The sequence below is a fragment of the Dermacentor silvarum genome, chromosome 1 (assembly GCF_013339745.2).
Source record: "Dermacentor silvarum isolate Dsil-2018 chromosome 1, BIME_Dsil_1.4, whole genome shotgun sequence".
Taxonomy (NCBI): Eukaryota; Metazoa; Arthropoda; class Arachnida; order Ixodida; family Ixodidae; genus Dermacentor; species Dermacentor silvarum.
Window position 1 is genome coordinate 382,016,163 of NC_051154.1, and position 144,179 is coordinate 382,160,341.

Below are 144,179 nucleotides of genomic sequence, written 5' to 3' on the forward strand. Positions count from 1 at the left end.
CTCACTCGAAACACCCCGGCAAGGACGTAACCTTGACGATCCTACGGTGCAGGCAATACTGGAACTTTTCAATGTACACTGGAGCAGAGGGACCATACTCCCGGAATTCAAGCATGCGGAGATTACGCTGATACAAAAAGCCGGGAAAAATGCCCTGTCTGAAAAACCTATGACCCATTTCGCTCACGTCTTGCCTCGGTAAACTGATGGAACGCGTGATATCTTAGACAGGCTACAGACGCATCTCGAAAAACATCAACTGATGCCGAGCACGATGTTTGGTTTTTGACCAACTTGTCAATGCAAGACATGCTTCTGCAACTCAAAGAGGAAGTACTGAATGCAGCAACACCGTGCTGCCCAAAAGCAATTCTCGCACTTAACCTAAAGGGGGCCTTTCACAAAGTGGGGCACGAAGCCATAGTAGCGAATCTCAGTGACACGAATAACGGCCGACAAACTTACAACTACGTGAGGGTTTTTCTCACAGATCGGACAGCCACAATAGGGATGTGAGGTCACAGCGAATAGACACACCTGACAGAGGACCGCCACAAGGAGCAGTGCTGTCGCCGACACTTTTCAACGTGGCCATGATGAAGCTTCCAGCCCAACTCGAGAAAATATCGGGGATTTGACGCGCCTTGTATGCAGACGATATCACGATATAGACGGTCGGAGGGTTCACAGGAGAACAAGAGGCATTACAGGAGGCAGTAGATGCCATAGCAAGATACGCGGAAACATGCAGACTGCAATGCGCGCCTGAGTATTCGAGCTCCTCACAATCGAGAAGCGCTCACGAGGACGATCAACAGTCCCGACACCAACCATCCATCTGCGAATAGGTCCTATAGAAATCACCAAGGTGGACAGACTTTGTATCCTTGGCTTACACTTACAAAAAGAAGGGGGCGGAGGATACGCCATACCGAAGCTACAACACACGACCACGAAGATCTTGCGCATGATGCAACGAATTTCCAGCAGGAAGAGGGGACTCAAGGAACAGGACCTGATCCGACTAGTGCAGGCTCTGATTGTGAGCCGCATTGCGTACTCGGCACCATATTTAAATTTCAGTAACGCGGAAGTGGAGGTACTCAACCGACTGATACACAAGGCGTATAAGCAAGCGCTCGGACTCCCACCCGGAATGGCTACTTTTCGCCTCGAGAAGACAGGGGTGTACAACAACGCACGGGAAATCATAGGGGCCCACCTGGTAAGCCAGAAGGAAAGGCTACTAAGCACAATAGCGGGACGCTGCGTCCTGTAACGTCTTGACTATTTCGTACGGAAGACCAGCGAACTGACAAAAATCCCAACACGAATACAAGAAGCTATGCACGTCTCCCCGATTCCCAGAAACATGCACCCAAACTTCCACATCGGACGGCGACGAGAAAGTATGAAAACCACCCCAATGTCTTGTACGTATAGACGCGGCCAGCACAGACTCAAGACACCCCCGCCAACGGACTTCAGCCTTCAGAAGATTTGAGCACAAGCTTGAGTGTGTGTCGCTCTCCGTCAGGAAGCTTGTAGAGCTGACCGCTCCGTAACGATGTACGAGTAATTAAACGTCTTTGTTACTCATTACATAGAACGTATCGCGCATCTCTGCTGGTCAAGCTCCAAATCGCCAGGCCCACGCAACCTCCACGGTCCTGGGTGCACAGTTTGTAAAAATAGGCTCGTGCTTGTGACGCCGTCGTGGTCGTTGCATCACCATGATTTCAGCTTTGTCAGCCGACTGTCGTCATGCCGTCGTAGTCATGCCATCGTTGCCATACAGGTTTCGTGGTCCAGTCATCGTCACGCCATTGTCATCATACACTCGTCGTCACACAGACGCTATCATGCATCTGTTGTCATGCAGTCATCCGCATGCCGTCTTGGTGGTGCAAATCGTCGTCATTCGCGCTTGTTCACCCGGTTGTCTTCATACCGTCACGCTATCATCTTTTCATACAGTCGCCGTCATCTCATTCTTCTCATGGCATCGTCGTCACGTTGTCATTTTACCATCATCATAATTTAACAATCGACATCCATTTGCCGCCATGCCGTCGTCGTTATACGCCTTTGTCGTTCCATCAATATAATTCCTTTTTCTTGATTCAATTGTATATACACCGGTGTCATACAGTCGTCTTTAAGCCTCCATGTTCATGGGCGCGACCTTGGCAAGCGAGTGTCATTGTAAAGTGGAAGGATATCGGAGTGTAGGGTATATAGCCGAACCAACGAAAACATCAGAACTAGCCCTACACGTGTTAAATAACTTCACAGATATGGTATGTCGCTACATTGCTCGATTGCTACTCGCGTTATACCGCCGACTGTCATGGTGAGATGAGTTCTGCGGTAATTATTTTTTAATATATTTAACGGTACCACCCTTGTGTCACCTTGGCACATCCATTCCGAGGAAGTGACCAAGAAAGGACAACAATAACAATGTCGCATACGCAGTGCCGAAGTTATCTGTTCGGGCACTTACCCAGTTGCACACAGGGGCGGATCCAGGTTTTTTCTGAGGGGGGGGGGGGGGGGGTCAGCTTCTGTCAATGATGATGATGATGATAGTAGCCTTTCTTATTTACCGAAATTCACCGTTTCTGCTCACGATAAACCCATGTTTTATACGTCTAGAGCAACACCTGTAGCCCAACGTGGTGGCTCAGTCAGCTCAGGCGTTGCGCTGCTGAGCACGAGATCGCGGGATCGAATCCCGGCCGAAGGCGAAATGCAAAAAAATGCCCGTGTGCTTGCTTTGTAGTGCACGTTAAAGAACCCCAGGTGATCAAAATTAATCCGGAGCCTTCCACTACAGCGTGCCTCATAATCAGAACTGGTTTTGGCATGTAAAGCCCCAGAAAGAGGAAGAAGACCTGTAGCGAAGCCAGATATCGGTTTCTCCGAGCTTATAGGAAAAGGACGTTACCCAATACAGCCATGTGCTTGGCGGCTGTGCCTGATAATACAGGGTGTTCAAAACTAAGCTTTATGCTTTTCTTAAAATTAGGCAGTGGGAGGCACGCGAAGACCACCTGTGCAAATTATGTAGCCAGGTGGGCACAGAGTGAGATGATAATAATCGCTGTGAGCAGCCCAATTAACTAAAATTGAACAATTATTTTTGTCAACTGCAGTAAGTGGTATGTTTGTATTGAAAACTTAGAGGCAGTCGTGTTTCTTACTGCAGTCAATAAAAAGTTAATTATTCAATTTTAGTCAATTCGGCTGCTCAGAGCGATAATTATCTTCTCACTTTGTGTCCCCCTGGCCACATAATTTATTTGCGCAGGTGGTATTCACGTGCCTGCCAGTGCCTAATTTTAAGAAAACCATAATGCTTAATTTTGAACACCCGGTATATCTAGCCTGTGTTGTTTCTTAAAATAAAATTTGGGATGATCTGTTGCAGGTTCGTTATAAATGCGTAAGCACGGATCCGTCTTTGGAGTTCTGTTGGAACACCTTGTTTTCCTTAAGGAGATTCTTTGTGTTCGGCTGAGACACCTTCGTTTGCTTTGAAGCTCCAACGCGGCATCCACTAGGCTGGTTGTTTACGATATGCGAATCACCGCGTATGAAGACTCACGACGCCACCTACAAGAAGAACGATATGGTGTAGTAGCCGAGAGCGCGAGCCAGCGTCTTCATGTTTTGTTTCCCACGCTACGCCATCCGTTTACACAAGGCGCGCATCTGATCCCGTTTCTCTAACCACGGGACGCCATCCTTGGCCCGCACGCCGGCGTTGGCCGTTGACGTCACGCTCCCCCACTTCGCAGCCGCTGCTCGAGACAGCCCCGCTCCGCGAGAACGCCCACTCAGATAAACGGATCCGGCGGCTTCGACCCTACTATGCTTAATGTACGGTAATAAAACTGCGAAGTTACAATTAAAAACTTGTAGCGTACGAACGGTACTGTGCTCGTACTGGATATTGTCAACGTGTAACTGTGATCACAATGAGGGCTCACAGTTAAAAAAAGTTGCCCATGCGTAGTTCTTAGTTTAGCTGTTAGTTATTATTTATACAGGGTTTGTCTGAAAAGTAATGTCAGTGAATCGATTAAAAAGAAATTATTGATCAGATCGGTACAACACAATAAAATGTTTCGTCGTTACATTGCTTCTAGCGAGATTTCCAACCATCGAAGGCGTCACGGTGGGCCTCCTTAGGAATGTCCTTTAGAGTCTTGGTGCAAGCCTTTTCGACTTTGCCAACTGTCGCGAAATGATGTCCTTTCACGAGAATTTTCAAGCGCAGAGAGAAGAAGAAGCCTGGGAGAGCCATTCATTCTCAGATGCGTATATATTCCCACATTTATGTTTGTATTGTTTTATACATCCCCTTTCTGATTGTTATTTCAAACTACCCGGTTCTTCACCAATCCCCCAGAGTGGGTATGTGCCAGTAACTCCAAGGCTCTACCTCTACCTACGTCAGGACTGTAGTGTGGCTGGGGAACCGTTGGCATCTTTCAATCGGCCAGGAAGCGGGTCACGAAGAAGGCGGTGCAGGCTGCATGGTGCGTTGCCATGGTGAAAATTCCAATCGCCACCGATATCAGGCCAGGTGCGATGAATCCTTCGTTTGAGTCGCTTGAGTACTTTTACGTAGAATTTGGCGGTCACGGTTGTGCCATGGGGTACAAACTCATGGTTGACAAGGCCACTGATGTCAAAGAACACAATCAGCATGGTCTTGACCTTTGACTTGCTAATTCTGGCCTTCTTGGGGCGAGGGGACGCCGAGCTGTGCCACTTGGCACTTTGCCTTTTTGTTTCGGGGTCGTATTCAAACACCCAAGTCTTGGCACCTGTGATGACATTGTCCAAAACGTGGGGGTCACTTTCGCACAAGTCCCAAACCTCCTGGCACGTTTCAACTCGGCTCGATTGTTGGTCGTCATTAACATTTTGCGCAAGATCTTCGCGCACACTTTTCGCATCTGAAAATTATTCGTCAAAGTCTCGCGAAGGGTACTTTTTGGAATGTTTACTGTCTGTGCCACTAAACGGACACTCAAACGAGGGTCTGAGTATAAAAGATCTCTCGCGCGCGTCACATTTTCGTCGGTAATGGTCGTTGACGGCGGTACAGCGCGGGCTTCATCGCTGACCTCTTCACAACTCACAACCTTCTAAAAAGACCTTGTGCCTCCGGTAAATTTCACGTTCTGACAAACAATTATCACCAAAAGCTGTCTTTATCATAGGAAAAGTTTCCACTGCAGACTTGCCGAGTTTCACACAAAACTCGATGGCAATCCTTTGTTCCAACGTGTGCTGCATTACGGCTTGCACGGTAAATGAAAATGAGTTGACGAAAAACCTTGTCCTTACTCTCCAGATGGTCGCAGACGACTGAGCGACCGCGCGTGCTTAAGCTAACTTCCCCTCCACCAATCCCAACTGGTCTTAGCGCGCTGCGACGTATAGTCGCTGCACAATATAATCACTGAGATTACTTTTCGGACAAACCCTGTATACTAACACTTCAGCAAGTGATCTCTTTCATTAAGCAGGTTGGTCGCGGAACCGATGACAGCCAATGAGGCAACCGATGACACCCCAAGGGGCAACTAAGTTGATCAGGCGCGAAGGCGCTCGCACGGACATCGGCGTGCTTGGCAAAAGGGACGTCCCCTCGTTCATTCGACACCACCGACGGGACGAGTAAGGCACCGCCGGCGCCAGGAGGTCCAAGGTGTTCGTGAGAAAAAATAACTAGGGCAACTTCGCGACACCACACCCCGACGGAATACAACTAAGCTTGTGAGCGAGCTAGCTTTACTTCTACATGGCTGATATCACTGGTACTCGCGAAAAATACTTTTGAAGAATGCTGGTGTGGCCATATTTTTTTGCGACAGGGGCCATCCCCCTGTCAGCGAGGGGGCGTTGCAGAAATCTGAGGGGGGGGGGGGGGGGGTCAGGACATCCGGACATCCCCCCTGGATCCGCGCCTTCTTGCACATACCCACTGACGGAAGTTGTCTACTATAGCTTCGCAGCAGCCAACAGGGCAAGTTGTCTATTCTCGCATATACAGAGTGGCCCATGCCGTCCGCTCGGATAGACAGCAGCCAGCACATACGCAGTGACCCAGGCCAGTAAACAACTTGGGTAACTGAGTACTTCAACTAGATAAGATACATGCTGCAAACTGGGTGAACTTCCCAAAGAGTGCTAATCGCGTTGAAAGGTCAGACAAGTGTGTTCTGAGTCGTGACTCAAATTTCGAAGTACATCTTGGTAATAGTTGACAAATAAATAACGTTTACAAGTAAATAACGCACTTGCCTGCATGCCCTCCACGGCCTTAAAAAGACTTCCTTAAGTACTTATCTGTAAAATACCCTGTGCACATGCTGCGACGCTTGGTCGCGTTATAGAAGAGCTATGAATTGGGCTAGTTGGTGTGCATTCATTTTTTCTTGCGCTAAGTACAGTAAGACGCCACAGGGACGAAACGGACACTGGATTTGAAGCGGACACGATTGCGCTCCCGTGTGTCACATCGTGTCCGCTTCATATCCAGTGTCTGTTTCGTCCCTGTGGCGTCCTACTGTACTTAGCGCAAGAAAAAATGATCGCATTATAGTGCAGGTAGTTTTCGAGAGCTGCCAAATACACAATTTATTTCATTAAATGCAGACGTAAAAACAGATAGATCGCTACAGAAAATGGCTTCTTCCGTTCGTCAGCAGCGCGTCCATTCACAGCAGCAGCACCATGTGATTCATACTGGAGGCGCCACGGCTGGCTGACGGCAGAGTATCAAATGTTCTTGGGCATTCCGAAGCACACGGTGCACGGACAGCTGCCGCGACTTCTGGGTCACCCAGTTGCTGCCGTAACTAAGAAACGCTGTGGGAAACAACTCGGATCCTGCGTCTTGCGGTTAAAGTATGAGGCCGCTCGCATAGTACGCCTAATAAAAATGGCACACACCAGCAACACCGTGGCCAAGCAGGTGTTGTGTTGCCCAGACAACGACGGGGTGATGCATGCATGGATGTCCTAGTACCATTTTATAATCGTTCCGGACAACCGAGACTGTACCTATTTTCTTATCGCGAACGTCGACAAATCCCTGCTTCAGCCTAGATATGCTCCAGATGCCGGTTCGGCAAAGGAACAGGGGCAGCCTCGTCTTTCAGCAGAGCGCGTGCCGCACATCGACGTCGTGGTTCAGTCCGGCTGCCTGAAGCATAAGACAGTCTCGGCTCGCTGCACGTCGCGAGCTACGAGCGAGGTGCCAGCTCGGTGGTGTGGAGGACCGCGACGCCCAGAGGGATTATCGCCTGCGTCGTCACCAAGCTGCGACTCAGCTCGGCCAGGGCATACACGCAAACGGTATCAAGGCCGGTCAGACGTATTACGTGGCCAAGAAGCAGTACAGGCAGTACAGGGCGCGCCTGGTGCGCGCGGTAGCCCCGTAGAGGAGCACGTAGGACGTGGACGCCGCAGACGGCCGCAGATTCCCTGGGGCGAAAGTGGGCAAAGGTCAGGAACGTGACGGTGAAGCATGTATCCCAGCCGCAGCTAACGAGGCCGAACGTGGCGAGAGGGGCGGCCGACCGGCGGCATACCTCGTCGGCCATCTGCCTGGCGACCAGTACTTCCAGCACGACGAACGAGGCAGACATCAGACATCCTCTCTCGGAGACAAGGTTCTGGTCCCTGACGGCGGCGTAGTCGTACACCGAGATGTGGCGGACGAGCGAGTCGCAGGGCACCACAGGCCGGCTAGCCGCAAGCACAAAACGATCGTATCACCGAGGCGGGCCCTGGTCGTTTCCGGACTCGTTATTGGAGCGCCACTGGGCATGCATCACGTCGGCGTACTCGACCGGAGGGCGACATGTAGTCCACATGCGGAACCGCGACGCTTGCACTCTGCAGGATGTTGTGGCAGTGCTTGACAAAATGAGCACACGCGGCGTAGAAGGGCACCTCAAGGTGGTAGTGGCCGTCGTCGAGCACGAAGTATTAGGAGACCACGCAATTGCTGTGCTCCCAGAAAGCGGCGCGGGCATGGCAGACACCGGAGAGGGGGGTTCGACATACTTGGGCGGGGCCAGAAGTAAAGAGCTGTCGTCATTTTCCGTCGTCTCGGCTTGGTTCGCGAACGAGAGCGGCGTCAAAAATGTCGCGGCAAGCTTGAGGAGCCTACTTCGGAAATATATGTGTCAACCTGAGGTGACCGAGAAGCATAGAACGCCAGCCCTTCGAATTGGCTGGTGCACGATGTCCACGTGGCAAAGAAAGAAGACAAAGGCACGCGATGCACGCGCGGTGGCCGGGGCAGTGTTGCTGTCATAGAGTTTTGCTGCCACGAGTAAGAAGCTTCTGGATACACATACGCACACGCACCTCCCTGTACCGCACACACACGCAGCTATGGTCGCATATCTGCGTTCCTGTCTGATAACCCCTATTTTCCTACAGCCTCGTCAAATGAGCATAAGAAGAAAACTATGGAAATGCTAGAGTACTAAAAATATTTGTAGACTTATTATTTCCTCTCTAAATTGTGTTAACCGAATGACCTTGCTGTAGACTGTTCTAAAATGGTAAAAATGTGCAAATGTCAAAAACATTCAAGTGTTCAAAATGTTCAATATTTGCTAATGTTTTCAAGGGAACTGTTGAGAAGTATGCATTTTATTACGCATTGTTAGCATAAATTTCAACCGTTTTCTGCCTTACTGCTGTAGCTCTAGGGTGTCACGGCCCAGTTAGGCAGCTGATCGCCTTTAGCCGTGCACCCCAGGGCAATTTTGTTAGATTGTTTTCAATAAACAAATAAAGAAGTTTAACACTTACAGTCATTTGATGAGGCTGCAGGACAAACCCTTATTTTCCTACAGCCTCATCAAATGGCCATAACCCTTCTTATTCTTTAATTAATCATAACAGCCTTACAAAATTGCCTTGGGGACGTCATGACGCGAGTCGGGTTACAAACCTAGAAAGACGTGTCATTACAAAGACCACGACGGTATCATGGCCACGAGCACAGTGACTGGGTCAGCGTTGGAGGCCTGACGAGAGTCAGATGATGGAACTTTGATGACGACGATTAACCGTACACGACGGTCTCACTACGACGCTAAGACAACAAATAAATTAGGAATGCATGAGATGATGGCGAGATGATGACGGCATGATGAGAGTCGGAAGACAAACCTGGAATGACGTCAAGAGCACATCACAGCCATGATACCAAGCGGCCCAAGCTCCGACACAGTTTGGGCCACTGGATCGGCGTAGAGGGCGTGACGACGACTGCATGGCAAGAGTCAGATGACGAAACTTTGAATGATGAAGATGGAGCAGGCACGACAGCATTACGGACACGAGCACATACTTACTGAACCAAGCTGGCAGACAACTTAAGCCACGTACAGTAAAACCTCGATAATTCGAACTCGGTTAATTCGAAATTTCAGTTAATTCGAAGAATTTGAGCGGTCCCATCATTCTCAATGCAAATTCTACCGGATAATTTGAATGGCCCGCGCGGCTCTACTCGGATATTCGAAGTTTCCGGCTAGTAGCAACGTGCGGCGGTTAAATTAGGGCGCTCCGTACAGTCGCCAACCGATTTTCCGAGCTCGTGGGGACGGAAAAATAGTCCGGAAAACTCGTTCGGCCGAAAAAAAAAGTTATTAGTGCGGCTTAAAAAAATCTCCAATAATGCCCTGCCTCATACTACGTTTGGAGGGGATCGACTTGCTTGGATTTGCGCAGCAATGACGTCGTCTCCATGTGCAGTCGACACGAACGTCACCGCGTTGGCGATCTCCGCCAACGGAGTTCGCCATGGAGATCCAAGAAACGAGCTTCGCACCGCTTAGCTCTCGCGAAGGTACAGGAAGTAGCGCCGATCACTGAGACATGGGTCTCCGAGACACCTGCTCAGTTTACACGCCACGTTCAAAATAGCAACCGAAACTTGAGAGAAAACAAAACGACTCACTGAATTAACAAGCGTGGTGTCAGCGCGCACGAACGAGCGCGGCGCAGCGAGCGAAGGTTAGTGCGGTCTATCGCTTCAACGGAAACTGAGCGGCGAGAGCACAGCGCATACTAAAGGTCAGAGCCGTCTGGAGATCGCTTTCAAGATACGGTGCGCGCGAGAAACCGCTCCGGCGCTAATTACGCAGTTAGAAGAGTAGAAGTCGCCCAGGAAGTCGCGTTTACGCTCCGCCGTGCGTTCGCTCTCCATGAAAGCGCGCGTTCCCCGCGCGCTGTCACTCGCACATACGGCGGGCGCGCGGCGATGATTTTATCGCCCTTGGACTTTGTATGGAACCTCAGGGCGGCGACGCCGACGGCGAAAATCCGCTTGAAGCGTCCATATAATTGCTGTCGCAATAAAAAAACATCCCACAATAAATGGTTAGAACGATAGTACTGAGGGCATATACTAAGAAAAAAGAAAAAGAGCAGTACTCTGGAGCGTTTTGTCAGCCAAGGAAAAGTGGGCATGGCCTCCGAGACTGGAGATAGCGCGCGTTCCAATCTTGGAGGCTATACAACGAGCCACTGGAATCCAAGCCAGTGCAAAATCCAACATGGCGGCCTCCAAGATTGGGTAGCGCGGCTCGGAAAAAGCGATTTAGTCCCCAAAATCGAACTTTGGGGTCTCAATTCGTCGGAAAAATTGGGTGCGAAAATGCATGAACTCAATGGGAACCCTGACGGTGCATTTTTTAAGTCCGGAATATCCAGCAAGTCCAAATTTTTGGAGTCAAGCACCACCACGCCCGCTTTCGCGGCAGTTATCGATTCCGTGAACATCGTCCGCAACTTTGTTGAGTGCAGTGCGGGTGATATTTGTATGCTACGTTTTTTGAGCCAGCTGGAGAGCATGGCACTAGGAGCGGCGAACCAGTGCGCCAAGTAATCCCGCATCGGTGATTACATTGAGTAATTTTTCTCGGACATGGAAAATAAAGGTGATTTCTTTTTTTGGCAAGTTCTTGCTTGTTTTCTTTTTTTTTATTATTCATTTCGGTTAATTCGAAAATCCGCTTAATTCGAAGAATTTTCGCGGTCCGGTGACCTTCGAATTATCGAGGTTTTACTGTATATAGTTGGCGTAAGATAGATAGATGGATAGATAGATAGATAGATAGATTCAACCTGCCTGAAGTAGGCAAATAATACTAATAGCATTAAAAATAAAATAATCCACATGTCATTCATGATCTGAAAATACCGGGTGCACAGCATTAAACAAAGGAAAGGCAGACAGGATTGACGCAGACAATATACACCATGAGGGAGTCTACATTTTCAAATCAAACATTGATTTTTTTTTCTCAAAGTAGGATTACAACAAAAAGGATATGCAGAAGAGGGTCCCAAGGTCACAAGACCGTACCGGGGCCCTCTGTACATGATTATTGGACACAAATTACGAAATTAGCAGACAAATATAGAATTAGCCAAACCAACAGAAGAAATGGGTACATAAGTTACAAATATATTAGATTGATAAAGAAATTAATAACCAAAGCTTATATACATAAATCTGTTTTGTGATAGCAGAAAAATTTGACAGAGAAGCACAAATTCACACTAACACTGAAAATATGCAAGGGAAGTGAATACGAAGAGTAACTGTGCATTGATATCATGTAAAATAATCACAAAGCTAAATTAAAAAGAGAAAAAAAGAAAGAACAAAAGAACAGAGTACATACAATAAAGAATTCATAACAGAAATATTTATTTAAAAGATGATTTTTAAGTGTTTTTTTAAATGCAGTAAGTGATGACAATGTTTTGATGGGGTAGGGAAGAGAATTCCACATTTTACTAGCCCAGAATTATGCTGTCATTTTACCATAATTAGTAAGAACTTTAGGCAGCAAGAAATTATTTTTCTGAGCAGAACGAGTAGGGTTAATACTATTCTTCAAGAAATCCAAGGAAATAAAATTGTGTGTGAGATCATTATTAATCAACCTGAAAAGCATAGTAATTAAGTCGAGTGCGAATAAATCAGTAGTTGTCAGCAATTTATTCTCCATGCGTATATTATTATTATCTCGCCTAAAGTTAGAATAATAATGCGCAGAGCTTGGTTTTGTATGTGCTGGACAGATGATAAGTGGCACTGATACGTGTTGCCAGAAGCAGCAATACTGTAATTAATATGACTATGAATGAATGCATAGTAAAGTGAAAGGAAAGCAGGAGTAGACAGACAAGATCTAGCTTTTATGAGTGCTCTTATACCAAAAGAAGTTCTTTTCTTAACTTGTGCAATATGTTTGTGAAATTTTCGTTGTTGATCTAGGTAGATACCAAGAAATGAAACACATTGCTTGTGGAAATAAAGTGCGAATCAAGGGAAACCTGAGGTGAAAATGGTAGTCTTCTTTGAGGGGAGCAAAAAACCATGAATTCAGTTTTGTTTGGATTTAAAATCAGTGATTACTGTGAGAATAAGTAGCAATGTTGACTAATGCACTGTTTAATTTATAAGTTAACGTTGTTAAAGTTACATCTGAGTCTGAGATAGTTGGGTCATCAGCATATAACATGCATTGTGAGGGTGAAGCGTGTTGCGGAAGATCATTTATGAAGAGAAGGAATAATAAGGGTCCCAAAATGGAGCCCTGCGGCACCCCCTGATTAATTGTTTTGGTGTCTGAAATCTTGCCCAATAAATAAACTGTTAGATTTCTGTTACACAAGTTGTTTCTTAAAAAGATTAACGCTGGACCTGTTATTCCATAGGCTTCTAATTTTTTTAGCAGCATGTTGTGATTAATTGTGTCAAACGCTTTGGAGAAATCCAAAAATATAGAAGGGCTTTGTCAATAGAATTCTTAATGCAGTCTGTTAATGAGATTACTGCCAACTCGGTTGAACTACCTGAACGAAAACCAAATTGGGAGTTATTCGAGAGATTAAACTTTTTCAAATAATTATTCAAGCAACAAACACATAGCTTCTCAATTATTTTGCTAACAGATGATAAGATAGAAATAGGTCGGTAATTAGAAATAATAGACCTATCACCTTTCTTAAAAATGGGTATGACTTTTGTGTTCTTAAGGGTGCACGGAAATATGCCAGTTTTAAAGATGCTGTTAATTATGTTGGCTAACGGTTGAGAGATTAAATGACCTACTATTTTTAAGTGGCGTGCTTGAATGCCGTCTAATCTGGGCGAGGTATCCTTAAGGTTCATAATCACGGTGAGAACTTCTTCTGGCGTTACAGGGAAAAGAAAAAAGAAGAAAGTAACTCGATCCATGCTACATTCAGCACCCGCGTGATGCTGATTGTAAATTTTGAAGAAAAAAAGTCACTAAAAGCATTAGCAATTTGAAGATCGTCTCCATGTGTGGTATCATTATAATTAATTTTAGAGATTGGAGTCTGACACATCGTTCGCATTAGGAATGCGTTGAGCAACTACCATTTTTTTTTTCGAATTGTTCTGGCAGCTTACAAATTCTTTTTCATAATAACTTCTTTTAGCTTTCTTGAGTAAAGAATTTAAAATGTTGCAGTATTTTTTGTATCTTGAGGCCAAAGTTAGATTAAATGGCTGTTTCCTTGTTTTTTTTTTGTATAAGTTACGTTTTTTTTTTACACATACTTTCAAGAAGCCCCTTGGTTACCCATGGCCATCGAGGTGAATTGTACTACCGTTTACTTTTGCAATTATAGTAGTGTTCCGAGGACACGGCTTCCAGAAACAAGGCGCAAAACCTTTTAAGTGCACTCTCAGGGTCTTGCACTTGATAATTTTGGACCAATCAATATTATTACATCTTCTATAAATTTATTCTTATTGAATATTTTGGCTAAGTATCATGAACTGTCCCAGCTTGTCAAGAGTTAAAAATTACAAAAATAGCATAATGATCGCTAAAGTCAGTTTTAATGACGCCTGAGTTAGGTGTAGGAGTTATGTTAGTTAATGCATGATCTAGAAGCGTTTCTGGTCCATGAGTCGTACATCTTGTTGGTGATGTTATGAGTTGCTCATACCCAAATCCACTAAAGCAGTCAGTATAGTCTACGCATAGCTTACTGTCAACGTCTAACAAATTGGTATTAATATCGCTCACTATGAGAATGCTTATTTTCTGAAGTTAGAATGTTGAAAATATTATCGAGATGAATCATAAATTCAGATGAACAAGATGATGGTGAGCGGTATATGCACTCCAGAATAATTTTTTTTTACTCAATGGACAAAAACGAATGACCTAGTTCAATCGATACCGATTCACACTGCGCAATAGGTATAGAAATGTCACGCCTTCTAGTGTAAGTGATATTATTGGAAATAAATATAGCTGATCCTCCGTGATAATCATTTGAACGGGAGCAGTATTCTGAATGATAACACAGAAATCCAAACATGTTAGTGTCATCATCACAAAGTCATGTTTCGTGATGCATATGTAAGAAAATGGGACAGAAAGGGAAGTAAGAAAGCTATTAATATTATCGTGATTATGCCGAAGGCTTCTTGCCTTGAAGTGGACAAGGCAGCGATTATAGTTTGACATCAAAGATCAAACTTTGGTAGGTGACAGAGAAGCCATGTTTCCTTTATATGCTATATGTCACGAGCACAGCAAAAAAAAATCTACGAAAAAAATGCGCAGATCTGGCTCAGTCCGAAAGTGATACACCCAGCTGTCGTTTGTCTTTCGTGCCTAATTTGGCAGTTTTCTATCCAGAGAAAAGACCACCTTTTTTTCTTTCTTCAACGCAAGGGCCTTAGAAAACAGTTGCTTGTTTCAAGGGTCAAGTGATTGTTCACATAAACGGCCCTATTCTATTCTATTCCCCGCCATTACTCCATAGAAGCACATGTATTTGAGACCTCTACGTAACGAAGTGGCAGCGGGAGACCCCCTCGAAATAACTAACTTTCCCGCCGACAACCTAGAGATTTCACCCAAAATTTTGTCATTTTTGCGCGAGCAGCAACCGGAAGCACCTTCTCTGCCGCAACGAAATGTGAAGCGCCGGCGGCGCGCTTGGCGTGCTCTAATTCACGGCGACTGCGAGGCGACAGCGAGCGCATGTGTGCGTGTGCGAGCGTGCGCGAGGCGGGCCTGCATCCCTCGACCCGGAGATCTTGCTGCTGCGGGCGTGACCTTTCCCCCTCCCTTCATTCAAACCTGATCCAGCCGCTCGCTACAGCTGGCCTAGCCCGCCAAGCCGGCACTCTGCCTTTTCCAGTTGATGTTGCCGAAAGAAAAAAAACTTTTTTTTCAACGCACTGGCAGCGCCACTCTTTGGTTACTGCACAAGTCTCTGTACTTCACTTCCCTAACCTGTCACTAGGTGATACTATACGACGCTACGACGCCATCGTGTCGCTCGCTCTTCGTTTCCGACGCCTCGCGCTTGTGCGAAACTACACGCGTCCACGCATCCAGTACCTGGTGTGACATTCCAAGGATAAGTGCTTCAACGAAAATGGAAAACGGGTGCGCATTACAATCGAGGATGCATTAGAATCGAGTAAATACGGTAAGTGTTTCTTTTTCGAATTTTCGTGCCGAACCTGCATATAACAAAATCCTCTTTTAACGAAGCTTTTCTGGAATTTGTCAATTTCGTTATATCCAGGTTTAACTATGTTTTTGATGACCAAAGTTAGTAAACACAGGTATACACATGGAATGGCTCATAAGAGCTTATACATAACTAGCACAGGTATATGCTTATGCACTTGTGCTTTTAGTAGAGGTGCCGCATAGTACACCTGGGCCGTTCGTTCAAAGCTTTGGCTTGTAAAACAATTCACAGTATTGTACGCGGGCCGGAAGGTCGCATGTCTGTAAATACTAGCAACCTAGTCTAATTGCCTGCTAATGTGCCCAGAGGGAAATAGGCAAGATCGAGGAGAAAAAGTGGGGTGGCAGTGAGGAACGCATGTTGAGCTCTGAAAAATGCAGTCTCACAAGTCTTAGCTGGATCATCAATGTGTTACACAACAAATTTTAATGACACATTTCTCAACGAGCTAAGCACAGGGTTGCGGCTAAATGTATTATGCTTCACTACTGCTCGGCTTCAATGGCACAATTGGAACATGTGCTTTAAATTGAATTGCAAATGTAATTTGAGATCAAGTTCCTTAATTATCTCACATTACACAATGCAAATCATGCATGTAGCACAATTCTATTTGTTGAGCTGCATTATTTTCAGACGGACATTATAATTGCATGAAATAAAAATGAATATTCGACAAATTAGCAAACTTTTCAACCAATTACTTTGTGCACATATTGCAATTTACTAATTGTAGCCACTAATTTCATAAGTCATATCCACTTGGAACAAACTTTGAGGATGGCACCAGTTTCAAGATGTGCATTTTCAGAGTTTGCGATGAAATGCATTGATGTTCCAGTCATTTCTGAGCTTCAATGCTAAAAAGGTGTTTTGCTAAAAAAAGTAAGTGAAACAGTGCATTTTCACCGCAACTTTGACAGCGCTTATCTCAAAACTGTTACTAGTTCCAAAATTTGTTCCAAGTGAATGTGCCTTGTGAAATCACTGGCTTCAATTCATATGTTTCAATATGTGCAGTAAAGTAATTTGTTAGAAAGTTGATTACTCAAATTTTGATAGCATTTTGATTTCCAGGGTAAGTATTTACCTTTTTGAATAATCCAGCTCAATAAGTAGATTGTGCTATATAATATGTCACAGACGATTTATATGTTAATTCTATCCATTGAAAATTTCAATTCACCACATTTCTTTTTGCATCTTCAGGATTATGAAAGCATAGTGCTTCAGAACATTAAGAAATTTCAATTCTTCAGCAAGCTTTGTCAAGTTGACAGAACAGACTCCATGCGAGAGCTCTCTACAGGAATGTCAGATATGAAAACATCAACTATTTCATGTCTAGCATACTTGGACAGCCAGTCATGCAGCAGCAAGTAATATACAGGGTGTCCCAGCTATCACGCAACACGATTTAAAAAAAGAGGAACGGCATTGCACGAAGCAAACCTAGTGCGTATTGTTTCCAGTACAGTGGAGTAGCCGCCAGTAATTTTTCCGTTGCTGAGCTAGTTGCAATTAATTATCTAGCTCGAGAAGTACTGCCCTAATTACCAAAGTGTCAATGAGAAAATTGTAGAACAACATGAAAAACTACCAATACAGCTTTCTGTTGCTCAATACGTGCCACATAAATGTATTTTTCCGAGTGTGAAAGGAGCCCGTGAATACACGCAGAATTACCGCGCGACTGGTCGCTCGAGGCACTTTGCGTGTATTCGCGGGCTTCTTTCACGCTTGGAAAAACGCTTTTATGTAGCACGTACTGAGCAACAGAAAGCTGTATCGGTAGTTTTTCATGTTGCTCTACAATTTTCTCATTGACAATTTGGTAATTAGGGCAGTACTTCTCGAGCTAGATAATTAATTACGACTAGCCGATTAAATCTCAGCAATGAAAAAAATACTGGCGGCTACTCCACTGCACTGGAAACAATACGCACTAGGTTTGCTTCGCGTAACGCCGTTCCACTTTTTTTAAATCGTGCTGCATGATAGCTGGGACACCCTGTATGTTAGATGGAAAGCGAAAAACAATGAAAGAAACAAACTTGTTACACGATGACATCTACCGATACCAAGAGCAAACCCCAAGACCTCTACCCTTCCAACTGATTTTACTGAAACACCTTACACATATTGTTCCGTTATATCACAGGTCCAATCAGAAGGGTGCCAAGGTGTTCGCAAGACATTTTAAATATCAGTGTTTTCAGCAATGCTTTTGCTTTTGATGCACTAACTTGGCACGCACAATTGTACACACAGCACCCTGAAGGCGATATACATACAGTTGACAGCACATTTGTCCCGAGACCACTACACCTCCCATCGCCCCCCCCCCTCCCCTCTACCCCCCAGTACTGGCAATTGGAGGTTGCAAGGGCAAGTGCCACACAGATGTACCAGAAATCTTGGTGCAAGCACTTTTGCATTAAATGGTCATTTGCAAATGCCCAATAAATGACACTGAAACTGGAAACATCTCTTCCTTTCCTTTATTGTTCAATCACAGTTGAGCTTGACCACACTTGCTTTTATTAAAAAATTACAACATAAATGCAGGAGCCAGTGGCACAGGTTACTCCCTGCCAATGGAGACATGTATTTTATAGCAATTAACATTCTTAGCCTACTAACCCTCCTTTGACGTGTTGCTATCTAGCCACTTCCGCGTGACTCTAAAAAAACATGTCCTACAGTTGGTTTCAAACCCAATTTTCTTGGCACGGCACGCTCTACACATTAGACCGTGGACGCACACATAGAAATTCAACATAACACATTTACCAGCTTCAATCGTTCAAGCCTGTGCTTTGAGAAGCTTGGCACGAGACTTCCATCGCATGGCAACAATTTACTGATAAAAGTGAGAATGCACACTCTTTTAGCTAATGAATTTTTATGCTTGTAAAAGAAGCCTATGCAATTGTGCTGTAGTTGATCCGAATGCTGAGCCCCACTTCTACAGCGCCAGTGGAACAGAACAGGCTGCGGTTGAGGGGCCATGTTTCATGAAACTTCATTGTGGCGTCCTATGGTGTGCAAGGTAGCCCAATACAAAATAGAACAGGTGAACATTGTCCCCAGTACGATGTCAATCCCGGCAGTCTCCCTTGCAGTTAGGCCATGTAACCTAAGAGGGCCTTATCAGCAGCTGAGCTTGAAGAAACGGACCCCTCATATATGCAATTCGTAATAAACCCGAAACATTGGAAAACTCAAAATGACCAGTACAGATCATAAAGGTGTCTTCCAACAATACGGTGTGTTGCTACATTGCTTGAATGCTAATCACATTAACGTTGACAGTCATTGTGAAAAGGGTTCTGTCGTAATTTGATTTATTATTATTATTATTAGTATTAAAGTGTGTTTGAAAGTTAAAATATCCACAGCCGCAATTTTATGTTTTATGTACACCCGTGAGCAAAAGTATACTGACCGCCGGGTCGCCGAAAAATGGGAATTTCTTCGTAATTAACAAGCATAAACTGGCATTGATGATTACACTGAAAAGTTCGCAGTGTCAAGTTTGGACTGCAGTCCTCAATTTCAAGTTGCGTTCATAGGCAGAGGAAAAAATCGGCTTTTTCGCGCAACCCCTGGTCCGTATACTTTTGCTCACGGGTGTACATTTTTTATTTTTGCACTTTCACACATTTTGCACATGTGCAACAGCTCTTCAAGGACAGCTCCAGCAATTAATTGATGCATATATATATATATACAGTGTACGAAGCTTCCATCATACATTTTCCTCAATACTTTGTTCATGTGCACCAAAAAGAGCACATGGCCACACTGCTTGGTTTTTCTGCAACTAACAAAATCAAAGTGCACACTAGTGAGTGATTTCTACTGACCACCCTGTGGTTGCCACTCATGACATCAGCACAGGCGGAGCAGCACTACTTCTAACATCTTGTGATACTGCCATGAGCAAACACTATCAACCTCTCTAGTGGTATAAAGTTTTCAGCAGCAGCGTGACCTTCGTGAAGAAGTGATTTTTATATTTTTTCTTCTTTTTGCAATTGTGAACACACAACATTTAGGAATTCATTGTAGTTATAGAGACAGTCCAGAGGGTGCCATTCCTAGCATGCCTGTTACAGAGCCATATACTATACTGAGAGTTTGGCAAAGCACAGCCAGGAGCAGGCAACGTCATTAGCCAACATCTGAGAGCACTCCCTGCTCCAACATCTTTCGTCATGTCTACACCACCCATAGCTGAAGCTCGCGTTGGCTACTCCATTTGTGCGACCTCACACTTTTCACTTTTAACACTGTGGGGAAGCTCATATGCATGTTAGATTCACACTGTCGACTTCCATATGCATTAGAACCCAACATTTGTACGCTTCGACATGCCAAGTCAGAGCAAGCAATTTGTGCTCAATCCATGTACTTTCACAGTGATCTGTACTTTTACAGCCCAATACTCACTTATTTTTTTACATGTCATTCAAAATTTCAAAGTTTAGCACGTTTCAACAAACATATGCAAGCCATTAGAAGATTGCCACAAGAAGGACGCACACAAAAACACAGACGCACACACGAAGGTAACAATCACAACACAGGCAGCTTTACGATTGCTTCTTTACCGTCAGTTTTTTGTGTGCACCCTTTTAAAGCGGCCACTGTCTAGAAAGTACTGACTAGACATATAACAAGTTCTTCTGAAGTGAACGTAAGCCACTTGCCATTAATCCTGGCTGAAGCGTGAATGGCCATGAGTAAACGTGGTGAGTGCAAGTGGTGGTGAGTGTGCACGCTTGTGCCTTTGCACGCAGGACTATGCTCACACTAAATTTGGATGAGTCATTGTGAGTGAGTGGAGATAAACATCAGTGAGTATGAATGGGTGGTGGCATAAGTGTTGCATGTGTACATGCTCTTGCACATGTTTGCATGTCTTGTGCGCTGTATGTGCATATGCATGATTGTGCGCTGGTGCTGTATGTAAAGGTAGGCACATTCCATGAGTGCATTCACCACTCAATTCAGAAGCATGCGAGTGAGTGGTGGTGTATGTGCGTATGAATGCATTGACCAGAAAAAAAATATAGTGCGAGTATGTGCACACTAAATTTGCTGAGGTATGGCTATGATGCCCAAAACTATATAGACCACGGCTATAAACTGCACCACACATTCACTTGTCATAGCAGCTTGGATTAACTCACATGTACAAATGCGGCAGGCAAGTGGCACATTACCAGTAAGCAATAACAGTGAGCTAAAAGACACTACACGCAAAAACATTAACATTGTGACCACATTACGTGACACTTGGCACAGTATGCGAGGCCAAGGCACACCTTCAACTATGCACACTTTTGATATTTGAATGCAGCCAATTGCTATAGTCAACGCGTCACTGAGACTTCACAAGCTAGCATGCATGATCAAGCCCCATGGCATAGCAAAACATAATTGTTTGGTGTAACCAGTGTGATGCATGAAAAGGTGTTGTAAGCAATAATGAAGCAAGCTTAGCACGTGCCTCGCAAAGCTCAGAGTGGTCAGCAAAAGGCCATTTGTGGTGCCAAACGTTGCAAAACAAAAGAAGACTTTGCATCTTCGTTTTCAGAAGTTTAAACAGCCAGAAACATGGCGTGTTTCGGTTTGAACAAAACTGCACAACAAGGCAAGGAATAACGTGCAAGGGATAGCACCGAGGATGGAGGCCTGCTGGCCAGGAGTCCGGGGACACATCTTAACAATGTGTAATGGCAAAATTTATTTGCAGCAAATAAGTCCCATGTGCTTTGCCGAGAAGGGGTCTAAATAGCCACCACAGTTCTCACCAAGCCACTGCAGTTGGCTACATCTGGCAGCCTACATCACGAAAAGTGGGCACCACTAATCGGAGTGGGTAGTGTGGCAAGATGATAGAATCACGGAACTCTCTCGGAGAGTATATATGGCTCTGTCCCTTTCGCGCAACTGTTTTCCTATCGCAGATTGCATAGATTGACGGTTGGAGAAATAAACGTAACAAGAACGGCAGCGATAGGGGTATGCAGTCTCCTATTGCTGCCGTTTTTCAGCTGAGAATTTCCAAAATGCAAGAAACAAAATGCATGCACTCAGCTCAAACTTTGCGCAGTCTCCTGTCCGCATTTCTCTCACCCTGTGACATAACCACTCGCTGCCAATGGCAAGAGCTCGAAGCACCTACATAGCTTAAGTTTGCACTCCATAGTTGCTTACATGTTCTATGTGCATATATTACGGTTACTCCAGTGTGCTGATGATGCCGCTACAATGGTAGCAAACTGTGCATTCTACCACATTTCATGGTTGACATTACTGGTCGAGCAACCTAGGACCGCGCTACGTTTCTTTTCTTCTTTTCTAGCTTGCGCAGGTGGCTAGCAGAGCACTGTTAACAACAAAAAGGGTGTGGCAACAATGATGCACAGAGTAGAACTTGCACTGCGTGAACAACACTCACGAGTGTATTGCACGTACAAAACAAGGCAAACGAGATGACAAAGCTGCTCACAAGCGTAAATAAGCAAGTATATAAGCTTTTGTGCGAACTTCTTGTGTGCGCAATACAGAGCAATGCTCAGAGGGCAGAGGCGAAATATCAGCCCCCACCCCTAAGTGTTTTGTAGTCTCGTGACTTTTTTCTTAACGACCGTGTCTATTTGTATTATTATAAAAAGTACAGCACACAAAAATAACACCAAATCTTAATTGATTACGTTTTTGCTGCTGTGAAGTGGCTATCTGCAAACATTGTTTTTAAATAATCACGGTTGAGTCGAGTGTTGGCCTCAATTATGCTTCTAGTGAGCACCGCTGGGCAATGACGCGGTTCAATAAATGACTTGAGCCTTTTTGTATTTTGGCCCCATGGGAATGCGGCTGCCATTGCCAAAAACTCAACCTGTGACTTCGTGTATCTCAAAGAACACTAAAACCACCATGCCACATATAATCAAGTTATTGTGGTTTCATTTGTACAAAGCGGCCACAGGGCAAATCCTTCATGCCAGCCCTGGATATTTAACGTCAGTGCAAACCTGCAATGACAACAGTTTCCCCCGGTGCATTCCATCGACATGAGGTCATGGCATGTCGTCAACACAGGGGTGAGAGATGTGAACCATATGCCTCTTCTATTTAATTTTTTTTATTGCCTGCTGCGTGAGCGCCAAAGTGCCTGCCATACCCTCTCCTGTTTTCTCCCTCCTTTCTTTGCGCCATGTCTACAAGGTGAGTATTGCCTTCTAACACTACTTCGCTCCAGCGCCAGCACTGACACGCTGCTCTGTCTGCGTGGTAGCCTGTCTCTATTGAGTGTTGTGTGTTTGTTTACAATATTATGTACCATGTGAGTAAGGAACTTTGCTTATTCATCATGTGCTTTTATTCTTATTGTGACCGCAATGTCTAGCAAAGATGCGTTATTGCTGTGTGCCGTTCTGCACGTCAAGCCAGCGAAAGAAGCAACCAGGAGTGCCGTTTCACGAGATACCTGCAGAGATAATGCTGAGGGAACGATGGCTCAAAGTAATGTAGAAAAAACTGGCAGCCAAATTCTACATTCAATTACACGGCTGCGTGCAGCCTGTGCTTCTCCTCGTAAGCAACTTCCAAGATGACGGCATGAGGCGCCTGTTGAAGCCAAGTGGCATGCCCAGTTTTTCCATTGTACCTCTGGCGAACACTGTCCAAACCACAAACTGATGGAAGCATCATTAAATGCAAATGTGAACCATAGCCAGTAAAGGCACCTAAAACCAGGAGCGTCTACTCGTGCCTCTGAGACTGTCTCTCAAGAACTCTCTGTACAACCAAGTGTTTCAGGTGCTGGGTCTTCTCTTGATTGCTTGGATACACCATGCGATCTTTTGGCACACAGACCAACAAGTTAAGCTCATCAGCTGCCTACTTACAAAGAAATCAGTGGCGTGAGAAAGAGAAGAGTGTGAAGGCACAGAATGAAAGGCTGCGCCTTTTTGTAGATAGCTATAAGAAGAAGCTTGAGCAGTTGAAACAAGAGTGCCACATTGGCAAGTTTCTTCAGATTAGTGAAAACTCTGAACTGTCAAGCATTAAAGCCAAGCTCATCTTGGATCAAGTCATGAACTATAAGGTAAAGAGCTTACTTGGTCTGAAACAACAATCAGACAGTGCACTATACTATGTCACCGTACTGCAATATGCTATAAGCATATTAGATCAGAGAAGCTGCTTACTCTTCTCCGTCGAACTACACTGCAAAAGTACTTGGAAAGTTGTGTAGAAAAGGTTGATTTAGTGATCTTGTGAAGGCAAGTTTGAGCACTGAGCTGGAATGACTCAAAACTCCACAGTCAAACTTCACAGCTCTGCAGCCTCATCGTGGATAAGATGCGCATCCGACAAAAGCTCAAAAACAACAAACTGAGAGATGGATTAAAAATGTTGACTTAGGTGCTGACCTCAACCATCTTTTGCCTACAACAGAAAAAAGTTTGACAACTCTCTCTTGTGTTTTCTGCTGCGTGGGCTGCATGGTAGCTTTAAAATTCCCATAGGATACTTCTTTGCAAAAAGATGTTCAGGCAAACTGCTCGCAACAGAAATACAGCCAATCGTAAAATAGAGGAGGTAGGACACCAAATTGTGCACCTAGGGATGGACAACCACAAATTAAGTGTTGCAGCAATGGAAGTGTTGTCACGAGGGCATCTGCGAGCAGATAGCACACCCAGCTGATGCTTCAAGGCCACCGGTTCTGGCATTTGATCAAAGTCATGTTATCAAGAATGTTTGTTCACAGTTCCTTTCTAAAGAAATTGGCGGGAAGATCTCTGATGTTTATCTGAAGGACCTATACAAAATGCAGCAAGACTCCACCGTGAAGCCAGTCTGTTTTCTCACAAGGAAGCACATCTTTCCCACTAACACAGAAAAAATGGGAATGAGCACAGCTGTACAAGTACTGTCGCCCCTCATCACAGCTGCCTTGAGGTAGCCAGGCAGGGTATACTTGTGATGTGAAGTTTACAAATATAGGTCTAATCGTGGAATTCATGCCAATTATGTACAGGTGGTTTGTACAGATGGATGTCAGCAATCGCCAACAGCACATTCACCTAAATAACCGTGATGCAAGAGCATTCTCGGACTCTGAAGATGCAAGGTTGTACTGGCTTGAACTCAGTGTTTTGGGATACACTGAACACCTAAAGGAGGCAAGCTCGCAGGATAATTTTCCAAGCAAGGAGACATATCATGCATTAATGTTTAATGCAGTCTCAAATGTACAATACATAAAATTTATTTTTAATGAGTGCAGCTTTCAGTTTGTTCACACTCCAAAGTTTTCAACTGATCCAACAAAGTCTTTTTTGGGGGGGTTTATGAGATGAATGGCAAGCTACAATGAAGTCGCAGAAGTGAGAAGTGCCGTTTGTGGGCCTGAGAGGACGCTGAAGATTGGCACTGCATCACAGAAAAGCAACGTGAGCAGTTGTGCGTAATTCTGCTCCTGACAGGCAATGACCATCACTCAACTAAATGGCAGCACAGCCACTGTCTCTACAAATGTCAAAGTGGCTCAGCAAGCACTGCAAGAATTGTGCATGTCGACAAGACCTTTCCTACCCACCCCGGAGGTGGCTGCCATCACACTAGTAGCTGGCTACATATCTCATGTTGCGAGCGAAAAGATTGCATGTGACAACTGCATATCTCTGGAGCAAAACCTGCAGGGAACTCTGCTATGGACGGACTGATCTACCACCAAGACAGGATTGGGCTATTCTATCCTACGCAGCAGCTCATGAGAGTCCTGCATGCTCTTAAGCGTATGCAAAGATTATGCTGTAACTTATTGCAAATCTCTGCAAAAGCCACTAGATGAGCACTTGAAGCACAGCGCCACTGCTGTGACAAATTTGCCTGTCCTACAATGTAACCAATGTGATGAAGGCCACCGGCGAATTTTCGCAGAATTGATTGCAAAAAATTCATGAAGCCATTGCTTTCTAACCATGCATTAGACATCACTGACCAAAATGCAGTGGCTAAATTCTACCAAAGAAAGCCACTGCCATGCAAATTTGTGCTTAAACTTTGAAGAAGTTGTTTGAATGTGATGCTTTTCTTTTTTGTCAAATGTAAATGCGTGTTTTATAATCGAATAGGAATGTGTTCTCTCCATGTCTATATTTATTTGTCCAAGTCTCCATATTCAATTTGTATTTGTTTGAAATGTGTAGTGCACTTTATGTTGATAGCATGCTCTTGATAATTGACTTAAATAATACTGCGATAGTGTTTCCTTCCTGCCTTTATGTCAAAGTTTTTAGTATTTAATGCGCTTTCGAACACTACCCCTTTAGGCATTTTCTCGCACTTCTGTGCTGAAAGTATGCACGAAATATGCACACAACCTTGTAGATAGAGTAAAATTCAATAAAGCAGACGAACTGTGTACTTGGCCATCCCGCACTGCCGCAGGAGGGGGCTAGTGTCAGAAGCTAGCGCCACCTCGAGAAACACCATGACGATGGAAGCACAACAGGAGAGTGGTCAACGCAACAGGCAGATAGAGGAGTCACTGACCATAACACGGAAATAGCAACATCATGGACATCAGCTTCTGACAACCTCACTATCTGCAGCTTCACTTGGCCTGGCCATTATTGCTGGTGGGATTACCAAGTCGAAAGCAAGCAGGTAACATTGCTAAGCATGACACGGACCCTTTAACACACGTGCCAGGTTCTACACGTTTTGATATTTCTCCAAACTTTTGCACATAATGTCCCGGTATTAAACATATATTACACGTGTCACTAGAATTCATGGTTATCTCAAAAGAAAGTGAAGAATGTAACCTCTACTCCTCTACTTTGAAAATGAGCTTTTTTTTTTTTTTTACTCAACATCACCGTAAGGTATAATATGTATATTTATGGGACTACGTGAGAATGAAAGGAATGTGAACCTCAAACTAACATGCACAGGCACCCAAGCTCAATTACATGCGCCAAATGAGGTCATGAGCGCGACTCAAGTAAATGCGAGTAAAGCAAAAGAAACTGTGGTCTGTCCTGGTAGAGCTCGTCTTTGCCAACATTGGCAGAAACTTGTGGCATGAATACAGCTTGGCATAGGCATGCACAGGGTATCCAATGGTGGGGGTGGTGTAGGGGAGGAAGGAATGACCTCCAGAAAATTAAATATGTGAGGGCCCCAGTCAGGGTGCTTCAGGGGGGTCTGACTCCCCACACATGTGCACATGCCTATGCATTTAGGGGCTTGAATGTTAATGGTTAAGATGAGACAGGCTTGCACCATTGCACATGTCACCTAACCTTGGCCATCCAAAATTGAATGCTTCAAAGTAAGAATATTGAGAATAACCATGAATGCCAGTGACCATGGAACAAAGAAAACCTGCACATCCTCATAAATATACTGCTAGCACAAACAATAAATAGGGCAGTGTGTTGCTGTTAAATCCTGCAGGTGAAACAAGGCACAAGCTTTAGCGCCAATTATGACAGAAGACTTAGATCCACATATGGCTTCTCTAACATTGCCACAAAGTTGGTTATAACTGCTTGCGTGAAAGCCCATTTGAAGCTCGAATTCTACACTGCCAAACACTGGGCACATACGTGGTACCTTGTAAGATAAGTGAACTTCCAAGTTCAGCAGCAGTGGGCCATGACACTTGGTCATGTGCACTGCCTCATAAGGAAATCTTTTTAGCACTAGTACGACTGCCACAATGCTCTTATTAAACATGTGCTCCACTTAAATAGAGGCTTTCACCAGTATCCTACAGCTAGCTCACCTCAGTGAATACTTTATTCCCGTGGCTGAAGCACTGCACCTTTGTAAAGGCACATTCGCAACAGCAGGAAAATGTGCATGGTGCAATGCATTATTGTAGAATATAGGAAGCTGAACATCCTCGTCTTTCATGCAACAGCCAAGTCTTCCCATTATTTTCATGCAACTTCCTGCATGCTGTGGAGTGAAATCATGCCAGGTGGCTTGTTTAGCCAGGTGCACTCGTGTTAATTTGGTGATTGAATCTGGTGTCCCCCTGCTACACCAAAGCTGCTACCAGGGACATCATATCAGACTCAAGATTAATTCCAACTACCTGGCGTCCTTTTCTCAAGTGCACCAAAATCTTGTCACACTGCCGCTGTTGAAATGCAGCTGCAGTGTCCAGGAATCACACCCACAATAATGATTCACAGTCCCGTGCACTGCTCTGGATCATCTTCAACCAACTGGGATTGACTGTTTAATCTGCACCTCAATGAGTACAGCTGTGGGTGCAACAGGAATCCTTGTTTTCACTTGTGCCTGGCATTTTATCAGCCTAGTTTTCCTTCTTAGTGTGCCTGGCAAAGCAGAACTTCAGACAAGAATGCGAGAAGCTCAACAATGGTACTATCTTGCAGGTGAATTTTATTGCGGGAGACACAGTCATTATTATGCATTGAGACCAAATCAAGTAACAAAAGGTGGGTAAAAAAATGCAAAAAAGTTCTTTACTTTGTTATCATCCCCATGCATATAATGGCACCATTTCCCACAGTAAAGTTAGACTGCAAGTTAGTGCTTGTATATGTCACTCGTTTGTCAAGTTATGCAACAGTGTGCGCTATGAAATATTGACTAGCCTGCTTGCATGTCCTTGCTCCTCTTTTCTACATGCCACAGTGGCTATAGAATCCTGCTCCTGGGATCAAGGCCAAGGGTTCCCAATTCCCGGCCACCAGAGCTGTATTTGAGAGGGGGCACAGAGCAAAAACACTTGTGCACCAAGCTTTGCGAGGACGTGAAGGAACCCACAACTGGACAAAATTAATAAGGAGCTCCCGCCCCCATTAAGGCATCCCTGCATAGCTTCCGAGTTGCTCCGAGACATTCAGCATCACTCAATCACCCAACCAATCAATCAGTCTTTGAATCCAACTCATGATTAGTAGACTAAATCAGCTTGGCTGCACATTGCACTTCATGTGTTTGCCCTGCCATGTTTGTGCCTTTGCAGCTCTACACAATAATGTACTATGATTTATAGCAAAAACAGCCGCATTACTGCAAGACGTCGACATAAAAGATCCTAGTGCTCCAGAAGTTTTTTTTTCCTGTTTTTTTTTCTTTTTTTGATAATCTGGAAACAAGTATATTGGTCAATGGCTACTTATATTACTCCAACACTGGCAGCAGTAGTTTTATGCCCAGAACTCCTCTTTTTAACAAGAACAGGCCAACAACTGGACAGTAGCTTGTCCTTTCCTAACTTGTGCTGCTATTTTCTGCCTTTACACCCCTCACTCTGCCTTTCATTCACACCAAACATGTATATACATTGCAGGCAGAAAGTGCATGCGCAGTCACATTCACACACCCACTTACACGCAGATGCGCGCACCTTTACAATGAAGTCATTTTAAAAACCTGAGAGAATCTAGTTTCAAAAACAAACACTTTTCACACAAGGGACACTCACTAACTGACTCAATGCTTCAAAACACAGCATACAGATAAGCCAACTTGAAGACAAGACTGCTAAAGGGAGGCGAAGAAAGCAGCGAGCTGCAAGTTGACCAATTTTCTTATATCTGCTAAAGTGTGCGTACTTTCAATCCCTGATTGTGTTTGCCACTGAACATCACATGCTCAGTGGCTGCACAACAGCGGTGTAGGTCCACAATTGGGAATAAACACTCGCAGCTGGTGGTCCACTGCGGCACACGGCGCCCATGTCGTCGCTTCCTCTTCATTGCTGCTGTAGAAAGATGAGGTAGTCCATCTGCAGCGACTGTGGAATGCCTGTTCGGCGGATGGCCTCGGGTGACACGATGCAGCGCCGGATCTCTTGGAAACAGTTCTCCTTCAGTGAGCACACTGCATTAGAAAAGCGAGTCCTATGTGGACAAACAAAGAAAGACAGAACGCTACTACACCACTAGTTTCTTTCAATGCACATGTGCTGTAAAGATTTCCTTCGCAAGGTACCAGGCTGGCACTGCAAAGGCCAGAGAAGAGAGCTTATTTCTGAGATCAAGATATGCAGCGAGCATAAATTGATTGCTCCTAATACAATTTGGCTGTGTGGAGCTCAGGGTTACAAAAGGCATTGCCAATAAGCAGGTATCAAGCACTGATCCAGTGGCTCCGGAGGAAGATTTGCCCAAAGGCACACTCGATAACAGTGGTGCTAGCGCAGTGCCATGATCACTGACCAACATATGGGGTGAACTTTGTGTCATGGAAAACAAAGTTCCAGATGGCTTCAGCATCGATGAGTTTGTTTGCACAGATGAAGTTGTGCACGAGGAGATGAACGATGAGGCCATCATAAGTAACGTGTGCAAAGCTGACGATGCTGAGGTCCACTGAGGACCAACTCATGAAGAGAAGACGAAACCGCGAGATGTGCTAGATGCCTTTGACACAATTCGTTTTGTTTTTTGGTGAGCACAACGACGACGTGGCAATGGACCACTTTTATCAGTCTTAAGGCAGAGCTGTCAAGTTGCTGCAAGGCAAGGGTTGGCAAAGTAAGCTTATCAACTTTTGGCAATAAATTTGTTTTGCAAGCCATTTTCCTGTCTTTCATGTCTGATTCTGACACCAACAACATTCCTGCGAAAGTGAAAATTTTTGCGTTCCCCAGTGATTTCATTATTGCGGGTTCAGACTGTAGTTTGCATTTGTGATGCATGTTTCCCTCTTCTTGTGGTCATGTCTGCACGCCTAACTTTATTCTAATACTGGCTCTCAAAGGGTTAACAAGGACTATACAGTAAAACCTCGTTATTTCGACCCCTATTAATTCGGAAAATTGGATAACTTGGATTCATCCTCTGGTCCCGACAGGCATATGCAATACTTAATGGCATCAAACTCTCGTTAATTTGGATGTATTTTGCCCCACACTGGTTAACTTGGACAAACCTCGGAGCACAGCGAGCACGAAGCGCCTCTAGCGTGCAACCGAAACGAAGCAATTGAGTCTGCATCACCATTCATCAGTGGAAAACAACAGGAATGCCGGAACACTTCGTGGTAATTGTCTTTATAGCCCTTATTCTTGCATTTGCCACTGCGCATGACATTCCATAGGGCGCGTGCCTTTAAAATTGCATAGCCGTTATCCGTGATCGCATCGACACCAACCACAGTTCTGTCCACAGCGGTCTTGCTTAACAGTTTTAACTTGGTGTGTGCGTCGGCCTTTCAGAACTGCGTAGTCCCCAGCTGAGATGAGATCATGCCGAGCGACCATGGTTTCATCCACAGCGGTTGCAGCAAGCAGTAGTTTCGTTCTGACTGAAACAGCGTTGGCTGTGTGCCTTCAGAACTGCATAGAGTCAAGCCTCGTTAATACGTAGTTGGCCAGGAACGACGTTTAGGTACGCACTAACGATGTACGAATTAACCACCAATGCCAGGTTAGCAGCTACTTACCGGCCGGAAAAGAACTATGTCACGATGCTCTCAAACACACGCACTCAGACAGGCTTCATGATCGTGAAATCGGTGATCTTCACTTCTCGATAAGGCCACGAGTTCATGAGGCCCCGCTTACTAACAAAGTTAACAAGCACGGTGTAATGTGTGCGTAGATAAACACGGAACACATCTCACTCGATGACCGTCGAAATTCAGTCAAGACGCCGGAGTGAGGAGGCGCGGCAGCAGCAGCGAGCGTGCTGTCTAGCTTCAACGCGAACTAGACGTCAAAAACACAGCGCACATGAAGCTACCGGCACTAGTTGCACTTTGTCTCCAGATCACTTTGAAGATGAGGCCCGCGCGGGTGCACACTTTCTCCACGTCGCAGATCACTTCCAAGATACGGCAGCCGCCGCCGAAGTAAGCCCCTCCCTTTCTCGCAAAAGAAGCGCGCCGCGCTTCCGCCCCCGCGCACAGGATATTGAGTCAGCTGACCCTCGCAAGCATAGAGTTACTATACTAACTCTACAGGAAAAGCTGGGCGAAAAAAGTGAGAACCGCAAGGGCGCTGCCGTGTTGCTATGACTCATTTGGCAGCACTAAAAATACTCAAAAAAATTTGCAAAAGAAAGCACTAACACGTAGCACGCAGGCACGGATGTTTGAAGTTCATTCCGTACATATTTCAGAAAGATCGGATGGCTATTTAGAAAATTCTGATGTAAAATTTACGGCGCCTAAAAGGCTGCGTTTGCAGGCGCCTTAAATAGATGACGCTACCATAGTGACGGAGGCTCGGGATCACGTTGATTGCTCGCCTTTTCCTGAATCGCATCTCGTCATCTGCGCATGTGCGCCTGCATAGGGTAGCAACATGGCAGCGCCCTCGTGGTTCCTGATTTCAATACATGGGGGCTACGGGAGCTTTTCCTGTAGAGTCGGTTATATTAACTCTGCTCGCAAGCTTTCACTCACACATACAGCGTACGGTGCACGGTGACAATGCTCGATGGCAACTTTATACGAAACCTCAAAGCAACGTCCACGGTGACGGCGGAAATGTGCTTCACAATAAAATGTGCTTCTGCGCGGTTACTACTTGAATTGAATTCGACGGCGAGAGTGAATTCGCACCTCCTACTGGCAGCTTCTTCGCGTTACCGGGAGCTAATCTCGAAGGCCATGCTCTTGTGCGCGGCAATCGGCAACAGCTGTATGAGCACGAAATATGTCATGGTGCCCATGTTTTAAGTTCACTATCCCTGGCAACTGTCGTCCCGGCATCGCAACCCGAGAATCGAACGTCTGTGCACATTAGATTTTATCAATTATGTGCCTGTGCATGCAGAACAAAAAAAAATAGTACACCCTAACCGCTTGGTGGGCTATGAGCGACTACGTAGCTTAATTAATCGGTCAGTCAATACATGGGGTTCAATGGGGGCTGGGTGGGGGAACCTTCGCGACTACATTTAAACCGCAGTTACACATTACCGTATTTACTCGATTCTAACGCACCCTCGATTGTAACGTGCACCTGTTTTCCATGACCAAAAGAGAGGGAAGAAAATCCTTTTACAGTACCGCGCACCTCATGCTTTCATACAGAAATACAACTATCGCTCAAGAGTTACTCTCAATACACTAAAGCTGCAATAAACTTTTTTAAAAGTCCCAGTTTCACCCGAAAGGCGAAGCATTGATTGTGACAGCAAATTCGCAGACAGCTATACGAAGTAAGTTGAATCTCGATAATTCGAACACGAAGGGGCCCGAAAATTTGTTTGAATTAAAAGAAGGACTTATTTTTGACATACTTGTGCACCATAGCGCTACGTACGAACAGTGCGAGTCGTGAAATATCGCAGCACGCAAGCACATAGCGAGCGAGGGCCACGAAACTGCCCACGCTGACCAACGCTTGCATCCTGATAGCGCCTCTCACAACCACAATCTCTCTCTCTCTCGCATCCCGATAACGGCAGTGAACGAAACTTCAGGGAGCGGGCGGCGCCGGCACGGCTTCGGTGGTTCCCTTCGCCCTCACTCTCAACTCCCCCGCAACACCCTCACCTTCGACTGTCTCCATGCGCGCCCGCCGGCCCCAGCGCCAGCTTAGCCCATTCCCCTAAGTTTCGTTTTCTGCCGTTGAAGCGAGCATTGGCCGGCGTGGGCAGTTTTGTTGGCCGGACTGGGCCTCCGCGTTGCTTCCCTCTGTGCCGCAGCCGCAGCGTTGGCTGAGTTGTCGGCACGTACACATGTGTTCCGGGGCGACGCAGAAGCGGCGACCTTGCCATTTGAGACAGTGAAATTTTCGCCGCACTATTTTTTTCCTTTCTTTTTCATTTCTCCATGCAGCGTTGAAGGGTCCCTCCTAAGATTTTGCTTTATGGCGCTGTCGGAGCAATGCCGGTCGGAGGCACTGCCACGTGATTTGGCGTGCGCTGATAGCATTGTCGGTGCGCGGTTATGTTCGAATTAACCGCCACAAATGCTTTCGTGTTCGAATTACCGAGCGTTTTCGCCCATTGGAATACACATAACTTTGACGGGATCACAGCGTCAGTTCGAATTAACCGTGTTCTAATTAACGAGATTCGACTGTAGTTTTATCGGCCGTATAAACTTGTAAACATCACTTACTCTGCCAGCTCTGCGGTCGTGTCTGCGGTTGATCGTTTGCTGCTGCGCGCTATCTTCAGTGATCACGTTTCCCGACCTTCAGCATCCACCGAGTTCCTAGCTGTTTCGTGCTGCGCTTTTCGTCGAGCGGATTCGCCGTTTACAGCGATGGCACCGACTGCTCCTTCGTCTTCGTCCGCGCCTTCGAACGAACTGCCAACTGCGAACTGCCCTCCGTGGACGAACTGCCATCCGCAGACGTTGCCTTCGACGATCTGCGCGCTGCCGGCGTGTCGATTCCAGCCGGGATAACCTTTGAGGGCTTCGCCGACGCTGACAAAGACCTCGAGCTATGTGCGGAGTTGACCGATGACGAAATCATTCGTCAAGTTACGGAGGATTCCGACGACTCCGACACCGAGAACGAAGAGCCAGCTCCTACACAGCCAACGAGCTCGGAGTTGACGCGAGCACTGATGACACTGTCATCGGTGTACAGCGGCAACATGACGTTGACTGAAATTAAAACTTGTAAACATTCACTGTTTAACTAAATTGGTAGACTAATGCCTAAGCACACGTACTACAGCCCATGGTCGAAGCTACGGGAGCTAGGCTCGAAGTGCGTAGGAGGCAGTCATATTGAAATGCTGATGGTGATATGGTAGCGCAAATTTAGGGTCGTACTCGATTCTAACGCACTTGTTGGACCCGTTTTATCGGAAAAAAAGTGCGCGTTAGATTCGAGTAAATACAGTAAGCGGGTACGTATTAACGAGGTTTGACTGTAGTCAGCATTCGTGATCACAGTGTCGATAGCGACTACAGTTTCGTTCACAGCAGATGCGGTAAACGGTAGTGACAGTGCACATTGGCTACGTGCCTTCAGAATTGCGTGGTCGCCATGCATTCATGATTGCATCGATAGTGGCTACGGTTTCGTTCGCAGCAGTTGCAGCAAGCAAGTTTTTTGTATTGACTCAGTGCAACGCATAGGAGATGCCGCAGCCCGCACGTTCGCATCAAATCCGCCAGCTACATTGCAATAGACTGACGATCTGTTGCTGATCAGCTCACTGGCGAAAAAATAATTGAGATGTGCGCGTGGTAGCGAAAAGCATGTCTTGGATGACAACACTCATTCTGCATTATGGCTGCAATGTGAAAGAAGCCGCTACGCCTTCGCCACTGCGTCCACTAATTAGTCTCGAGATGACAAGAATTGCAGTTTCCCAACTGCTTTTATGCAAAGTACAAACAGGATTTGCTGATTCATTCAGTAAATAAAATCGCGCTGATAAATTCAGCATTTGTTTACTGTTCTCTTGGTACCCTCAACAATTCGACATTCGATTAATTCGGACATTTTTTTTTTTGGTCTCATGAAATCTGAATTAACGAGATTTTATTGTAACAGGGCCATAAACGCATGTACATCCCCCACAGTCTACGGCCAATGAAAAAGCGTGATGATGCATGCCAGAAATATGGCGTGCTGGCAAACAAGCTCGATTCACTATGCTCAAAGTTGCAAGCACGGTTCAACATCACCTCTGTGTCCTGCAGCAGGATTAAAAATATAAATTATGGGTTTTTACGTGCCAAAATCACAATCTGATTATGAGGCATACCGTATTGGGGAACTCCGGAATAATTTCGACCACCTGGAGTTCTTTAGCGGGCACCTAAATCTAAGTACACAGGTGTTTTCGCATTCCACACCCATCGAAATGCGGCCATCGTGGCCGGGATTTGATCCCGCAACCTCGTGCTTAGCAGCCCAACACCACAGCCCCTAAGCCACCACAGCGGGTTCCTACATCAGGATCAATATGCATGGAGAGTCAATAATACCAGACCTGACATCAGGATCAATATGCATGCTTAGTCGATAATTTTTCAGGACACTTCCTGTTTTGCATAACTTAACGTCTAGCACTGTAGCATCTCATTGGAGCAATAGGCATCCTGTTTGTTGACTTATCCAATGAATGCAGTAAAACAAAAAAGTGACCACCAAAAGTGATCAACTCAGAATACGGCCCCAAAACACAGTTTCACAAAAATGGTCCATCAAACATGCTCTGCGAAATGTTTCGGTCACTTGATGTTCGTCAATCACGAGTCTCTAAACCAGTCTCCAAAGGCTACCTTAGAGCTCCAAAAGGCCTGACGGTCTATAGACACTACAGCTAGAGATAACTGGATGAATGAAGCAATGACAGCTTCCTTGAACCATACATAAACAAAACAGATCTAAATTATTGTAATCATTTGGAGCAGTACTATGATTTTATCCTCATAATTCCTGCAGTTCCAGATCTGCTATCACCCTTTTACTTGTGCAGGGATGGAAAAACCTCAATAACTATTTAAACTTGCACACATTATCTGGCTCTGCTAATTTTGCAAGTACACCTGCAACTGTTCCAAAATACCTGAACAGTCGCTGACCGTTTATTTGGACGCTGAAAATTAGGACATGCTCGTTTATTCGGAGACCTTCGCGGCACGACAACTCGTCCCATTGAAGTAATGTATAACCACGACCGATAGTTCGGACGCCCTACAGCACGCCGTTCTATTTTTCGGACTCCGGCGGCCTGGTCAGATGTGACGTCGAATGCCACGATAAGGTCATGATAAGCTGGCAGCGATGTTTACACTTTGCTAGGTTGCCAGCACTGAAAGGGCACGCTTGCTATGGTTGGATTGCTGGTGTCTAAATCCCCGCAGCACCTACAAGTTACAGTTGCCAATCTCGAAGGCTATACTTTTGTTGGCTGCACGTATTGGTTGTCGTGTTTCGGTTTTAGCCAGTCCAGTATCCATTGAGTGCATATCGCGGCCAAACAGCAGGCCAGGCCAAGCCAAGCCAGTGTGCTTGGAAGTCGGTGCTCAGCCTTTGCATTGTCAGTTGTTACTTGACCTAGGCCTTGTCAACAGCTACCTTTTAAGTCTCGCTCTTTTACTTTGTGTGCTAGGCCTGATTTGCTTGTTTGATCTCGTCCAGTCGTCGCATAATGCGAAATGGCTCCGACGCCACCCGTGCCATCTGCGCCAACGAGACGCGGCAATTACAAGACTCTGACGATGGCGAAGAAAGAAGCCATTATTCGTCAGGTGGAAAGCCACCGACCTCAAATGCGAAGTTGCTCGGGAGTTCTCCATTTCGAAGCAAACCGTCTCCGACTACTTGAAGAAGAAGGGGAAGATCCTGGAGGCAGCGGAAAGTGTCTGCGGGGAAGCAGAAAAATTTTTGCGATGGCAGCCATCCTAAGCTGGAAGAGGCCTTGAACATGTGGCTGAACGCCACTGTAGCTAAGCAGATACCCGTGTCTGGCGATCTGCTCAGACAAAAAGCAGAGACACTGGCCCTGCGCATGGATATTACTGGATTTAAATTGAGCGGTGGCTGGCTGCGGAATTTCAAAAAAAGGTACGACCTGGCATTTAAACGAATGTGGCGAGAGTGAGGCTGTTGACCAAACCTTTGTGTCGAACTACCGCGCAGACAAGCTGTGTGCACTGCTGCTCCAGTACTCTCCAGACAACGTCTTTAACTGCGATGAGACAGGCCTCTTTTATAAAATGTTGCCTGACAAGACGCTTGCTTTGTCCGGGGAGCCCTGCCACGGGGGAAAGCATAGCAAGGAGCGTCTGACAGTTGTCGTGGGAGGCAACATGTCAGGAACGGAGAAGCCTCCGCTCCTCGTTATAGGAAAGTCGAAACATCCTAGATGTTTTAACGGGGTCAAGACGCTGCCTGTCTGGTATGAGGCAAACTCTAAGGCCTGGATCACCCAGGATCTTTTCGAAAAGTACATCTGGAAGCTTGACCGAAAATAGGAGCTTCAGAACCGCAAGGTGCTCATGTTCGTCAACAACTGCGGTGCCCACGGGCACATAACCAACCTGAAGGCGATTGATCTAGAGTTTTTGCCACCAAATACAACATGTGTATTGCAGCCCATGGACCAGGGCGTGATTAAGAACTTGAAGGTTCACTACCGATCGCGCCTTTTGAATCGCGTGCTCTTGTGTGTGGACCGTGGCAAGAACTACCTTGTGGATGTGCTGTCGGCCATTGGCATCGTCGGCCATCGGCATCCTGTCTGATGCCTGGAAGGCAGTGATGGTGGACACAATCCACAACTGCTTTCGCCATGCAGGATTTGTCCTTGCTGATGAGTACAGTGCCACAGGCCACGACCCCGCGGCTGAGCTGCCGCCTGACACAAACGTTATCGACGACCTCCGTGCCAGTGGAGTCGATATCCCCGCTGTTACGTTTAAACAGTTCGCTAACTTCGACAGTGCCGTCCTGCCCTGTGCTGAGTTGGATGATGGGAAGATCGTCTGTCAGGCTCTGGAGCCGCTGCAAGTGGACAGCGACTCTGATGACGACGCACCGCCCACACCACAGCCATCGAGTCCGGACTTGGTGCAGGCCTTGACGACGCTCTTCTCTGCCTATAGCGATAGCCAGACAATGTCGGAAATACATGCTGACCTGATCGCGCGTAAGCGTGCATCTGTACAGTCGCGCATTGACAATTTTTTCTGTCCACTGCGACCATAAAGGTACTTTTTTCTGGCGAATCCTTTTTTTCAGACTCTCAATTATTCGGACCTTTCGGCGGTTCCCGTCGAGTCCGAATAAACGGTTGGCGACTGTATGTCAATTTTTTAAAATTTTCTTTTTCACAAGCCATGTAGTTTTACTAATTCCTCCCATTTAATTTATCATTCACCCTTCACTGAATTCCAGTGTGCATATACAGTAGAACCTCGTTCACACGTTTTAAAATACACGAAAAATAAACGTACGACCCGGGAAAACGTACAATTCGAATCCAGTAAAAATTGAAGCTGACAGGCCCATATTAAGGTGCAAAGGCAGAAAACATTTCTTTCTTGCAAAACATAGTTACAGTCGAATCTCGTTATTTCGAACTGACGCTGTGGTCCCATAAAAGTTATGCGTATTCCAATGGGCGAGAACGCTCGGTAATTCGAATGCGAAAGCATCTGCGGCAGTTAACTCGAGCATAACCGCGCACCGACAATGCTCTCAGCAGCACGCCAAATCACGTGGAGGCGCCTCCGACTGGCAATGCTCAGACACCACCATAAAGCAAAACCTTAGGAGAGACTTCTCAACGCTGTGCGGAGAAATAAAAAAGAAAGAAAAAAATACCACGGCGAAAATTTCTTCTCTCAAATGGTAAGGTCGCCATTTCAGCGTCGCGCCGGAACACGTGTGTACGCGTCGACTTCTCAGCCAACGCAGCGGCTGCTGCGCAGAGGGAAGCAACGCGGAGGCCCAGTCCGGCCAATGAAACTGCCCACGACGGCCAACACTTGCTTCAACGGCAGAAAACGAAACTTAGGGGAGCAGGTTAAGCTGGCGCCGGGCCGGCGGGTGCGCACAGAGTCGAAGGTGAGGGACCTACGAGAGAGTTGAGAGGGAGGGCGAGGGGAGCCACCGAAGCGACGGGGTTGCCGAGGCCGAATGGGCTTCCCTGCCGCCCTCCTCCCTCACCTTCGACGCGGTCTCCGCGCGCGCGTCGCCGTGCCGGCACGGCCCACTGCCTGAAGTTTCGTTCACTGCCGTTATCGGGATGTGTGAGAGAGAGAGAGAGAGATTGTGGTTGTGAAGAGGAAGAGGCACTATCGGGATGCGAGCGTTGGCCGGCGTGGGCAGTTCCGTGGCCCTCGCTCGCTATGTGCTTGCGCGCCGCGATATTTCACGACTCGCACCGTTGGCATGTAGCGCTATGGTGCACAAATACGTCAAAAATAAGTCCTTCATTTAATTCAAACAAATTTTCGGGCTCGTTCGAGTTATCGAGATTCGACTATTTTCTGCTGGTGCATCACACCCTTGGACAGGAACAACTCCTTTTGCGCACATTGCAGACCCTTGGCCACATTTTCGTTCTTTCGTGCGGGAGAAGCTTTGTAAGGCTTCCAGGCCAGCAAGGGCTTCGGCGAAGGTAGCCGGTGGACGCAAGCCTTCGTTCTTGCCGCCGTCTTCAGGCTCCTCGTCCGCCACCACCTCCACTACAATCTCGGCGAGTCGTAGCGCCCCGCGCCGCGTGTGGCGTCCGCCTGTTTTCGCCGCTTAGCAGTTCGCGTTGAAGCGAGGGGCGAGGTAGCGCAAAGGTCAATTTGCTCGCCGCTGCTGCCACGCTTCATCACTTCAGGCGAATGCAGAGAATTCGCAGAGGGGGGGGAGGGGGTTGAGCACTGCAGAGAAGCCACACGGCGGCTGTCGGCCACTTAGCGCTTCACAAGCACACGAGAGCGGCCTTTTTGCACACCTGAATGATAATTTTTCGCTGCAGAACGTATCATACGACGGCAGTTTGCCAGAATGCTGAACGTTGCTGCCGAATAATCATATTTTCCGGGAACGTATTAACCAGAATGTATTAACACATTCCTCTATGGGGTTATGTTTATTTTTCGCGATTGCGAACGTAGGAGCCGGGAAATCGTATTAAGCGGGAACTTATCAGCGAGGTTCTACTGAATCTCCATTTAAGATTAACTTTACATATACTCAATCTAATTTTATTTACTTTCCTCAACTATCGACAAGATGCTTATTTGTACTTGTCAATTTCTTTTCCTATTCACACACTGTGTACACTTTCGGTACAACTCTTCCTTTGAGTTTGTATATGACTTGTTTTTACACTGTCTGAGGCCTACTGCTTACATGTCGGATCTTAACATTTTTGTTTGTATGTGCGCGTGTCACCTCCTACTTCTCAGAAGTACCTGCAGCACAACCCCGTGCCATCAACCACTAATCAACATAGCAAGTTTAGGTTATATGCTAGAAGTTGGTGCGTGCCCTCTAGGGAGCGTTCTACCACAAAAATTTTTCAAATTGTTTCAATAATAGCCGAGACAGAAATATTTTAGTGCCACGAACCCATGATTTCCGGAGGCAAGCACCACTGCCAAGAGAGACAGACACTCTTTTCCCTTGCACCGTCTAGCCTCCAGAAGCGAAATTCCTTGCCTGCGTTCTCCCATGCTGAAGCCGGAGAATCGTGTGATGCATACATCACAGGCCCCCCCTCTTTTTTTTTTCTTTCTCGCTTCTTTTGTTGCGTGGCGCACTTCCGGTAAGGGTATCGAGCGCGAGCTGTTGCGTTTGTCTTATTTCACACAACGCATGATTTTGCGCACTGTGCACGAGAACACCTGACTAGCAGTATAAGTCAGTGCTGCACGAACACCGAGGCAGACTCAAGCAGATCACAGAGCATGATTGCGCCCTGGAAAACGGTAGAAAATGATAGCTTTGTTGTCAGCACGCGCAACTGCACGACGTGGGAACAAGCAGACGAAACGGAAGTACATCTCTCTTGCTGCGGTGCGAAGTAAAACAAAAACATGCAGACATTCGGTTTGTATGTTCAATTATTTCTCTAAACTTTAATTCGTCTATTGAAGCAACAGATTAAACAAATAACTGATGTTGCCTTGAATAATTCTCAAAGTCCCGTGTCACTACAAGTGACGTCACAGCACTGCGATCTACATAGGCGCACTTGTGCGATATACGTCAACTCTCTGGCTGGGAGCGCAGCACCCGCGAGGAGAAAGGCAAACGGCGTTTGGTTTGAAATTTAACCTCTTTCCGCGGTATGTGGTGGTGTAATACTTAGCAGACACGATCATTAGCCCGCATTGTATGCAGTGTGCTTGGCAGCTCAAAATGGCCAGACCTGGTGAGGGGCCCTTCAACAAAATATCAGGCACCTCGATTCCCCTTTCTTCTCGTTCTGCGTCCTGTCTGTACTTTATGGGCATGCTTGAGTACTGCAGAAAACCCTACAATGGAGATGAGCGCTCGCTTCAGCACGCTCCTTCCCACACCACTATGCACGCACCCATGTTACCCAGCACATTCAAGCATTCAAGGTCAGGAACCACTAATTCAGTGAAATATATAAAATGCCAAGGAGCCTGGCCTATCACTGACCAGGCAGGGTGATGAGCACCACCTTGCGGGTGTACTGGGGTTGCCCATCGGGGCCCAGGAGCGATGGCTCAGGAGGGTGGAACACCTCCTTCTGATGAACGACCATACGATCACGTGTCACTGTGTCACGAAAGATCCACGGATGGTTCACGAAGGTGTCCACATCGAGCATCTGCAATGGCACACAAGACACAATGAATGACAAAGAGCATTGACGTTCATTGTCAAGAGTACCAACCCCACCCATGGCTGTGACGCAGTTTAAAGGGGCCCTGAACCACTTTTTATCGAAGTTGAGAACTGCATTTGAAGTTAAAATAGACTATTTCAGAAATACTTTGCCACAAAAGGTACTTCAATGCATTCAGAAGAAGCGGAGTTATTCGCAATCAAAGGTCGCTTATGATCCCGTTCGCTGTGCTCCCGGGATCCTTCTTCAATGCCTTGCACTGCGAAGGCTATGGCGGAACAGGGAATGCCCACAAGCCTACTGAATGTCACCGTGGCGCGCAGTTCAAATTTTATTTTCTATGCTCTAGTAGACGCCACTACTTCCGATTTTGGGGCCTACGACACACCAAATGTAGCCAAACACGGTTGGCCTCAGCAAGCCGCAGTGCGGTCAGCCAGTGGACTCGTGTCGCGGCACCCTGTGGCGGCCGTGGTATATACGCTACGTAGCAGACCGCAGCTACATGCAACTGTAGTGCGTATGTGCAGTGTTTGCTTTGTGCACAGCAGGGCTTAAGTGCGCGCTCGCACTCATATGCTCCAGTCTGGCCGTGCTACGTGGTGCGGACCGGCTTTGTCCTGCACCAGTTTGACCGACGGATAGCAGCCACATCCAACTTCAAAATTTTGAAAGCCATCAATGGCTCAATACAAAGCAAGGTCTGCCAAGGCGTCTAACGAGGAGTGGCCAGGAGTGAGCGCATGCTGGCAAGCGTGCATGTGGTCTGACCTTAAAGGGGTTGAGACACCAAATTTTGAGGCTATAAAAAGCCTGCTGTAGAATTCCTCTGTATGCAAGGGCACTCAACATGTAGTGTTGGACACCAGCAAACGTTTAAAATATTGCTAATACACAGCGCGAGAAGAAACACGGGGACGAATAGGAGACACAGACAAGTGCTGGCTTCCAACTGATTATTTTATTGATAGACATGCTTTATATATGCATGTCCAGGAACAGATACAAAGAAAATGAAATATTTTAACTGACGAGTAAACCGTCGGTTACCCTATCTGACACGGACCTCAGATTCTTGGAATGTGTCGGCATGCGCAGCAGGCCACCGTAATTGTTAGTTTTTCTCTTGGCATTCTTTTGGTTTGTTTTTTGTTTTGTTTCCTTGTCAGTGTAAATATTTCATTTTCTTTGTATCTGTTCCTGGACATGCATATATAAAGCATGTCTGTCAATAAAATAATCAGTTGGAAGTCAGCGCTTGTCCGTGCCTGCTATTCGTCCCTGTGTTTCTTCTCGCGTTGTGTATTACCAGTATGAATAACCAACTAGGCCAGTCAGCCACCTTAATAAGTTTAAAATATATTTTAATTCGCTTCCAAAGAGTGCCTAAATGCTCCTTTTCGTGATCGAGACCCATCACTAGTGCAATTGACACTCACGTCACTGTGTTGGAAGCTGTGTTGGAAGTTGGAAGTTTTAGCGACGTCATACCACGTTAGAGTGATGTACGATGAGCGGTGACCACGGAGTAAGATCAACAGGAGCACTGACTCCGCCGCCGCGCAACGCATTCGCTCGGGACAAACCATGCAACGCAAATTATACATCGCGTAGCGCCATCTGTCGAGGCGCGTGGAAAACAATCAACAGCTTGCTTCCATGTGCGCATGCGCTGAGGGGCGGAGACCGGCGGTGACAGCGGCGCAGAACGGGCAGCGCGGCACCCGCAGAGCGTATCGTCTGCTACAAACATGGACCCTCGGCCATCTTAATTTGACAGCAATCAAACATAAAAAATACATGCGCACAAATAATAAAAGCGCAAATAAACATGCGGTAGCGCTTTTATGCACGCATACGAAACATTTTTAGGTGTCTTTAGAGGTAACAGACGATAAGTGATGCTGTACAAAAAGACACAACAGAAGTACTTGTTTTTCACTCCTCTACGTCTGCGCGGAAGCGAAGGTGCGAAATTTTCATCTTCCTCGCTTTGTTTACCATGTCTGTAGCACGGTGTAATACCCGTGTCACACGGGCGTTTGGAAGGCCTTCCAGCCGATATTCAGTTGACTCAAAGGTCAAGTTAGAGCTGCTACACGGGCGGTTTCTAAGGCCGCCGAGTCAATAGTCTATCGAGTCAACGGAGCACCCTACAACTCTATCGAAATCTCGATGGCCTTTGAGCAACAGAAGCGGAAACAGCGCGAACATGCCCTCTCGTTCACAGTGTACTCGTACTCACGGTTCGAAAGAACAAATCAAACCAATATGCTCTAAAAATACTATATATGAGTGTTATTAATTATTCAATCAAGTATTTTTGCCACTTGATATGTGCGAACTGCACGTATTCTCGACAACAGCGACGTGCTTGTGTTCGTACACTCTCCCTCTACTCCATGTGCTGCCGGCTGCCGTCATATCGCCGCCATTTCACTGTATAAACAAATATAAAAGAAATTAGAGTGCTTTTAAGTGGTTCTAATGTTGTTTAACTTTTGGTGACACGAAAACGAAAATAAAGATCAGGAGCGCCACACAATTTTGCAAGAAACGCCTGAACCACTCAACGGCCTTTCAAAAGTGCCGTGTAGCAGCGCGATAACTCCTTTGAGTCGATAGAGTTGTGGCATTTCGAAGGCCGTCGACTCGAAGGCCTTCCAAATGTGCCCGTGTGACACAGGTATAAAAAAGGAAGGTGATCTGACGGCGGCGCGAGGCGCCGTCACTTAGTGTGACTCTATGCATGCCGCTGCCGCAAGGGGCAGCACCTGTTCTGGGGGCCACTTTTTCACTCGCTTTGCTGTCGCTTTTATGGGCACGCGCGGCAGAAGTGCTTTATTTCGATGAATATATGTTGTTCGCCTGCTTAAAACGACTCTACTTGGTTGGAGGAACGTCCCTTTATATTTCTGCCAACATTCCGGTTGACTCCAACGCGGCGAGCAGCGGTAAGCGCAGCACGCCGTCTGCTTGAGCAGACGCCGCCATCTCTCTCGTGTTCGAAATGACAGTACTTTGACTGTAAGTGGCATGAAACCTTCTACCTGCTCAGGATTTGGCGTCTAAATAACGAAAAATTTCATATCTTTGGGTATGGGTGTTTAAATGCTGACGGAGGTCGTAAATTATACACTGTTGTGCCGCTTCTCCAAGGCCTCCTTCACACGTGCTGCCCCTAGCGGCGGCGCTCACTTCCGGTCACACGAAGTGGCCGCTCTCTGGCCCCAGCGCGGGTGTGCCGTCGGAACACCTATCTTCTTACACCGTGGTCTGTAGTATGTTTATTCATGCCTGATGAAACAAGGTATCTTGATACTTGTGCGTGAAGAGACTGAGCAACAGGACAGTGTTTTGTTCCCGGCTGTAAATACGGTTATGGCAAAGGACACGAAAAGTTTTTGCTCTTTGCTTCGCCATCTGATCTTCTACTGCACCAGTGGCGTCAAAAAATTCCTGAAATAAGCGAGCGCTTAAAGCAATGGACAAAATATGTGCGCGACACTTCGACAAGCAGCTTATTCTGGATAGTTACTTCAGCACAGACAAAGGCGATGTCCTACTAGATGTAAGGAAAGTGCCTCGACTTCGAAGCGGAGCCATTCCTTCAGTTTGTTTAGGGAAGCCTGGCGTAGCTCAATGATGCTGAATGCCAGAAGGAACCAGAAGACGCCAATGCGGAAGGACGAGAGGAGCCCAATTTAAATTTGTCTACAACTACACACAGTGCAGGCGCCTTTCCTTGTCCAGAGACATGCCGTAATTTAGAGAGAGAGAAAGGGAAAGAGACAAGGAGGTTAGCCAGTGTAAATACCGGCTGGCTACCCTGTAAATTCTCAGCCTTGCCTTCGAGATGATTCCCCCAGTTATGCAGACACATAATCAGAGCTTCTCTTGTGAAATAATAAGCAGGAAACACTGGCATAAATTCCCAATTATTATGTTTAATGAGAATGTGGCGATTCTGCTCGCAAGAGAATCGGGCGACGCGAAAAGCACCGCGAGAAACAAAGAAGCAAGCGAAGCATCTTAGCACTTGATGCGTGCTCAGATAAAAAGAGTGATAAACGTCAGCTTTTCCATAAAAACTTCCTTTGTTGTCGTCTGTCATTGCTTGAGCCGTTATATCGCCTTACCATTTGCTATACAGTCGAGCCCGACTATATCGAACCCGTTTATATCAAATTATCCCGTATATCGAACAATTTCTAAACTCAGTAAATTTACATTGAGAATATATAGCAAAAGTTACTGTTACATCGAACGAAAATAGCAACGACAACCGATATATCAAACTCCATGTGCCTCAAAAGTGCCCCAGCAAGTTGGCTTTCCCTCGCGGTGGCGGGGAAAACTGCCAGCGCCACCCTAGAAGTGGTTTAGACCCGGCTGTGCACGGGCGAACACCCCCCTGCAAAAATGATCCTGGCCTGCTCGCAGCGCTTACAGCCAATCAGAGGCCGTCGTGCTTTCTCCGAGGTGCAGAGGCGGTACAAGTGAGCACCATTTTTTCTTTCTTTATGCTTGTGTGCCTGCTGCTGCCTTTTTTCCTCGAGTCCTCATTCAGCGTGGTCCAGGCTGGTGGTGTTGCCTGTTGGCGCTCTGTGAACTTTCTTGGCACGCTGTCGTCATGGCTTGTGCAAAGAGGCAGAATTTGCCGCTCACTGCGAAACTCGAAATCATAAATCGAGTCGAGCGCAGTGAGAAGTTTGACGTCGCCGCCGCGTACAAAATTCCAAGGACCGGCGCTATTGCGTGATTATAGAAGGTTGCGGCCTCAGCTGCTCCGACTCGTTGGACAACGTGGAGGCGTGCGTGCTGTCGCAGGCAGCGAAGTCGTTGAAACAGAAGAAAATCCAGGACTATTTTGTTCCAATGTAGGGCACGCAAGCAAGCCACCATATTAATAAAGTACTTTTCTTATTGGTATGTGCCTTTGAATTATCAAATCCTATAGCGGGCCTATATCGAATTATGCCATATATCGAACTAATAAACGTTTTTTGGCGAGTTCGATATACCCGGGTTCGACTGTAGCTTTTCTTTCCGTCTTAGTTTCCGTAATTTGTTTATTTTCTGTTCCTGTGCCTTGTAAAGTTCCATGTAGGCCACCTGACAAATGCCCTGCATTTGGCCTGTATAAAATAAATTAAATAAAATGACACGACTTGTTTCTCCTGCTAACATCACTCCGTGAACCGCAAGAGCTATGCGCGCTACAGGCGTCAGGGCGAGCGCGGAGCAGCTGACAAGCAGGCGCCGCGAGAGTCCCCGCGCCTTTGCTCCTTCGGTTTGTTGGGCCCGCCTCTCAGCTGCAGAGTTTTTCATCATTCGTAGCACCGTCTGGCGAACACGCCATGAAGCAGGAGCTGGCGTTTCAGAATGTGTCCCTTCCAGACGAGCAGAATCGGCACTGCTGTCTTATCTTACTCCGTGGCGGTGACCCACAGCACCGGGCAAGCCTTGAGTGCAGCAAGCCCCATCGGCTGCGAACCCACACTCCCACACCCAGTTTTTGTCAGCGTATTGCCTAACTAGCCAAGCTTGGTGGCATTTTGCAAAGTGCTTCGCATCGTCACACTAACCTGCGAAGGCGACAATGAGCGTGTGAGCTTGCTCAAGTGTTGAAGGCATCCGGACGGTTGCTCACACAGCCACCATGCCTGTGTACTATTGTGTGTTGGACGTAGAGAGCTAGCCATAACTGTCAGCGTGGTTTTGTTTGCCTCGCTGGTACAGCACGTGTGTGCGAGAGCAGACGATGCAGCACTGCGCGTGTCATAGCTTTGTGGGCCCACGTGACTAAGCTTCCTAGACAGCAACGTCACTGTCCAACTCAGCGTCTAGAAACCGAAACCGAAAATCACTCACATAAATAATGCGATAATACATTATCTACCACGAATATATGAATCTTCGAGCCTGTATAATGCTTTCTGGAGCAATAAGAAACGTTGGAAACAAAGAACGCGCAAGCTACAAATTTGATGTCTCAACCCCTTTAGGGGATGTGTGGGCTTTAGAATTATTTTTTTAATACAGTATAGACCACTTATAACGTAACCGCTTATAGTGCACGACCGGATATAGTGCGGTCTTTTCAGAATCCCGTTAATGTTCCCATAGCACTCCATGTACACACGTATCGCTTATAGTGCAGTTGCGGGAAATGAAATACCAGTTGAAATACTAGGGGTCCCGCCTGCAGTTTTTACTTTGGGACCCCTTCCTGTATACTAGTCTATGTACTAATTTACTTATCAATAAAAATGAATTGAACTGAATTGAAGTTACAGTGCAGCTGCCTGGGAGTACTGAAGTCAATGGAGACGGCGAACGCTCCCCTCAAACGGGCGCCCCAAGGAGTGCTCGAGGAAGAAAGCGAGATGAAGTGGAGGAGAAGGGCACGTGGTGCGAACGAACAGCCAGTGAGGCTGAAACCAGAATCTTGAGTGCGAGTCGTGAATTATCACGGCGCGCATAGCGAGCGAGGGCCACGAAACTGCCAACGCCGGCCAACGCGCGCTTCACGATAATGGCAGTAAACGAAACTTCAGGGAGCGGGCGGCGCCGGCACAGCACGGCGAAGGGCGCACGCGGAGACCGTGGAATGTGAGGGAGGAGGGCGACAGGGAAGCGGATTTCGCCTCGGCAACTCAGCCGCTTCGGTGGCTCCCCTCGCCCTCCCTCGTAGCTCCCTCACTTTCGACTATCACCGTGCGCGCGCGCCGGCCGGCCCAGCGCCAGATCCCCGAAGTTTCGTTTTCTGCCGTTATCGGGAAGCGGGCGTTTGCCGGCGTGGGCAGTTTCGTTGGCCGGCCTGGGACAGCGCCGCCGCTGCCCGCTTCATCGTAGCCGCAGCGTGCAAGGTCAACAGGCAACTAGAAAGTAGAGAAGGCATAAAGGAGAAAGAAGGGTTCACTGCCATTTTCCACGCGTGGCTACGGTAGCGTGGCTGAGACGTCGGCACGTACACACATGTTCCGGCACAACGCAGAATCGGCGACCTTGCCATTTGAGAGAGGGTGAAATTTCCGCCGCATTTTTTTTTTCTTGTTTTGTTTTATTCGCGCGCGTCATTGGGGGGTCTCTCCTAAGCTTTTACTCTATGGCAGTGCCGGAGCAATGCCGGTCGGAGGCGCCGCCGCGCTGATTTGGTTTGAATTAACGCGATTCGACTGTACATTGAATGCAAACGTTCTAGCCGCATTCCTCAACTGTCGCATATGCGTGGCGGCTCGGTGCACATGTTTTGCCTATGTGCGGGCATTGAAAATTGTTGCTTTGGTTACAGTGCGGTACCGCTTATAGTGCGGATATTCGCGACTCCGGCGACTTACGTTATAAGCGGTCGACACTGTATTTCAGTTAGAATCATCAAAATTTCAAGGTTTATGTAGTTTTATGTGCTGATATTAAATATAAAGTTTATTTTAATGTATGTCATACGATTCTTTCTTAAATAAACATTTTGGTAAAAATGTTTTGTCATGCTTCTAAATAAATATACTGCATGTTTTTGTTAAAATTCTTTACCGTTATAACACACTAATCAAGAAGTGCTGCAAGACCAATTCTGTAATTCTGACATATCCAGACAAGAGTTGTAAGCATTTGAAGTTCATGTTTGCAGTACAGGCATAATTACTTCAATTAAAATTGTCATTTGTTTTAATTTATAGCTTTAACTTGCATTATTTGGTAGTCTTACGGCACTTACCAAACTATAAGGTTCTAAATTAAAGAGGAATTAAAATTGGACTTGTGGAAGCTGAGAAAACCTGATATGAAGATTGCGCACTGGCTGAAAAAAATGAAGCTGAAGAAAATGACAAAAAACACAAGGTATTCTTTTCAAGAGTTGTGCAACCAACAAAATTAACTAGCTGCACCAAAATAGGTCTGGAATGAAAAAGCATTTTTAAAAACCTCCACCTCCACTCATTTGGTAAGAAATTATTTATTATATTACTGGAGAAATTGAAGAGTAACCTTGCCATTTCTGGATTTCGCAATAATACCTCAGTGCCATTTTGTCAGTGTCATGTCTCTGATCTCAAAGCATACTTAGCGCTGTCTTGCCACAGAAAAAGTTGGTGAAACTTGCAAGTCGAGTTGGTTCCTTTAGAACGCAACGTAGTTCTGATAAGCAAATTAACTAGACATGAACAGATATTCCCAAAACCCATGATGTCCCTGCAAGCTGGTGCGGGAAACTCATGGCGGTGTCATCACCCATGGTTCACTTTGTCTTTTCTCTCTTATCCGGCCTTCTCTCGGTCAGGTGGCCATTCTGCTATGTGGCCAAAAGATCAATTTACTAATGCAGGCTAACCTAATGTACTCCTCTTCATCATACCATTAAAAGGGCACAGAAACACTTTATAACATGGTAAATAAGCATCGCTACTCATTTGCCGATATTCTCACAAAAACCTGGGCCAAATTGTATTTCTGTACATGCGTTTTAGCAGGAGCGTAGCCACAGGGGGGCACACCGGGCACGTGCCCACCTCCTCCCCTCCTCCTAAATTTCTGTGTAATAGGGATACCTGGGATAAAAAGACGTGCAGCAACACCACCTTGCTCTACCCCCCAACCCCGATCAAGTGTGTCCTCCCCCCTCTGGAAAAAATTCCTGGCGGCGCCACTGCATCTGGGAGCCTGCAATTTCACCCTAGAGACTGCCCGTCCTTTTTTCAATTTCCAGGAATCCCCACCAGTTTTGGTACTTAATGTGGCATGCGATGAGCATGTTAGCCGATAAACATGTTGAGCTGCCAACCTTAAAAAATTTGAAATGAAATTTAACAAGTGTGTGTGAGAGAGAAAGACGTTTATTAAATAAAAAAATGTACGTGTATTAAATGGCAACCCCAGTGGTTTTTCCGGTGAGGTGCCTAGATTAGGTTGCTTCGCTCCTTATAAGGTGTGAAATGGACACAAAGACCGGATAAGAAACACACAAGACAAGTCTGAGTGTTTGCCTTGTCTATGGCTTTTAACCCCAAGTGTCTTGAAGGCCATACTGATACCAAAGCTCAGTGACATGAATGGTGCAGCATGCCATTTACGTATTATTTCGTGCGTGCATGGAATGGGCAATAACTTGTCTTGCAAGGACGTTCCCAAAAATTTCAAAATAAGAAATTTGATAACAAAGGTTACAAGATTCATCTCGCCCGTGCCTGGTCTGCCCTGTCTTCTTTACTGAAGATAGCCTTGGCCCGACCACCACCGATTTCAACTAATCTTCGTTCGACTACATAATCACGGACTGGCCAATCCTGGTGGTATTCAACGCTGTGACGTCAGTACCTGTGACTATAAGAGCAGCACCGCTTGCCGCTTTCTTCAGTGGGCAAGGTGACAACGCCACAACCATGCTAAGATGAATTCTGCTCTTTGTGCAGGTATGTCACTTTAACAATGCTTACTGCATTCAATTTGACGACCCTTTTTTGTGGATGCTGCCTTGCCCACAATGCTGCAGTTCCCTTTTTGCGTACATTTCGGCGGAGATTGTGCATCTTGTCAGCAGCATTTTGTTGAGTGGTGATGTTGAGACGACCCTGAGGCCTCCTAGAAAGAACCCTCAAGCCAACACAGAGCTAAACTCACAGTCCGGATCCACCACTACCCTCGATAGGTAGCCAGCAGCAGTTGCTGACCCTCACAATGTCGGTGATATGTTTGCTCAGCTCCTAGCTGACCAGAACCGAATTGCACAAGATAGTGCTAATCTTAAGACGTCCATTGACTTCCACTTCAAGGCCTTTGAAAGCAGTCTTGCTACTCTCAAATCTTGATTCTCAGCCTCTGGCTCTGTGTCTGATGAGGTGCAAAATAAAATTCTAGCATTAACAGCCACAGTGAACAAGCTTGTCACGCAAAATGGTGAATCAGAAGCTTGTCTCAGTCAAAACAACTTCACAGCTGTTTCTGCACTTCTCGAGGACTTACAGAATCGCATGACCGCAGCAGATAACACCCCTGCGGTCACTGACCTGTGCACCAAACTACAGGCCGAGGTGGCTTCGCTTTCGACAACTGTGACACGGCTACTTTCCAAGTATGATGAACTAGAAAACAGGTTCCATCAAAACAATATAATTCTACACGGTTTTGATGAACTGATCGGTGAAACCCACAAAACATTATTAGCTAATGTTTAATGGCTTTTTTCTGAGACACTGGCGATGCAACACCCGTCAATTGAGCGGTGTCACAGGTTTGGTCGGCCTTGGGAAGGCCACCGGTGCCCGGTCATAATGAAGATCTTAAATTTCCAAAATAAGCTTCAGATCTTCAAAAATGCCTTTAAATTAGAAAATTCTGATTTGCGCTTCACCAATGACCTGTCTTCAAATGTGAGATGTGTTCACAAAAAGTTCTGGGGGGCCTCCAGTTTATTTTGTGACAAAGATTCTGTTGTAAAACTGTGCTATGATCATGTCTGTAGTGATAAGATTCGCTATCACTGGGATCATGCGTCTAACTCAATCGTGAAATCTTCCAGTCATTTTTTTTGCTCATCTGTGCCTTCAGTTATCAACCATGTCGATGCCAGCAGCCATACTGTCTCACCATCATTGCATCTTTGACCAGCTTCCACATCGCTTGATTACCTTCGTTTATATATTAATGCACAAAGTATCACTAATAAAGTTCCTGCCTTCTTGTCTCTTATTCACCAGTACTGTCCTTACGTAGTTGCTGTCACGGAAACATGGCTACACAATGATAGGATTTTTGACTCGAAGTTTACTCCACCGGACTACCGTAAAATTCCGAGCAAGCGCCCCCACCTGTGCAAGAGCCCCCCCCCCCCCCTAACTTCACTGCTAATTTCAAATTTCCGCGCCGTTCCGGGAAAGCGCCCCCCCCCCCCTCCCGCTCCGCACCAACACTGGCCTGCCACATCCAGTCCACGAAAATGATGGCAAATTCGGCAAATCACACCGGTGCGCATCGGGGCGCCCCGATGAGCCATTTCATCGAATCATGGTCGTACCCGGGCCCCCCAGTGGGCACACGAGTGCATCGGGGCGAACTGTGGCTGGCGGTCTGTAGTTCACGGACCGCCGGCGAGATCTGCCTCTCGCACGGCACAAAGAAGTTCCCTGTGGCACAGCGACGTGACCACTTGGTGACAGAGGAGTGGTCGCGGCTACGCTCTGGCATGGCCGGCAGCTTCACCGCTGCTAATCACTCGCCACCGATATCGTCGCTAGGCCTTGTTCAGTTCCACTTCGAATCTGTAGCAGACGGCGCTTCATCGCGAACCGCCGACGCTCCCAAGCAGCAATGTTTTGTTACCGTCGTTGCTGCTTTACCCTCTCCTCGCAATAATTTCACACGATGAAGAAAACATGCGGATAGATATTTGCGGTGCCACCAGCTGCGATGCGAGCATGGCCGAGCCGTGGTTCGCTGTCTGCCGTCGGTAGCCATGCACTGCAGCTGAGCTTCATTGTATCGGAACTCTCATTAGTGCTAAACGTTTCACCGTGGACATGGTTTTTAATAAAGTGAACATTACGCGTCACTTTACTCTCGCGGACATAATTTTGCCTCGAATAGAAGCTGCATAACCAATGTTCGCATCGCCGGTCGCGAGACGCGCCAGTGCAGCGTCGATGCGCTTTCTGTAGTTCTTTTGGTGGTTTTGAGTAACGGTGGTGTTGAGAGTGATAAACACCACTAACAAATCCTTGGCTTAATAAAGTTCATGTTCAATACAATTTTAATGCTATTCCCACTGCGCTTCTTTTTTTTTTGCGGAAAAATTTTGTCGTGGCCATCTTGAATTTTGGTGCTGTTCCGGGATAGCGCCCCCCCTAACTTTGCCGGTAATTTCAACTTGCTCGAGGGAGGGCGCTTGCTCAGAATTTTATGGTACATCACAATTCGGACAGACTGACAAAACAGCAAAGGGTGCGGCGTCGCCATTTTGCGTCGGTCAGATCTTAGGTTCTCCATTTTTCCAGCTCCTCTAGATACGGAATCAGCCAGGTGCAAGCTTTAATTACAAAAAATGCATTTTGTAATCGGCGCTTTCTAGCGCCCCCCAGAAACATCAGTGGACTCACTTCAAGCTATCGAAATGTTGGTGCACAAGCACAACCTAGGTCCTTCCAACTTTGTCTGTCTTGGTGATTTCAACGCACCAGGTATTCATTGGCCCTTTCTATCGACGTGTGGTCACGATGCCACTTTCGATAAAGAACTTATAAATTTTAGCCTGAATTTGGGGCTTACTCAGATTGTTTGCGAGCCTACCAGGCAGAAGGCCCTTTTGGATTTGGTCTTTCTTAGCTCGAACCTTGCCATGAATGATTACACTTGTGAAGTGGTAGAGGGCATTTCTGATCATATGGCTGTTTTTGTTCCCCTTGTGTGCATTGTTCCTAAACCATCCTTCATTTTTACTACATTTTGCAATTTCAATCACGCTGACGACACCTCTATTATAGATACATTGGCTGACGGCTTCGACACTTTTGAAACACTCTGTATATCAAGTGACGTGAATGGTCTTGCGACATATTTTTAAGGTATTGTCATGCCACGTATTGAACACTTTATTCCCATCAAAACAAAAAAGAAAAATACTAAAATTCTTTGGATGAACAGAGACATACTACAGTAAAAGCTCGTTAATTCGGATTTCACGGAACTGAAAAAAATGTCCGAATTAACCGAATGTCGAATTATCGAGGGTATCAAGAAAACAATAAACAAATGCTTTCTACATCAACACGCTCTTATTTGCAGTATGAATCAGCAAATTCTGTTTCTATTTTGCATAAACACAATGCAGAAGCTGCAATTCTCGTCATCTCGCGACTTCCTTCACATCGCGGCTGCGGCGGGCGTCTTCATCTGAGACGCGCTTTTCACTAGCGCGCGCACATGCCGTTAATTTTTTTGCCTATGTCACCGGGTCGCCGCCCATCGCGATGTAGACGGTGCGCCTCTTCCTCTTCACAACCACAATCGCTCTCTCTTTATCCTCGACAGCTTCGCACTGAGTAAAAACGAAACTTTTGTTTGCCGCAACCGCGGCCGCTGTCAACGCGATCATGCACGGCGACCTTGCGGTTCTGAAGGCGCGCAGCCGACGCACGCAGAATCTACATGACTACATGACTACAGCGATGCGAACTCCGTCGCTTCGTTTCGGTGGACGCTAACGTTGTTTTGACGCGGTCCATTCATGTTTCGGAGGGTGGCGTGGCTTACAGAGCTATGGGCGCGGACCATTCGTGTTCAGAGGGGCGGAAGGGCAACGGGACAGAGGCCCGCGAGGCTGGCGATGCGAAGGATGGAAACCAACGCGCGGCGGCGTGGAATGGCTCAAATTTCTTATCTTTTTTTTTTCTTTTCAAGGAGTTCGTATTCCATTCGCTTTCGGCACGGACACTCAGTGAAAACGAAACTACTTTTTGCCGCAACCACTGCGGATGAAACCGCGGCCGCTATCAACGCGATCACGGATTGCGACTACACAGTTTTGAAGGCACGCGGCCAACGCGGTGCTATGTGCACCGGCAAATGCAAGAATAAAAGCTTTAAAGGCTCAAATAGGCACGAAGCGTTCTGGCGTTGCTGTCATTCCCGTACGATTTCCACTGATGGCTGTGGCGATGCGAACTCTGTCGCTTCGTTTCGGTGGACGCTAACGCCGTTATGGTAGAGTACACTCTAGTTATGGCTCGTTTGCGTCACACATTTGCGGCGCTCCGCGCTCGCCGAGCACCGAGAGTTGTCCAAATTAACCGATGTGCAGCCAAATACGTCCGAATTAACGAGTTTCATTGCATTAAATAATGCAAACGCCTGCCGGGACCAAAGGACGTGTCCGAATTAACCGATTTTCCAAATTAACGAGGGTTGAATTAATGAGCTTTTACTGTACATCTTTCACCTCGTGTTCGCAGGCTTAGACAATTAAAGGGCTCCCATAACCCCGTACACATTGCTGGGTTTGCTAAGGCGAATGAGGAACTTCGTACAAAAACCAAATCAGCTAAGGAATTTTTTTACAGCGTGCAGCTGCTGCTTCTGTTGAGATGTAATCTGCGTAAGTTCTGGGGATCCATTTTTCCTTGTGACATCTTTTTGTATGAACGAAACGAAATGACTAATGATTCATTAGTAACCTCCAACGCCTTCAACGTGTACTTTCAGTCCATTTTTATTTGCGATAATCCATATTGTTCTTCCTTTTTCAAACATTCATCCAAATTGCCCCATTAATGATCTCTTAGCACAGAAGGTGCCTTAAACCTCATACTAAATCTTGGTAGAAAAAAAAAGTGGAAGGCCTGATGGCATCCCAAATTTGTTTCTCGTTCGGTATGCCTTATGGACTTCATGCTGTCTTACTCTTATCTTCAATAAATCCCTAACTTCCAGCACAGTACCTTCATCATGGAAGATGGCCAAGGTGCTTCGGTTACATAAGTCAGGTTGTACGCAACATCTTTCCAACTACCGGCCAATACCTTTATCTTCATGTCAAATACTAGAGCCAATTGCTCACAAATACCAATAGCACTAGGTTTGCCCATAATCACAACTTTCTATTACCTAAATGTCCTGTTTAATTTACTTTGCATATAAAGTGTGTACTTCATTTGTTAAATAGGTTTGTATAATTTAGATTGATAATGTGCGTATATTTCTTAGTTACATGTATGACTCCTTTTACAGAATCGTGTGTATTCCTTTCCACTTATGTCCACTATTTATTTACTTGTAGATTGCATAATTTTAACACGAAAGTGTTTTATGCCGGGGTCCACCAAGACTTCACTGACGTATTTCCGTCACGGAAATACGTCACAGAACATAATACAAAGAAAGAAACCAGAAGAAAAAGTTCCACAAACATGCAAAATTTGGAAATCGAACCCACGACCTCTCGGTCCGCGACGATAGATCGCCGAGCGTTTAACCCATTGCGCCACAAACGCATTTGCAGAGAGCTACACAGACGCGCCTTATATATCTAACACTCCTCCGTCTACCCGCGCTCTTGCTCGGGGTGGTGCCGCCGCCTACGAGCAGAAAAGAGAAGTACTGCATTATGACACTAACGCGCACCGACAGTGAACACTTCGGTGGTCTCAGCACTACGACGCCTCGATGCCAGCATTCGAAGGGACGCTGGCATCAAGAAGCACTACCAACGCCACTTAGATGGCGTTCACCGTACTCAGCACAGCGGAGCGTGGCCTCCGCAATTAGCTCTGAAAATGTTTCTGAAGTTGATCGCGGAGGCTGCAATTACGACGCGCTGTACGCGCTGATTTGACTCGGTGACGATTCAGTTACGTGCTTTGTCTTGCGCGTTGTATTAGTGTGTCAGTTACGTGCTTCGTCTTTCGCGTTGTGCTAGCGTGTGCAGCGTAGTGCAGCTTCCATATGCACGACGGTTGCTCATGGTCATCGACGTTGGTAGTTGTGATGGAGGAGACGTGCCACCAGGCGTCAGCGTGGGTGCATCAACGCCTAAGGGCGCTTTAGCCACAAAACACCAATAGACATTATATATCAATGTGCAATAAACATTACACTACTTCTGTGAAGACACGTTTCACTTTCGTGTTCTATACCGATTCCTATATAAGAGGGATCAACCACATTTTTTATACTGCTCTATGAATTAATCATTTTGTACCAATCTTCTTGTTAACTGAGGGTCCCACTGCAATCGCTTGACTTTGAGACCCTCACCTGTATACTACTAACAGCCAACTATGTATCTCGAATGAATAATAAACTGAAACTGGTATAATATACAAACACATTATGGAATTTCTTGAATCATATATTATTTTAATGTACAACATGGATTCAGAAGCGGATTTAGCACAATAACACTTGTCGAGTTCACGCATGACATACCTTCTAACCTGGAAAAGAGATTTCAAATTGATGCTATATTCATGGATTTTTCCAAAGCTTTTGACACTGTACTTCATTCAAAACTACTGCCCAAACTAAATGCCATTCTTAACAACCCTAAATTAGTGAACTGGATAGAGAGTTTTTGTCTCACCGCTCTCAATTCGTAAACTTTAACTCATCAATTCCTCAGTGGTGGATGTGTCATCAGGCGTCCTTCAAGGATCGGTCCTCTTCTTTTCTTACTATATAATAATGATTTATCCCGTGAGATATCATCTAAAATCCGAATGTATGCAGATGACTGCGTGTTATATGCCATCACTTCATCTCCCTTTGATCATGTTTGCCTTAATGAATCATTCGTTAGATTTTCCAAATGGTGTGAAACACGGCAAATGAATATTAACTTCCGTAAGACTGTTGTCATGTCCTTCTCTAATAAAGCTTGCCCGTTCTTTTTCAGCTACGAATTTAATGATAATTCCATTCAACGCGTTTCCGAATATAAATATCTTGGTCTCACTTTTACCACTAATCTGTCCTGGCCAAAGCACATTGATTCCATTACGACTAAAGCTCTACAAAACTCGGCTATTTATGTTTTACGCTGTCTAATTCTCCGCGCGACACTAAAATTACTGTTATATAAAACTACTGTCTGCCCCATACTTGAGTATGGTAGTATTGTTTGGAATACCTACAAGCAGTACGAAATAAACAGAGTTGAAGCCGTCCAAAGAAAAAGCCATTAGATTTACCAACCGTCGTTATGACTACCAGTTCTCACCATTGTCAGCCATGCCCTCACTCAACCTAACATCTCTCGCCTAACAGCGACACGTTAATTCTTTTAAATTTTTTCACGGCATTATTCATTCGTCCTGTCGCCACTCCAGTAATGAATATATCACCTTTGCTAAATTCCCTTCTAGAAGGAGATATCACGTGCTTAACATTACACTCTTTTTTCCTGCAAGCAATTGAAACTTGGAATTCACTACCAGGTATCAACCGTTCTCTCCCATTAAACGAATTCCTGTCTGTGCTCCCTCAACATTGCGCTTAACTCTTGTTGCTATATTTCTTTGTTGCTTGTTGTACAGTTGAATCTCGTTAACTTGAACTGCTGGTTTATTCGAACTCACGCTGTAGTCCCGTCAAAGTTATTTGTATTCCAATGGGCGAAAACGGCCGATAATTCGAACGCGAAAGCATTTGCACGGTTAATTCGAACATACCGCGCACCGACAATGCTCTTAGCAGCGTGCCAAATCACACAGCGGCGCCTCCAACCGGCATTACTCCGACACCTTGACACCGCGCAGTCATAGAGCAAAATCTCAGTAGAGACCCCTCAATGCCGCACGCGAAGAGAAAAAAAAAACACCGGGGCGTAAATTTCACCCTCTCTGACATGGCAAGGTCGCCGTTTCTGCGTCGCGCCGGAACACGCGTGTACATGCCGGCTAGAGTGTACTAGACAACCGTATTCTAGTACACTCTAATGTCGACGTCTCAGCCATGCGGAGAAAATGCCAGTGAACCCTTCTTTTTTATGCTTCCTGTATTTTCTAGTCACGTGTTGACCTTGCACGCTGCAGCTGCTTCGCAGAGGGAAGCAGCGGCGGAGGTCCAGTCCGGCCAACTAAACTTCCCACGCCAGCAAACGCTTGCTTCCCGATAACGGCAGGAAACAAAACTTCAGGGGGAGGGCTAAGCTGGCGTCGGCACGGCGACGGGCGTGCACGGAGACAGTCGAAGGTGAGGGAGCTACGATCGAGTTGAGAGGGAGGGCGAGGAGAGCCACCGTGCACTGAAGCCACTGCTACCGAAGCGGCGGAGTTGCCGAGGCCAAATCCGCTTCCCTGCCACCCTCCTCCCCCACCTTCGACGGTCTCTGTGCGCACCCGTCGCCGTGCCGGTGCCGCCCGCTCCCTGAAGTTTCGTCTTCTGCCGTTATCGGGAAGCGAGCGTTTGCCGGCACGCTCGCTATGCGCTTGCGTGCCGCGATATTTCACGACTCGCACCATTAGTGCATCGTGCTATGGTGCACGAATACTTCAAAAATGCGTCCTTTTAATTCGAGCTTCTTTTAATTCGAACAAATTTTCAGGCCCCTTCAAGTTCGAATTATCGAGATTCGACTGTATTTCTTTTTTATATTGTATTGTATTATCCACTCCTGCTATAGCCTCACCAGGGGCTGCAGCATGTGAAAATAAATAAATAAATATGAAGGTATTTCCAGCAATGAATGTTCGCACCGTGCCCACGACGCTCTTCCTTGTTGCTGAATAGTGCATGCTTGACCATTGCAGGTGCCTGCATCTAGCTTTGCATCACGGGGACACTCTCTTCTATTCTTGTTTCTCCTACACAGTGAATCCAGCTGCCAAAGGCAAGGCAATCACACCTGCATTTCAAAAAACCAGTGCAATCATCACCAGCGACAAACAATTATGTGGATGCTGTCACCAGAAAGTGATCACAGGCTTCTCTTTGTATTCACAAACTACCTGCAATGAATCCAGATGTAGTCGCTTCATTCACGCTTTCCTCTACCCTAGCTCACCCCAGTGGCTTTTTCTGCATTCTTTCCTGTGGTTGCTCAAGCATGAAGTCATGCAGGAAGTAATGCATGCAGTATGAGACAACACTCACACTGGCAACTGGCAGAGGTCATGCACACGACCGACTGCCGACCAAGGAGCAACTCATGGCAGCCAACGTTCACACAGGCGACCACGAGTTGCTCGTCGCTACACCAAAATGTTCCACAACTAGTCCCACCACATCTGTTCAGACGGCCGTCACCACGTAACATAACTGCCAGCGTATTCCAACATCCCGCTCCAGTGCTTATAATTGGTTGAGCAGCTTTGCGACTCCAGTCACAGTTGAGGAATCGGTCAGTCAGCAACTTCATGGAACTGGTCCCTTCTTGACGAAAGCGACCATTTGTGCCGGTCGCACGACCAAGTTGGTCACAAAGCAAACAGTTGCTTGCAAATGGTCACTTTGTTAAAAAAGTGACTGTTTTGGGTCAGTCGCTTGCTGCTCAATGTTTCAGTCGCACAACTGCTGTCGCAAGGCTGCTGAACCAACCAGTGGTGCAGCAGTGGGACGTCTGTATACACTGATGCTTATCTTGCATGGTGATGGCAATGCAAGCAGACATGAACAGGACCAACTGCTCCTTGGTTGTTGGTCACACAACCTGTCAATAACCGTTGTCAGTGATGTGATTGGCTGAGGCAGTTTTGGAGCAGCCAAAAAGTGCATTTTAGAGCTGAAAAATTAGCTTTTGGAGCATCTAAATGCATACTTCCAAGTAGAAAAATTGCCTTTCAGAGATGCAAGAGAGATTACACAAGGAGGGAGTCCAATTTAATGGGAAACAAGCCCATTTTTACCAAGAAATATTGAACTCAATATAAAGTTGTGGCGCTAAAACATGCGAGTCCCATGCATGATGACTAAGTAATGACAACGACGTTAGATGATGAAGCTGATGACAATAGTAGGACCACTACAGCATCACAACGATAGTATGACCACAAACCTCTCTAAACTCTACTTTAGCTTTCCAGTTTGCAAGAAGCTAGGCGCTAAAATGGTGGGAACTGTAGAAGTGCACATAGAGACGAAAATTTGGGGAACTCGACCATGGTAAAGCGTTAGGAGTGCGCAATGCTCGTTAAGCTACACCAGTCAAAAACAGCCAAACGGCAGCAGTGCAATGAAGTAAAACAAGCTCAGTAGCATGTGCAACGACTTGCCCCCATTTACCAAAAATTTCAGCCATCATGCACTCACTTGACCGAAACACACGAAAGCCACATCATGAAAGGCTTTGCTGTATCAGCAGAACAGTTTTCCATATAGCGTTATTATGCAAGTTGTGTGTTCTCCCCTCTTAGTTTTGAAAGCACAATTTCAGCCATGACCAGAGCCACCACATTTCAAGCACGTAGCAACCCTACTCTCGCACCCACCTTTCACTTCCTCCATGTGCACACATAACGAGTGCTTGTGATGAATAATGTCGCTTGTTAGATTAGTTGGTTTTTAAAGTAGCAGAAAACACCTTTTGGAGCCACCTTTGGAGCACATTATCAAAAATGTTTCTTGTGTTACAGCCAAGGATGACATCCGCCATCGGCCAAAAATAAAATCTACACCTTTTTCTGTTTCTAGTCATACAATTCTAAACCCTGTTTTCTATGCTAAGAATGCTGGATCAAATAAAATGTACTGCCATCAATGTTGCAAACAAAAAGCATACTTCTGTTTCCTTTATTATTAGAAGTGGCAAAACAGAAATACTAAATATTGATAGCCAGCCATGCATTTGAACATTTTTGCTTGTGCCTGCATTCACTGTTTATGTTTCGAATTATTAAAATCAATTTTACTGTTCTCGATGCAAATTCAATGGAGAGTTCAATGGAGAATTCCAATTCTTTCGGTGTCAGTGACATACTGGTACGTTTCTGCCATTTCTGTCCCAAAATTTCACTGACGTACCCGTACCTGCTCCACTCTTTCCAGTCGGATGAGCACAGTAACACGAAGTTCGCAAGCTCCAAGGTAGTTCTACCATGTGTTGTATATTTCTAGAAGCATATTTTCTCATCTCTCTGGGATTGCTCAGTCTGGGTTTTTGTTAGCATGCTGCGGAGCAACCAGAGATGGAAGGAGTGGCTCTCGGACTTTGTGCACCACTAACGCAACGCTTCTTTGGTGACCATGCACTACAGAGTGAATATTTGAACAGTCTAACGGGTTTCTGTCATCTATCATACGCATAGACTGCTCTTATTAAAAAAATATTTTTTTTTTACCCCGACACAGCAGCACTATCATGAAAGTGTGCACGTCAGAACAAGACTAGGTACGCTATACAAAATGAAGATAGGAATGCCAGGACCATACTAAGAGCACATTTGCAATTATCTGTGTCATCCTTGCCCTACTGCAAACGAAAATAAGCTGTTGTGTTTTATAATACCTGAAGAAAAAACCCCGACATGGGGGTGCGTCACCTTCCAAATCACCAAAACTGAATGGGTTAAATTCTTCAAATATTGTATTTTTTGTGAAAGAGCCTAGTTATAAGCTTCCTTGTTTTTTTTTTCCTGAGAGACTCAAAATGTACAGCCTTCAGGTTTTTCCAATGATGCCTAGGATCATGGGTTGCAAGACAGACAAAACCAGCATTCATTAGCAAGAACTTTTGGGTGATTGTGTTTCAGCACCCACTATTTTGGTCGTTGGAACACTTCTATGTCATAAACGCTGTTTTGCACTGTTCCACAGTGAACGTGCAGTCTAGATGTCTCATGTATTCTTCAAAAACAGCTATGATCATCCATGCGCACCTGTTACTTTAGTATCTGGTAGTGTGCAGTTACTTCTTTGTGGCATGTACTTCAGTCGCAAAAAAAAGTGGCCGACTCCAGCATATAGTATAAGTCAGAGCCATGTAAGCAACTTCGTCGTGAATATGAGAAGCTGCGACGCTCGCAACTGATAAGCGACAGGCTGGCACCCAAAGCCGACTGAAACCCTTCCCTGCTCGTTCTGCAGCAAACCCGAGGCGATTTGTTGAAAACGCACTTGAGAGTGCCACAGCCCAAGCATGCAAACATGTAGTTACATTTTTATTATATGTTGAGGGCTTTTTTTCAGTTGTCAGAAAGGAAGCTGCGAAAAGAATAAATTCATGAAAGAAAACTGCGTTGGCTGTTTCCTCAACTTTTTTCATAGGTCTCTCATGACAAAAAATAAAAATTTACACAAACCACATGACTACAAAAAATAATCTAGTAGCTCAAGATGACAGTGAACAACACACATTGCCACTTTTTTGAAAGGTTTGGACAAGCCATGTGAAGCACACTATATATTCAATAAAATTTGACGTATAGTCTGGTATACCATAGGCAGTGCGGCCTTTGTTTTTCTTATCAACCGAGTGTGAATGACCAAAATGTGCATTACAGTAACACTTTGTCAACATTGGACAGTTTTCATAGTGCGTTCACGGTCCGCTCCGCTCAGACCGTCGTGTCCTAACGATTTGAGCACAGGCGCTCAGTGGAACGCTAATGCGCATGCGCAAAACGCTCATATCAGCAGGGAAATGAAGAACGCTGCCCTCGCTCCGCTACGAAGCCATTTGAACGGAGCGTTAGGGTGCGTCTACTGGCTGCTTTGTCGTTTTACCGCCACGCTAAGTGCGCGTGGCCAGCGTCTCTGGAAGACACGCGTGTCAGACAAGCCAAATCAACGCAGTTCATGCAGCCAGCGGTGTGCGTGAAACAGCGGAGCGGAGCGTAACTAACACTCTGCTGAAACTGTCTATTATCATAACTTGGCAATGGAAAATGTGCTTATTGCTTCAGTATATCTCAACCTACTTAGGCACTCCTTACAGTTCATCATACCACCACAGAAAGTGTGCCATGAGCACAGCCAAATACTTTCAAGCAGCCAAGACACAATTTCATATCTCACATTTTTTTTTTTTTTGCTTTACAGTCACCGTCCAATTATTCAGAAAGCGCGGCACCGCCACTTGCCGCATGGATGTAATGTATAAGGACAACCAGAATTTCAGACTCCTTTATAGCGTGCACTTCATTAACTCAGACTGCACCAAATACAGTCGAATCTCGTTAATTAGAACACGCTTAATTTGAACTGCCGGTTTATTCGAACTGACACTGTGGTCCAGTCAAAGTTATGTGTATTTCAATGGGCGAAAACGCTGGTCAATTTGAACGTGAAAGCATTTGCGACAGTTAATTCGAACATACCAAGGACCGACAATGCTCTCAGCAGCGTGCAAAATAACGCGGCGGCGCCTCCGACCGGCATTGCTCCAACACCACCATACAGCAAAAGCTTAGGAGAGACCCATTCATGCAGCGGCGGAGGCCCACTCAGGCCAACGAACTGCCCACGCCGGCAAACGCTCGTTTCCCGCTAACAGCAGAAAACAAAACTTCAGGGAGCGGTCTAAGCTGGCGCCGGGCAGGCTGGACCGGCGGCGTCAGCACCCCACACCGGCCAACGCTCGCTTCCCGATAACGGCAGAAAACGAAACTTCAGGGAGCGGGCTAATCTGCGCCGAGCCGGCTGTACCGGCGGCGGGCGCGCAGTAAGTGGCTTTTAAGTGAGAAAAGTAGATATAAGTGCAGCACTGTAACTGTCGCTCGCTCGGAGGTCACCTCAACAGTGCTGCACAGGGGGAAGTGTCATGGGAGTTAAAGTATAGGGAGAAGAGGAAAGGGAGCTGCGAGGGAGTTGAGAGAGGGCGAGGGGATCCACCGAAGCCACTGCCACCGAAGCGGCGGAGTTGCCGAGGCCAAATCCGCTTTCCTGCCGCCCTCCTCTCTCACCTTCGACGGTCTCCACAGCACGCGCCCATCGCCATGCCGGCGCCGGCCGCTCCCTGAAGTTTCGTTTTCTGCCGTTATCGGGAACCGAGCGTTGGCCGGCATGGGCGCAACTCGCTACGCGCTTGTGCACCACGATATTTCATGACTCGCACCATTTGTTCATCTTGCTATGGTGCTCGAATACTTCAAAAATACGTCCTTCCTTTAATTCGAATTTCATTTATTTCGAACATATTTCGGGCCCCTTCGAGTTCGAATTATCGAGATTCGACTGTATGTGGTGTCCACAGCAGGACGAAGGCCTCTCCCAGTATCTCCAATTACCCCTGTCTTGCGCTAGCCAATTTATTTCATGTTGTGCCTGCAAATTTCTTAATTTCAACCCCCCACCCAATTTTCTGCCATCCTTGACTGCGCTTCCCTATCCCGGCCACATCGCAAAAAAAAGAAAGGGAGGAAAGAGATCACGATCACCGACTGGGACAAATTTAAACTCATCAGAGCCCAAAACGAACCCACCACCATAGATGATCTCGAGAAATGGGTTGAACAAGCTAGGCAAGGATGTCAAAACCACAACCGAAAGCGTACCAATCACAGCGGAAATACACACAATAGACAACAGACTACTACACATGTGGCAAGCAGATGAAAGCCTCCAAAAGAGATGGCTCAAACAAAAACACAACAGAAGACTGAAGCTCAAAATTACGCGCCTAGTTAAAGAAACAGAACACCACGCACAAGAGCTGGTCAAACAGCAATCGGATCAAACATGCAACCAGATGAATGGAAAACTGGGCCTAAAGGACATGTGGCACCTACTGAAGTACCTCCTAGACCCTGAAAATTGTAAGACGGCACACAAGAACATCGGCTACATTATACACGAGCGCCTCCTTCAAGACAACGAACTCCTCGAAGAACTCCAGGAGCAGATATTTAGATTCCTCCCGCAAGGTGAGGGTGACGCTACACAAACTCCGCACATCCTCTGCCCCAGGAGCAGACGGAATCACAAACAGAACTTTGAGAAACCTGGATGATGACTCAATCAACACTATCACAAAACTCTTTAACCAATGCTGGGAAAAAGGCAAGCTGCCGGTAGCGTGGAAAAACGCAAAGATAACCTTTATGCCGAAACCAGGGAAGAGTCTACCGATACAAAATTTGAGACCCATCTCCCTCACGTCATGCCTGGGCAAATTGCTAGAACACATGATTCTAGATCGCCTGCAAGAGCACATGGACAAAAACGAACTCTTCCCCAGCACAATGTTGGGCTTTATACAACGCCTCTCCACACAAGACCTCATGCTCAGACTATCGGAGGAGGTCATCAACCCCATGCACAGCAAACTAACCAAAGCAATCCTAACTCTGGATTAAGCCAAAGCATTCGACAGTCAAGCATGAGACTATCACAGAAGCCCTTTCAAATCTAGCAGTAGGCGAGCAAACCCACACCTACGTCAAAGCCTTTCTAACTGCTAGGACGGCAGACATACGCTTCGCGTTTCTCAAATCCGAAACGCCACAAGAATCGGTACTCTCACCCCTCCTTTTCAACGTCACACTCATACCCATGGCACATCTCCTAGAAGGAATCAGCGGTGCAACAGCCAAAATAGGATTTGGAGCAAATTTTGGAGCAGGAAAATCTTGCTTTTAGAGCAGGAAAATCCCAATTTGGAGCACGTTAAGAGGAAAAAAACCTCCGTTTTGGGTCACTAAATCCCAAATTTGGAGCAGTTTCACAAAAAAACTCTTACTCATAAAACGCCATAAAATTTACCCCGCATAATAAGCACCTCCAACTTTCCATTGGATTAGTGAGGAAAAAAAAGTGCGTTCATTACGCGAGTACCATATTTTCTGGTCTATAAGTCGCACTTTTGTATAAGACGCACCCCCCCTCAAAACGGCAGTTCTTCCTTCTAGCACGGCACTCAGGAACTCGATCATGAGAAGAACCCGGCACATAGATAGTGCGCACGGAACCCACGGCAATTAAGTCAACCAGCGCACTTAGCGTGGCCATAACATCAAATCCGATTTCGACGGCAGTTTTTCCGAAAAAAAAAAACGTACATAAGTCACACCGTTCTATGAGATGCACCGACGAAAAATTCAGAAAAAAATGCGTCTTATACACGAGATAGTACGGTAAATATGGCAATTCACATTAGGAGCGTAGGTGAGGGCAGGGGCGTGATCAGAGATCGTTGTTCGGAGTGCACATTCAGTTTCGTCGTGCACGGTTGACCTAGGCCGCGCGCGGCGAAATTCAATGCGCGCTCCGAACAGCGACCTCGATCGCGCCCCAGCAGTGCACTGCACGCAACTTTTTCCGCCAAACATATAGAAAGTGCACATCAACGCGAGAGGTTCCGTTTCGTTTTTTTTTTCTTCTGACGATGCGTCGCGACGTTCCGGCGGTAGTCGAAACATGCAGCGACTGTTTCACAATCTTTTGGCGTTTCAGCGGTGGCCTCCAGTTTCGAAAACTTACGATTTCTGATATTACGGACTTCGAATAAAACGGACATTTTTTGTCGGATAATCAGGGTCCGTTGTAACGAGAGTCAACTATATCTCTCTCTCTCTCTCTGTGAGTGTGTGTGCAACGAAAATAGCTCCATTTCATTGCAAAGCGGTGCCTGTTGTCGCATGTAACCGAACCCTTGCTAGTTTTGTGCATTGCATAGCCTACAAAGCTCACGCTGTCGGTGCCGGGTCGCTTGCTGTACCATACAAGCGAGTTTCCCGTGGAGTATTCATACCCACTCCACTTGTGACCGCGTGCACGGATACGGCGAGGATCTTGCCGATTCATTGTGGCAATGACGAACTGCTTTCGTTACTTCAAGCAACGCACACTCCATGTCTCCGCAAAATTTTACTGCATATAATGCTGAATATTTTCACTGCAACCAGCAGCGAAAATATTCTTCGGCGCCCACACCACCAAACACGCCGACGTCTCGTCTGGGCAGATTTTCTTCCTCCATGCGTCTGGGCATGTGTTTGGATGTCGTCTGCGCTACAGGATCGGTTTGGATTGAATGGCAATGTCCAAGCTGCAGGTTGGCAACGCGGCCTTTGTTTTCCGATAAAACTAGCATAACCAAGAAATTTCTCGACTGGTCGGGCGTTTTGGCGCAGCGTGGCGCAATTACTGCATATATGACGCTTGTGGCGCAGCTCGGCGCAAAAATACAAAATTGTATCAAAATGGCGCAATTGGCTCAGCTGTTGCACCCCTGAGGAATACCAAACTTATTGCACTCTCTATGGGCAGACGACATTATACTCTGGGTAATCAAGGGAAACGACGGAGAGATCGAGCACCTACTGCAAACTGGAGCAGATGTAGTCTCCAAACATGCCAGAAAGAAAGGATTATGGTGTCCCCGCAAAAATCATAAATTCTCGTCATGAGATACAATCTACGAGCCACACAAAAACCTCAGTCCCGATAGAAACATACGTGGACGACACCCTAGTTCCCGAGGTCCAAACAATCCGGATACTAGGTATGCACCTACAAAGCAACGGCAAAAACACAGCGACTATCAACAAACTTACGGCATGCGTGAACCAAACCAACCGTTTGGTCCGACGCATCGCCAACAAACACTTTAGGATGAAGGAAGCAGATCTTAGGTGTCTATTCCAGGCTTTTGTGCTCAGTCGTTTCGTGTACTCCCTCCCATATCTTAACCTGTATAAAGTGGAGAAGGCAAAGGTAAACTGCCTCATAAGACAAACCTACAAGGTGGCACTCCACCTGCCGAGATACACATCCACCGAGAAATTCCTGAAAATGGGTGTCCACACCACACTCGACGAATTAGTTAAAGCACACAGCACAGCCCAATATGAAAGATTAACAAAGACACCTGCGGGAAGACACATCCAAAGGAAGCTAAACATCCTGTATGAGAGCACTCAAACAAACATCGAGCCCATAACCAGACATCTTCCGTCATATCAGGGTCAACTCAATCCCAAAGAACATGCACCCGGAGTATCACAGCAAACGGAGACAGGCCAGGGCCAAAGCACTCCAGAAACACTCTGCAAGCCACGAGGAGGCTGTCTACGTAGACGTAGCCACGAAAAACGCGACGCTTTCTCCGCAGAGGTGGTAGGAAACGACCTCAAACCAATCCCTGCGGTCACCATCTTCGGAAGGCACGCGGAAGAGGCGGAAGAAGCCGTGATAGCAATAGCAGTCAACAATTCTACAGCCAAAATCATTTTCTGCAACACCAAGATGGCCATGTGTAATTTTGCCAAAGGCAGAATCCGCGAACTGGCACTACAAATCCTAGACAAAACACACTTCCCGCCCCGCCAGATCAAAATTATCTGGATCCCTGCGCACTCGGCTTATCCCGGGAACGAAGCGGCTCACGATTTCGCCCGAGGACTCGTCAACCGGACAGTCAGCCTACCGATCCTGCAAGGAGCAAAAGAGCGCATGATAACCTACCACGAAATTACACAATACTATAAAAACGAAAGACTGGAATATCCACCCCCTGACAAATCCTTAACCAAAAACCAGCAGGCGACGTGGAAGCAATTCTAAACACACACCTTCCCCAACCTGTACAAACTATCCATAGTCTACCCGGGGATATACTCCCCCGAATGTACACTATGCGAGGCCGACAAAGCCGATTTAGCACACATCTTGCACGAATGCCCTGAGCTCAAACCTACAGCCGAATGGCAGCTATCCAACCAAGAGCAGTGGGAGGCTGCGGTGACCAGCTCGGAACCTGCGGTTCAACTGCGGGCCGGCCGTGACCTGGGCTTTATAAGTCGCCGTTAAGACACGGTCCGACGGCCACCTGACGAAGCCATCAAGAATCCCACATGTCATCTTATAAATCCTTTTCTGTAGACGAATTAAAGTTTTTACCACCACCAACATCCCTTCCCTTGGCACCCATTTTATAAATCTAATGGACCACCTATTATCTGCTTTACGTATTACATGGCCTGCCCAGGTAGATTTTTATCTCCTAATATTAACTAAAATATCTGCTACCCCTGTTTGCTCTACGATCCACACTGCTCTTTCTGTCTGTTAACATTTTTCGTTCCATTGCTCTTTGTGCAGTCCTTAACATGTTCTCGTCCTTCTTTGTTAACCTCCAAGTTTCTGCCCCATATGTTAGCTCCGGTAGAATGCAATGATTATACACTTTTCTTTTCAACAGTAGCGGTGAGTTCCCGAACATGATTTAGTGATGCCTACCACATGCGCTCCAACCCATCTTTATTCTTCTGCAAATTTCCTTCTCTTGATTAGCGTCCCCTGTGAGTAATTGACCTAGATAAACATATTCCTGCACCGATTCCAGAGGCTGACTGCCAATTATGAATTCTTAGTTTCTTGCCAGGCTAACGAAAATTACCCTTGTCTTCTGCATATAAATTTTCAACCCTTGCCTTACATTTTGTTGATTAAGGTCCTCAATCATTTGTTACGATTTGTCCCCATTGTTGCTGAAGAGGAGAAACCGAGTAAAAGAAATCAATCTTGAAGGCTATGCTTTTGCCAACTTAGGCGATTGCCGAAAACATGTCATTGAGGCCATTTTTTAGACACCACCTATTCAGCCACTGAGACAAACCAAAAGTGCATGAGAAAGAACAATGTTTTTGTTTTGATAAATTACCAGTGCCTCCTCTAAACCAAGTGTAGCAAAGCCTACTCGATCCAATAGTTGCCAACAATGCCCAAACCATGACAAGCTGAGCAGCTCCATTCACTTGTTTGTAGTGTGTACCTCCTAATGCGGACGCATTAAGGGTCATTCAGCTCCCAGAGTGTGGTCAATGTCTGTTCAAGTTGCCAGGAGCTGGAGAATAGGTGCATGCGCTGGCCGTACTGTCATCTATCTGTAGTGACAGCATGACAGTGCTTGATATACAGACTTAGCAGGTCTCATGCAAGTGCATGTGTGTGCAGCTTTTCTGGCCACTTGTGGAATAGACACTTATTTTCTGCTAAATTTGTTATTGCAGGTTCCCGATGATCCTGACTTTTCGGCGGTCATGTCGAATCTGAATCAGATTGGCTATGTACTAGTTATTTGCAGAATCTGCAATAACGGTGCGCCGATTGAATTCATGGAGTGTGCAGCAAATCATTAATCATATTTATCGCAACAAATTAAAAACACACACACAACTTGGCATGGCATTGAGCTTGAAGCAGGCCTTCATAACATCACAGAAATTTAATTTACGACCACATGGCACCAGAAATCACGAGCGCGTGCATAAGTCGGCTTATTCTGCAGTGGTTGCCAGCCACACCATGACAATGTTACCAAAAGATGGACATGTGCTACCACACCAGGCATTCCTCTTCTTTGATCTGGGTTTTTCCATATAACACGACACATGCCTGCCCTGCCCCCTCCCCCCCCCCCACCTCACAATACAGTGCCTTTCTTGCCTTCTCTGCCCTAGTATCCCATTACATTTAAATTAACCCCGAGGTTTTGGTGACATAGTCATTGTGGGTCCCTGCAACCACTGCCCCTGGCTGAATGACCCTGACCTCGGCAGTTTCTGATACCACATGGCCAACCTCTTCCCGATTTCCATGGTACAGCCAGGAGACCTGCTCCAAACCCAAACTGCACTTTCTATGTGATTTCAATCGGTCACATTTAAATGGCAACGTAATTATTTGTCACCCTCTTGAGAAATTGAGGCCCTATGCCTTTGTCTATTCATCCAAGTGACCGTCACCAGGGTACCATTAGAAATTATGGATATCCATTACAAGCTATGAAGTGCTGTCCGGAGAAAGAACTCTACAGCAAAAGTTTTTAAAAAGGGCTTAGTGATAGCAGAGATAGCAGCAAACAGAATGCTGTGAGGCACAGGAGTTCGGCCGTCCTCCCTACAGCAGAGACCCTCTCCCACTGACATCAGAGGGACATTTACATCATGACCAGATTTTTTTTCTCTCTCTCCCTTTCTTGGTGCCCAGCGCATTTCTGGTGGCAGCATTGTATGCTGTGTGGCCATAGGTTTTGAGCATGCAACTCTAAAATGCATGTTTTTGGGGTTTTTTTTTTTATTCTGAGGTTTTACATGCCAAAACCACTACTTGATTATGAGGCATGCCGTAGTGAGAGACTCCGGGTTATGTTGACCCTTTGGGGTTCTTTAATGTGCACCCAAGGCACGGTACACGGGCGTTTCTGCATTTCACCCCCATCGAAACGCAGCTGCCATGACCGGGATTTGATCGTGTGCCCTCGAGCTTAGTAGCACAACGCCATAGCCACTACGCCACCACGGCAGGTTGCATGTATTTTGGCTGGGACCCCTTCGATCAAAGCAATAATGAAGTTATTTAATTGTAACAAGGGTTTCACATATAACTATAGTGAAACCATAGATGTCCTCATTCTTTCATATGTACTAGAATTACTGTCTATGCATACTGAAACAGTGGGGGCAGGTAGTGGCGTCATGTGATGCATTGTTCAAACACACTAGAAACTGAAAGCACATTTAGTGCCAGTAGACAAGGACAGGAGGGAGACGATGACCACAATGCACTAACTTCAACAACTTCATTTCCATGAAACAGCTGCCTATTTACCCCTTCACAGTGGCGCCATATCGTCCAGATTCAGCCATCCAAGAAGGCCATCTCCTCATCTAACAAGTCGACCAAACGAGAAGAAAGGGAACCGAGGGGCCCAATTTTTTTAATAAACATATCATAAGAAGCCAACAAACAATAACACCAAGGACAACATAGGGGAAATTACTTGTACTTATTAATTGCATTAAAGAAATGATAAATTAATGGAAATGAAAATGGATGAAAAACAACTGTCCGCAGGTGGGGAATGAACCCACGTCTTCGCATTACGCGTGCGATGCTCTCACCATTGAGCTACCGCAGAACCGTTTTCCCATCCACTTTCTGGGGTATTTATGTTTTACAAGTAGAACTAGACCTGGGAGTGTTAGCCAGCGCCACCACTCACAAACCATAGGGCGGATGTGGAACATCCTTTCTGCCGCAGGCGTCACGAGCACGTGATCTTTTTGGGTGATGGCAACTGGTCAATAAACCCACATATGCTACCTGAAGGCATCATTGTTGCCGGATTGTCGACCAAAGCCGAAAGTCGACCAAAGTGGCACTGTCACACGTTTCACTATTCCGACTGATAGCCTGAGCCTCAATAATCTCTCGCACATCTTTATCTTTGTGCTTTGCAAGAACAAGGCAGGAATCATACACTGGTATGCAGCCACAAAGGCCAAGACTTTACCAGTCTACGTGGTAGCTCGTTGCCACAAGCTGTACTCGCGGACAAATTTGTGCGCCTATGCAGTGGAAGCTACAAGCGCAAGGGGCTGGCTTCCACAAGTGCGCTGTTACAGGCAAGCATGGACGCCAACGAGAAGCAGCCACACGTGCTCACGAGCCAGAAACACAGGCCAGGAAGCTGGCAGTAATCGCGGACAATCGCGGTTGGCACCCCTGTAATCGCGGATATGACCTTCGGCGCACTGATACCGATCATGTTGGTCGCGCTTACTACACTTACTGTGCGATATCTCCAATTGTCATCGTCGTCATTGTGGGCTATTTATTCGCAATGTGGTCACGGCTTCCTTCTTTTACTTAATTTCATTATTTATTAATTTAAGAAGCTGCATTTTTCTCTTTGTGCTGTATTCGCACTAGTACAGCGCCTGCATGTCCAGTTAGTTTACGCTTTTGAAACCTTCCGTTTTTCAGCATGGTGTGGCGCCACTGAACATGCAGGCGAGGCTACGAAGTCGAGGTAAGCCTCGTGCACTCTAGTGCTAGCGAGGCGTCAATGTGCAAACAAAAACCTGGTGGCATTTGGAGTCTTCTTTCTGGGGTTTTACGTGTCAAAACCAGTTCTGATTATGAGGCAGGCCGTAGTGGAGGGCTCCGATTAGTTCTGACCACCTGGGGTTGTTTAACGTGCACTACAACGCAAGCACACGGGCGTTTTTGCATTTCACCTCCATCGAAATGCGGCGGCCACGGCTGGGATTCGATCCTGCAATCTCGTACTCAGCACAACGCCTTAGCTGACTGAGCCACCGTGGCGGGTGGGATTTGGAGTCGTACTATGCACTGAAGATGGCTGTGAAAAGAAAGGCTGTGCAGCCGTCTGTGCTGTCGTTTTTTTTCTGCAAAAGTGACCAATGATGCTGAAGAACAACATATGCAGCCGGAGGCATCCGATGTGGATGCAGTTGAGCCCCCGACATCGCCCATGTCGAAGAGACTGACATCGAGTGCACACGATAGTGGTAGTTCAACCTCAAGCCTTGAGGCAATGTGCAGTGCGCCAAATACTGGCGAAGACAGCAAGCACGCATCAGTCTTCAACGCATCGTGGATTCGTAACCATCCTTGGGTTTTCTACAACATCAAAGGTGGGATGTCTTGCAAGCTGTGCATAAAATACAACAAGAGGCCTTTCGAGAAGCCTGTATGGAACGAAGAGCCATGCAGGATGATACGGCTCGAAAGTGTTCGTAAACATGAAGCATGCCAGTCACACCACGACACTGTCACCCTTGAGGCAAACAGCAAGGTAGCCGTGTCAACACTTGAGAAAGTGCAGTGCCCGATCTCTTGTAACGCCATGAGGCTCACATTGGCATCAATGTATTACTTGTACAAACAAAGGAGACCACACACAATGAACTTTGAGCCGCTTCTTGATGTGAAAACACAAATAACATCAGCAAAGAATGCCACATACTGCAGCCAGAGATCTATTCAGGAGATAGCCACCTAACTGTCGGAGGAGAAAGTTCTATGCAAACTTCGGCAGAGTGAGCATTATGCTCCTATGTTCGATGAAACAACCGACTGCGCAACTGTGGAGCAGCTGGTCCATCCACTGCAGATACATTTTCAATGGGGAATAAAGAGCAAAATTCCTGTCCACGATTGATGTACTGGGCAGCCTCGAACCACATCTTAGTGATGAAAGAGCATTAGCTCTCAATACCACCAACATTGCATGTGCTGTAGAAGGTTTTAAGAGCAAGAAGGGCCTGCTCTTTGATGCCCTTCGCGGAACTGGAACTGACGGCGCACCTGTTCTGATTGGAAAAAAGGGTCTAGCTATGAAGTTGTTCATTGAGAAGCAAGAAGCTCTGACAGCTCCCCAGAGCTTTCAGGCTCTAGGGACTCACTGTGCAGCAAACTAAAGAACTGTTGCAGCAGCTGTACAACTTTTATGAATCCAGCTCAGTTCGAACAGCTGGACCGAGTGCTGTGCAAAACATTCAGGAGTTAGGGGAAGGTGGAAGAAAGATCGCTGAGCCATCTACCACACAGTGGCTGGGCATTGGTGGGCCATGCGCAGCCGTCCGCAATAATCTCTTGACCATCACGGTCAGCCTGTCTAGGGAGGCAGAAGAACGCAGCGCCATCAAGGCAGCAGGACTGCTCAAGTTTGTGATGAATATGAAGTTTGTTGGGACCCTACTGATGATGTGTGAGCTTCTCCCATTAATTGATAGGCTTTCGAGAACACTTCAAAAATCATCACTGCATGTGGACCTTGAGCAGAGACTCACCAAATAATAGACCCTGGAAACACATGGCAACCTTCAGACAAAGCTTACTGATTTTTGTGTCAGCCATGACATACAGGTGACAGTCAAAGAAGAATCTGAGGAATGGCTCCATAGCACCAAAAGGGCATTCATCAACAAGCTGGTAGAAAATGTCAAGGACAGGTTTCAAGACCACCCTATATTGCCCGCAGCAGCTACAAAGATATGGTGGGTGCCAATGGAGTTGAAATTGCCAATGCACTGGAAAGGCTGTGCCCTACTCTTGGCAAGCCATATACCCAGGACATGCTTGCAGAGTGGATTGCTTTCGCCCACTTGAATGTGAGCGCTTGCAAAAGCTGACAGCAGCGAACTTTTTGCTTTTTGTAGCATATGCTGAAAGAGCCGTTTCCTATTATGGTGCACATAGCTCGGTCATACCTTGCACACGGCAGACTGTGAGAGACTTCTCAGCTCTGAAAATTATGAAGACACAACTGAAAAATCGCCTCAAAGAGAAGTCATTGGACTGCCTCATTCGTATTGCCTGTGAAGGGCCTGATGTCGACAGCTACCCCTGTGATACGATAGTGGAAAAGTGGGCCAACTGAAGAATCAGAAGCTGAAAGTGTAGTATGTCCAGAAATAAATTCACTTGCATTGCTGCGTTGTGCAATTGCACTCGAAAGTCTGTTGTGTTATCATTATTCAGTATGCCTACCTACCCCCCCCCTCCTTTCTCAAATGTCCACCTCTCAAAATTTTCTGGGGAGCACCCTGCCGTAGCATAATGCGACTCGGCAAGCAGTACCCTTTTTCTTTAACCGGGCAGCCATGCAATTACAGTATAGACCACTTATAATGTAACCGCTTATAGTGCAGGACCGGATATAGTGCGGTCTTTTCAGACTCCCGTTAATTTTCCCATAGCACTCCATGTATACACGTATCACTTATAGTGCAGTTGCGGGAAACGAAATACCGGTTACAGTGCGGCTGCCTGGGAGTACGGAAGTCAGCGGAGACGGCGAACGCTCCCCTCAAACGGGCGCCCCAAGAAGTGCTCGAGGAAGAGAGACGAAGTGGAGGAGAAGGGCATATGGTGCGAACGAACAGCCAGTGAGGCTGAAACCAGAATCTTGAGTGCGAGTCGTGAAATATCACGGCGCCCATAGCGAGCGAGCGCCACAAAACTGCCAACGCTCGCTTCACGATAACGGCAGTAAACGAAACTTCAGGGAGCGGGCGGCGCCGGCACATCACGGCGAAGGGCGCACGCGGAGACCGTGGAATGTGAGGGAGGAGGGCGGCAGGGAAGCGGATTTCGCCTTGGCAACTCCGCCGCTTCGGTGGCTCCCCTCGCCCTCCCTCGTAGCTTGTCACCTTTACTTGGGAGTGTGGAGAGTTGCGTGCATGCGCTACTCTCGATGGAGGAGAGACACGACTGGCGGCACAGCAAACGAGGATTTAATATGTACAGGGACGGTGAACACACGCGACACACAACACTAAAGCCGAAAGTCAAAACTAAAGGCACGCGAAACTAAAATTGATTCAACAAAAGTCTTCACTGGAACTCAAACAACAAACTCAGATTAACTACAAACTACTTAAACAGAACTATCTCAGTTTCGGAGCCTCGCTCCGCCTTAAAGTCTCTCGGTTAGTCTTAGCTTTTGCTCGCCAAAGTCTGGCCACCTTGGCCCCGGCCTAACTGCGTCGTAAACAAAACGTGGGCTCTTACGGACCGCCGACTTGAAGCTCCTCTCGTCGGGTCTGAGTCGCATTCATTCGGGGCGTCGTTATTGCAGTAGATGCCGACGACTCGCGTTGCCTCCTTTGTCGATGGTGAGCTCGTCGGTATCTCGTCGGTGATGCGCTCGTCAGCGATGGCGCTCGGAGTTACTTAGGCCCACCTGCCTAGGCCTAGCGTCGGGATGCGTCGCAACTTCTTCGTCGCAACTTCTTCAGGAGTTCCGACGTGGCGTCCTGAGGAGAATCAAACGCGCCGGTCTGCCGCAGAAGGGGGATCCTCTCTGGGGTGCCTGGTCCAGCCGTGAGAAGCTGCAGCCCGTCCAGGAGCCTCGCCCGAACTTGCTGAGGTCGACGGCCACACATGGGACGGCCAGCGTCGCGGACTCAACCAGACCCCCAAGTCTCCCGTCGCCAGAACGTAGCTGGAGATGCGACCTTCCTGACCCGGTGCCACGTTGAAACTCCACGGACAGCGCCGTTCATCTCTCGATTATGCCTCGGTTCGTGCGCCTCGCGCGCTCGCGCCGTTCCGAACACCAGGCATCGCGTGCTCTTCTTCTTTTTCGCGCCACCGGCGGCCTCTTACATGTGACATAGCTCCCTCACTTTTGACTGTCACCGTGCGCGCCCGCCGCCGTGCACGCGCCGCCGCTTCAGCCGCCTCGGCGCCAGCTCGCCGAAGTTTCGTTTTCTGCCGTTATCGGGAAGCGGGCGTTTGCCGGCGTGGGCAGTTTTGTTGGCCGGCCTGGGACAGCACCGCTGCTTCCCTCTGCGCCGTAGCCACAGCGTGCAAGGAAGCATAAAGGAGAAAGAAGGGTTCACTGCCATTTTCTACACGTGGCTACGGTAGCGTGGCTGAGACGTCGGCACGTACACGCATGTTCCGGCGCAACGCAGAATCGGCGACCTTGCCATTTGAGAGAGGGTGAAATTTCCGGCACGGTTTTTTTTTCTTTTTTTTTTTTTTCGTTCGCGCGCGACATTGAGGGGTCTCTCCTAAGCTTTTACTCTATGGTGGTGCCAGAGCAATGCCGGTCGGAGGCGCCGCCGCGTGATTTGGTTCGAATAAACGAGATTCGACTGTAAGTTGAATGCAAACGTTCTAACTGCATTGCCACGACTGTCGCATATGCGCGGCGGCTCGGTGCACATGTTTTGCATATGTGTGGGCCTTGAAAATTGTTGCTTTGGTTATAGTGCGGTACCGCTTATAGTGCGGATATTCGCAACTCCAGCGACTTACATTATAAGCGGTCTACACTGTACTAAACCTACCCAAGTCACATTTTAGGTGGGTTACAGTGGAAACCGTTTTCGAAAGGAAACAGAACATTTTCATATACACAACACAAAAATCAGGGAAACAATGGAATTCCCAAAAGATGCATGTCAAGCACTTGTAGCATGAAGCAGTATAAAAGATGCTTCATGCTACAACGGCGATAGACGCGTCCTTGTGTGTTGTAAAAAGTACAAAATCAGCCTCTGGTTTAGTCTTCCCAAACAAGCTATACGGATTGCAAAAGCCCCAGATTCAGTGCCAACAAGAACACATGAATAGTAACTAAATGAGTGGGCAACATCAGATGTATTGAAGCACCAATACGACATCTAAAAGAGGTCAGGTGCGTGTCCCATTTCATTGGTGTTATCATTGGTCCCATCAACTACACAGCTGCTCCATACAACAGACAACACCAGATATTAACAGCACTGGGAGGAGAGGCCATTTTTCAGTATTTCCCATGTACCTGATCTGGCCCGAGGCTCTTGTACTTGATGCGCAGGCCATCATAGTTGAGCCAGATGACATCCACGTGGCGATTTGTCTTGTTCACAAAACGCACGTACGATGGACACAGCGACGGGCCCGAGACCAGGCGGCGCACCTGCCCTGGATCGTCACCCATCTGTAGAGACCACTGTGGGAGGCACACAACCATGACCATTAGGAACAGCTGATGAGCAGTTAGTTGCCAGTGCTTTTATAAACCTCCCAAGCTACTTTGTCTCGGTAGTTCCGTGCACCAGGGCAAAGGCTGAGAGACCTGCAAATGCAGATGCTTGTGCGGCATCAAAATGTGGATGGATACCTTTAGATGTGCTTGCCCTCGTGATTGGTTGAGGTGCCTGTAACTTCCACAGTGCTGCACGGAACTACTGAGAGTGCAAACTATGAGGGACCTCGCAGTGAACAAGGGCTCCCAGTTTACAGCTACACTAAAACTCCACATTATTTAAAGCACTACATGCATAGTGAGAAAGATGTGCGCTTAGCTCCCACTTGTACCGAGTTGTCTTTTTCTCCACTTTCATTTCCTTTTTGCTTATTATTTTTGCCTTTGAATTAAATACCAAATTTCCACCATGTCTTTTCTCGCTTCATGGTCGGTTTACTGCATATGGCTTTAACCAACAAAAAAGTTGAGCCCCTCGGGTCACCATCTCCTTTTAGCAGACCTTAACCAGAGCCAAAAAAGAAAGTTTGTTAACTGAAACTCGCGTAACTACAGTCCTTTATTAACGATTAAAATGTGTGTAGCATATTCAAATGAAACCTGAAACAGTTACTGACTGCTTCGTTACAATTTCATGGACACATAAATGGCCTACACAACCATGTGAAAGAAAAAACATCTTACTTTCAACTCGTGCTTTCATCAAAACAGTCGTTGCAATGTAACCGCATATTTCCGGGCCACGTGCATCACCTTCCCCCTGGCACAACAGCTGACAAAACAGACCTTTAAGTCTTAGCTTTTCCTCCCCACATTTACCGCCTGTGGGGTTAAAATTTGTTCAGCTTTTCCGTACATATCACAGCGAGACGTGGCAGCACCTGTACAGCTGAACGTTGAAACAGGAATCAAACTCTGAACAAAACATCAGTGTAACAGAACTGCTGCACTGAGACTGCCAGTTTCAGACACAACCTTTCGCAATCTTATTGTCAGTGCTCAAGGTGATCCACCAGCAGACATCTTTCAAAGCATCAAGTGTGTGGCAGTACTAGCACTGGAAGTGCTAAGCTAGCATTTCCAGTAAAAGACCAAGATTGACATACAATGTATTTGTGTACTTGTCACGTCCCTGTGCTGGCACTAACAAGTGTTCTCACATGATGGAGAAAATTTGTTATCTCACTGCAGCACAGAAATTGAGGGACATCAATGAAACAAATGACAAGGACAAACAGAAGGCTCCATGCTTTCTACCCTGTTTAACAGTGATAACATAGCACTTTTGTTTGCACACACATAAAATTTGTACAAGTGCTTTTCAAACAACATGCTCTTCTAACATTTGTTATCCAGTACCACGATAAAAAATAAATTCTTCTAGGCTCACACAACAGAGGTTGCAACAACTTAAATCTCAGCTTCACACCAGCTCTGCAGAGACATCTTTAATGTTACCTCCTGTTCACTGATACTGACCTCTGTGTACAATGACTACACTGCTACACTTAACACCGTCATAGTTATCTCCAAACCATAATTGCATGTCCATGTTAGCACTAGACAAGTGTCTGTGCACAAGAGATTTTCATCACGACAGAGCCCTTTTTGGCACGTCTATGACAAACACCCATCTCAGTCTGCCCCCGCAACCAAGCATCTGTGCCCACGTTTTACACTCCCGCTCCGCTATCAGCCCAATGTGAATAATCTGGCAGAAAAGGTTCAGTATATCAGGGCAACCTGAAGGTATACAACAGCATTAGCAAGCTTTTCAACAGTAGCCGTAAGTGAAGTAATAATAATGATAATGACTTCTCCGGAATTTTGCCTTTCTCACTATTTATTTTTATTCTTCCTGTACACGCCTCATCATTTTTTACCTATGTGCTGGTTAGTGAATAGTCAATGTGAAAAGGCATCCCTGATACAGTAAATCGGTACAAGGCCTTGCGTCAAGTTCTGTCAGCATGATCAGGTATTCCAATGCCTCGACGATTTCCATGGCAGTAGCATCCTCCATTTCAATCAATGACAGGAGTGTAGTCACAAATCTCTTTTCTTGAGTGCTGAAATAGTGCACCACCTCACCCAACAACTTTTTTAAAATATCTGTGGTCATGTCGATGATCAGGCTGTACTTCGGATCCCCGATGTCTGCCATGAAATCAGTGTGGAGACAACAGGCTCACAACAATCTACACGCACTTATCCCGGTGCATGCATAACCCTGCTGCACCCTTATTGTGTATGAATTGCTTCTGCCAAAGCTTGGTGACATAATCAGCCTAAAGGAATGCTGCATACCCACAAAGGAATAAGCAAAAATGTGATTTACATTGTCCACTGGAAGAGTTGGTAGCAGCTGGAAACTGCAGCGGGGCGCTCAGATTACTTTCTCTTTTTTGTAGTGGTGTCGCAAGCATTGTTTTGATGGATGCAAAACCAGCTTTTCGAACTAGGTAAAGAAACCCAAATCTTTCTATAGTACTGGTCGTATTTTGCAGGCATAGGTCATCTTTATACAGTACTTATCCAGGGTGGATACACCACTGGCAGAGGGTGATATATGGCGAAGCTTTGAATGGTTTCTCGCACTGAATTTAGCCACGTACGCCGCTTGCCTTGTAGGATTTCACGTGATGGCATTACTTGGAGTGCAAAAACGCAAAATTGTCATTAAGGCCTCTAAAAACTGACAAATCTTAGCGACAATACCGCGAAGTTACCCAACACTATAAAACGACCAACTGGAACAGCACGACTCCTGAAGGAGACGCAGTGCTTGCCCTTATGTTCTAGAAAACGCAACGGACGCAACGATCGCAGCTGTTATTCAACAAAGCTAGATGTGCTATTACGCACACGGTGGGGCAGCCTCTTTATCTGGGTTTCCCGATGCATCAAACCGATCGTCACCGCCACATGAAGCGAAACGACGGACGTTTGAAGAGGAACGTGTTCGTATTGAGCGCACTTCTCCTCGCAACGCACCTTGACACATGAGGCATAACACAAACAATAGACGGTGCTGCCTGGGGGCCTGTTTGATTCAACACAATGCGGCCGCCGCAATGTTTCGACCTATCTGACAGTGCAGAAGCTACGCTCTTCGAGACTAGTCGAAGCATCGAAAGTGGCATCGAGGAATAAGTTAGCCTCGCCGCCGTGAAGTCGCTGCAAGCCTGCGTGAGCAATCGGGTTACGATACTCGCTGCACCCAAAGAGAATCGGGTCTTGGCAACACTCGCCGCACGGGACGACAGCACATATAGACTACATACGCACCCGGGCTATTTCAGCTCCATCGTCAAACCCTCGATCACACTTGTCAGTTGACAGTGAGCATAACAAACTGCCCTGCACGATAATGCACACAGCTAGCCAAGATCAAAACAACCTACCGTGGCACGAAGCAACGCCTCCTTTACTAGGATGCCTGGCACATAGAATCCTGGCACGTCAGCGCCGAAGCCCCCGCTCATCCCTCTCCTGTTTACGCGCGCCGCTGCCGCGCAGCGGCGCTGTGTTATGACACTATCGTGCACCCCACCGGCACCGCTCTGCATGCGCAGTCTCGGTGGTAGCCCATTCGGAGTCAGGATTAACGTTCTAGGTCTTCGTTTTTCTCGGCACCCGACGTGCTACTATTAATCGTGTGTCTTGCCGCTTCATTTCTCGGCCTAATAACCGCAGTTGAAGCCCAGCCACACGGTATTGCTGCGTGCCGTTTTGCATGTCAAGCCAGCGCAATATCTCGCGTAGTTAGTGAAAAAATTGCGTGTGAGAACTGTGTGGCTTTAGTTAAGAAGGCAAAGAGAAACTCTGCTATGGATGGGTTGATTTCCCACCAAGATAGGGGTGGCCTCTACTACCCGACAGTAGAACTCATTAGTTCTTTGTGGTCTGAAGATATATGTGGAATGCTATCAAACCGAAAATCTCTCCTGATACCTATGGAGCAGTGTTTGTAGCGTAGCGTGAGTGTAATCGCAGTCTTGCCTGTGTTGAAATGTGAAAGCTCCAACGATGACCACGGGAGGCTTTTGTACAGCTCATATGAAAAAAATTCATGAAGCCGATATCTGCATCTAATAACATCGATATTGAAACTGCATATAATAAATGTAGACTTTGATGTTCTTTGTTTGTTTAGTGAAGTGATTTTATCGTACTGCAGGCGTGAAAAACTGATAACAGTGTTATGAATTGGGGAACCTTTCTTCCCTATTCCTTGCTTTCAATAATTGCTGGCTTAATTAATTCCTTCATATGTATGGCATAACGAACCCCCTCATTTCCCTACCCTTAATTGTTTGTGATAGCAAAGTCATTAAATTTCCTGTTTTGCATGTCCATTAACTGTCAAAAATCTTTTGCATTTTTCTTCATAGCTGGGATTGTGCTAATATTCATAAACAGTCTCTTACTTATTCCTGCCATAAAATGTTTACATATTCTTTTTTCTTCTTTATTCATAATTTCCTTAGCATTATGTGCATGAACCCATATTTTATCTTGCTTTGCATTCATGCTTTTTTTTTCTTTTTTATTACCGTGCTGTGATAATGCGTTATCTGCAACAAGCCCTTTTAGCAAAGAATATTTAGCATGCACTTCTGCTGCAGTAAATAAACAGTTATTTTTATTTTACTCCATTTACTTTCTCGTTTCGTCTTCAAAACTACATAATTTCACTCTGCTGAGCTTTGCAAATCTTGAAGCACAAAAATGTTTTCACAGTTCAGCGCTGCAAACCTTCGGAGAGGGACTGGAGCAGTGACTTCTATTGCGGAGCAAGTGGTGCGTAGTGTCAGAAGTTAGCGCCACCTCGTAGAAAGCCGGAGAAACACAGCGGTCCCGGACGAACAATAGGATCGCGGCCGACGTGCCAGGCATCTTAGAGTAGAGTAGGCGCTGCACGAAGTTGATTACAATACCGACCGCAGCGCCTATGGCGGCGCTAGCAATATCACATGCGCTCATCCAATGCCTCCTTTAGAAGATGCCTGCCGCGTGAGCCGAGAAGCTGGTTCCTGCCCCTCTCCTCTTTCCTCTCCTCCACCGGGGTCGGCTGCGAGCGCTAGCTGCGGCGGCCGCTCCAAACCTGAACCACGACACCCTGCCTCCGAGATTACAGCGGCGTCTGTTGCAATCCCGGAGGCAGGACCCGCGATCTCTCGTCAAGCCATTGGTCGAGCGCGTCCCAGCCTCGTAATCGTCATTTCCTCTGCAACAGGAAGTAGGGTCGGCATCGAGCGCCGTCTCTCCGCGACCACCCTGAACTACGGGAACCTCCGCTCCAATGGGAAAGCGAGCGACGCGGCAGGCATCTAGTAAAGGAGGCATTGGCTCATCACATAACAGAGATCGCAAACAACATAGAGAAGAAAATTGAGGCTTTTCCTACAGCAGTCTGGGAATATAAGGAACTGGTGGAGGTTATGCAGCATGAAATAAGGCGGACACGGCAATACAATTGTTGGATTGGAAAGAGGAAACCACGTAAGTGGTGGAACAAGGAAATTAAACAAGCTATAGAAGAGCGTAAAGAGTCATCTAGGGTTCATCGAGAAGCCAAAAAGTTGGGATTACAAGAAGAAGAGGTGCTCCTTAGATGGAATACATACCGAGAAAAGAAAAGGGTTGCGAGTGAGCTCGTGCAAGAGAAAATTAAATGCGCAAGTGAACGTTGGGTGCATAACATTCACAAAAGAGACAAAGGCGCCCCAAAAAGATTCTGGAACCATATAAAAGCACTCGGAGCTCCAACTAGAAACTCGCAAACGGCTATAAGGGATGAAGACGGTAACATCTATGAAGGCGATGATGCGCTGCGGTACATCACAGACGTTATCAGGCATAACTTCGGCACGAGAAAAAGCGTAGTTCAGACAACAGATCCAGCAACAACAGAGAGGCCTGAGAGATCAAAATTCAGCATAGAAAGCTTTTATTGGAAAAAGGCAGCAGAAAATGTCCCTAACAACACGGCAGCAGGACCCGATGAAATCCCAATACAGCTAATCAAAAACCTCGGTCCAAAAAGCAAGGCACTGCTGACTAATGCCATAGAGCATAGGGATGGTAATATCGATGAACGATTAATCGATTAATCGACTAAAAGTACGCCGCAAAACGATTAATCGTCATCGATGTGTACCTTTAATTTAATCGGTTTAATCGATTAAAGCAGTTCGATTAATCGTTTTCCAGACAGTGACTAAAGTGGCCTGAAAATTTTGAAATCGTAATGTAGAATGTGGAGTACGAGCAACGACCGCGCGGCTGCGAAGACCGAGAGCGACTGTCGACTGTTTTCCCGAGTCATGTCGAGCTGGCCAAGCGCTTCCCCGCTTTACGCGCACGTCACACAGGCTGCCTGGGGCCCAGAGAGAGGCCGCCCCCGTGGAGGAAGAAATAAACTAGGCGAGAGCATTACGTGAGGCAGCTAGTCTTGGCAAGCGAACTCACCGTCAAGCGATTTCCTTCGCTTTTTACTTCGAAGTAGGGTCAACACGTGACCCTGAGTGACAACGTATTGGCCGATAATGTTTGGTTCGCAGCAGTTTCAAATCAGTGCGCACCCGTTCAGCTGCGCTGCTGCCCTAGCTGCACCCGGCAGCATTAAACCTACCGCGCGCTCTGATGTGGCGATCACGTGTTGCGCCATTACTTCTTGATGTCAGTCGTGCTGCGATGTTCTCTTCTAATTATTCCTTCCTCCATGCCCACCCTCCTCAGTAAGCGCCATCTTTAACATACAGGGTGTTCATTTTTAAGTTTTACGGAATTATTAGAAATCGCCTGTGGCAGGTAGCATAATTTTATCATTGAGCTGGGTTATTCGATGAGGCGCAAATTTGCACGAGAAGTCGAAACACATATTCAACTAATTAACAAAAAATCACTGATTAACTTCTTAGTTAATTACTTTACGACACATATAACAATTTACGAATTGTAGCCGGTGATCTTGTCAGGCGTATCCACTTGCAATGAATTTCCAGAATGACACCAGTTTGGAGATATGCGCCATCATACTCGCCTTAAAAATGCACTGTTGTTCCACTTAATTTTTTACCAAAATGCATTGAAGCACAAAAGTTACTGTAACGTCCATGTATTTCGTCCCACACTTTGAAAAATAGTATCTCGAAACTGGTGTCATCCTGGAAATTCATTTCAAGTAGATGCGTCTTGCAAACTCACCGGCTACAGTTCGTAAATTGCGATATGTGTCATAAAGTAATTAACCAAGAAGTTCATTAGTCAATTTTTGTTAATTGGTTGAATATGTCTTTCGATTGCTCGTGCTACTAATGTCCACTGCTCAACGATAAGAATTATGCTACCTGTCACAGGCGATTTTTTAAAATTCCGTAGTATAGTTGTCACGTAGTAGTTACGATGAAGAAAACAGTCGCAAAACTGTGAATGACGAAACGGACTTTTTATTGGGCGAGCCTGTGCCCACAAAAGCAAGTTTCACTCGAAGCACAATGATAACGGCGAACACAATCGGCGATCGTCGAAATCTGATCATCGGCGAAGCGCGTCGGCTTTTATACATGAGTCATCGAAGGTTCCAGAGTAATCTCTGGTACCCTCGTGTCTTCCAGAAGGTACTAGACAATTGGCGTCGCTCATACAATCAGATTACATAAGCGTCGGTGACAAGTGACAACGGATAGAAGCATCGATAACGTTCGAGAAAATTCCGATACATGCAGGCGCTTCCTGGGCCGAGCGATAACGTTTAAGGTGGCGGTCCGGCAGCACCAGCCCCCCGTTTTGAGTACCTTTGGAGCAACCGCGGTGGCTCTTCTACTTAGGATATAAAGTTGTGGTATATGCCATAAAAAAGCTTAATTCTTGTATATTCTAACTATAGATAGTATTAAGAAATTGATTAATGTGATTTAGAAATAAATGTTCAAGAACAAGCATGAGATGCATGGTTTTTGCGAACTGTGTCTCAGTTGTGACCATATTTAGAAGAAATTACCGCATTTACTGCATTGCGGCTTGCTCTGTAGCGTTAGGACATATTTATTTCCTAGACACAGCAAAACAATGTTAAATTTTTACTTTTTGGATAATTTACTTTTGAAGTTTGCCAAAATATCGTAACTTCTGTTGTAAACAGCCCGGCAACTACACGCTCAAGGAAGCTAAATTTTGGACAAATTAGAGATCAAGCAATTTCCAATTAGGATGCAAAATTTCATTTATGTACCTTTCTTGGCCTTCCTAATATTGCGACCGAAATTAAGCAATATTTAGAATTCTGGTCCTACTTTTGCCAATTTTTGCGGGAAGGTACTAAAGCTACGAAGGTGCGGTGTAAAACTAATAAAGGTACATGAATTAAATTTAGCGTCCTACATGGAAATTCCTTGAACTCTAATTGTCCTAAATTTAGCTTTCTAGAGCATGTAGTGGCCGGGCTGTTTACAACAGAAGTTGCGATATTTGGCAATCTTCAAAAGCAAATTATCTAAAAAGTAAAAATTCAACATTATTTTGCTGCGTCTAGGAAATAGATAAATATGTCCTAAAGCTACAGAGCAAGCCGCAATGCAGTAAATGCGCTAGTTTCTTCCAAATATGGTCACAACTGAGACACATTTCGCAAAAACCATGTGTATCATGCTTGATCTTGAACATTTATTTCTAAATCACATTATTCAATTTCTTCATAATATAAATAGTTGGAATCTACAAGAATTAGGCTCTTTTATGGCATATATGACAACTTTATATCCTAAGTAGAAGAGCCACTACGGTTGCTCCAAAAGTACTCGAAACGGGGGGCTGATGCCGCCGGAGTGGGACCACCAAACATTTGTTAGGCGGTGAAAAGCGGTCACCGGGGAAAGATAAACAAGTACACGTGTCAATATGAACACTCTGTATATTGCTTATTCCTTCACTAGTCACTAGTGGCCATTATAGTTGACCTCTAACAAATTAAACATTATTCTTTATCAAAATTTATACGCTTGCATGTCTTATCCTGGTTCCACCTTTCAAGCGTTAAAATAGGTACTTACGTGATTAGATAACTATGTTTCAGCCTTTTTAAAGCGCCCGAAAAAAAAGTCGATTAATCGATTAATCGACGAAAAACCCCGCATCGAAATCGATTAATCGATGATACGCTAAAGCGACGAACGATTAATCGTTAATCGATTAAAACATTTAATCGACCATCCCTAATAGAGCAAGTGATTAGAACAAAGAATATTCCCGTTGGATGGCGTGAAAGCAAGATGAATCTTATCTACAAAGGCAAAGGAGATAAGGATAAGACGAGCTCGTACAGGCCAGTTACAGTAACGTCGGTGATATATAGAATGGCAATGCAAGCCATAAAATTAGAACTGTCAAAGTGGGTGGAGGAAAACGGTGTATTGGGGGAACTACAGAATGGGTTCAGGCCAGGCAGACGCTTAGAAGACAATATGTTTGTACTAACTCAGTGCATAGAGATTTCAGTAGCTCAGAAAAGACCTTTATGGATAGCATTTCTAGATATTAAAGGAGCTTATGGCAACGTAGACAGGGAATTGTTGTGGGATATTCTTCAATACGAAGGCATAGATGACGATTTCGTGGAGCTGCTGAGGGAGATATATCGAGACAACCAAGTACAAGTGGCATGGGAAGGCCGAAAAGGAAATGAAATGGTGGGAATTCACCAAGGATTGAAGCAAGGATGCCCTCTGTCACCATTGTTGTTCACGCTTTACGTCAAGGGCATAGAAAGACGACTGGAAAACAGCGAATTAGGTTTTGATTTATCCTACATGCGTAATGGACAAATGGTGCAACAGAAGATCCCTGGACTGATGTACGCAGACGACATTGTGCTACTAGCGGACAATAAAAAAGATTTACAGATACTTGCGAATATCTGTGGGAACGCAGCGACAAATCTAGGCCTTAAGTTTAGCACAGAGAAATCAGGGATTATGATCTTTAATGAGCACACGAGTAACTTCGTGGTGTCAATTCAACAGCAAGTAATACCCATAGTGAAGCAATATAAGTACCTCGGCGTACACATAAACGAAGGAAAGAATTACTCAATCAACCACCAAGATAATCTGAAAATAAAGGGGAAGCGGAATGCAGCATTAATGAAACACAGAGCACTGTGGGGCCACAATAAGTATGAGGTGGTGCGTGGAATCTGGAAAGGAGTAATGGTGCCAGCGCTAACATTCGCAAATGCCATTATATGCTTAAAATCGGATATATTGGCGGGTTTGGAAGTTAACCAAAGATCAGTAGGCCGGTTGGCTTTGGGAGCACACGGTAATACGACAAATGAGGCAGTGCATGGAGACATGGGTTGGGCCTCTTTTGAAGTCAGAGAAGCACAAAGCAAAATTAGTTTTGAAGAAAGGCTCAGGAACATGGATGAAAATAAATGGGCGGCTAAAGTGCACAAGTATCTCTACATGAAAAGCGTGGACACAGAATGGAGGAAGAGGTCAAGGAAGTTGGCAACCAAGTACAGGATAATCGAAACTGTAAATAGACAACCAGGGGTCATCAGAAAGAAAGTGAGAGAAATAGAGACCGTGAATTGGATGCAAAGAATGGAAACGAAAAGGACAATGGAGATTTACAAGAATGAGAAGAAAGAAATTAGAAGGGAAAATCTGTACGATAACACAAAGGGCAGTGCCTTGCTATTTGAGGCTCGAGCCGGTTGCCTAAGGACGAAAACATATCGGAACAAATATTCGGAATTAGATGAGACATGTGTATGCTGCAGTAAAGATCCAGAGACCACTCAGCACATCCTAATGGAATGCGACGGGATCCACCCAGCGAGAACCGTAGGTAACGTGCAACTCCCAGAAGCGCTTGGGTTTAAAGTGGAAGGAAACATAAACAGATCAGCCGTAGAGATCAGCAAGAGACGATTAGAGTACTGGTGGAAAAAAAGTAGGGAAAAGATGGATGCGACCTGATCTCTTAAAATCATAGGCAGCGGTACAAGGTAAATTTTTGAAAAAGAAAAATAATAATAGGTATACAAAAATGCAAGATAAAGAACATGTATAGTATACCTGATTAAATCAAGCAGGCTAGGTGACTATTTGTCGCCGCCCCGTTTCAAAGGGGATGCCAATAAATCATCATCATCATCATCAGCGCTGCTTTTCGTTTTCGGACTAATTTCGACGTGGCTACCAATTTTAGAGATACTTAATGCTACGCTGAAACACGCTCATGAAATCATACAGTATTGAGCGGATGCATGTATTCTCAGTAAATATGGCCAATCTTATGGCACGTTCAGTAGGTCGTGTTAGAGCGCTCTGGTAGCGCTACAAAGGTCATGTAAAACTGTTACTAAGTGTTACCGTTTGCATAAACGGATTCCACTGATGACAACAAAGAAGCATCATCACTTTTATACCAGGTTATTGTCGTAATACAGGTTTAAAGTTGTTTTTCACCACTTTTGTAGCACGGCCAGAGCGCTCTGAAACGACCTCTCGAATATACCATTAGTGACTTGGCGCGAACTTCAAATACTAAGTGGGAGGACTGCCTGCAGAAGCAGCCTGCTTAGTGCACTGAACTACTTGCTTACAAGCGAATTGAGCAAGCTTAGCTTGTAGGTTTGCAAAAAGTTTTGCCATACAACGGTACCCTAATAACTTCGTGCTGAGGATTGGGACAGGGCTGACGGGGAAGTGGAGCTGCTTGTCCGAGTACGACCAGTGGATGCATAGTGCATGTCCAAGAAAAATCCCCCCCCCCCCCCTCCAAAGCCTCTATTCTCAGTGGGTTATTTCTTCACATTACAACAAGAAACGCTTCCTTGTGTGTAAAGGTTCTTCGTAAGCACTTGTAGCTTGGGCTCCATCTAAAGGTCCATTTGGACGAGTGAAGCTTCACATACCATGGCAGTAAAAAAAAAAAAAAATGAAGCTGTTCTTTCCAGGGCGTTGCTCTACCAGCTTTGCTACCCGACAGCAAACAGCTAACCAGCAAGTGGAATTTGTAACCACACAATAGGCGGAATTGCACCACTCACGACAAACAATTTTTAAGAGATGTGTTCAAGTTAAAGAAAAAAAAAAACACGAATGGAGTTTAGTACAAACGTGGGTGTTTAGTGGTAGACATGTGGTAGAACATTGGCAATGGGTAGAACTACAGGTGAACAGTCGACCACTTGAATGTGGTAAAACCGAAAACGGTGCTACACAACAGTCCTACTGTGATCGCCACCACGAAGCTGCGGGCATAGTTGGCATGAGTACAGTGTACTAGAATACCTTGGGATAATACCCAAGTATTCTAGTACACTCTAGCATGAGTTTCTCACTAGCATGTTTTGTTTCCTTCCTCCAGGCTCACTAGTAAGAAAATCTATGGCAGCAACCGCACAAGCGCCGTATGTTACGGTGGCTATATAGATGGGTAGGTGTGCCGACCAACGGCCGCCTGGATCGCCGATCCAGGCGGCCGTGGCCGACCAAGCGTAGTTCCCAACTTCTCCGCATCATGACGCAGAAGTGGCGCTGCTACCAGTATAACGGCTGAGCTGCGCGCAACGTCGGCTGCGCTGTGTAAACGTGCAGCGTGTATGATAGTATCGCTGCCTCTGCTCTAGCTTTGAAGTACGCGTTATACAATGCCGTTTTGAGCAGCGTAAGCAAAGCCAGAATGGGGAATTTGTTACTGTCGTCTACTCAGAAGACACGACATGCTGAAGCAAATTTTCTAGCTTGGCGATTGGTCACATTTATTGGCACAAATGCGGTGCTCCAGCCCATTGCATTAAATACGTAGATGCATTTTTTCCATGCATAAAATATTGCAGTGGTTTTATACGGTATATGGAAACGTGTTTACGTGATATTTAGTAAGTTCTTATGTTTCAATTTCGAGAAATCTAGCTATTGTGTTTATTGCTGCCTCAGTTAGGACCGGTATTTAAGTTGTTACGAGACGAATGGTGTTGGTGAGTGCACATGGTTCACTGTTTGGTTCCAATAAAATAAAGCAATACGTCTTGGGCTACATTCAAGAATATATTTAAAATACAAGAAACGCTCTCATAACTTGAGTCAGCCGATGCACCAACATAAATAGCCTAGCGCCAGCAAGGTCGCAACCTTGGTCCACCACATCATAACATTATTCACAGCACACGCCTCCGCTTCAGGTGATTCCTCTTCTCCCTGTTGCTTTCGCGCGCCATGTTCTTGTCCTTGACAAGAAAGTAAAGGAGTGTAATTGAATAGAACTTCACGACATCTTCTGTTAGCTCTTTCTTGTGCCGCTCACAGCCGATCATAGGAGGATTCAGCTGCAGAAAGGATGCAAAGTCGGCGATACTGTTCCTTCGTAACTCATTTAAACTGAAGCACAGCTAGGCGTCTTCGAGCGATGCTACCAGTTTTTTTAGTGCTTCAGAAGGGAGCAACAGCCCTGACCTACTCATTCTGTTGAATTCAGTAATGTCCATGAGCAATCGCAGCACTTGGTTCTTTGCAGAAACTTTCTTGCTACATAGCCTGCTACATAGAATATAAGCCTAGACTCACTTTTCTTTTCCCTATATCAGCGCAGCGCTGCTCGATGTCGCAGGCGCTGAGCACCTCATGTGCGGCTTGCAAATTTATAATGTCGAGGAGCTCATCGACGTACGCTTTTCGGTGTACGGCTTGCTCATAAACGTGGCCGATACTGAGCAAGCTACTGAGCAGCCCGGGGCGAACATTTCCGCTGTCAGACAGCGGAACATATCCGCTGTCTTTCTCACAAATTTAGAGCCCGACTTGCAGTTCGGAGCGAAACAGTAAGTCTCTTTGGTGGTCTTCTTTGGTGGAGCAATGCCGCGGTTAATCTTGTCGGTCATTTTTCCCACCTGGAACATTCCACATCGCTTAGGAACTTGCAAACAGTACGAGAGACGCGGAGCTCTTCACCTTTGAAACTTACACGAACAGACGACAAACAACTATTCCAATACGGGCTTTATTTTATTTTATTTATTTATTTATTTTTTTGCTTGCCGCCAGCCCCCTGTAGCAGACGACGCGCGCTGCGGAACTGTTCTACTGACCGCAGCGCCAATTTTGCGTCATGACGCGGAGAAGCGGTGAACTACGCTCCAGACGCGCCGGTCGGCACCCATCTAGCCCACGACCCACTGAACTCCAGACCTGCACAGATCTCCCTGCTCCAGCACGCCTGGTCTAGTTCACCCCTTTTGCCGCTAGGGATAGAGCGTACGAGCAGAGTGGCGCTAGCTATAACCTATTCGCTGTCGTCTGCTTCTGTGATCTGTTCCAGCGCTATTTCGGCAGCCACAGATCGGTTACATTGTTTGTAAATGCATAAATTCACGAAAATAAAAAAGAAAACAAAATTTCCGAATGATTGCTTCTCATTTCAATCACGAGATACAGTAGAAAGAGCGGTGCAAGAAAGGAAAACAGCGAGTACAGCCGGCAGACGATAACATTTCCTCCCGTTGCCTTCGCAGTAGGGGGAAAAAATCTGATTACCAGAAGATTCATAGGATAAAATATAGTACAATGGAGTAATAATCAAATACAATAATAAAGAACTTGATTTGATATGAACAAGGAAATTTAAATAAATCACGCAGACGATATGTACACGCTGCTAGACCACACACAAACTGCGTGAATCAGCAGACGCTGCAGAAGGCATGTAACTTCAGCCTTGGCTACATGCAGCTTGCTTGAGTTAATTACAGATGGGAAAACGTAAACGATCACACTGATGTGTGCCATCATGCAAATAAGAACAAAGCAAGGACTCTAGCATCAGTTTTCAGTTTCATAAAATTTAAGCTTTGCGATGCATATTTGACGGGCTGAACAAACACAACAATCACTCGATCATTTAGTTTTTTTTTTTTTTTCTTGTGTGGAGCGGCGCGAAATTTCCGCATAATGGCAAACCTAGAAAGCATTCGTCTACTATTTTACGCGTTATTACATAGCACTACAATGTACACTTAAAGTACACTTAAAGAATTTTGACATACTAGCTGTTGTCTTCGCAAGAAATTGTCACATATGCTAGTAGTCCGCCACAACAGAAGAGCCGGCGCACACATACGAAAGCCGCCCAGCCGCCCGCCGAGTAGCAGACGATGGATGGATGGATGGGTGGATGGATGGATGAGGCTGAACCCTTTAAATCGGGCGGTGGCAAACGCCACCTAGCCATGACTATGAACATATTTTGTACTTTGTGGTGGGTGAAATTTCACCCCTGCCTTGATTTTATCCACCAATCAGATAACCTCTGTTTGGTTATTTCTACCCGCTTAAAGTCTATTTTGCCTTCACTGTCCCTAAACCCCAATGCTTGAAATTGGGGACGAACAGGTTATAAAAGCGCCACCTGTGGCCACCACTTGAACGAAAGTGGGCGCAAACGGCTACCATAGAAGCCGGATATCTGTGCATGTCTGGAGTTCCAGTAGGTCGTGATCTAGTCACCGTAGCCATGTTGTTACAACTCATTTTTGTAGGATTTAAAATGTTCAAATATTATGCAAACGCAAGCACTTACATGTAACACGGAGGCACAGACAACGTTAAAGTTCATTCCGTATATTTTTCAGAAGGATCGGGTGGTTATTTAGGACATGGTTATGTGAAATTTACAATGTCTAAAAAGTTGCGTTTGCAGACGCCCTAACTAGATGGCGCTACCATACTGACGGAGGCTCGAGATCGCGCGCCTCGTCCGAATCGCATCTCGTCGTCAGCGTAGCAACATGGCAGCGCCCTTGCGGTTCCCCCAATTTCAATCTATGGGCAGCTTTTCCTCTAGAGTGGGTTATATGGCTGCGCGGTAGGTGGCTGTAGGCTGTACTTGCAGCAGTTCGCAGGTGAAGTGTTTTTGAACTCTACGCTGTTTATGCCTGCTTGTGCCGTTTTCTGATGGGGAGAAAGTGCTTTGTACCCCATTGCAAAACGGGATACAATACTTGTCACGATAAGCTGTCGCTGTTTTCCGCACCGAAAGATGACGAGCGACGAAGCGCTTGGCAACGTGCTATTTCAAGAACGGATCGCCTGCTCCAGGTAACAGATTACGTCTGTGAGAAACACTTCGAGCCACGCTTTGTCGTGAAAACGTGGACGGCACAGTACAAGGGGCGAATCTTGGCAAGTTGTCCACGACGACCAGGCTTGTTGGCGGACGCCGTACCATCAATATTTCCGGAATGTACGTGTTCTCGCTCTGGAACTCCGAAAAAGAAGCGGCCTGCCAAATGCCAACGTGCGGCAGCATCGAAGCGAGGCACCGTGACCCGTGTTGAGAACAACAGTCCGGAAACCTTAGATAATGAGCCATGTTCCTCTGCACCGTCAACACCAATCGGAGATGATTACATGAGTATTGTAGAAATACACGAAGTAAGCTCCGACTCGTTTCCGGCAGCAAACTTTCAGTTGTTCGCCAGCTTATTCGATGACCTACCGTTGTCATGCCTGCCATCGAAGTCGTGGGGATATCATAAACTTGAAGCAGGCGAAGTGCAGAGCGTCGTATTCTCGCAGTTGGCGCGCGTTGATGCCAGCAGCCGCAACAACGTATCAGAGCTCTTGCCATCACCGTGCTCGCAAACCACGGCGGAATCACGCCTTCAGGAAGCTCTGCGTACTGGTAGTACCTGTTTGGTGACGCCCAGGCTTGTTGAAATTGACCAAAGCATGCATGTAAGCGTAATGCTGATGGGAAGACCCGCTTCCGTGAAAGAATTGCCGCATGCAGACCCTATTTCAACCATTGAAGATGTGCGAGCATTCCTGCAGAACGTGGACAACCTCAAGCTTTGTGCTGGTGGACCGAGCATAGTGGATTATCCGCAGGCCAAGCCCTCTAATGCAGTAGTCGACATCTACTACAGATGGCGTCACATTGAATGTGTACTGATCCTCCCCACGGACTCACCTGTATGCAAAAAGTGCCTCAGTTTGTCAGACACGTTGCAAACCCGCCCGAAAAGAGCAAGTGCGAGGAAATGGGTGAGGTGACGCATACTTCGTGCTTCCTACAGATGTGATGAACCACCCTGGCAAGCAATTATGCAACGAGACTAAAGTTTTGGATGACAGGATGTGCGACATTCATGCATTGCAGTTTGCCATCATCTGTCTATGGCTTGCATATGGAATTTGTGAATTCAAATTGGTGCACTAGTCATAGCTACCATTGTACTGTTAGAAATGAAAAATTCAGTGGAAATGTGTTCTGTCCAAACTGCTGTTCATTTACTGTGTTCACTAAGTGGGCTGCCAATTTCAGCGTGTGCTGAATGAATAGAGCTTGAGAGCCAGCAGTGATGATTGTCGGCTGTTTTACCAGCTTCGAGCTCTACCCAATCAGTATGCGCTGAAATGTACAACTTAATTGACTCTTACAGAATAACCCCCCCCTGCTGTGTGACATGCCCATAGATGTTTCAAGCATTCTATATGCATTGATTTGCCAGGGCTACTACCTTGTTTTTCTACCATACTCTGTGCTGTTTGTGTTTGCACTTCCTCAGTGTCTCAAATTGTACTTCATTGCACTTGCCTACCAAGTTATTTATATGTGTTGTGCATTTCAGAATTTTACTGTAAGCACTGCAGATCAGTGGAAAAACATACACTCTTTTATGTTATCTACAGTATTTTATTCTCTTACACACTCCAGCAGCTGTGCAGGTTGTCAAAATATGTTGGTCCAAAGTAAAGCAAATAACAACCGTCCCTTTTTTTTTTTTGCATCTGAAAACTTTCAATGCTAGGAAATGTTTCATCATCTTCAAAGGCCAGATATTTATCTGCAACTTGAAAACGCGTCATTCAAAGCTGTGATCAACCATGCTAATTTCTCATGTCTCGGAATTAGTTTTCTCGGCATCAATTTTTGTCCAATTTTGGCAGGCGTTTATCGGCGATTATTTTCCTCTAAAAATTCAGTACTTACTGCCACGTATTTTTTTACAGTGCCGCGCTTTCCGCATTTTCAGCACTTTGAAAACGGCTCCCTCATATTTATATTTGTAAGGAAACTTTGGAGCAGGAAAGCTTTGTCATAAAAGCAGTGAGGTAGTTTAATTAAAGTTGAATTAAGATATTTGCACGGTAATGAAATCAATTATTTTTATAGTCCATAGCCTCGCTTTCCACCATAGAGAGCACCTGGATACCAGTTAGAATGAGAACCTCGGAGAACGGAACCATGTCATTTAGTAAAGTGTTCCTTTCTCTCCTCTCTCGTGGCCGGTACACATCTGCCATGAGCGTGTCACATGGAGAGACGTGCGGATATTGCGCAGGTCTATACATGCCAGGAATCGATTGCGCGCTTGGTGTAGACAAGTTTAGCGCCTATTGAAAAAAAAAAAAAGCCTCGACTCTGGCCCATAAACAAAGACGGGACCCTTGCCATTTCCTGGAATATTACTCTATCCGCAGTTGGTCAGTTGGCTGGTGTCTCTTTGAATAGGCTTTCTGGTTGTGTGCTTGCCCTATTGTCTCCACTACTTCGCCCACACACTGATATCTTGTATCCAGGGGGGAGAAGGAAGGGTTAGGGCACTATTTAAATACTGTAAAGGTTGCAGGCAGCCCCGCTTTCCTTCACCACAATATTCTTTCTCTCAGCTTTCTCCTAGACTGTCCACTTTTTACCTTGTCCCCTTTCTGGCCTATGTTCAGAATTACGTGCCAGTTGTCTCATTTTTTTTGCTCAAACATTCTCAAATATTACCTCTTTTTCCACAGCCAGATTCGTAAGCTAAGGTGCAGGAACAGCTGGGAGGAATACCTGCACGCGAAAAAGCTCCCTTATCCGATTCCCTTTCATTCTACCACAATTGGTGAAGGATCCTGTATTCCTTAGAACAAATAGTAGAAATGAGGGAGCAGAAGTTCGAGTGACATTGGCCGATATGCAAAAATAAAACCTGTCTGGCCACAAGCCCCACCTGCCGAGCAAAAGCATGCAACCAATTTGGGACATTCTCGTGATGCGAACCCAGTTGTAAGCAGCTATGACATTCTGAACATATTGGTATAAACTCAATTTGTAATTGGGAAACAGGCTCGCCCTTTTTGGATTTTATCTGTAAATACTGAAAACTCCGATCCCTACTCATGTCATTTATAACAGAAATGAAGTCAAAGGTGTCACTTCTAATTGTTTTTATGTGATGTGTGTTTGTATCACTATCTCGCCTCATCTGTGACACTTGGCTGATGAGCATACCATACTCCGGCTGCGTATGGTGCGGCCGCCTGCGGGCCCTATCTTGAAAGCAATCTGGGATGGCGACAAAGTACGCCGAGTGCTGATAGCTTCGTGTGCACTGTGTTGTCACCACTTTGTTTGCGTTGAAGCGAGAGGCAGCACGGAGGTCCAGTCGCTCGCTGCTGCTGCCTCGCTTCCTTACTCCAGCATTTGGACAGCGAGTGTGCGCTGTCATTGAGTGAGATGTGTTCATGTTTGCTTTGAGCACCTGACACCATGCTTGTTAATTTACGTAAGAAGCGAATGTTTACAAGTTCATGTGGCAGCTAAAACTACTATCCTTACTTCGTATAACTGTCTACTAATTTGCTATCGCAATCGATGCTTAGCCTTTCAAGCAAAACTGCGAATTTATTTAGTGCAATTTCAGTCACAGCAGTGCATGGAAAGGTTAGACGGTGTTCCACCAGCCGACGATCACTTATGCTCGATTAACCTCTGATTGATGTATGGCCTGTCTGCTCTGCATAAAAGCCACCATAGCTAAAATGAACATTTTTACTATGGTTTTACAGCGTTCTGCAAACTTGTTAGTGTGCTTCACATAACACCCGTCAGGTCTTTTCATGGCATTCTACTACTTTTTCTGCATGGCGGCTCATACCTTTCTTGCTAGTTGTAAACACGTTGACTCTGTATCGACTTTCTTCATGTGTGACAGAGAGAACTCTCTTTCGTTTCCAAGGAGGTGACTGTGTCGCGACGTTTACATATGGGATGCTTTGGCACTCACTGTGGTTCGCCCAATCGCCTCCTGTGCTGCTGCTCTTTCCAAGGCTCGATGTACCAGTATAGACCTTTTCACAAACCAACGTTTGACTAGCGCCATTGCCCGACACGGGCGATGTCTAGCGTCAGAACATGCTATGCCGCCATTTTGGACTGTGGGCCTTGCGAGAGCAGGCTGGCCGCACTTCGGTTGTGTGATCTTTGCCGAGCATTATTTCGATTGTTTTCTTCCGCTTCGCTTGTCTTGTGCTGCTTGACTTGTTACATGTTTCACGTGCTCGCGTGAGTGCTCAGTGTGAAGTGCATTGGCAATAGAAAGCCCAGCCAGTGTGTGACGTATGTGGCGTTTTGTCGTCGGTAGTGGCCGCAGCCGCGTCTGCTTCGTCGAGACCTGGCGTGCTAATCAGCGATATTTTAAGTGCGAAGCACTTTACCCGGGCTGTGGGCGTCCGTCACACGTGATCACGTCCGGACTGTAGCGCTACTCCAACACCAGCGCATCATTGTTTCACACTTTCTCAGGTTTCACCTTAGTGGAGCTGCATTTCTTACCCCGCTCTTTGTTGCTCTCAAATGTAATACATATTTTTTTCATTGTTATGGCTTTGCACAAGTGACTGTAGTCATCGATTTAATCTGATCACTATTATGTTTCGCGGTTGAAGGTTAGCTCATTTAGCGAAAGCAGGCGCGTACGTAGCTGTCCAGCAATGCTTAGAACCAGGCGCCGGCGGCCAGCCGACGCATGTCAGCGGTTGGTAGATATGCGGTGGTTACTCCATACGCTTCCAACACAACTCAACAGCTCAGTCACGCAAAATCTATTGAATCTGGTGCAGCACAGGCTGCTTATAACCAAATGTCAAAGCAGAAGCATAGCGCTCGAGCTGTGCGGTACCTGCTGCGAACTGATACAGCCCAGGTGCTAGATTTCGAAATTACCTTTATGTGCAGGCGCAGGGCGCGTGTGAACGCAGAGACAATGTTTTCGTGGACACAGGAGCTGCATACATGTTCCATAGGGCATGATTTTTCCAGATCGTTGCGAAGTGTATTTACCGACTAGTTCTCTTGCAGAATGCTTCAATTTGTCTCATACCGGGGTCACTCGGCCACTTCTGATTGCGATCGAGCCCTCGGAATGTTCGACCACAATTGGCTCCCTTCCGCAGATTGAGCAAAGAAGCCAATCGCGCCCGAGAAATTCGATGCAGATCGGGCTCGATCACGATCAAAAGTGTGCCGTGTGACCCCTGTATTAGGCACTGGAATTAAGTCGTTTTTGATAGAATAACAAATGTAGCCTCTGCCACTACATCGAGAAAATATTGCATCGAAGAGCTGACAATTCTCGCAACTTGTTGGGAAATATGCTGAAAAGGGTTTACCAAAATGCATTATTTTACTGATGTGTGCATTGGTTCACATTAGACTGAAATGCCAAGTCCTCGGGTGACGCAGGAAACCGGTGAAGCGTGAACATACCACATCGGCATTGGTCTTGCAGAGTGCTGTGTTGTGGACACACTTAGTGCCCAAAATTGTTATTTTCCGCTGATTGCTTGTGCACCCATGAACTGCACAGTGCTGGCCTGCAGCCTTTTGATGAGTATATAGGCCATTATTGACGAGCGTAAGTAATTTGTGACAAAAATAAACGAAAACATCGAAGGACAGCTTTCACTCTGCAATGCAAGTGCAAGGCAAGTTCACAGTCCAGACCAAACAGGCAACACTGACACATACTCTCCACGCCAGACCGTCGGAAGCGCCCTCGTGAAAACGTCTATAGGAGATGACCAAGCGAGTGCCATGACATTGCAATGACCTGCTGCCATGTGACCACCTGTTGCGTCATGAACTCTTGACATAATTGCCGCCTGGGCAACTATGTCATAAAGCTATCATATTAAATTGTTAAGGCTGCTGTTCGGCTTGCAAACACTCTTCCTATGCTTTAGAGGTCTACCACCTTTATTTAACGCAAAAAAATATATTGAAAATATGTCGCTGCTGCTTAGAGTATTTACAATATATGAGGGCAATTCAGAAAGTAATGCCTCCAAGCCTACTACTTTGCCAATAATACGGCAAACATTTTGAACTCTTTCGGTGGGAAAGTTTCTTCAGTGGGAAAGGCGGCAGCAATCGCGACAACATGTGCTTAAACGGTCCTTCCTGCATTTTTCAGCTGCTGCTTTCTGCATTCCGCATCTATGGAAACGTCACCATAGCGGCATCCACGAAAATGCAGCCAGAACAAAATACTGACAAATTTCTCCCGACTGCCAGCCAGGGGACCATGGCTGGATAACAGAATGCCATCAGCTAGAATATCTATGCCACGCCCACTCGGAAACATCAGCTGACATCCTGAAGGGGCTCTATAAAGGCAACCCGCACCACTGTCTGATCTTCAGTGGTTGAAAGGCGGTAGCAATCGCGACAACATGCACTTAAACGGTCCTTTTTGCATTTTGCAGGTAAGAGTAGACATTCCCTGCTATGTAGTGATGATCGGTTTCTATTGCTGCGGCCTTTCCCACAAAGAGTGTGTAATTTGTTCATATCTGTGAAAGTGTTTCTTGCTAGACTACTGTTAGTAGCTGGCGACATTGAAGAAAATCCTGGGCCTACGGATGAACTGACTAACATTTTACAGAAACTGCAGGATGGCCAAAGTACTATTCTTAGTCAACTGGATGACATAGAAAAAAGGCAAAGGTTGAAACTCTAATGAGCGATATTGGGACTAGGCTTGAATCCTTAAAATCTAGGGTGGAAAAGCTTGAACATGTGGATCAACATGCTGCACAGTTTCAAAACTAAGTTCAAATGCAGTCTGAAAACGCAGAAGCATTGGCCAAAAAAATAGACGAACTGGAAAGCCACAGCAGAAGAATGAATCTTGTCTTTTATGGCCTAGAGGATAGTAACCCGCGTGAAAGCTGGGAGAAAATGCGATCAGAAATTTTTGCCAGGACAAACTGCAAGTCACCATAGGACCAATCCAGAGAGCACATTGGATAGGGAGCCATTCCTTAAACCACAACCGTCCCATTATTGCTAATTTCTTATCATATAAAGACACGGAGAAAGTTTTAAGCAATGGCAGGAAACTGAAAAACAATAACTACGGCATATCCAGAGACTTTTCGCCACATGTGAGGGAAATCCAACACAACCTGTGGTCCTTTGCAAAACCAAAGAAGAAGAATAGAAAGGACAAAGTTTCACTTGTGCATGATAAGCTGATCATAAATGGTGAAGCCTATACTTGGGATAACGACGTCCAGACTGTAGATAGAATAAACAAAAAGTTACCACAGGCTAAGAATAAAAAATAACAGAGCACTCAGTTCTTTTCCTAAACTGTCAAAGCATAAAAAATAAAATTGATGACTTTAACGGGCTACTGGGGGCACTAGATCCTGATATTGTTTTTGCGACCGAGTCATGGCTAGATGCGTCAATTAAGAATGGCGAAATTGTTCCTTCAAACTATGAAGTTGGTAGAAACGACAGGAGTCGTCGTGGCAGAGGAGTATTTCTAATGGTTAAGGAATCCTTGCAGAGTACGGAAATTGACATTGCTGCCAATGAAACAGAATCGGTATGGTGTCGCCTGAGGACTTCAGATGGAGATACCCTTGCTCTGGGTTCATTCTATCGTCCACCTGGAGCCAGTGGTGAAATAGACAGCTTGTTAGACTCTTTTCTGGCCACTCTTCCCGATGACTGCATCATCCTTGCAGGAGACTTTAACCTACCAAACATACAATGGGATGAACAGACACCACGAGTAGGAGCTTCCTTGCCAGTTTATGATGTAACCATTAAATACGGCTTTGAGCAATACGTTTCTTTGCCTACACGCGGAAACAACATCCTAGATTTGATATTTACTAATGACTCCAACATTGTGCAAAAAGTGTGTGTCCTTCCTGGCATTAGAGACCACAACATGGTCAATGCTGCCTTCATGCTTCCGCATCTAATTCCTACAAGCAAGACATCAGAAAAGTATACATGTATAATAGAGCCAATTATAATGAAATTATACATGGGCTAGAGGAAGTTTTGGATGAATATATTGTTAAATCCCAGGACGAAGACGTCGGTACCCTCTATACTATTTTTGAAAACTTGCTATGCACACTGGCTGAAAAATACATTCCCTCTTAGTATGTGCAAGACATGCGCAAAGTCGATAAGCCCTGGGTAAGCAGTGATGTGAAGAAGCTGATAAAAAAAATGCACTCGCCCATACCAGAAATATAAAGGAAACCCTACTACAAATAGTAGTACTACAAACATGGTATTGCACAAGCTTGGTGTAGTGGATTTGGGATCCCAGTGCGCAGGTGTCCACATGTGTGAACAAGGTGCTTGGCTCGTGGCCTTGAGCACTTTTTTTTGTCTTCCTTTTATTTCTGCGGACACTTTCACTTGTGCATGCACACACACTACGTGGTCATTTCAGGAATAAGAAGTCATCATCAGAGACTAAGATACTCCTCGAAACTTGGGAAGGTGGCAACACTGCGGACGTGTAGTCAGCCTCGTCTGCTCAGTGCTTTGCCTCGCTCCAAACTTCATCGTTTCGAGAACGGCAACAGGCTAGCCTTCCCAGGAGAGCCGCTCCATTTTCCGTTCACCTTAAGTCTCATCACCATTTTTTTCCTTGCTCTTGTCATTGGCTGTACAGGGAAGAGCAGGCTGACACATATCCCTGCTTTGCACTTTGGCTCCCACTGCTGGTTGCATGGATGATCACTTTGCTAATGTTAAGACGTATGTGCTTGTCTCTGCTCATGCAAATGAGGCTACTCTGTGTCTCTTCTTAAAATGGTCTCGCACTGTACACAGCTGATCCTAAGGAGAAATTTTTTTTCATGGTTCCCTGAGGAGCAAAGAGCATTCCTCACTTTTTTTTCATTTCATTGAAAATGATGCAGAAAAAGCTGTAAGCTTCTCTTAGCGTATTTTGGATGTTTCAATGCACATCTGTACCACTCAGAAACTTGATGTCTCCTGTATCTATGAGAATGTAGGATACTAACGTGCAATGCACAGTATTAAGAAACTGAGACAGACTTTGGGCTAGCATAAAGAGTGGTCCGCTATTGACACTGTTAAGCTGGCTTTCTAGCATATTTGAAATGAATTGAATTTATTTCAATTGCACTGTCAGAAACACGACGGCGACATTTATCATGAAACCAAGGGTCAGGCGCAGGGCATACTGTTCCATAAGTACAAAAGGTAATTTCAGATACCGAACATGCACAGTTACGTTGTCTGCGGAAAAAGCAAATGTTTGGCTTGACCATCTGATAACATCAGCAATGCATTGGCTGCACTGTTCAAAGAACTAAATCACCGAATAATACACCATCTTACCATTTTGCGAAAGGGCTTCACTACCAGTGCAGTAATTATTATAATTTTGCTGTTGCCGCCACCATTCGCACTCACTGCAAACATTATTTCTACCCTTGCAACTTCTAGCCAGCTTGCTCTTGTTCTGACATTGACTGATTACAGTGTAAAATATTGCAAGCATGGTCAGGATCATTGTGATGTACGCATGTTGTTCGAAAGGAAAGTTTGAACAAAAATGAATGCATGTGTTAGCGTGCTTAAACTGAATACCATAGTGTGGCTATCATAGATGGTCAATATTGAATGTGACTGATGTTCATATGTTTTATCAGTCTTATGTTTTATGGGGCACACAGTGTACATTAATCTGCAGAGCACAAGCTGAGCATCCCCTGGGCATTTTCTCATTCTGCATTAGGCCCTCCTCGTTGGCTAATCGTGGAAAGCCAATTCCATGTAATGTACAGAAGGAAGGGTAGTGAAGCTGGCAAAATGGCTGGAAGACTTAGGAACCAGCCTACGCTTTGTGTGCTAGGAACAAACTTAGATTTTTCTGTTCTGACCACTTCTTTTTTTTTTCAATTATGTGTGATCTTGCAAACAGGGTTAGGGCTAATACGTATCTGTGCTGTGCTAATCTAGACATTTTACCAGTGAAGTTTCACGTAGTGAAGGCCCAGCAAACTAAGGTGGTGCTGCAAGTCAAATCCAAGTCCCAGAGCTGTGATAAGCCGCAAACCAGAAGTAACCAGAAGGCAAGTATAAATAAAGTGAATTGTGCAAGTGAATTGTGCTCAACAATTCGGGGCCAATTTTTCGACTGCACTAACTGCACAGTGCTGCAATTACGTACCAGGTACAACCAAAATAAGGTTACCTTCTTCTTCCACGGTTTTTTTCAAGTGAGTCATTCGCAGAATCATATTTCTGTCTGACCTGCTAGTGTGGTGACGATTCAGCTGTGCCACTGACATGAGTATGTGTTGACACTGTGGCTGCACTTTGCTTAGCTGCAAGAAATTTTCTCTTGATTTATAGTAACACCGGTGCATGTTACCTAGTAAGCTGTGCCCCTCAGCATTGTTTCTGCATGATTGTCTGCTGTCAAAACCAAAATCAGTTTGCTTAGCTCTTGCATCACATTAAAGGGGCCCCCCAGAACACATTATAACATGGTAAATAAGCTTCCATATTTGCTAGGCAATGCTGCTCTTCACATCTAAGCAAAATCGAATTGTTATACGTGCAGCTAGAAACAGCGACTTTGCTTCAAAGCGTGCCTGCTGCTTTCTTTCAGCTTTTCAAAACCCTCGCTACTTGTTTTTCTCTTACTGTTACTTAATGGTGAACATGGCACCTACTGCGCCGATTTCGTTAAACATTGCGAATAAGCATTGACATTGGCAAAAGTGGAGAAATGTCATCATTGATAGGGTGGTGGCTCTATCCTTTGGCAGATAACAACACCACTCAGCCAATATTACGGTCTTCTAGATGGGCGGCCCAAAGAAGGGTTCTATAGCTATGCGATCTCTAGGTCATGCCAGTACAAAAGCTTGGTGCAACTGTTTCGCATCAAGAACATTTGATTGCCAGTAGCTAGCGAAAACAACCTTTTGTTAGAAAATGTTAGCGAGAGGATGCCCTTGAGTATCAGACACATTCAATCCCTTTTAAGGAAATTGCCACAGGGCCCCTTCAAAACCAACTGCAGTTGCATGCAGTAGTATAGTGCGGGTACCTCATGCAGAGGGCGCAACAGGCACTGCCTCGAGCATGTTCATTCTAAGCAGCACAGCTATGTGAATTACACTGCAGAAAGGGTTGACCCGTTCTGCTGATATATAGAGGAGTACCAACACACAAAGATTGCTTACCATCATTTTTGTGAGTAGCTGTGCAGCCAACAATGATGGAATGAAAGCACAAGTGCTGAAATATGACTGACCATAGCATTGTCAATTGTGACCAGCAGTGGCGCTGTGTCAGAACACTTGGTGAAGTGCCGCACAGCAGTCATCATGGGTGAGAGTCGCATAATCTCACAGCTTATCACATGGGTTCACCAACTAGTGATGCAGAGGACTGCACCAGGTCATTTGCCAGCTGCATAATCCATCTTCTTGCCAAGCATGTGCTACGCCATGTCATCGCCATCTGAATTGTTGTTCTCATCGTCAAGTGAGGCCAGTGTTTTTCTGCCAACAAGAATAATCGCTGCTAATCGGGATAAGTAGTAGTAGTAGTATGTTTGATTATGCAAGGATGGCCCTCTGGGCCTATGAAGGAATGGGGGAAAGTATTGCACTTCTCGTCTCACAGCAGGGTACCCAAATTTCCTTTTTGAATGTGGGAGAGGGGCATGCTATTACGATCAAGTGTAGCAAAGCATTTCAAATTAAATCCGCTGCAGAGCTGCAGGCCAAATAAAGCAAGCAAGCGGTAGCTTAGTGGTTATGGTGTTCCGCTGCGACGCACGAGGTCAGAGGTTTGGTTCTCGGCTTCGGCAACCACATTTTAATCAGAGCAAGATGTACAAATGCTGGTGAATGAGGTTATATTTAGGTGCATGTTAAAGAACCACAGGGAGTCAAAATTAAGCTGGAGTCTTCCAGTACATCATGCCTCATAATCACATCCTGGATTTGCGACATAATACATGATTATTTAAGTAACCTCCAGTGTAACACTACACAGTGTTTTGGTCCAAAAAGGTGAATTCTCAAGCATGCAGATATAACCTTGAATGTATGTCTTCGCATATTTGCGACTTCTTTCCTCTGCTGTACATGTACAGTGTGTGAGATCCAGAAAAAAATAGGTTCTCGACAGCGTCTGCGATTAATATTTGGTCGCAGCGACACCTACGTGTGCTGAGGAATTAAACAGCACAAACATCCGATCTTTGAATATCCATCGGACGTCCAGTGGACGTCTGTTGGAGATTTGCAGACGTCCATCAGAGGTCCGTTATATTGCAAAGAAATATCTATAGAACGCTCAGCGGATATCCGTGGTTGCTTGAGGTGCTTCGCCTCGCACCGAACATCATCCTTTGGAGAACTTCAACAGACCAGCCTTCTCAGGAGAGCACCTCCATTTGCCGTTCACCCTAAGTCTCATCACCGGTTTTTTTCTTTGCTCTTGTCATTCGCTGTCCAGGGAACAGCAGGCTGGCACACATCCTTGTTTCGCACTCTGGCTTGCATTGCTGGCTGCGTGGGTGAGGCTACAGAAGTGTCTCTTCTTGAAATGGTCTTGCACTGTACACAGCTTATCTTAGGGAGAAATTTTTTTAATAGTTCTCTGAGGAGCAAAGAGCATTTCTTACTTTTTTTTATTTTTCATTTCATTGAAAAAATGATGCAGAAAAAACTCTAAGCTTCTCTTAACCTATTTTGGAAGTTTGAATGCACATCTGTACTATGCAGCAAATTGACATGTCCTGTATGTATGAGAGTGTAGGATAATAACTTGCAGTGCGCAGTATTAGGAAACTGAGACAGACTATGGGCTAACATAATGAGTGGTCTGCTATTGGCACTGTTAAGCTGGCTTTCTAGCATAGTTGAAAAGAACTGATTTAATTCAATTGCACTGTTACAAGCACGACGGCGACATTTATCGTGAAACAACGGTCGGGTGTAGGCAAAGATGTTACTTAAGTACGAAAGGTAATTTCAGATACCGAACATGCACAGTTGTGTGCAGAAAAAGAAAATGTTTGCCTTGCCCATCTGATAACATCGGCAATGCATTGGCTGCAGTGTTCACAGAAATAAATCGCAAAATAATACACCAAATGCTTGCATCTTGTTAAAAGGAAAGCTCGAACAAAGCTGAGTGCAAGTGCTAGCATGCTTAATCTGAATACCTGAGCGTGGCTATCATAAATGGCTGATTTTGAATGTGACTGGCGTTTATATTTATATGGACTGGCATTTATATGGGGCACGTAATGTACATTAATCTGCAGAGCACAAGCTGCGCATCCCCTGGACATTTTCTCATTCTGCTAGAGGCCCTCCTCGTTGGCTAATCGTGGAAAACTAATTCCTTGTAATGTACAGAAGGAAGGGAAGTGAAGCTGACTAGATGGCTGGAATACTTAGGAACCAGCCTACGCTTTGTGTGCTAGGAGCACACTCAGATTTTTCTGTCCTGAGCACTTTTTTTTTTCAGTGATGTATAATTCACCGTACTTTGTTTCAAGAAAGGCTCTTCGGCATCGCACAGATGGCTACCATAGCTATAGCACAGCAGACTACTGTATTATAGCAACTTGACCACTCCCTCTCCGAGCGTAACCCGTGTTCAGAATGGGATTTGAATGATAGCAGCATACAGGGTGTCCCAACTAAAAGTAGCCAATGTTTTAAAAATGACAGAGTGTGCTAGGAGGCTCAAACAAACTCAGTAGTGTTGAAGATTGCGTGTCCTAGTGTGCAGCATTTTTTTTTTCGTTTTGCAAAGTCAATTAATTAGTATAAACTAATTGCCTAACTTTTTAAATACTCGCTTCACCAAGAAAGTGGCAATACAAAAATTGTACATCAGAATTAAAAATGGCCGACTGAAGTGTTTGCAACTATGTACCATTGAGGGAGCTCCTTCTAATTGCCTTTAAAGAAAGCCCGCAAAATACAAAACCATGTGATAGTGCCACTATTTCAGCGCCCACAGACGACCGATCAGTAAAGGACATTGTTTGCAGGCTTTTTTCGAGACTCACTCACGTGCCCTGTCGCGATCGGGCGCACAGAGCGAGCGGCGGTGATGAAGGTGTGTCGTGCTTCGATGTGACGTGGCATAACAATATCATTTGCTCCACTTGTGGAATGAAGCCCGAACATGCAAGGCGAAAAAAAAAACAACAAAAAAAAAGGTCAGGCTTCGGTAAATGTTGACTGCAGAACTGTTTGATCGGGAAGGAAAATATAATCGTCCTGTTCTTCTATTCGTTCACGATCATATCTTACTAGCGAGAGTTGCTGGTGCATACCTTGCAGCCACCGGAAACACCAAGCCCGTGGCAGAACCACTACCCTACCACTGTACAGATATGTGGATTTCGTTTCTTGATCTTTGACCATCCGATCTCTGGGGGGAGCACTGAAATAGTGGCGCTATCACGTGGTTGTTTTTGTATTTCGTGGGCTTTCTTTAAAGGCAATTGCAAGAATCTCCATCAATGGTACTTTTAGTTGCAAACACTTTAGTCGGCCGTTTTGAAATATGATCTACAACTTTCGTATTGGCACTTTTTTGGTGAAGCCAATATTTAAAAAGTTAGGAAATTAGTAATACTAATTGACTTCACAAAACGAAAAAAATACCACAGACTAGAAGACACAATCCTCAACACCACTGAGTTGGTTTGAGCCTTCTAGCACACTCCTTCATTTTTAAAACATTGGCTACTTTTAGCTGGGACACCCTGTATACAGCTGGCCAATAATCCTCGGCCAACATTTTCTATCGCAGTCATCAATACTTTGTGACTGCGATAGGTGAAGGATGACTGAGGACTACAAAGTATTGTGGTCTCAGTCTGCTACTAATCTAGATAAATAGTAATAACAGTAGGAGTAGTAGTAGTTAGTATGTTTGTTTATGCAGTGATGGTCCTTTGGGCATATGAAGGAATGGGGGAAAGTATTGCACTTGTCTTGCAGCAGGGTACCCAAATTTTCTTCCTGAATGAGGGAGAGGGGCACGCTATTACAAGGGAGTGTAGCAAAGCATTTCCAAAGATCTGCTGCAGAGCTGCAGGCCAAATAAAGCAAGCAAAAATGGTACCTTAGTGGCTGTGGTGTAGTGCTGCTAACCACAAGGTCACAGGTTTGGTACCCAGCTGCAGCAGCCACATTTTAATCGCAGCAAAATGTACAAATGCTAGTGTTTGTGCTTATATTGAGGTACACATAGAGAACCCCAGGGAGTCAAAACTAAGTTGGAGTCACCAACTACAGCGCGCCTCATAATGACAGCTTAGTTTTGGCACCTAATACCCAAGTATTTAAATAATTAACCTCCAGTGGAACACAACACGCTGCATTGGTCCAAAAAATTCATAGCCCTTCCCCTGTCGAGGAAAAGGGGGTAAGCGAAGCTTGTCGTCTGTTTCTTCGGTGTTCCTCTGAACGAATTACATTGACAAGTACCACGTTGTGCTAGAACCACAACCAGTCACACGCACTGCAGCTGGCTCTGAAGTTCCGGTTGAGAAACTCGCGTTAAAACCTGGCCGTCGCACCGAGGAAGTTGGCACTAGCATTGCCGAGGCACGCACCACCGTTGTCGGGTTCCTGGAGGGCTAGACAACGCTGACGTTTGGCCTGAACATCGCGCTACCTCCACTCGGGGTCCGCGGCTCTTCGCTGATGTTTCACCTGGGCTTCGGAAGGACTCACGCTAGAATTGGCACGTTGACAACTAGCCCTTTCCCGAGCACGTTCATTCTGGATGGATTTTCATGAAATTTCCTCAAAATTAAATCTGTCCGTTACATAAGAAAATGAATGGCTCATAACCCCTTCAGCAATGGCTCATACTCCTGTAAACGCAGCCTGCCCATTACAATGAAAGAAGAGGAGTGAAACTCTATGCTGGAATGGTTAGTGGCAATGCAGCCAGCTGTGGAAGCAGATGATCACGAACGCGGGAGCAGTGGAAGGTGCGCATGCAAAAACGCATGCCGACCACCTGTGCACCTCTGAGGGCAGCTGCTTTTTTTAGCGTTACATTGCCCATACAGGATAGCGTATATAAGCTTCGCTTGAAACGGTGAATTCTCAGGCATGCAGATATCACCATGCATGTATGTCTGCACATTTGGGACTTCTTTCCTCTGCTGTACATGTACAGTGCTGAAGCTCAATGTGTGAGAGCCAGAAAAAAATAGGTTCTCGACAGCGTCTGTGATTAATATTTGGTCGCAGCGACACCTACGTGTGCTGAGGAATTAAACAGCACAAACATCCGATCTTTGAATTTCTATCAGTACTCCTATAAGCAAACTTGTGCTTCTCCTCTTTTGAGTTGCTTGTGAAAATTCTCCAGTCAATTCTCTTGACTTTCTTTGCCTGTTGGCATTCAGGCTTCTCTTCCTGTTTTCTTTTTTTTTCTTGTTGTCTTGCAAGAACTCGTTAGCAATGATCTCACCTTCGTGTTTTTAACAAAATCTGCCATCTCCCAACACATGCGTAGAAACAGAATATGTTAAAGGTGTATAGTTAATGTGAAGCCAAGGAAGGCATAGGGGAAGTTATTTGTAGGTTCAATTGAAGTGTAGAAATGATGAATTCAATAGAAATAAAAGTGGTCGAAAAAAAACTACTTGCTGCTGGTGGGACCCGGACCTACAACCTTTGCATTACGCATGCGATGGACTAGCAATTATGCTACAGCGACGGCTCTGCAATTGTCCACATTCTTGGGTATTTATGCGAGTGTAAACCTGAGAGTGTTAGCCAACAACCTTCCATAATGTGAATATTGTGGGCTCAGCTGTCACCGGTAGCAAGTTTTTTTTTATCCACTTTCATGCCCCTTTATTTATCATTTCTAGACTAAAAGTAACTTCCCCTATGCTTTCTTTGGCTTCATTATCCGTTGGCTTCATATGATTGTGATTGACAAAAATTGGGCACCTCGGTTGCCCTTCTTCTCGTTCAAGCTGTATAGCTGATTTTCAAAGAATTTTTACTCTTAAATGCACTTTACAGGTAAAATAGAGCGTCTCCAACTGGGCTGTTTCTTGATCTCTTCCACATATTTGGGCCTGTTTTGAGAAAGTCATTCTTTGGTGGTCCATGTTCATCAGCTGCAGACCTGACCAGAATTAAATAACTCACTGCATTACCTGACATGCCCATCCATGATCAGTGAGATGTTTGATAAATCACTCAGCCTGTCCATTGGCTGCAATTCTATGAATTCTGAAGTTTATTCTATATACGTTACGTGAAGTTAACTTAAGGGATTGCTTTTGTTTTTAGTGTGATGGTTGTTACATTTGAAACTAATTGAAAATGCTTGACACTTTACCTTCTACAGTCAGTGCAGAAAAATTTGGTCAAGGAGCTGTATTTCTTTTTGTTGACAGCCAAAATGGATAGAACCAAACGCTGCCACATTCATGCCTGGAGACACGTGGGTAGTGTGCCTAAAGTTCTACTTGATCCGGTTTAGGTACATCAGGTTTGTGTAAAGCTGCTGGCACTGCTACAAGAGCCACTCATAGTCCTAAAGAACATCTCCACTTGCAAAATGAAGGCAAGCCGCTCACCATATGGTTAAATGAGGGGTTCAAAGAATTGTACGTATATTTCAAGTAAGACTGCGGTTCATACATTTCCTGCTTGGCCCCTACTTTTCATCTCCCACAAGCTTACAATATTTCAGACGCACAAGGTCAAATATTGGTCGCAGGAAGGTGCAATATCTGGACAAGTATATTTCAGTGTGCTCGGCTGACTTCATCCATGGTATCATCGTACATGACTTTCTGTTGAGTTCCTGCAACAGCAGCCATTGGCCCACGTGTCTTTTGAAATAGTTTATTTTATGGCTCATTACTAGGTTTTGTCTCTATCACTAACTATAGTTGCAATTACCACCTTATGTATAGCCTGAAGCCAGCTCCGTTAACAACTTTCACTGTTAGTGGTGACACCGAGGATCCGCTTCAAAACTGCCTTCAAAGAAATGCATGCATACATGCGGTATAGTCAGACATCACAATTACCACGCAATTAATATTTTATTAAAAGAACAAAATGTACAATGAAGGCCGGCAGCAATTAAAGCCGTTGCCATGCAGGTGTAGTGCAGCCGAGGTAGCAACGGCATGATTTCTATGCCGTGGCCGCATACAGGCCCTAAATCCAAGTCGTGACGTAACATATTCAATCGTTTTCAAGGCCCTGCTTTTGCCCAGTCAATGTCCAGCTGCTGTTTGTGGTGACCTGGACGCCGCAGACGGATGCAGACACCCCGTGGCGATAGTGGGCGAAGGTGAGAAACGCGTCGGCGAACCAGATGTCCCGGCCTCAGCGGAGGAGGCCGAACGGGGCGACCCGCCGGCGACCGACATCGTCGACCATCTGTCTGGCCACCATGCTTGGAGCGCGACGCACGAGGCAGATCGCAGGCTTCCGTGCGCGAGGTTCCAGTGCAGACACTGGCGCGGGTCTTACGCCGAGATGTGGTTGACGAGCGGGTCCCAACGCACTGTGGAGCGGTTGGCCGCCGGCACGAAACGATCGTATGGCAGAGGCGGGCTCTCGTCGTCCACGGGCCCGATCAGGTATCGCCAGTGGGCGCGCGCCAGGCTGGCGTGCTCGATCGGAGGGCGATTCCAGTCGCTGACGCTTGCGCGGTCGTACGCCGAGATGTGTTTGACGAGCGAGTCCCAACGCACCGTGGAGCGGTTGGCCGCCGGCACGAAACGACCGTATGGCAGAGGCGGGCTCTCGTCGTCCACGGGCCCGATCAGGTATCGCCAGTGGGCGCGCGCCAGGCTGGCGTGCTCGATCGGAGGGCGATTCCAGTCGCTGACGCTTGCGCGGTCGTACGCCGAGATGTGTTTGACGAGCGAGTCCCAACGCACCGTGGAGCGGTTGGCCGCCGGCACGAAACGACGGTATGGCAGAGGCGGGCTCTCGTCGTCCACGGGCCCGATCAGGTATAGCCACTGGGCGCGCGTCAGGCTGCCGTACTCGGCCGGAGGGCGACATATGTGGTCCACGCACGGAACGGCGACGCTCGCGTTGTGCCGAATAAGGTTGTGGGCGTGCATGACGAAGTGTGCACGCATGACGAAGTGTGCACACGGCGCCCTCGAGGTGGTAGCGGCCGTCGTCGACCAACCACGCAGTCGCTGTGCTTGCAGAACGCGGTGCTGGCGTCGCTGATCGACACAACCGGAGAGGTGAGCTCGAGGTGCGTGGGCGTTAACGGGTGTCCGTTAAGTCGTGGTGTTCGTTAAGAAGCCGGGCCGTACTGTACGTGGCCTGCTTCGGGGGTACACGTGTCAGTCTGAGGTGGCCGGGCAGCCTGGAACGGCAGCACTTGCAAGGGTAGCACGAGCCACCACGCACTCTTGCTCGCGATGATGGCGTGGCAAAGAAAGAAGGCGCGCGATGCACGTGGCAGCGTCCACAGGCGCTGATTGCTGCCATTAGTAAGAGGCACCTTTCACACACTCGGACGTTACAAATCTGTGTACCTGCCCATAACCCTCATTCATTTTTTTGCAGACTGATATAAACAAAAATTACGAAAGTAACGTAAGCCATGTTAACCTGGCTAAGGGATCATACCCTACAGGGTGGTAATTTTGAAGTGTTAGGGACTTTTTAAAATACGCATGTGGCAGATAGCATAATTCTCGACCAATCGTGGTCGAGAATTTCGATCCAGATAGGGCTCGACCGAAAGTAGCCGTGTGAACCAAAATATAAGTGTGCTTTAGATAAAGAGGTGCATCTGTATTCTTGCATAACCCGGTCCAGTATCTCGAAATGTTTTCGTGTTCCTGTTAAAAAAGGTATACAAAGCATTGGGGGGAATCAACAGTCCTACAATGCAAATTAACCATTTATGCTACAGCTTCACCCAATAAATGGGCATTCACTATTATTTTGCACTGAACGGACTCAGTGTTGCCAGGTCGTACAAGGCGGCGTAGCCCAAAGTACGGTGGCTACGTGGAGGTCTAGATGGGTAGGTGTGCCCAACTGCTGTGCCGTCCACCAGGCACGAAGAGTAGTTCAGCGCTTCTCCGCATCATGACAAAATTGGCGCTGCGGTCGGGGGTTTGTAGAAAATATTGCAGAAAACAAATCGGAACAAATATTCGGAACTAGATGAGACATGTGTATGCTGCAGTAAAGATCCAGAGACCACTCAGCACATCCTAATGGAATGCGACGGGATCCACCCAGCGAGAACCGCAGGTAACGTGCAACTCCCAGAAGCGCTTGGGTTTAAAGTGGAAGGAAACATAAACAGATCAGCCGTAGAGATCAGCAAGAGACGATTAGAGTACTGGTGGAAAAAAAGCAAGGAAAAGATGGATACGACCTGATCTCTTAAAATCATAGGCAGCGGTACAAGCTAAATTTTTGAAAAAGGTATACAAAAATGCGAGATAAAGAACATGTGTAGTATACCTGATTAAATCAAGCAGGCTAGGTGACTATTCGTCGCCACCCCGTTTCAAAGGGGATGCCAATAAATCATCATCATCATCATCATGTCGCAGGCGGCGGGTGTCGGCTGCTGCTGCGGCCACGTTACATTGCAACTGCGGCATATTTACCATCGTATTTAAACTGAAAACCACATTCACAGTGGCATCATAGACAGTGACAAATTTCTGAACGCAGCAGACCTCTGTCACTTGTAAGGGTAACGTACTTGCCTTTTCCGTCACCTGTTTGTTTCCACATTTGAGATTCAAGAAATAACTATTAACGCTGTTTAGTTCGGAAAACATGTTAAACTTGAGTCTACGAGGAGAAGCACAAATTCTGAATGAACGAAATAGCCTTTCATCAGTTCTTCTGAAGCGAGAAAGACGAAGTTTGCTTTGCAGAATAGATTATACAGCAGTATGTAGGGGCTGTACGCGAACGCGCAGGGCGTACTCTTATACCACGGAATGCGCAAGAGAAATGATTTGGCTTGAAAGGATGTAAAATACAATATCATAAATATTGATATTGGTTCAACTAAAATCCTTTGATTCAATTTCCTTGACTGCATTCAAGGATAATTGAACCAAAGGATATTAGTATTTTTTGTTGGCGTTATTATAAATTTATAAAATGTATTATAAACTTGTTCGTGATAAAGAAAAAAAGTTCTTACGCCGTGCGATTATGTATGATGAGAGCAGTAGCATGAAAAATCATAGTTTGGACTCGTGAAGATCGTATGTATGTATACTTGAATGCAATAATTTAGGTAATTCTTCGGCCACACACGCAAACCATGCCCCAACATCAAGCTTTTATTGCAACTATAGCTTTAAATGAAACATTTCACTGCATCACACCGCTCAAAATGCACGTAGAGTAGCCGCAGCGTAAGGTGCTTTTTATTTTCTGTAGTACGCTCAGGAGCCAAGTCTTGGTCGTCACAAGGAAGTGCAGGCGAGCAATGTATTGGCTTGATGATGCTGTTAGTAATTTCGATTTTATGCTGCTCACAACCTGTTATGAACGGACGCGTGAGTCGCAAGGACACGGAACACAAAAGCGTTTATTACAAGAAGGACACTGCTTATATAGCTAAGACGGTGACAGGTATCAGCACACTTGGTGATAACAGAAGACAGGCACAAAACTGGCGCATGCTCTCTCGTTGCCCACTGACGTCACTTCGTGTGATTTCACAATCTATCACACAACCGATGACTCCTGAACGCTTCAGCTGGCGAAAGGGGAAAAAAAATGCCCGCGGCAGGGCATATCTGCCAGTCTTGCGTTGTAAACCGCGGCCGCTGCACTTGAAGCTGAATTTTTTGCACGCACAAACATTTCGTCGGACGTCTTTGAGCAGGTTAATTTCTTCAGTTGTCTACAAATACTCATTCTTCACCTGTACAACACGTGATATTTCCATTCGCATCCTATTTGCTTGGAGCGTGTGTAAGTCTGGCCAATGTCTCCAGAGGAGGCATTGGTTTGGCTCGCTGTCTCTTCCGGATTATTTCAAGGCCGACATGCCGTAGGAGCCTCGCTTGTTCTTTTTCTAGAAATTTTCTTCATTATGTAAGGCGCAGCGTCGGGTAGCACCGAAGGAACAGTGTCACTCTAACCGCACATACGCCATCGGAATCTGCAGAATCTTCCTGCCGGTCATACGCTCGATGACATGCTCCTTGACGTGGCGCTGGCACATGACTAATGTGGTTGAAATTTTTTTTCAGCACGGCGAAGGGCAAGCTGACGTCTCTCGGAAAGTTCTTGGTCTCAGCGCATCGAAACCAATGATTCTTTAACGCGTGGTTTGCATGTTTGTAGCCGAACTTGCAAATCGGCGCAATGCAAGTGGTGCTCTTCCGGCTTGTTTTCTTCTGTGCAGGAACACTTTCACTCTGTCCCGGAGTCTCACGAGCTTGGTATTCACGAATATCACCCACAGTCTTCACTTCGCTCCTTAAACGTTCAAGGAAATTATCGTGACTGCGAGCGCAGCGCTCCGTGCCGTGAGCGTGTTAACGGACGATATAAATGACCGCTTTTGAAAATTACTCAATGCAACAAGAAACATCGCACTGTTAAGCACTCTCTAAGCATAATTTAACCATTTTATTTCAGGTTTTATTGTGAAACTTATTATCTTAAATATAACAAGCGCGCAATAACAACACTCTCAGTAGCAGACGACGTGCGCTTCACGGCAAACCTCTGACCGCAGCGCCACTCCTGCTGTCATGATGCGGAGAAGCAGTGAACTACGCCGGTCGGCACACCTACCAATCTAGCCACCGTACCCAAAGCTATAGAAATGGTAGCCCAAATGTAGCCAAACACAAAAAAAGAGCAAAAAAAAAAATCATTGCCAAATATAGGCTATTTTTATTTAGTTTTATTTGTGTATACATTTTCATATTCGACTACGGCAATCTTTTTTGCACAACCCGTCGTAACAAAATGTCCGTGTCGCCGTGACGGCCGACCCTTGACATCAGCAACAGCGACATTATGCTTGCACACAGAACACTTCGCAATCTATTTTTTTATAGTACACTCTAACACTACTGTACTAATACTTCAAACTAAAGCGTACTTGACATCGGTCGAGTGGGCCGAACGGCGCTCTGCCGCTGTGGCGCCGCGTGTGGAAAAATTGTGCGAGGGCGCTGCGAGCGAACTGGATTGGGGTACAGTGTACTAGAAGGGGGCAGTGCTCCGGCGGAGGCTATGCGATGCGGCGGCTCCACAAATGTCGCCAATATGAGCTTCTCCGATAGCCCGAGCGGCGGCGCTGGCGTCGGTTTCAATGGAACGTGGGTGCGACGGCGCAGCTGCCCAGTGCCCGCCCAGTGCCCGATCATATTAGTTGGAGTTGCTGAGCTGCGTTGTTTTTTCTGTGGACGTCGTCGCGTGTGTTTTTTTTCCTTCGGTGTTTTTTTTTCGCACATAGCCTGCAAGAGATTAGTATGCCTTGCTGTAACTGAGCCATGCCGCGGCATCGACAAAACCACTGTTACGCGCCTGGGTGCCAAACAGGCTACGTTTATGTGAAGGATGGGCCGAAGTTGTCCTTGTTTGGTGTCCCGAAGGATAAATATAGACAGTAAGAGTGGGAAAAGAACCTCCACAGAGCTGACAAGCCCCTAGACGACACGAGCGCAGTATGCGAGCTTCATTTCGAGCCACGTTTTGTGCTCAACTCCAACGCAGTTCCTGATCACTGTGAATTGTTTTTCTTTTTATGGTCTAGCTAGGTCAGTTAGCGAAGGAAACTGCGAGGAAGGTACGCTGGCCTCCTTACTGGAAGTTGACTCCCTCGAAGCATCAGGTGACAGAAATGAGTGCAGTCAAACTGCTGCTAGCGTTACTGCCACAGAGGCTACACAAAGCGTGGGACCCCAGCATTGCACGGGCCTGCGGGTTTCAAACGACCATAACCAGCACGTGGCCAGAAGCGACTCGAGGCTCACTTACCACATTGCGGGCTATGTTGCGCGGAATTAAGTGTATTGTCAATTCCAGCACAAAATGCCAAGAATACATAAAGCTGCTCACTATGACGCCACCAGGCGAAAGTTTTCAACTTGCCCGGCTAACAAACTTCTGTGACCGAGGCCTCCTTTATCCCTCCAGTCAGCAGTACGGCTTCGTGAAAAAGCTAGAGGATCTTCACAGAATGCTTCTTTCAGAGTGAGCTACACTCTGACAGCGTTATGGATATGCTGGCAATTGTTAAGAGTAAGCTTTCTCTCGAAGTTGGCTGCAATGTGCAGGCTCTTAGCCTTACAGCTAAAATTATTAGTTTTTACATTGTCACACGTCTGCATTTTTATGTGAAAGAATTAACTGTGACAAGGCAGGAAAGTGGCAGAGGGCCAAGGAGCTGAAGTTGAGCCGTTGCACATGAGTTGAAGTGCATGAAACAATGGCTTGCTGTACTTCTTGCAAATAAAAGCTTTGTGTCAGCAATAGCCCTGTTATCTTCATTTTGCTTACCCTTAAATAGCTGTACATGAGCATAGGCCTGAGCCTTTGTCAAGTGAACTAGTTTTCACTTTCTGTTCAGTCCTCCCTCCATTTCTTTATAGGAAAAATAAACCTGATTTTATTTAACAAATGTGTGCCGGCGTAATGATGGTTAATAATAAACGCAGGCTACTGTGAATGTTTGGTCACCGTCCCTTTAATCCAAGATATTTTTTCAAATTTTTTCACGATTGCCCGATAATTCGGAAAATTCGAAGGCCCCTTCCGCATAAGCAAAATCCGTCAGCGACGACCTCTTTGCACAAAAGGTCTAATAGTTGGGATAAGCAGCAAATTGCCCAAGAGTTGCCGTCTTCCTTTTCCGCAAGGTACTATTATGGCAAATATCATGTGGTCTAAACAAATATAGTGCTTGCTAAAGATATGTAAAGACTCTCAATTGAGTATGCCAAAATTAAAAACATATAAGAGTGTGAACTGGTTCGAATTGAAACCGACAGAAATGCAAGGAAAATCAAAGCTTCTGCGAGCAAAGCTTCCATTGAAGTTGCCAGTGGCGCCACCTCTCGGATGCGACGCTGACTGCGTCAGAGGAGCGGCTGAGTAAGCCCACTGCCCCCTTCTAGTACACTGTAATTGAGAGTTTCACACTACAGTGAGAAACTCTATGGGGGCTACAGTGTACTAGAATATTTAATTGGGGCGGAGACGTGCTCCGCGGCAAATTCAACGTCTATCGCTGCGGGCGCCGAGGCCGATTACGTATAGTACGGGCTTAAAATAGTGATTTATTGCAACTGCAAATTTATGTTTACACTATTTTGCCAAACATATATATTTGAGACATAGTTTATACAACACGACGTCTTTAATTTTGCTGTCGTCAAGCGCGTCGTCTGCTAGCGAGCGCGCGTTCGCTACGCGGACGCTTAGTTTTTGTCGCAGATCGTCTGTGCAGTACATTTTTGTAATGTTTTAGTTGCTTTGGGGTGCCCATGACTCTTGTCGGCCGGTACCAAATGTAGTTTTAGCCAGGTGAACTACTGTTTTTAACATTGTATTCTTAAAGTAACAGGCAATAAGCCTCATATCTGCAACATGAAGCTACGTAAGAAAATTTTATTGATATCGTGTTTGTGGAATATTGATCAGGGACAATAATCGAAGGCAACAATATTAGAGTGAAATAAACCGCGTTTATGAACTGTGTGGCGCGAAGAATGACATAAGACATATTGTCACGTGCAACAGAAGGCCTTCAGAGCAAGAAGTCCTGCACCGGCAGAGACGAGTACTAGCCAGGAAGATGGCTGACCCCAAAAACGAAAAACCTCTTCTTCTTCTCTCCTTGCCTGAATATTGGCTCGCGCTCGCCGCAGCTCGAGACCTCGTGGCATTTTCCCCCTGTGAAAAAAACGGGCATCGTCCCGATGCTAGCGCTGGTCGACGTAGGTAGAGGGAAAGAAAAAAAGGGAAGGAACATAAACTAAGCACAAGTGGGGGGTGAGGGAGAGAAAAATAAAGTACATCATAAAGTTGAGACGCTGTCGCACTATCGCGCGAAATAAGGTTTGAGTCGTACAACGTGCACAATCTCCGAGTGCTGCCTTCGACGCTGGGGTGACATGGCACTATCCGGGAGAACCTCGTAGTTCACGTCACTAACGCGACGCAGCACTTTGTAGGGTCCAAAGTAGCGACTGAGCAGTTTCTCTGACAACCCCTGGCGGCGCACCGGCGTCCACACCCAAACTTGATCGCCCGGGTGGTATTCCACTTGGCGATGGCGAAGATTGTAGCGACGTGCATCTACACTCTGCTGTTGCGTGATGTGTAGGCGTGCCAATTGGCGAGCTTCTTCGGCGTACTGCGTAAATTGCTCAGCGTCAGGGGTGAGCAGCGCGTCATAATCGTGTGGAAGCATCGCATCCAGCATGGTCTGAACCTCACGTCCATAGACAAGACGAAACGGCGTGAATCGCGTCGTCTCCTGGATGGCAGAGTTGTACGCAAATGTTACGTACGGTAGAACCTGATCCCACGTCTTGTGTTGTACATCGGCGTACATGGATAACATGTCGGCGATGGTTTTGTTCAATCGTTCCGTCAACCCGTTGGTCTGCGGATGATATGCAGTGGTCTTGCGATGGCTCGTGTAGCTTAGCTTGAATACGTCGTCAATAAGCTGGGCCGTGAAAGCTGTGCCTCTGTCAGTGATCACGTAAGACGGGGCTCCATGTCGAAGAACGATCTGGTCTATAAAGAACTGGGCAACATCGGCAGCCGTAGCGCGTGGTAGAGCCCTTGTCTCGGCGTATCTGGTTAAGTAATCTGTGGCGACTACGATCCACTTGTTGCCGGCTGATGATAGTGGAAAAGGCCCGAGTAAATCCATGCCTATTTGATCGAATGGTGCCCTGGGTGGTGCGATCGGTTGCAGCAGCCCCGCGGGCTTCAGTGGCGGGGATTTGCGGCGTTGACATTCCCGACAACTCTTGACGTAGCGCTTTACAGATGTAGATAGTTTGGGCCAGTAGTACGCCTGTTGAACTCTGGCGAGAGTTCGGGAGGAGCCTAAGTGACCGGATGTGGGCTCGTCATGGCAGGCAAGAAGAATGTCGTCGCGCATGTCAGCAGGTATGACGAGAAGGTAGGGTTTGCCGTTGCTGTTCGAGTTTTTCTTATACAGGACACCTCTTCGAAGGCAGAAGGACGAGAGACTGCGAGAAAGGCGTCGAGGTATGGGAGAGTTGCGTCCTTCGAGGTTCTCGATGATTGCGCGGATTGCGGTATCCTCGCGCTGTCGTGCAATCAAGTCCGTTGCGGCGAGGACCCCAAGGAATCCACTGTCATCCTCAGCGGCCGGATCACAAACATCGGTAGGTGCACGCGACAACGAATCCGCATCTTCGTGCTTGCGGCCTGATCTGTATACGATGGTCAGATCGAATTCTTGCAGACGAAGGCTCCATCGTGCGAGTCGCCCAGCGGGGTCTCGTATATTGGTCAACCAGCACAATGAATGGTGGTCGGTCACTACTTTGAAGGGGCGACCGTAGAGGTAAGGCCGAAACTTCATGGTCGCCCATACCACTGCAAGGCACTCTTTTTCTGAGGTGGAATAGTTTGCTTCTGCGCGTGAAAGAGTACGGCTGGCGTAAGCTATCACGCGCTCTGTGCCCTCTTGGTGTTGGACCAGGATGGCGCCAAGACCCACGTTGCTGGCGTCGGTATGGACTTCAGTATCAGCGTCCTCGTCAAAGTGAGCAAGAACTGGTGGAGTCTGCAAACGCTCCCGCAGCTCGGTGAAAGCCGCGTCCTGCTCTTCATTCCAGACAAATGGTACATCTTCTCGTGTGAGGCGAGTCAGAGGTTCGGCAATCCTAGAAAAATTGGCGATGAAGCGGCGATAGTATGCGCAGAGCCCCAGAAAGCGACGGACTGCTTTCTTGTCACGGGGAACAGGAAAGGAGGCTACGGCGGTGGTCTTGTCAGGGTCAGGCCGAACGCCATCCGCGCTCACAACATGGCCGAGAAACTTAAGTTCTTTGTAACCGAAGTGGCATTTCTCTGGCTTCAGCGTGAGGTTAGCGGCGCGGAGGGCGTCCAGCACAGTCTTCAGACGATTCAGGTGTTCCTCAAAGGTCGCCGAAAATACGACGACGTCATCAAGATAAACGAGGCAAGTATGCCACTTCAAACCAGTGAGAACAGTGTCCATCATTCTCTGGAATGTCGCAGGTGCAGAACACAAGCCGAAAGGGAGCACTTTGAATTCATACAGGCCATCCGGCGTAACAAAGGCCGTTTTCTCGCGATCTCGTTCATCAACTTCAATCTGCCAGTATCCGCTTTTCAAGTCTATAGATGAAAAATACTTGGCGCGTCGCAGTCTGTCGAGTGAATCATCGATGCGGGGCAGTGGATAGACGTCTTTTTTAGTCACGCTGTTTAGCCGCCTGTAGTCAACGCAGAAACGTAGTGTTCCGTCCTTCTTCTTCACGAGGACGACCGGCGATGACCAGGGACTTTTGGAAGGCTGTATAACATCGTCCTGAAGCATCTCTTCGACTTGCGTATGTATCGCGTCCCGTTCTTTGGCCGAAACTCGGTAAGGCTGTTGTTTTATGGGCGACACGTCGGTATATGTAATGATTCGGTGTTTCGTGATGGGCGTCTGACGCACCTTAGAGGACGAGGCGAAACATTCTTGGAATTGAAGCAGCAATTCATGCAGCGCTATTTGTTGTTCTTCCGGTAGAGTCGAATTAATGTCTACTTTGCTTAGTGATGCCGTCGCAGCCCCCGGTGTCGATTGGAGAGCATTGTCCAGTGATGCAGACGTAAAACATTCAGCAGTCTCTGTTATGGGGTAGGCGAGAGCGATGGCAGTGCGACGAAAAAGGTGACGGTGCTCATTACTAAAATTCGTCACAAGCAGCGTAGAACGTCCGTCACGAAGCGTGACGAGGCTGCGAGCGGCGCAGAGACCTAGTGTGAGCAAGAGCGACATGTTGCCTTCAGCGACTGCCTCACCATCACGTAACTTGTCACACACGACATCAACGAGGACACTCGAACGGGGGGGGGGGGGGGGGGGAACGCGACGTTGTCGGCATAAACGCGAAACGTGCTGAGATGGCTGTCGTCGGTTTTGTCTGCTGCTCTCTCTGTCGAGAAGGTCACGGTGCGCTCCCGCAGGTCGATAATAGCGCCATATTCCCGTAGAAAGTCGATTCCCAGGATGATGTCTCGGGAACATTCGCGAAGTACAAGGCAACTGGAGAGAAACGTACGTCCACGAATGCCAACTCGGAGTGTGCATATACCAAGTGGGGTGACTACATGTCCGCCGGCAGTACGAATTTGTGTTCCGTACCAAGGCGTAACTACTTTCTTCAGGTGTGTCTCTAGTTTTCGGCTCACGATCGAGTAATCAGCCCCTGTGTCCAATAACGCACTGACTTCATGGTGACCGTCGAGCACCACAGGTATATCCAAAGACAGTCGGCTTCCGAGTTCAGTTGTTGTCGAATCACTGGCGGTACCTGGTCGCGTCGCTGGGAGGCCTTGCTCGCGTCGATTATCAGCGGCCTCGCCCCCGAAGGTCGCTGTCTTTAGTTTTCCCGTCTAGGGCTTGGCGAACGCCCCTGCGCCGCCACTGGGGAGCTCCGGGAATTTGGGGAAAATCGTCTCGGCGACGGTGACCGTGACTGCCGTCGCAAGGGCAGTGGCATGCGCTGTTGAGACAGGTATTCCTCAATGGCTCTTGGTCTTTCGCCGAATCTTGGCCTTGGAGAGTCGACGGCAAAACCCTGAAGTCCAAGGCGGCGATATGGGCATTCACGGTACACATGTCCGGCTTCGCCACAGTGATAGCACAGCGGTCGCCTGTCCGGTGTGCGCCAGACATCCGATTTTCTTTGAAGTGGTTGGCGGTTCTCCAAGTGCTGGATCGGTTGCACTGATGGAAGTGTATCGTGAGGTGTGGGGCGGACGAAGCGCGGAGAAGCAGGAATATACCGGCTCGCAGCTTCCGCGTATGATGCGCGCCGAAGCTCCGTCGGCACAGGTGGTGTGACCTCCCTGGCAAGCGGGACTTGCAGAGCATGCTGCACCTCGTTCCTGATGAGGCTGGATATGGATCCCGCAGCAGGTTGAGGCGGGCAGTGTATTCTTTGCAGCTCGTCGCGTACCACTGATCGGATGAGGTCGCAGAGGGAGTCGATGTTGATGCTACCTCCGGCAGCTCCGATCTGATCCATCGATGACGCGACGCTGATTTGCCGGTCGTACACTGCTGACCGCTGCTGAAGCACTTTTTCCATTGTCGTGGCTTCCGTTAAGAACTCGGCCACAGTCGTCGGGGGACTCCGAACAAGGCCAGCGAAAAGCTGCTCCTTAACTCCTCGCATTAAGTGCCGGAGCTTCCTATCTTCTGCCATGTCCGGGTCAGCTCGACGAAAGAGGCGCGTCATGTCCTCAACGTACATCATCACACTTTCGTTGGGCATTTGGATGCGCGACTGAATGGCCTGCTCGGCGCGTTCACAGCGATCAGCATTGGCGTAACTTGCCCGCAGATGACGACAAAAGTCGCTCCACGACGAGAAGGGTTCGCGGTTCTCGTACCAGGTGCGAGCGCCATCCTCCAGGCTAAAGTATACATTCTTCAGCTTGTTCGCATCGGTCCACCCATTGAAATCAGCGACGCGTTCGAACTGAGCCAACCAGTCTTCGACATCCTCAAGGATGGAGCCATGGAAGACTTTTGGCACTTTCTGTAGCGTATAGTGAGCAGCACTAGTAGTGCCTTCCATACCGCTTTGGTGCGTAGCTGACGTAGTCTCGGGAAGAGGTCCAAGCTCAGGGGGCAATCCTCGGACTCTTCGGCTGGCCCGGTGAACAGGTGTTGTCACTGTAGGCACAGGGCTACCAGGAGGCGTGTAGGACATTTGCTGGGACTGCCCAGCACCTCCACCAGTTTGTCACGTGCAACAGAAGGCCTTCAGAGCAAGAAGTCCTGCACCGGCAGAGACGAGTACTAGCCAGGAAGATGGCTGACCCCAAAAACGAAAAACCTCTTCTTCTTCTCTCCTTGCCTGAATATTGGCTCGCGCTCGCCGCAGCTCGAGACCTCGTGGCAATATATATTCACCACGTATATGTAAGAGAATACTATGAAATATTCTAAATGCAGTAAGTGACAAAGCGAGAATTCCCGACTGGAATAAGCGCTCGTGTTTGCAGTAACCAACACACTTATGAATACTGCATATGAAACTCGTATTCGCAGAAATAATATTCATAGCAAGCAAAAACACCTCTCTCTCTCTCACACACACACACATACTTCGCCCCCCCCCCCCACCCCCCACGGTCAAAAGTGGGGGGGGCCAAAGTATGCCATTTGCCCCCCCCCCCCCACTTTTGAAAGCCGCTACTTTCTAACAAAACACAGCTGAAGCAAACTTTAATTTCTTCTTTTCGGTGACGGAAGCCGATTGCCAATCAATATTGTATTTTTTCGTGATGCTCCGCCAGTGAGCTTGACACCGTGTACCCTTTGGCTACATCATTGCGGTGCTGTTGTAGGCTTGTTTTTAAGTTCCCATGCAGTTAAGCCTTATAGCACGCCTGGCAGTCTTGGCGCGAATTTTTGTAGAACGATGCCAGGGTAATTTCTTTTTTTGAGGTGGTCATTGACTCTGACGAATTGCTGCGTTATTTGCTTGTAGAGATGTGGCAGATTCGCACTTCGTAACCTTCGAAAATCCTTGAATTGACTCGCTCACCTCTAGTGCCTAAGGAAGTGAAGCACGCTTCCTTGTTGTCCTTGCTCTGGCAGGAGGGTTAGCAGCACACCTTTTTTCCGTCATAGGCTGGTCGGGATAGCCATTGTCGAGGAAGTCTTCAGCTCAAATTTTCGTGCGACAGCAGCGGAGTATAAAAGCGGAATGCGAAATATAAAGGTGAAACTGGGAACTTAAAAGGAAAGCTACAACAGCGCCGCAATGATGTCACCAAGTGGCACACTGTGTCAAACGCACTGCCAGAGCCTCGCGAAAAAACAGGACGCGGTATTGATTGGAAATCGACTTTCGTCATCGAAAAGGAGAAGAAATTATCCTTCCGTTTGTTCCTTGAATCATTTTGCATATAATCTACGGCACACGATTGACCGGACACGGGGACTCCCCCTGAGCTATACGCAAACGCATTACGTCATTCAGCATGTATACAATAAAGACCGTCATGGTACCTTGTTCATTGTGAACCCGTATTGGGTGCAAGAACGCCCAAAACATTATCGTTTTTCTTTTTGTTTTGCGGTTGGCGAGTGCTCGTTTTCTTCAACCATCTCGCAATTTTTATGCGTTATACACATCATTTAGGTGTTTTTTCCCGTATCCTCGGCAAAATATGCGAGGAACGTTGCTTATATTTTTTCGAAGTATGAAGCAATGTTCTGAGTGAAGAGCGATCAATGTTTATTCTGTTTAGGTTCATTACAGAGTTTTTAGAAAGTTACTCATTCAAGCATTCCAGGGTGCCATACTGCCACAACTTGTAAATGTTTTCCAAACTCATAAAACAAGTGCACGTTATAAGAACCTGAAATTTTGTCAGAATATGTAGAATTTTGAGTGAGATGCGTTGATGAACATTCACATTCCTGCTTTAAATATAATTACTGCAGATAATTACTAAACCCTTATTTTTCCATGTGCTTCTCGTGCATCATACGAGATTCGTAATGTGTTTCTCCGGTAGCCTCGGTGAGCTAAACAAGGCATCTTGTTTATATCTGGGGAAATCTAGGGGCATGGTATGGGTGATGTGTAGGGGATGTTTAAAATGAGTAGGTTAAATGCGCATTTTCCAATAAATTACGTATGCAAGTGGTCCATAGCATTTTAGTGTGTTTTACGAGCGATGTTCAACTTATACTGCTGCACTGGCATAATTACAACTGAGGTCTAATTTTGCGAACATAAGTGGAGCAACACGCCAAGTTTATGTACGATGGTAAATGTGTGTTGATCAAACACAGCTTTGAAGCATCGCAAGCAAGCATTTGAAAACATCACAGTACTGTTATTGGAGCGATAGCTCTACTACTCCAGGTACAAACCCAGAAAACGCCTGGTTCCGCAAATATGACCTTCAAGCTCAGCACAGGTCAAACTGGGACTACCGGCGGCGGCTGCGTACGCCGCGCCCATATCTTGAAAGCGATGTGGACAAAGTGCGCCGAGTGCTGGTATGCGTTGTGCTTTCGACGCTTAGTTCGCGTTGAAGCGAGACGCAGCATGAAGGTCAAATCGCTCGCTGGTCAATTCGTGTGTTGTATTGTGGTGCAATTGCAGATGCGGTAGTTGCTGACCGCGCTGAGCAGTGTGGTTTAACTTGGTTTAACCGCGTTGAACCACGGAAAATCTTTACCCAGGTTTCCCAATGTCCCAAGAGAACTCTGCGTTTCAGAAATTTTATACATGGAAGGAATAAGCAGCATTTTAAATGCAGTGTGTCGCGAAGTTCTAACGTTAGTGGCTTATTTAGAAGCGTTACGAATAACTCTTGAACTCTCTTCTTTTTCTTGCGTGATATATTAGACTCGCCTGGTGTTCTCACTGAACTAAAAAAGGCAGCTTCTTTATGTTTGGTAACTGTAAGGACCAGGTAATGGGTGATGTGTAGGTAAAGCTTAAAATATATAGGTAATCAATAATTTCCCCATGCAAGTGCTCTAAAGCGTTATGAGCGTGTTGTCTAACGAGCGGGGCAGAATTGAGACCGCTACCCTGGCACACTATGGTAAATGTTCTGGCGAAGTAACACGTGTGTTGATGAATTACTGGCTTTTAAAAAATTTATCCCAACACGAAGAGCACCGAAACATTTTACGTGGGCATGGTTTCAAACGGAACAGTCATATATGGGCAACGTTTTCAAGCATGCGATATAATTACAGGAAACTGAAACTTTTATTGCAACAGCTCGAAAGAAACTGCTTCGCTGGAAATGGGGTAGTAATTATCCAAGGTCGCACACATCTGCTGTCTTTTTTTCTTGTGAATATTGCAAGTAGTTTATGTGTATTGTATTTTGTTGCGTATGACCTCAACAATACTATTACGTTAACTAGCGATACATTCGTGCTGTAGAGTTCAACACCAAGTAGAATGCTTTGTCTAGTTATTAAAAATGTTTGTAGCAAATGTGCTTTTTTTATTATTGCGCACCGTACTGCTGCTACACTGCGGGATCAGGGACCTCTGTGAAGCGCTCATTGCCTTAGTACCTGCATCATCTTGAAATTTTGTATAGTTCCAAGAAATAAATGCAAATTAAAATAATTTCTCGGGCCCTCATGGTTCTCCATGTGTGATTGAAAAAATAGGCCATATAAAAATAACTAACAGACGCCTTTTCCGGGCTCTTTCAGAATATATAATAGTAATTCGCAATTATAATATATATATATATATATATATATACATACAGGGTGTTTCAGCGAACACTTTCAGAATTTATTTAAGGTTGCCTGTGGCAGATAGCCCAATTCTAGTTAATGAGCTGCTCTACTCGAAGAGGCGGACATTACTTGCACAAAAAATTGACATGCATAATCGACAAATAACAAAAATTCACTAATTAAGTTTTTAACTAATTATCTGATGGCCCATATTGCAATTTACAAATTGTAGTCGTGGAGTTCGCAAGGCGGATACACTTGGAATTCATTCTGAGGATGACACCAGTTTCGAGATATTAATTCCCGAACTTTGCGGAGAAATGCATTGGTGTTCCAGTTAATTTTGTGCTTCAATGCATAAAGCGACATTTTTTAAAGAATTTAACTGGAACGCCAATGCATTTCTCCGCAAAGTTCGGGAATTAATATCTCGATACTGGTGTCATTCCGAGAATTAATTCCAAGTGTATCCGCCTTGCGAACTCCACGGCTACAATTTGTAAGTTGCAATATGGGCCATCAGATAATTAGGTAAAAACTTAATTAGTGAATTTTTGTTAATTAGTCGATTATGCATGCCAATTTTTTGTGCAAGTAATGTCCGCCTCTTCGAGTAGATCAGCTGATTAATTAGAATCGGGCTATCTGCCACAGGCACGCTTTAAGAATTTTTGAAAGTGTTCGCTGAAACACCCTGTATATATATATATATATATAGAGAGAGAGAGCGAGAGAGAGAGAGAGGGGGAGCAGGTGGTTTGCGGTTTGCCCCCCCCCCCCAAACTCGAGAAATAGTTGGTACGCCACTGCACACACACACACACACACACACACACACACACACACACACACACACACACACACACACACACACACACACACACACACACACACACACACACACACACACACACACACACACACACACACACACACACACACACACACACACACACACACACACACACACCACACACACACACACACACACACACACACACACACACACAACACACACACACATATATATATATATATATATATCTATATATGCAAGTATTATTTATATACTGTATGAAGCCCCGAAAAAGCTGAAACATAAATGTGCAAGAAATTTTAAAGCCATGGAAATCACGTGCATCTTCTGACTTTTAAAAGCTGCGCCATTTTGCGTCGCGCCTCTTTCGACCTGTTGACGCCTTTAATTAAAAGGTGCAACCGCGTAATAACATAAAATTTTACTATGTTGGCTTTGACTGTTTCTGCGTGCTCAGTGCTACCAGGGCCGGTATGTTTTATTCTATACTTGTCATATCATCCACCGCTCACGGCCGGCTGATCCCGTTGATAACGTGAGCGGACCGTTGCTCTGACCACTTACCAAGAGCGAAAAGCACGAAAAGGCATTAGCATCGGAAAGGCATCGCTGCAAAATATCGGCTCAAGAGTCTTTTCCTTAACCCTGACGAGTGACAACACATCCAAAATGCTGTTTGCATGAAGCTCATTTGAACTGAAGCAGCCCGTGAAGACGTCCTCAAAATAGTTTACAAATTCAAACAGTTACTTAGAGGAATAGAGCAATACTCCCTTATCGCATGACGCTGATAACTCTGAGAACGGATGTGGTTCGCCTTCTGATGCTGGTACGAGCAGCAGCGCGCAGCACGTGTCTCAGCCTGACGTTTTCACGCACTTTCTTACGACATATTTCCTGCCATGTGATAAACAATAAGACGCGCATCACTGGTTTTATTTGCTAAACTAGAATGCTCCAAGGGAAATGCACTGGGTTTCTGGCTCACAGCTATTTCTAGCTCGGCAAGGTCTCCTTGTGAAATATATTCATCAAGAGTTGCTTGCAAATCTTTTGATGTGATGAACTGGCGGCACTGGTATCTAGGAGCGCCGTCAGAAAAGTGGGCGCAACATTAGCTCCTGTGACCGGTCTTGCTAAGCTGTAAAAGCATATATATGCAGTTGACTGTTATTAAGAACTACTCTGGAGTTGGGTGGTCATTGCAACCAGATGATTGGCCCACAGTGCCAAATAAGTTCTGAGTTCTCAATAGGATCTTGACTTAAATTCCCTGTCATCAAGTAGCGGAACTGGAGTTCCTTGGTCAAATATTCGAGCAAGGATAACACACTGGACAGTGTGACTCTGAACCCCGCAGCCGTCGATTTGCTGAGGAATCCGACGCCGCCACCAGTGAGCTGCTCCCACTTGTCGATGTACTCTAAGAGTGAGTGAAATAACTTTCTTTGGAGGTCCGGCGAGGACGCGAACTCGTCGCGCACCCGGCTAGTCCCACGTCAGGACCGGCAGGTCTAGCGCACCGGCCCGGTCGCGGGCACGCCGGACAGCCAGGATTTGCTTGTCTAGAGCGGGGCTAAGCAGAAGCGAGTCCCACTCCTCCTTGCTGAAATTAGGGTATCTCGACCCGCACTCCCAGAGCATGTGTGCTAGAGTGGAGGTCTGCCCGCAGGACGGGCAGGCGTCGTCGCGATATACCTCAGGGTAAACTTCGTGCAGAACGGCCAGACACGGGTACGTGTCGGTCTGTAAAGTATAAGAGAAACAGCTTGCGCCCTATTCAATTTTGGGTGAGGGGGTGGAAAGACCCTTCTAGACATGTAGAAGAATTTCGTAACCTCGTTGTGAGTAGCGGGAGCATCCCTGTGGCCGCAGGGGGGAGGAGTGTCAGCTCTCCTTACAGAGGAAGCGCGGTCGGTGAGGTCGCGCGCAGCCTCGTGATCAGACTCACTGAGGCTCGGGGGAGCACCCTCGACCGACCCTACGTGAGCGGGGAACCAGTGAATCGAATGATGCGTGAAAGCATCCGGATTGGAGACGCCAAGACGAGCAGCTTGCTCGGCGATGCGACACTTCTGAAAAGCCATAACTGCCGTTTTGGGATCGCTATAGATCTCAGACCTACGACCGTCTAGCCGAGCGAGGGTGATGGTGGCTTGCTCGGCGACTTCGGGGTCTGAAGAAGCGCTATGGGAAAGCTTGCCGCTGGAGTCGACCACGACGACGGCAAATGTCTTTCCATCGCTGTACTGACGAAGCGTGCTCTGATGCCTTGTTGTTTGATCTGTTTGAGAATTGCTACAGCTCTCGCCTTGCGTCTGCCCTCGTTGTGGACGGGATGGACGTTTCGAGGCACGGGGGCCACTTCGAACTTGTCTCGAATGCACCTAGGGATCGGGGTACTGACCCTCGAAGATACCGCGGGAGGGTAACCCAGCTCTTCGAGGATGCGTTTACCTGCCGCTGTGGTGGTCAGGCAAGCGAGTTGCGCGCGTTCTTGGGCTTCGGCAATCTCCTTGGTGGTGTTGTGTACCCACAGCTTGAGGAGATCTTCGGTATGGGTCCTAATGGGTAGCCCGAGAGCCCTTTTGACTACTTTGCGGATGAGAGCGTTGAGCTTGTCTCGCTCCGCTCTGAGCCAGTTGTGCATAGAAATCGTGTCCGTGAAGTGGCATAATACGAAGGCGTTGATCAGGCTGAGCAGACTGGCTTCCTTAGATGTACTCTAAGAAGCTTGACAGTTGAGCGACGCCGGGAGAATTGGGCCACAAATGCTTCAGCCTTGAAGTGGGACGTCATCACTTTGATCAGTTGATTGATCATTCTGCGATAATAAGGAAATGCAATAGAAAAAATTATCAACAGGAAGTTAATAGATCTGCTATACCATTACGAACGCTTTGTTGCTGATTTGTTTTTCTATCGAAAATAGGGACTGAAATTGCGCAGCGATGACAAGTCAGTGCAGTGATGGCTTTACTTTCACATATTGGCACAGATAGGCGCACGACCTTTCTCGCTCGTTCTAGGCTCAAATACACAAAGACGAAATGCGAGCGTTAACAATAGCAAATAATGCGGGCGTCGCAGTATCATAAAGTAGCCACAAATAGGAGCTTCTGTGTCTCGACTAATTGCCCAATACTACTCTAATGCACCCTAGTCCAGACGACGAGTAATGAAGGCGCGCATATGAGGCGTGTGCAGTGGGGCAAAGCACCACGCTGGGCGCCAGGAGCAAAGCCGTGACAGCTCAGTCATTATAGCTCCTGGATTAGGTGACTCAATTTATAATTGCAGAAACAATGCTTCGCGTAAATCTGAGTACAAGGCGCCGGATGGGGCAGATATGCTTTACTTGTTTGAAGAGGTGAGCAGGAAGGTTATGCATTATATGTTTCTTCGTCTGTGAGTCGGAAGACCTACTGATGGAAAACTATATGCGCAACAATACACACGAGAGATGCATGCTGCTTGAAGAACGAGAAACAATATTTGTTCTCCAAAGGGAACCGTAAGGCATAAATACATGTCATATGCAATTATGAACACCATTTGAGCGGTCTGAACGAAAATACCAGCGTGCGAAGTAGTACGAATGACCCTGCCGAGCAGCATCGCCAGCAGTTTCCAACGGCGCGACCTTGATGCGGCCCTATCCACTTCGATCGCAGCGCCGGTTCAGTATTTTTCCACGTTGGGCGCCTCACTGCAAAGCATGCGCCGCCACAGCCGCTCACCCCACTCGACCGTATTCTAGTACACTCTACTTCCAACGAATCGCTTCAGAGGGTGAAATCACATTGTTTTTATTTTATGACAGATAGTGCTAAGTTATTATTTTTAGTTATTTACAGTAATAATTACTACGAACTCTACTTTTTAGCTGTCGTGAACGCAAAATAATGTTCAGCATCATCGACCTCTCACGTGACATCTGCCTACGACGTAGAAAAAGTTCAGCGGTCTGCGACGGCGACCCGCCCACGGCTCTTTTTTATGAGCCAAAACCAGTCTTTCGCGCCATGATATCTGGCGTTATTAGTCTGATGGTCCTATCTTGTTTTCTTTTTTTTTGTAGTTAGCTTGGCCCGGGTTAGCTGAGACACACTCTATATAGTGTCCATTTATATCAACCTGGCTGCCATCTTAGGTTTCTAGCACGCCTAGAACATGCGTTAAAATAAAGTGACCGACAACAGTTGCCACTCACTGTCTGAATCGGTGTAAGCGAAACTTTCAAAGATTACTGCGCAAGACAGCACACCAGTGTAAGAAGCGCGCGGTCGCTTTCGGCGACGAGCAGGTCCCGAACGTAACTCGCTCGAAATGGTGAAAGCCGCGACGGCGCACAAATAGCAAAGGTAAACGACAAATTGAGAACAGTGGTAATCGTCGGAAAACCGGTTACTGTCAAAAACAAACCATGTTGATGTGCTAATAATAATAATTGCTGGGGTTTTACGTGCTAGCACCACGATCTGATTATAGGAGGGATGACGCAGTGGGGACTCTGGATTAATTCTGACCACCTGGGGCTTTTTAACGTGCACCTAAATCTAAGTACATGGGTGTTCCTGCATTTTGCCTCGATTGAAATGCGGCCGCCGTGGCCGGGAATCACACCCGCGTCCTCGAGCCAACAGCGCGACACCTCACCTGCTAAGCTAACACGGTGGTTCTACTTTCTAGCATACTTGGCCCACTTCCCCATAGTTCGATTCTCCTCTCCGAGGAGGATCCGATATTAAGTCTAACCTATCGAAAGGAATCTCGAATGTAAGCACAAACAAAAATTAATCTCGCAGGGAAAGGAAAATGGCAGTAAAGCTTAGCGTGGAGAAACATGGAGCCGGTCGAAAGCTGTGCCCAGCGCGATACTTCACCCAGAAGCCATGGCCATGAACACACTGGAGCGTGTCTTCTGCCCGCGCTTCCCATCTTTCATGTCGGCGTCACGATCGCCCGACCCTATTTTATTGCTATCACTTTCTGAGCATAGCCATGTAAGTACAGTGTACTGTGAAAAACCCTCTACTGGGAGTAGAGGAGTAGAGGGCTCATCCCCATGCCCGGGGATTGGGTGTCTGACGATGAAGCGGGGTGTAAGTTTAAGTGCATCAAATATCAAAGCCACCGGCTCAAACAGCGGCGCAAAAAAGGAGGGGGGGGGGCGGTGGGAGGGGATTTCGCACACGCACACAGGCACAGCCGCGCGGCCGGCTCAGCCAGCTAAAACATAGCCTTTGAGATTTGTTTCTACTCCATCAGAGCCACCTATGGAGCGTGGATTAGGGCGCCACGTATAGCCCAAACAAAGCTAAGTCGCAGATTTTTAGTAGCCCAAATATAGCCACATAGCCAACTCGTGCAAGTCGACGCCAAAAATTTTTCTATAGCGCAATTTAATATAGCCAAACCTGGCAACACTGTGAACGGTCCATTTGGAAACATACGCAACACAGCGCTGAGGAGGAGGTAGCACCCAGTCATGAGGCACCCTGGCGTCTTGTACCACAGGAAGCCTTTCCTTTTGTATATCATTGGCACGTTTTTAAGCGAAGCTTCATAGGCTCACTTCTGTCGGGGTCGGTGTACGCGTACGCAGTATCAACATCAGCATTGGCTCGAGCGTCGTCTTCTTCCGCAGCTGGCTCGTTGGTGCCCCTCGGGTTGCGCTCGTGATTGGCACGTGCTTGTGCCACTGCTCCCGCGTTCATCGTCGTCGTCTTTCACAGCTGCCTCTGTTGCCGCTCATCATTCCAACGTAGAATTTCACTTCTCTTCTGTAGTTGTAATCGGGAGGCCGCGTTTACGGGGGTATGAGCTTAAATAAGGGGGTATGAGCCATTCGTTGTCTTACGTGATGGACAGATTTAATTTTGAAGCAATTTAATTTCGAAGAATCGCAAGCGGCAATGGCGGGCGAATGCTGCTAACCACGCCGCCGAGCAGACTCAAGACATCGAATGCAAGCGACAAGAGCGACGAGCAGAGAATCGTACAACGCAGCGGAAGGAAAAGCTGCACGAAAGGGAAGGAAGAGTAAAAGGAAAGGGAAGTACAAGTAGTACAAAAGGGAAAGAAAATTAGTAGGTCAGGTACACACATGACAAGCTTCGCTTACCCCCATTTTCTCGACAGGGGAAGGGTTGGTGATTTGTTCTATAGCCTTCACCCATGCAAAAAAAAATGTAATGCAACTGTCACCACGACAGCTCTATTATTACCAATTAACACATTGATGGTAGCCCTTGCGTTTACATATAATGGAAAAGAAAGTGCACTTTTTATGTCCCCATTTTATATTAAAGTACAGACACCTATTCAATCTTAGTTTTTGCTGAAGTCGACATTTTCCTAAAATAATAGGTTAATAATGGGTTACAAACGTACAAAAGGTATAAGAGATTCAATTTTGTTAGAGAAAATCATCAAATATATATACTAGCAAAACGTTGTGGTGTATTTTGCTGCTAAACAGTCGTCTGCCTTGCTTGAATTTTCTTTCTTGAAAACGCTGCACTCTCAACTTTCCTTTCATGAAAGCTGCCACACTGATAACACGCATGCCATTCGTTACTTGCTTGCTTGTAAAAGAATATGCAGTATTTTCTGATGGAGGAGGTATCGTTACTACACAAGACAAACATGGAGAGAAGATTATTTCTTTCATATTAACTTGTACTGTCCTAACAAAACTATTTACATCGCTGGCAGATTTTTTTTGTCTCAGAAAAAATAAAGAACATTGTTTTCAGCCTAGTTCGATTGACAGAGCCACCACTATTTTTGTATCACTGTAATAACGTGAAAGGAAGATTTCATTTGTTCTTTATTAGTGCAGGTAACCGCATTTTCAATCCGTCCTTACGGTCGACCAAACCTTACAGTGGGTGCACCAGGCCATGCACAGTTAGAAGTATAGGGATTGCGGTTGAAGGTCAAGCACCTTGCTAAAATCCTTAAATACAGGTTTGATCATTTATTTCACCACCTTTAGGTGAACCTTTAGGGGGAGAAGTTAATAAAGGTTGCTGCACATAGTAGGTAATAATAATGACACTAAGGATGTTCATTTCCAATGACACAAGACGATGTTATTTCTTCAGCGTTTTACTCAAAGTAATTTAAGGGTGAATGACAATGATAGAGTGTTTTCGTTAATCAGGAAAATTCGACCTCAAGCCACCTCCTGAATTGTAATCACAATGTGAACAGAGCACTGAAGGTACACGTTGGACTGGTGGGGCTAGCCGCGTGGTGGGTGGGGTGGGGGGTTAACTTGGCTTCAGGGGGGGGGGTTAGAACCCCCTCCCCTCTCCCGTGGGTGCGCCACTGCCATATCTCGTGGTAGGTGGTGGCTTGAAGTCTAGCTATTCAGTGAGGGGATCTGGTACTTGAGAGAACTGTGGAAATTGAAAGGCGGGATTTGTGAGCTGGAAGATGCAACATGGACCCCGACTTGCAGCTGAATGCTTATTTCTTGCACAGCAAATTATAAACACAGGAAAGAGAAACAAGCCATAATAACCTATTAAGGAAACGTACAAAATGTGCAGCGAAGGAAGGGGCAGTATTTGCAAGCACTAAATAGATGCGATGATAGCACGATATACATATTGTGAAATCGAAAGCATTGTGAACCAAGAGTGTGCAACAGTGTAGGCTGTGAAGGCACACATTGTGGGGTGTAATCTTGATAACAGTGACTAAGTAAGTAAGGCCTGCATTGACGGTGACCAGCGGTTTTCTGTGGGCTCTGTTATTCGGTAGCACAGCCAACTGGTTGTTGCAGAGCATTCTGGCAATGTTGGTGCAGTTCAAAGCAGCTTTGAGGCTGTATTACGAGAATTTAAAACTATAAGAGAGATAATTGTGCTTCATGATCACCCATTGACGCTTCGGGGTAAGGCTTAGTAAGCTGTATTTTATAGCGCTTATGGCACAGCCAAAGCGCTCTGAAATGACCAGTCGAATATGGCCATATGATTATATGAAGGAGAAGAACACAGTTGCGAATGCAATGCCAACTCACTATTATTACATAAGGGGGCAAGCTAAGATAACAGTCAATACTATAGTCACAATTATACAGAGAGAAATAATAACAACGAAACTTAGTATGCATGTTTGAAATATGTGAGCGAAACAAAAAGCAAGAACTCAAATTTACACAAAGAAAGCTACATGTTTAGTTATCAAACTACTGTTATCTATGACAATGGGTCATGAATGATTTACATGAAAATGAATCGAGAATTCTTGAGAGCAGAAAGGTAACAGTACAACTATTTAACATAAAGCACAGTCACAACACAACGATTGTGCATTACTGGTTGAAATAACATGACATTAGGTGCTTAAGTTTAATAGGATCACTCTCATTCATTATATAATTTCTGATACTAGTCCGCTCCAACATTCAATAGCAGTGGGTAAAGAATTTCTTGAAAGCATTGGTGGTACTATGCAAACGTTGGAATACTCGGCCTGTTAAAGAGATTCCTGAAAGTGCTGTTGGGCAGGACTAATACAGCGTTCCGGAAGTACAGGAAGTTGCAGTATAGTTTATGCAAAAGGGAAAGTTGAGAAAATTTTCCACAAAGTGTTACTGTAGGGAGAGTATTGAGGGACAATTTAAAGCTGGTTATGCTAGTATGCCAGTCATATTTAGACGTGATAAAGCAGAGTGCACCATTCTGCACTGCTTTTGTAGCGATTTATTAAGGTCAGTCTGGTGAGGATTCCAAATAGCTGAGGCATATTCAACTTTGCTCCGGATGAAAGTTCAATTGGTGAGCTGGTGTCCTAAAATATATATGCAAAGGAAGGAGTAATGTGCATTGTCCTAATCTGGCATTCAAAAACGAAAGTTCCCTTCTCGTCACTGTCATAGAAGCCACGCTGACACATGATTACATGATCGAATGTCACATTTCTGTGCATGTATTATCGATAAAAGGGTTGTAAAATAAACTAGCTGAAAGTATGCGCTATTTGTGTCTCATCCTTCTATTGTTCTGTGGAAGTCCGTTAAGCGTGTTTACACACGTTCGTATGGCTTTGATTTGGTACGGCATGGAATGTAGACCATGTCCTCACATCTTCTCTACAGCATTCAAAACTGTTAATGAACAGCGCTCACTTGTGTGGCCTTTGATGTTTAGAGCAATGTCTTTTGGTAACTATACCATGATTAGCAAATAACACACTCTGCACTGCATTAGCTGGCTCTGGCTGATCATTTGCAAGCAGCCTTACGTTGCTGATCGTGACTGTATAGGTCTGTATTGCAAATAAAATGCAAGCGGCATACTGATGTGTTGTGTTACTAATAGCTGCGAGACCCGTATGTCCTCGTATACCACATAATTTGATTTCCTGAACCGGAACGGTGAATTTGGTGAAATTGTGAGCTTAGCACAACTACGCTTTCTGTCACGAAGGGCCGAGCTGAGTACAGAAGGTTTGTGTCTTTCTACTCAACAACATACGCTCGATAGAGCTGCCGTGGTCTTGGGGCAAGCATGAGCAAAAGACACAAGCATTTTCTCATGTCGTTCATACTTTTTGTGTGCAGTGGTGGGTGTGTGTCCTTTATTATTTTAATTATTTCTGTACATGTTTTTTGAGATGTTGGCATTGCAGATGTGTTGTGGGCAGTCTCACGCCGCAGGAGCGTCTGCGTCAGCAGGCGTTTGGTGTGTTGCGACACCACGTACCCGAGCAAATGGGGATTGGCCCCTCCCGCGTGTAGCCGTGCGCGGCTTAGCCATGTCCGGGGAAAAGAGGATCCTGGGGGTTGAGCTAATGCCGGGTGTTTGGACCTTTAAGGCCCCCCGGCGGAGGCAACACACCTCTTTGGCCTCCGCTTCACGTAGACGGCACCCCCGGACTGACCCACCCGGGGGAAATCGGTAGTTGCCTTTTCCTATCCTTCTCTCGAATATTTGTCTTTCTCTCTCACTTTTAATCTTTCCTGTCTCCTCCTCTCTTCCATTTACTTCCATATTTCCTGGCGGCAAGGGTTAACCCTGTGTATTATATCTACCTTGGGTATATATATATTGTTACGCCGTGTCACTGCCAGTGAAAAGTGAGGGAAGCGGGGAGGAGAAAGAAGAAGACGACGCTGCTCCTACGATTGACCAGGCCGCATAAGCGAACTGGTTCTCCAGTAACAGCGTCTTGTCCCTATTCCAAAAACAAAAAGGGTAATCCTATTTCTCATTCTGGCATCCAAGAAAGTACATTGCGACGGTATTCGCTGAAGTAATTATATCAATTAGATCATCACCACAGCTTCTTTAAAAGTGCTACAGTGGAACTGTCGTTCCTTGATTTCTGCTTCAATAGACTTAAATTGCTTAACAACACATCTTAACCCTGACGTAATAATTTTACAAGAAACCTGGCTTACTCCAGAGAAAAATTTTAATTTTAAAGATTTTCGACCTTTTCGATTAGATCGCCTTTCACTAGGAGGTGGTTTAATGATTTTGTCAATTGTCATCTAAATTCTGTCATAAGGCTAAAATAGCTTTCAAGTTAATGTTTCCGGAATGTGAAATTTTGGCAGTACACCTTAGCATACCAGGCTACCGTACTTTTTCGATTATAAATGCTTATTTCCCTACGGGCGTACACAGTACATACCAATTGGATAGTGCGCTTGCTAGCTGCGAAAATCAAGTCATCCTTACTGGTGACTTCAACTCGCATCACGTATCATGGGGTTACAGAACAGATGCATGTGGGACGCGTCTATGGGACTGGACCATAGATAAAAATCTTTCATGCCTAAATATGAGACGACCCACATTTGTCCGTGGCCAATGTCGCTCAGTGTCAGATTTGACGTTTTCTAGCACAAGTATTGCCGTGACATCTTGGACTACGATTGATTTCTCTACAAACAGTGATCATCTCCCAGTATACTTCGAAATTGCATGCCCATTAACATCAGTTGAGCGACAAGACAGAATATTTGTTAATTGCAAAAAATTTAAAGACTGCTTACACTCTTCCATTGCGTCATTAACTAATACTAATGACGAAGAAATTGGCTTGAAAATTTGTTCAGCGTTACAGATGTCCCGACAAAAGTCTGAATTCGTAATTCAGACAGCTACACGTACATCATCTAGTCCCTGGTGGAACAATGAGTGCTCACGAGTTTATCGCAGAAGAAAAGCTGCTTGGAAAAAACTTCTACATAATCAGAGCCCACAAAATTGGAAAGATTATCAATTTATTTCGGCAACCTTCAAACGCACTGTCAAACACGCAAAAGATGAGTACGATAAAAACATTTTGATTATCTATCTGAATCCAAAAACAAACGTGCTTTATTTTATTTCCTTCGATCTAGAAACAGACTCCCACTGAGCGTTAATGTAGGCTCAATTGTCTATACCGCACAGGAAATGCAGGAGTCCTTAGACCTATTGGCTAAAGGATTGGAGAGCCGGTTCACAACGCGTCTTCAAAATTCTGTTCTTACGCCTACATTCTCGGACTACAAAGAGATATCCTATTCGGAACTAGCACAGGTCATGTTACGGTTACCAACTACAGCGCCTGGCCCGGATGGAATAACAAATGCAATGTTAAAAATTTTCTTCCAAGAAGCCCCACGTGAGCTTCTGAAGTTGCTAAATTACTCTATTAGCAATGCATGGATTCCACATGAATGGAAGATCGCCAAAATTATTCCGTTACTTAAAAAGCAAGGGGCAGGGTATACTATCGACAACATCAGACCAATTGCGTTGACATCAAACATAGCAAAACTTATTGAAAGAGTGCTTCACGGGCATATAATAAAGTTTATTGATGAAAATCAATTGTTGAGTCCTTGTCAAATTGGATTTAGATCTGGCTATTCAATATGGCACGCGCATGTAGACCTTGAAAGTCGCATTAACATCGCCAGACAGAAAAAAAAACAATATGCGGCGTTAGTTACTTTAGATATATGTAAAGCCTATGACAGCATTGAACATGCAATTTTAACAAATCGGTTACAGGGCCATGGCTTTCCAGGATATATTGTAGCATGGGTGCATGAATTTTTGAAAGACAGGGAATTCTTTTGTTTTCGAAGCGGCTATTCATCTGGTAAACACAAGCAAACAAGAGGTGTGCCTCAGGGATCGGTACTTTCACCAATATTATTTAGTATTTTACTGAGCGGAATCCCCGTTCACCCAGGTGTCAGTACCTACGTTTATGCTGACGACATTACCTTTTTTGGTATGGCTAGTGACCTATACTCCCTTTACGAAATTTTGCAGTCCTATCTAAAGAAACTGGAAGGCTGGCTGGATAGCTTACACTTAAACCTGAATGCTAACTAAGTGTGCTATCCTTGTTTTTCCCGTTAAAGACCCAGTATACATATCGCTTAACTATCATCTCGAAGATATCCCACAAGTAGAGTCACTGCAGTACCTTGGAGATATCTATAACGGAAATCTTAACTGGCGGCCGCATATTGAATATCTTGCAACAAAAGGAGCTCGTACAATGGGCATTTTGCGCAAGTTAAGGCAATCGAAGAACAGGTATGCGAAGAAAATCCCTTTTGATGGTATATAAAATGTACGTCCGTCCAGTATTAGAATTTGGCTGTGTTTTATTCTCAGGTGTTCCATCATACAAGCTTCGACCGCTAGTTTTATTAGAGCGAGAGGCGCTACGTCTGTGCTTAGGCCTTCCAAAGTACGTTGCAAATGCCGTATTATATCTGGAAGCGAGAATCCCACCTATTCTATGCCGATTTCACCTTCTGACCGTTCAGACTTTCTTACGACTATATGAATCACCATTAAGCCGTCCTCAAATAATTTTCATCTCCGATCCACAATTATTTTTTCCCGTTCATTGGCCCAGGTTTCATACACCACAGATTAGTGCAAAAATTACTTGAACCACTAAATGTGCAAATTCGCGATGTGCTTCCTAACAATACGCATTCAAATTACCTGGATATCAGGTTCGACGATATTTTCACAAACCACGCAAAACTACTACCTTACAGCATCTTAAACGCCATGTTACAAGACCACCTAAGCTCCCTAGGAACAAATATTATCATTGCAACAGATGCATCACAGAGCGAGGAAAAGACTGGCATTGGGATATTTTGTCCTGCACTCGACTGGTCTTTTTCTTTAAGATTGCCCGATTTTGTGCCTATATTTCT

The 144,179-nt window shown here is 46.1% G+C and overlaps 1 protein-coding gene across 2 annotated transcripts; it reads right to left on the bottom strand.

Annotated features, from left to right (window-relative positions):
* Positions 1-18,083: 18,083 nt before the first annotated feature.
* On the bottom strand, positions 18,084-82,981 carry LOC119437500 (von Hippel-Lindau disease tumor suppressor-like). 2 transcript variants are annotated; one of them, XM_049660615.1, is made up of 4 exons: positions 82,935-82,981; positions 79,324-79,494; positions 41,684-41,855; positions 18,084-29,502 (listed from the first exon to the last, which is right to left on the bottom strand). In XM_049660615.1, the coding sequence occupies exons 2-4, from the start codon at positions 79,480-79,482 to the stop codon at positions 29,375-29,377; spliced, it is 459 nt and encodes a 152-aa protein (XP_049516572.1). In that variant the 5' UTR covers positions 79,483-79,494; positions 82,935-82,981; the 3' UTR covers positions 18,084-29,374. The 2 variants fall into 2 exon arrangements, with proteins under 2 accessions (XP_049516572.1, XP_037560435.1); XM_037704507.2 differs by lacking the exon at positions 82,935-82,981 and adding an exon at positions 82,819-82,913.
* Between the last annotated feature and the right edge of the window lie 61,198 nt (positions 82,982-144,179).

Coding starts and splice junctions, on each gene's coding strand:
- LOC119437500 (XM_049660615.1), bottom strand. CDS start 79,482: ATGGGTGACGATCCAGGGCAGGTGCGCCGCCTGGTCTCGGGCCCGTCG. Junction 41,856..79,323: donor AGAGCCTCGGGCCAGATCAG/GTACATGGGAAA, acceptor GTGCCATTGCAG/ATGCTCGATGTGGACACCTT. Junction 29,503..41,683: donor GGTGCTCATCACCCTGCCTG/GTCAGTGATAGG, acceptor TTTCTAATGCAG/TGTGCTCACTGAAGGAGAAC.